The 122,660-nt window shown below is 51.3% G+C and overlaps 3 protein-coding genes and 1 long non-coding RNA gene across 9 annotated transcripts; 2 read left to right on the top strand and 2 right to left on the bottom strand.

Moving 5' to 3' along the window:
* Positions 1-5,278: 5,278 nt before the first annotated feature.
* ABAT (4-aminobutyrate aminotransferase) lies at positions 5,279-86,698 on the top strand. Of its 3 annotated transcripts, none has more exons than XM_082750117.1 (16): positions 5,279-5,859; positions 50,795-50,907; positions 59,945-60,042; positions 61,694-61,723; positions 63,106-63,223; positions 66,664-66,713; positions 72,517-72,597; positions 73,420-73,512; positions 73,999-74,061; positions 76,169-76,232; positions 76,728-76,876; positions 77,979-78,116; positions 78,894-79,061; positions 80,244-80,390; positions 82,233-82,344; positions 83,540-86,698. In XM_082750117.1, the coding sequence occupies exons 2-16, from the start codon at positions 50,838-50,840 to the stop codon at positions 83,659-83,661; spliced, it is 1,503 nt and encodes a 500-aa protein (XP_082606243.1). In that variant the 5' UTR covers positions 5,279-5,859; positions 50,795-50,837; the 3' UTR covers positions 83,662-86,698. The 3 variants fall into 3 exon arrangements, with proteins under 3 accessions (XP_082606243.1, XP_082606245.1, XP_082606244.1); XM_082750119.1 differs by lacking the exon at positions 5,279-5,859 and adding an exon at positions 31,308-31,403 and having other exon boundaries at positions 50,799-50,907; XM_082750118.1 differs by lacking the exon at positions 5,279-5,859 and adding an exon at positions 35,362-35,484 and having other exon boundaries at positions 50,799-50,907.
* LOC309857410 lies at positions 78,455-80,330 on the bottom strand. Its single transcript, XR_014307696.1, has 2 exons — positions 80,111-80,330; positions 78,455-79,669 (listed from the first exon to the last, which is right to left on the bottom strand). It is a non-coding gene; the product is annotated as an uncharacterized lncRNA (long non-coding RNA).
* A 7,455-nt stretch (positions 86,699-94,153) lies between the features above and the next one.
* Positions 94,154-100,019, bottom strand: TMEM186 (transmembrane protein 186; the record flags this gene model as incomplete). 2 transcript variants are annotated; one of them, XM_082750120.1, is made up of 2 exons in its annotated part: positions 94,154-95,931; positions 99,729-100,019. In XM_082750120.1, the coding sequence occupies 2 exons, from the start codon at positions 100,017-100,019 to the stop codon at positions 95,296-95,298; spliced, it is 927 nt and encodes a 308-aa protein (XP_082606246.1). In that variant the 3' UTR covers positions 94,154-95,295. The 2 variants fall into 2 exon arrangements, with proteins under 2 accessions (XP_082606246.1, XP_082606247.1); XM_082750121.1 differs by having other exon boundaries at positions 97,099-99,750.
* PMM2 (phosphomannomutase 2) lies at positions 99,952-121,381 on the top strand. 3 transcript variants are annotated; one of them, XM_082750122.1, is made up of 8 exons: positions 99,952-100,083; positions 105,127-105,238; positions 107,171-107,247; positions 108,259-108,350; positions 110,199-110,298; positions 110,422-110,497; positions 111,606-111,721; positions 119,904-121,381. In XM_082750122.1, the coding sequence occupies exons 1-8, from the start codon at positions 100,003-100,005 to the stop codon at positions 120,003-120,005; spliced, it is 756 nt and encodes a 251-aa protein (XP_082606248.1). In that variant the 5' UTR covers positions 99,952-100,002; the 3' UTR covers positions 120,006-121,381. The 3 variants fall into 3 exon arrangements, with proteins under 3 accessions (XP_082606248.1, XP_082606249.1, XP_082606250.1); XM_082750123.1 differs by lacking the exon at positions 119,904-121,381 and adding an exon at positions 114,686-115,201; XM_082750124.1 differs by lacking the exon at positions 119,904-121,381 and adding an exon at positions 112,751-112,911.
* Positions 121,382-122,660: the final 1,279 nt, after the last annotated feature.

Here is a 122,660-nt window from a genome sequence, read left to right as displayed (position 1 = left end):
AAAACAAGTGAATGAGTGAGCTCTAGGCAACCTCACGCAATCGGGCAGGTCACTTGGGGAAGCTGGTAATAACGAGAGTTGCCCATGCGCAGACATCCACCAGGGACCAGGGATGACCTCCTGTCCATTCACCCCAAACAGCAACTACTGGGCTAGATATGGCTTTCTTGGCCTGATAAAATACACATAATACAGCATTTACCATTTTAATTTTTTTAAGATCTATTCATTTATTAGAGAGAGAAAGTGTGGAGCAGAGGGAGGGGCAGAGGGAGAGGAAAAAGAGAGAGAGAGAGGAGAGAGAGAGAGAGAGAGAGAGAAAACACTCCCCCCCTGAGCGCAGAGGCCCAATATGGTGTTCGATCTCACAACCTGGAGATCATGACCCAAGCTGAAATCAAGAGTCAGACACTCAACCGACTGAGCCACCCAGGTGCCCCCACATTTACCATTTTATTTATTTATTTTTAAAGTTTTTTATTTATTTATTTTGACAGACAGAGATCACAAGTAGGCAGAGAGGCAGGTAGAGACAGAGGAGGAAGCAGGCTCCCTGCTGAGAGCCCAATTCAGGGCTTGATCCCAAGACCCTGGGATCATGACCTGAGCAGAAGCCAAAAGATTTAACCCACTGAGCCACCCAGGTGCCCCACATTTACCACTTTGAAGTGCACAGGTCAGTGACATTAAGTCATTCACTGTGCTGTGCAACCATCACCCCTGTCTAGTTCCAGAACATTGTCGTCAACCCAAATGGAAACCCCATTTCTACTATTCCTCCCCTATTTCTTCCACCCCCAGCCCGCAGCAACCACTAGTCTACTTTCTGTCTCTTTGGATTTACTATTCTGGATATTTCATTCTGGACCCACAGAGTATATGGTCTTTTGTTTTCAGGGTTCATCCACATTGTGCCATATGCCAGTGCTCCATGCCTGTGTTTGACTAATACTCCATCCATTCATCTGCTGATGGACATTTGGCTTATCTCCACTTAGGGGCCACTGTAAGTAGTGCTGCTAAGAACATTCATATTCAAGTTTTGGTCCGAACTGCTGCTTTCAATTTGTTGGATCTCTACCTAGTAGTGGAATTGCTGGGTCCTATGGTGACTCGTGTTTAACTTCTTGAGGAACCACCCGATCATTTTCCAACATGGCCAGTTTTTATGTTCCCACCAGCAGGGTGTAAGGGTTCCAATTTCTCCACATCCTTGCCAACACTAACTGTTTTCCATTTTGTTATTATGGCCATCCCAGGGAGCATGAGGTAGTGTCTCAGGGGGGGTTTGATGGACATTTCCCTAATGACCAATGATGATGAGCATCTTTTTATATGCTTTTGGCATTCTGTATGTCTTCCTTGCAGAAAGGTCCATTCAAGTCCTTTGCCCATTTTTGAATCGGGTTGTTTGTCTTTTGGTTGTTGAGTTGTGAGAATTCTTTATGTATTCTGGATCCTAGACTCTTCGGATATATCGCCTGCAAATATTTTCTCCCATTCTGTGGATTGTCATCTCACTCTCTTGATGATGTCCTTTAATGCACAAATGAGCTTTTGATTTTGATAAGTTCCACTGTATCTGCTTTGGTGTTGTATTTAAGAAGCCATTGCCAAATCCTAAGTCATGAGGATTTACTTCTCTGTTTCCTTCTAAGAGCTTTATGGTTTTAGGTCTTATATTTAGGTCTTTGATCCATTATGAGTTAATTTTTGTGTATGGTGTGAGGTAAGGGCCCAAATTCATTCTTTTACATGTGGATGTTGTGGTAGGCACTTTAATTGTTCAATTCACAAATGAGAACACAGAGACTGAGAGGTGGTAAATGTCCAATGTCCAATGTCCAACTTGTCCAATGTCACACGACCATTGGGAGGTAGAACTGGAATTCACTACCAAGTCCCCAGCTGGTCCCCTTTCACACCCCAATGCCCTCTGTGATATCCCTGTACTATGTTGTGAGCAGGGAGTGTGGAAAGCACAGACCTAAAAAATAAGGCACACACATTCTAGTCTGGCTCCAGGCAAGTTCATGTCCATCTCTGGGCCTCAGTTTCCTCTGTACAAAGGGTGGCTGATCTCTAAGGGCCTTTCCTCCTCAGACTGCTTGCACCGGAGAGCTTCGTGCTCCCTTGTCCTCATCTCCCTACTCAGAGATGCTTTTCTGGAAGGAGCTCCATCCTGGGTCACAGCCAGCCCCTGGAAACGTTCTCAGGATCCCTTGCAAGACACCTGCGGCCCCAAGCAGCCCCATAGGAGAGCTGTGGGACTGTGAAAAATGCAAGGGGAGCTAATGTGAGAAAGGCCTTACCAGCTTGCTGACGGTTTTCTTCACAAGTGTCACAATGAAGCTACTTGAGAATCGGCTTGCAAAGCACCTGGCTGTTAATATCCCTCTCACACTGCTCCTTAATCAGAAACAACGCAGTTCTTCCCAGTACCAGGGAAGATTCCCAGTACCAGGGAATGCCCAGTACCAGGGCTTCGCCCCCAGTGGGTACTGCAAATGTTTATTTGCCCTGATCGTCTTGGACCAGGGCTTGACAAACTTTTTCTGAAAAGGGCCCAATGGTAAATATTTTTTGGTTTTGCAAGCTATATGGTCACTGCCACAACCACTCAGCTTGGCCATTGTAGCACAAAGACAGCCATAGGTGATGCATAGGTGAGGAGGTATCACTGCGTGCCAATAAAACTTTACTTACACACAGTGAAATTTGAATTTCAGTGTCATTTTCATGTGAAAGGAAATATTATTTATTTTTACTTTTTCCTACCATTTAAAATATAAAACCCACTTCATATCATAGCTTGCAGGTCATATGAAACAGATGGTGGGCTGCATTGGGCTTAAACTTTTGCTTTCTTGTTTTCCATTTTATTTATTTAGTTAGTTATTTGATAGAGATAGAGAGAACAAGTAGGCAGAGCGGCAGGCAGAGGGAGAGGGAGAAGCAGGCTCTCCACTGAGCAGGAAGTCTGATAAGGGGCTCAATCCCAGGACCCCGGGACCCAAGCTGAAGGCAACCGCTTAACTGACTGAGCCACACATGATCCCCTTGTTTCCATTTTAAATGTTTTTTCTTGGTTATAGGAGCAATATATATTTGTTATAGAATAATTAGAAGTTAGTGATATGTAAATAAAGTAAAATGAGAATCATCTATAATTTTAACATACAGCTATAACTATTTATACTAAAGAGAATTTTTTTTTCTCTCTCTCTCAATCTGTATTGGTGCTGTCCAATGCAATAGCCACTAGCTACATAATGATGATTTGGCCTGAAACAAAAATTAAATAAAATCTAAATTTTAGACACTCAATTGACTAGTATATTTGTAAAGTCTTCAATACCCATGTATGGCCAATGGCTACCATCTTGGACAGGACCGATACAGAACATTTGTGCCACCACAAAGTGCTGTCAGACAGCACTGATCTATCCAGGTCTATTTACATCAATTTAACAAATACAGGATAACACCAAGTAAAGTTTTTTGGTAGATACCTTTGTTCACTTAATATTTTGGGATGACATTTTCATACCACTTGATAGTCAATACTTATGTCTTATTGGTGGAATTCTGTTCATGCAACAGATGTCCCTTGAGAGTCTCTGTGATTGTACTGTTGTTTCCAGTTTTTTGCTACAATAAACAAAATGCCAGTAAACCATTTTATTCCTAAACCTTTGCACCATTCATTGTTCAGGAAAATGTTTTTAATAGGAATACCCAGTTTCTCTCCAGGAAGGCTCCGATCATTTGTATTCCCATCAGCAATTCATGAAATTGTCCACTTCCTTGAAACCCCCTACTATATAGTATAGTATATACTACTATTACATATATGGTATAAATATAGTATATATATACTTCTAGTAGTATATATAGTATAACTTACTATTATAAATAATAGTAGTAATAATAATAAAAATTAGGCCATTCTGGTAGATGACGTTTTTCCATCTCTTATGCCTGCCTTTCTTTGACAAACTTAATTTCCTCCTATGTTTATTGACCATTTTGTTTCTCTGGGCAGGTTTTGGACAGTAAAGAGGATTATCTACATGGCTTAGATTTTAAGGAAAAATTGATAGATTTATAACCCAGGCCTCCTAAAGTTCTGCAAGCGAGGTGGCAGGATTAACATGCCAAAAAATATTGTCAAAGCTCTCTCAATTTCAGCAGAACCTTGGGTCAATTATATTTTCTGTCTGTTCCTTTGGGTGATTCTTATTTATTGTTTCTTTTTGGTCCCTATCCTCATAGACCACACCAGAGAGCAGGTAGTGTGTTGTTGTTGTTGTTTTTGGTTCTTTGTTTTTGTTTTTATTTTGTTTTGCTGTTTGGCTGTTTTTTTTTTTTTTTTTATTTGCTTATTTGTTTGTTCTTTACTTGTCTTAATTCCTAGAACAACAGTCCTTGCCTAACCAGAGATAGGGTAGCCTGGATTCCTGGAAAGCAGAAAGGAGGGATCTCAGGTTCCTGCAAGATACCAGCAGACTAAAGAAACAATGACTGATCAGGATGAACAGGGAAAACCAAGCTATGCTCTTCTGTGGCCTTTTAGGGTCTGGAATTTTCTTTTTTTTTTTTTTTTTTTTTAAGATTTTATTTATTTATTTGTCAGAGAGAGAGGGAATGAGAGCGAGCACAGGCAGACAGAGTGGAAGGAAGAGTCAGAGGGAGAAGCAGGCTCCCTGCGGAGCAAGGAGCCCGATGTGGGACTCGATCCCAGGACGCTGGGATCATGACCTGAGCCGAAGGCAGCCGCTCAACCAACTGAGCCACCCAGGCGTCCCCAGGGTCTGGAATTTTCATTCATTATGAGCTCTTGGTGATCACATGTTGTTCTGATGGGCAGTTTGTGTGTCTTTGACTCTACCACTGAATGAATGCATCCTCTTTCCAAATCCCTTTAGAAAGCTACTGGGCTATCAGTCGTTCACCCTTTAATATTAACTAGCTTTCCTATTGCATTTTAATTTATATAAAATCACCTTCATCACATCTACAATCTCATTTACACCCATGAAGGAGGTACTGTCACTATCGTCTTCCTTTGCTCTTAGGGAAACTGAGAATGGGGTAGGTTGGGTGATCTGCCCGAGATCATGCAGACGGAACCATGGACTCTTAGTCCAGTGCTCTTTGCATTGCCTCCAGGGTGCACAAGCTATTTCTCTCGAGGAGCTGGTTGGGCAGGAGGTATTAAGCGAATGGCAACTGGGAGGGCTGAGCGAGAGGGCCCTGAACGCCCGCCCCGGAGGGTGGCGGTGCAGAGAGGGGCAGGGCATCATACGACACTGAATCCGGATCTCGGGTTCCAGAGCCTGGGCGCGGGGTGCAGGTGAGGCAACTACACTCACTCGCAGCCCCCAGGACCCAGGATAGAGAGGACAGGAGGTAATTAAGGTCTAGGTGAAATCAACCTATAGAGCCGCCCCCTTTTAGAGACGCGCTTTCCACCCTCCATCAGATAGGCTCCCCTCCGGCCTGACGAGGGTCCTCAGCCTCCTCCTCCCCAGCCCTAACCCTCGCTCCCGGCCCTCGCGGTCCCTCCTCCAGGCCCCCGGCTCCTTCGCCCCCGGAGGCCGGACTCTGCCCCCGCCCTGCCTTCCCCCTCCCCCCCGGGGGCGGTGGCCCGTGGCGGGCACGTTCATTGGCTGCGGCGCGAACGAGGGCCGGGGCCGGCAGCGCTGATTGGCCGGCGCGGCTCGGCGGAGCCAGGAAACCCCGCGAGTCGCTGGGGGAAGTGGGGCAGAGACTGGACGCACCCGGAGCTCAGAGCGCAGGAACCTCAAGTCGGAGCCCGGCAGATCCGAGTCCGCAGACCCGAGCCCGGGCCTTGAGGTAAGCGCACCGCGTCGGGTAGCGTGGGGGCGGGCCCGTCCACGCGAGACGGGTCCTTTGGCCATGCATCCAGGGAGCAAAAACGGGGCGTCTTCCTCCAGAATCGGGGCCCTCATCCACTGGAGACGCGGGTCCCCTCCCCCAAAAAGAGAGGGTCTCTCACCATCCAGAGAGCAGAACAGCCTCTTTTCCCATCAGAAATGGGCTCTTTCAGTCCTAGCCCCAGGTTCTAGAGATAGGATTCCGCTCCCTAATTTACCCCTTGGAATGGAATGTACCCTCCCAAAGTGGGGTCCAACCTCCGCACGTATCTAGGCGCCCCCCACCCCCCAATCTCTTCGGAGACGGACGCACCTTCCGCCTCCCTCTGAAACTAAGTTTGGATCTCTTCTCCCACCCTTGCTTCGGAATGATAAGGGTCTTAGATAGATAGGTCACAGATAACAGTATCCTCCCTCCAGGGAAAATGAAAGCCCCCAGATGTTCTGGGAAATAAGCCCTTCCTTAAGACAGGGAAATCTCAGGGCAGAGACTCTGCATGTCACCCTCAAACCCAATAGGGATCTCCCTGCCTACCCCACCTCAGCATCTGGACTCTGGGATTTGTCTTCAGATAAATGATGATTCTGTTCCCCTCCCCCACCCCACCCAAGACCCCCTTCCCACCCTTTACAGAGAAATGCTTGCGGCAAACACCACCCCGTTAAAGCACATTGGGGAGGGTACCGTCTTCCTCCAACAAATGTAAGGCCAGGGACTTTCATACTCAGCAATAGGACAAGGGTCTGGCCACCCATCAGGACGGAGTCACCCACCTCACTCCACCTCTCTCTAACCCTTTCAAGAGACAGCCTCTCACTAGCACTCTACACCCACTCTCCCTGCCTTTCCCAAATCCCATCCTTACCGACTAGACTCCCACACCTCACTGCTGCACCTAATTCCATCTCACCTTTCTTCTCCCACCCTGGCCAAAGATGAGTCCAGAGGAGGTTTGATAAGAATGAAGCCCTTAAAGCCAAGATCCTGAGCCTAGGGAGGATCCTTCTACTGCCCTCTGAACTCTGACTGCAGAGATGGCCTCTGAGGCAGTAGGACCACCAGGGACCCCCCCACTCCCCTCACACAAAGGGCTGGTGTTCAGGATATTTTCCCCTGAGGCAGTCCAACCTCTCCCCTGGAGAAGGGAGTGTCACATGCAGAGAGGAAGACCCCAGCTTGCCCCTTTACCCACAGCTCCAGTGAGCACTGCTCAGTAGACTTCCCTGGGCACTTGGCCAGAGCAGGTAGATGCTACAGGAACCATCCACTGGCTGGAGACAGTGTTGGCTTTGCTGGGCTAAGGGTCAGGGTGTTGGTGACTTCAGGGGGGCCGGAACAGCTCTTCTCCGGCAGGCAAGCGTGGAGGACAGGAACGAGAAAGGCAAGGAGCTTTGCCTTGCTCTTTAGAGCTGCACCTGGGACATGAGGTATGGAGAAATGCGTGTCCTGGATGCTCAAAGACGTCAGCCCCGGGGAGAGGTAAGACTGGAGTTCTAAGCTTCTGGATTAAAGGACTTCTAGAGGGCTTCTAGATTGAAGATCCTGCCCCTTCTTTTGAAGGTTGAGCGAACAGAGGCAGAAAGAGGGGAAGATACTTGCTCAAGGTCATCCGGCCAGTGGGTTGCAAAGCTAGTCACAGTCTCTCCCAGGATTGTGGGGTACTGGCATCCAGGACAGGAGCTCCGGTCCTCACATTTACAGCTGGGACTGCTGGGATTGACCTCTCCACTTGTCAGAGGTTGTATAGAGGCTCCGAGAATGTTGCGCAGCTCAGAGGGGGCAGAGCTGAAATGCAGCACTGCCCCCCGCCAGGAGACCACCTTGTAGAATCCACTCCTGGGGGTCTGCACTTAACTGCTTACCCCATGGGAGCTTTATGCTGAGCCCTCCACCGCACTGACACTTGCCAAAAGCCAAATCGACCGAGGATGGTGGATGAGATGGGTTGCAATGTGCTGGTGCCCAAGACTGCAGCCGGGGCCTCAGTTGTGTAGCTGGGTTTGCTCCGGGAACTTTGCACAGGCCTCTTCCCTCCTGTCCCTGCAGCTATCTCGTACCCCTGTTCAGAGCACAGCTTTTGTTCCTGAGGCACTGAATGGGGCCAGAGCTGAAACTGGCCGCAGGGCTCCAGAACCACCCAGCTGGGCAACAGTGACCAGGTCCCTGCAGATGGGAGGGGCTTGAGGCAGGGGCTTCCCCCTGCCTCCAGCTAAAGGGCTGGCAGTTATGCTCCAGTTTAGAGGAGGGAGCCCTGTGCAAGCTGCCAAGGTCAAAGTTCAGAGCATGAGGGGGGCTGGAGTGCATAGGGGTCAAGAGATCGGTCCCTGGACTCCTCTTATCTGGGTCTAGAGCCCAGATCTGCTACTTAGTGTGTGATCTTGAAGAGATTTTTAACCTTATCCACATAAAACAAGTTAATCCTCGTAAAGTGTGTAGCCTCTGCAACAAATGGGTGGGAGCAATGATTGTGATTTCAAGTGCAAAGTCATAAAACCTTTGTGCTTTTAGGACCGCAGACCGCGGTGGTCCGATGAGCCAAGAGTGTATGGCTGGGGAGGCTCAGGCAGGCCATTCCCTCTCTGGGGCTCACTTCCCTCATCTTTGAATGAGGTTTGTTGGGGGGCAGGCATCAGATAAGAGAGAGCCGCAGAGCAGGCCTTCTTATCCTTGGCAGTATTGACATTGGGGGCGGAATAATTCTCTGTCTTGGAGGCCATCCTGTGCACTGAGGGAGTTGAGTTTCATTCTGGCCCCTCGTTACTAGATGCCAGTACGAGCCTGTCTGGCTATGCCAACTAAACTGTCTCCAGGCATTGGCAGACGTCCTCTGGGGGACAGAATGACACCCACCTCTCCCACTGAGAACTGCTGGCCTAACGCACATGTTTTGCATATCCTTGATGCTTCTCCTCCTTCTTCGGCCTCCTTGTTCTGCTTCCTGCATGATGGAGGGGGTGGTGTCTAGCCGCTGAGCCTCTCCGCATTAACAGCGATCTCAGTCCTTCACATACAACACAACTTTACTGTGCATTGACCCGGCCTCCCATTTTACAGATGAGCAAACTAAGGCTCAAAGGGGTGAAATGGCCTGCCTAAGGGCATTACCCCCTTCCCTGCTAGAGGTCAAAGAAATGTTCATGCCAGCAGCAGTTTCAGAAATAACCTGGTTCTGGAGCCTTCTTCAGAAGGTCATCTGGCCTTCTTTTCCAGAACTCGCACTGCCCTCCCACCGCTAGGACTCTCCTGTAGCAGTGCTCACTCGTGCATGTAGCTCGGCGAACACAGGAACGTTTACTGCAGAACTTTGCAGCACCAGCACGGGGAGGGGCTACAGCCCAGTGCGTTCACACGGGGAAATGAGCAGTCTTTTTAGAAAAATGAGGGAGACGTACATTCCTGACCTGGAAAGTTCCCCGAGACATTTAGTGAAAACAATAAAGTTGCAGAATTAATATATACAGTATAAAAAAAAGATACATGTGAATGCGTAGGAGAATTAGTCAGGCAAGAAAGGGGCACAAAAGAGGCATGTAGGGATGCCTGGGTGGCTCAGTGGGTTAAAACCTATGCCTTTGTCTCAGGTCATGATCCCAGGGTCCTGGGATCGAGCCCCGCATTGGGCTCTCTGCTCCGCAGGAAGCCTGCTTCCCTCTCTCTCTGTCTCTCTGCGTGCCTCTCTGCCTACTTGTGATCTCTGTCTGTCAAATAAATAAATAAAATCTTAAAAAAAAATAAAAAAGAGACACGTATATGTAAGAATATACACACGGGGGAAGATGAAAGGGAGGAACCCTCCAGCCGGCTTCCCGTGCATTACAGATGAGCAAAGCACAGCACCCAGAGGTTGACAGACTTGCTCTGAGTCACTCTGCCAAGAGGTATGGCCATGGGACCCCAGCCCACAGGAGGAGCCCCACCGCTGTTCCCAGGGTCAGCATACTGGGTGCAGGTGAGGTCTGCGGACTGCACATTCCTGCCTGGACCTGTCCATCTCTCTGGGGAAGTGCCATGCCAGCAGTCTCAGTGGCTGAAACTTGGGCCTCTGTACTTCCCGAGAGTTCGGAAGCCACGAGAGAGGAATCTGAGGCTTCCCTGTCCCAGGCTGAACTTCTGCCCTGGCTCTAGGGAACTCGTCAGCATTCCAGTGGGCTCTGGGGTCATAGCGCCCACAACTGAACGGGGCTCCTGCCAGCATGACCGTGTCACGGGACCACTACACTTCTCAGCATCTTATTTCCCCAACTTTGGAAAGGGGTTAATAGTGGAAAGCAGAAAGGAAAGTGGTGGGAAGTGGGCAGTAATAGGACCTGCTCATCACCGAGCCGGCTTGAGTATCTCCCTGAGGGAATTCACCGAACAATGTTCCAACACCTGGTCTTCTCTGCTGCTACGAACACGTACCTGCAAGTTTTGGGTTTTATTTGTTTTTAAAGATTTTATTTATTTATTTGACAGACAGAGATCACAAGTAGGCAGAGAGGCAGGCAGAGAGAGAGGAGGAAGCAGGCTCCCCACTGAGCAGAGAGCCTGATGAGGGTCTCAATCCCAGGACCCTGAGATCATGACCTGAGCCGAAGGCAGAGGCTTTAACCCACTGAGCCACCCAGGTGCCCCACATGTTTTGGTTTAAAGGCAGTTTGGGTTTCCTTTCTTTTGGCTGTATGCCCAGGCATGAACCAGTCAGGTCACATGATCAGTCACATGGTAACTCTTTGTTCAACCTGTTGAGGAACTGCCAAACGGCACCATTTTATGTTCCCACCAGCAGCGTGCGAAGGTTCCAATTTTTCCGCATCCTTACCGACGCTTGCTGTTTTCCAATTATTATTATTATTACTGTAACCGCCGTTCCAGCAGGTGTGACGTGGTATCTCGTTGTGGTTTCGATTTGCAGCTCCCTAGTGACATGGAGCGTCTCCTTGTGTGCTTGTTGGCCATTGGTGTACTTTCTTGAGAGAAACATCTATTTAAGTCCCTTGCTCATTTTTGAGTTAGGTTGTCTTTTGTGGTTGGGGTTTTATTGTTGTTGTTGTTTTTAATATTCTATTTATTTATTTATCTAGAGAGCTGGTGCATGTGGGGGCAGAGGGAGAAGGAGAGAATCCCAGCAGACTCCACTATGTGGGGCTTCGTCCCACAACCCCGAGACCATGACCTGAGTCAAAGTCGAGAGTCAGACACTCAACTGACTGAGCCACCCAGGCTCCCCTTGTGGTTGAGTTTTAAGAACTTTTTATATACATTACTGTGTGTTGTATTGCCATTTCCTCTTGCATGGAGGCATTTGCTCAGCTCCTGTGGGTCAGGCTGTCTTGTGACCTTGGGATACCAAGGTGACTATAATAGTTACTGCCCCCAAGGGGCTCCCAGTTTAGAGCAAAGTTTCTCAACCTCAACCCTACTAACTCTGGGGACTATCCTGCGCGTGTTAGGATGTTTAGCATCATCCCTGATGCCCATCCCACTAAAAGCCAGTAGCACACTCCCACCCCCCATATTTGGACAACCAAAAATGTCTCCAGACATCACCAAATGTCCCATGGGGGCAGACTTGTCTCTGGTAGAGAACCACTGGTTTAGAGGCTAAGATAGGTGTGTATATCTACAATTTCAGTCCTGTCTCTTGTGCATAAGAGGGTTCATGGTGGACCTTCAGGACATACTTGGATGTTGGGTGGGTGATTGGATGGGTGGATGGATAGATGGGTGGTTGCACGGACACAACCACTTTGTTGGTTAGATAAAGGGATGGATGAGTGTGTAAATGGATGAATGAATAGATGAATACAATTTACAACGCCCAGACATGTGCCTGAAATTCTACTATGGGAAAACAAAACAGTGTTCTTCAAACTGCAATACTCTACCCTTTCTCTCCTCCTAGCACAGAGGTTCTCACACTTTTGAGTATAAGAAGCTCTGGAGGGCTTGTTAACACACAGATTGGTGGGCCTCACCACCAGACTTGAGGATTCATTAGAGTCACTGGCCTGGCAGAACGCTCCCAACCTGGTTTCCATGTTCTTTGAGAACCCTGTACCCGAATCCCCCACCTCGCCAACCTGTCCCTTCTCAGGGGTTTGTAGACTTAACTGCCAACTCCTCCCACTTAGGCACTCGTGCTTATTACCTTGGACTATTGGCAGCGTGCTGGAAATCTGTTCCGTGACCACACTGAGAATTTCTTCAAAGCTGGGACCCACTGTGTCCTAGCTCCTCACTCCTGGGAATGTGGTACAGTGCCCCGTAGCATCACAGCATCTGGATACTCATTAGAAATTCAGACAGTTGGGGGTGCCTGGGTGGCTCAATTGTTTAGGTGACCAACTCTTGGTTTCAGCTCAGGTCCTGACCTCAGGGATTAAGCCCTGAGGGGGGCTCTGTACTCGGTGGGGAGTCTGCTTGAAATTCTCTCTCTCTCCCTCTGCCCCTCCTCCTGCTCGCTCACTCTCTCTCTAAAATAAATAAGTAAATCTTAAAAAAAAAAACACACACACAAAGAAAAGAAATGCAGACTACTGGACCCTACAGAGGCCTACAGAATGTAAATCTGCAATTTAACAGTGTCCCAGTTTGGCGGTAAAGGGTGGGAGCTGGGATTCACAGCTCAAGTTTGGGTCACATTCAAGTTTGGAAATCTTGTCCTAGGATATCTCTGTCACCCCCACAACTCAGAGCGAGGCCCTGCTTAGCTTTGCCAGGGAGCTACACTGGCAGCGCTTGATACAGTATAAATGAGGTCCGGCTGGAACATTCCTGTCTTTGCCTCATGCACTTTATCTCTTGGAATGTCTGAACCGAAGGCTTGACCTGTGGGAAAACAGAGGTCTAGAGGAGCAGGGCCTTGCTCAAGGTCGCGAGGTGACCATGAAGCAGAACGGAGATTGCCATCCATTCCCTTGAGGGGAGCAGGACCCTGAGGGGTTGATGGGCCACCGTGGTGACACAGCATGGCTCGGGAGGGTGGCATTCGGAAGCGGCTGGGCTTGCTCTTCCAAAGCAGGGGAAAAAATGGGAGATGACTTAAAAGTAGGCCAAGAGCCTGGGTGACTCAGTCGGTTAAGCATCTGCTTTCAGCTCAGGTCATGATCTCAGGGTTCCGGGATCCAGCCCCCACACTGGATTCTTTGCTCCATGGGGAGCCGGCTTCTCTCTCTCCCTCTGCCCCCTCCCTACTTGTGCGCTCACTTGCTCCTTCAAATAAAATCTTTAAAAGTAAAAGAAAAGCAGGCCAAGAAACAAATTGAGTGGTATGCTTTCATTTACTCAACAAGTTTTTATTGGGTACTCCACAGACACCAGACGCTGGCATTGTGTCTTTGGTATTGAGTGACGACAGCAAGGTCTTGCCCTTAGTGGCTTCTGTCCTGGTGAGTGGTCCCATCACCCAAAGTCCATTCACTCATTACTGTGGCCTTTAGTTGCACAACTTCCGTGTGTCCTGCAGAGTACTAGGGGTGTGTGTTTGTGTGACGAGGGAGAGATAGAGACCCAGCTGCTACACCAGAGGTTCTTCTAGGCTGACTGTGGGGAGACAGACCAGAACATCTGCCGTTCAGTGAGATGCATCCTGGGGAGGCTGGGAGAACTTAGAGTCTGGAACTCAGAGAAACCCTGGGGATGCTAGGGAAGAAATTGCAGGCAGAAATGGCAAGACAGATAGTCTCAGAGAGACTGAGAAACAGAGAGAATTTGAGCAGAGCCTCAGAGACATCACTGAAAATTGTAAAAAAGACAAATCTTCAGGGGTATCAGGTGGCTCAGTCGGTTAAGCATCTTGTGTGCCTTGGGCTCGGGTCATGATCCCAGGGTCCTAGGATTGAGTCCCATGTCTGGCTCTCCACTCAGCGGGGAGCCTGCTTCTCCCTCTCCCTTTGCTGGCCACTGTCCCTGCTTCTGTGCATGTGCATGCACTCTCTCTGTCAAATAAATAAAATCTTTAAAAAAAGGAAGAAGTCTTTAGATTAAAAAGGTAAAATCATGACTCCCATGCAGACACAAAAGCACTGGATTAGGATTGTGTTAAGCTCACTCAGTGAGGGGCCCAAGTAGATGTTAGAACCAGTTCAAAGGTGAAGTCAACTAAAGCACAATTATGTATGGAGGAAAGGTGTGTTGAGATGAATTGCAAACGGAAGCGGAAAATGATCAGACACGACAGAATTTGCTCGTCTATCAGTTTGCTACAACTTACAAAGAATTGGAAAAAATAGCTCAAAGATAATGAACAAGGCTAGAACCAGATAACCAGAAAGTTTGTATTGTATGTAGATAATGCATAATATTCCATTAAGACACAGTTCCCCCCCTCCCGCCATAAAACCAGTGTTTAGAGGATGGTGGAGGCTTTCAGTGAGCACAGGGTGAGTGAATGAGGAGAGAGGAGGCTGCAGGAGGGCCAGGTCGTGGACACCCAGGTGACTGATGATAGTGTGTGGACTTGACGCAGAGACCAATAGGGAACCGTGCAAGGGCTTTAAGCAAGGAGGTGACCTGATTTGATTAGCACCAAAGAAAGATCCTTCTGGAAGCTGGGTGGAGAGCAGACTCCAACTATAGGTGGATCAGAGAAGCCTGATAAAAGACAAGATGACAGGGACATCACCTCGAGTAAGGCTTGGCACATGTCTTCTGTAAAGGGCCAGATAGTAAGGACTTGAGCCTTTGCAGGCCATACAGTTAACAATCACAACTACTTACCTGTACCATGAGCAGCCAGAGACAGTCTAATGAATGAGCAAGGCTGTGTTCTAATAAAACTTTATTTACATAGATGGGCCAGTGGACCGGATGTCTTCCCCCACCACCAGCCCTCCACCACGGTTTGTCCATTTCTGACCTAGAGTGGTAGTAGAGTAGCTAGAGCTGTCCATGGTTTTGACAGGCCTACAGATCCGTCCTCTGCCTAGATCTCTAGAACCCATTAGTAGCTCTACTGGAGGGAGCCTAGGGACACCTTCTCCCATTAGCCTCTGAGCACGAGTTCCCTGAGGGAACCAGGCAACCCTTGGGGCAGATCCCTGGCCTTTCAGCAAAAGCTTTTAGGACCTCAAAACTCCTCTGGAGACAGGATTGGCCGAACAGCCTCTTCCAAGCAGCCAAAAGAGCAAGCCACCTCGGGAGGGCTGTTCCTGTGTGGGAACAGAGCCTGCCTCCCCTCTCCTTGCCCAGAGCTGTAAATAGCTCTCTGCTGGCTTTGCAGGCTGAGCGCCCTTCTGGGGACGAGCTGGAAATGAGCACACCAAGGCAAGGAGCGCTTGTGCAAATTACCGCCTGCACGTGGGGTTTGCGAGCCTGGCATCCTGCCCCAGCCCTAAGTGCACAGTCCTCCCAGGGACCAAAAGCAGGGCTCACATGACAGCGGCACATACAAGGACGTAGATGTTCTGCTCTGGGGACAGGGTCTGGGAAGGATTCAGAGCTAGGATCTCAGAGTAACCATAAGCTAGAGGGACGGGGGAAATGTTCAGAAGACCCTGGACTCTCTCTACCCTGATGCAAGGACTCATAAATAGTGGCTGTTTGTGTTTGCCTAGGATTCAGTGGGTGCTAGAGCTATTGCTAGGGCTGTTCTAAGGGGTATATTTGGTCATGTCCCTGAAGGAAAGACTGGTCAAACTGCAGAGGTGGGAACGCAGGCCCAGAGAGGGTGGCAGACTTGCCCTGGCTCTCAGAGTAACATCATCATGTCTACGGAGCAACCCAGGCATACGGACTCCGAGGCCCCGGGCCTGATCCTGAGCCACACGGGTGCCACTGTGTCCATCGTCCCCATCCCCCAACCCTCCATCTGAGCTCCATTTACTTCTCAGTCATCGGGAATAATAACGTCCTATCCCTTGACCAGCTGCTGTGGCAAATGAGAAAGCAGAATTAAAAAGTCAGAAATGCTGAGTAAGACCAGCAGTAGGCAGAGGAAAGTCTGAAGCTCACAAAGAGCTCGGATTATTAGTAGTCATTGATCTCTTTCAGCCGAGTGCCCCGCCTCAAGGGGCACACTCCCGAGGGCCTGCCGGGAGTATGGGTTGGGGTCTGTTTCTTCGTTGTTCCTGTGGGCTCAAGGGAAAGGTCACATCTGTTGTGGGCTTCCTGAAGGCGCTGGAGATGGTGACTTCTGGACCTCAGTTTCCTCATCTGTAAAATGGCCACAATGATACCAGTCTTGGAACAACGTATTGGTGGTTACCGGGTAGGAAGGTCAGGGTGAACGTGGCTGAATACTTTCTACCTGCCAGACACCAGGCTCTGTTTGGATGATCTCATTTGACGCTTTCAGTACCCTGATGGGAAGGTCCTCGTGTGGATGAAGGCAGAATCAGAGGGTTTTAAATTCCTTGGCAAAAGGTCCCAGGTAGGAAGGCCCGGAAACTGGACTTGACCCGAGACCTGCCTGGCTCCAAAACCCATCTTCAAATGTGTGACCTCCAAGGGCCAGAGAGTCAGAATCTGGCTCCTTCCCTTCCCATGCCTTTATCTGTCCACTCTATATGTACTTACTCTGTTTTTAAGTGATAATTTATTTTCTGAATAGGCCAAGTAGCACGCAGTAAAATACTCAAACAGTAGAACTCAGTTTACAAAGAAAAGAAAAGTAAATTTCCCTCCTTTTTATGCACATCTCTTCCTTTCCCTAGAGGCAGCTCTACTATTTTAAAAGGGATCACTGTTTTGCACTTTGGGTTTTTTCTTTTTTTTTTTTTTTTTTTCCGTTTTCGTTTTGTTTTGTTAGGGGAGGAGGAGCAGAGGGGAGACAGAGAATCTTAACCAGACTCCCCTCTGAGCTCAATCCCAAGACCCTGAGATCACAACCTGAGCTGAAATCAAGAGTGAGCCACCCAGGTGCCCCTCACACTTTGTTTTATTTTATCCTTAATATATTGCACGGGGCTCTTGTTACCCTTTTCCATGGCTGCAGAAAATTCCGTGCTGTCGGATACTTACTTATCCCACCAGCCCCTGTCGACAGGCTCCGCATCGTTCCCAGTATCTTGCCATCCCGGAGGAGGCAGCAACAGACAGCGATGTGCATAGTTATTTCACACACATGCAAATATTTCCGGAGCATAAATTCCTAGAAGTGGAATTGCTGCATCAAAAGCTATGTTGTGTAGGGTTTTTTTTTCCCCCCCAAATCCTTTCTGGAAACCTTTTTCTTATTAAATATAACATGCATATGGAAACATACACAAAACGAAAAAGAACGACTCAGTCTTTTCTCGCGGAGCTAGCGGTCCTATAAATGCAGCCACGTCAGGAAGCAGACTGCCCTCCGGGAGCCGGAAACAGCAGGCTCCTTCTGCCCTTTGTAAGCATGATTCTAGCTGCAGGGAAGCCCTTCCATTCTCTCCCAGAGTCCGTCCTTGCCCTTGCCTAGCGCTCTTGTACATGTACTACCTGGGGAGGCATCCTTCTTGACAGATTAGTTTTGTCGGTTTTTTTCCACTGCGTCTAGCTTCTCCCACACGCCGGGACATCTGGGATTTATCCAGGCTACGCCCCAGAGTTTCGTCCATTCATTTTCAGTGTTGGCGGGTTGTCAGGGTGTGCACGGGCCCTCATTTCCCTTATCTTGCCCACGGCTGCATTTGCGTTGTTCGTGGTTTGAGATCTGTCTTCATCTGCCCCGGCGCCATGACAAAATACATAGTTCCGGAAGCTGAAGGTCCACGATTAGGGTGCCAGCCCCATCCGGTTCCGGCAAGGGCTCTCATCCTGGCCATCTTCTCACTGTGTCCCCACATGGCAGAGACAGCACCCCGGTGTCTCTCCTCCCTACAATGACACTAATCCCACCATGACAGCTCCACTAGCGCCACCTCATCCCAACCCACCTATCTCCCAAGCGCCCCATCTCCAAATACCATCACGCTGAGGGTTGGGGCTTCGCTCTATGAAGGAGGAAACACGATGGGATCCACAGCAAGGCTGGTTACACATAGTGCTGCCATGAGCACAAAGTGGCTGCCCGATTCGGACTCCACCAGCCATTGCATGAGACTTCCAGTCTCCTGCATATCCCATCCAGCTCCGATACCTGGACTTGCTATTGTATTTTGTCATTTGAGCCATTCTGGTGGGTGTGTAGTGGTTTTTAAAACTTCCCTACTGGGGAACCTGGGTGGCTCAGTGGGTTAAAGCCTCTGCCTTCGGTTCAGGTCGTGATCCCAGGGGCCTGGGATTGAGTCCCACATCGGGCTCTCTGCTCAGCGGGGAGCCTGCTTCCCCCTCTCTCTCTGACTGCCTCTCTGCCTACTCGGGATCTCTGTCTGTCAAATAAATAAATAAAATCTTTAAAAAAAAAAACAAAAAAAATTCCCTACTTACTCACTGAATTTGATCGTCCCTTCTATGTGTTTCTTGGTCGTTTGGATTTGCTCTTTTATGAAGCGTCCATTCAGATCTTTTGTCCACGTTTCTTTTAAATTGTCTGGGGTTTTTTTCTAACTGCTTTGTAAGAGTCTTTGTCACGCTTGATAATGATCCCTTTGGCAGTTGTGTGTTTTCCAAATAGCTTCTGTCCTGTGGTGTGATTCCCATTTTCCTGGTGACTTCTGGTGATTGGAATTTTTAATTTTTTATGGCTCACCTTATTAATCTTTTCTTTTATGGTTAATGGTTTTTGTGTCCTATTTCAGTAACCTAAGGTCATCCACAGTGCCCCCTCCTAAAAGCCTTGGCGTGTTTTTTGTTTGTTTGTTTTTGTTTTTAAGCCTTTGCGTTTTACCTTTCAGATCTGTTACCACCTGGGGTTGATGTTTATGTCCTGCATTAGGGAGGATCATGACGAATATTTCTTTCCCTAGAGATAATCTAATTGACCCAATATCACCACCGCTTTGCCGTAGTCTCTTCTGTTCTCAGTTCTGTTGTATTGGTGTTTGTCTTTGACCTCCTTTTCATGTCGTCTTAACCACAGTAGCACTGGAATATGATGGAACGTGCCAGATGCCTTCTAAAGAGAATGCTACTGGGGCACCTGGGTGGCTCAGTGGGTTAAGCATCTGCCCTTGGCTCAGGTCATGATCTCAGGGTCATGGGATCGAGCCCCGCATCGGGCTCTCTGCTCAGCGGGGAGCCCGCTTCCTCCTCTCTCTCTGTCTGCCTCTCTGCCTACTTGTGATCTCTCTCTGTCTTTCAAATAAATAAATAAATAAAATCTTTAAAAAAAAATAAAGAGACTGATACTAACATTTAAACAAAAATGTACTGAGGGCCTAATGTGCTCCCAGATAGTGTAATGTTGGGGATATGGTTTTAAGTACAAGCACAACATAAAGAGTTCTGCGGTCCTGTAAGCAGCCAGACATGAACCAAATAACTATAGAAACAGATGCCATGGCAATGGGGTGGTGCCATAAGAGGGAGAGGCCTGTGGGTCTAAGAGTGTGTGAAGAGGGGACGGGTCAGGGAAGGCTTCCTGGAGGAGGTGTGTCATGAGTTGTATAGGAATTAAGGAATCGGAAGCAAAGGAAGAGCATTTGGGAGTAGTGGGAGCAGCATGTGCAACAGCTCTGAGGCAGAAGCCGACATGAGAAAGACACCAGATCCAAATGGGAGAACGCAGAGGGAGGGGAAGGTCTTGTATGAGGAAATTAGAACAGCGAGTGGGGCCAGACCTCCAGATCTCCACATGAAGAGGAGTCCCGGGAGTCCTTTCTGCATACCTAGGGTTGCTTTTTGCAGGACAAAATGTGCAGCAACCTCTGGAGTGACAGCCCTGTTCATTTAGCTTCAGCCTACAGCATCTGGCACCGAGCACTTGGCTTGTGCCAGCCATGGAAGGGACGGCTCCTCCACGCAGGTCTGCCCCACACAGCCTTCAGCCCCAGTCTGACAACCATCTCTTGCCTGCTGGGCCCTCCTGGGATGGGCCTGAAGCCAGACGCCGTGCCGTGCCGTGGGCTGGAGCTGTTCCTCTCACTCTTCATAATCATCCCTGCTCACCACCCTGGGGAGGCGCTGGTGTCCTCACTCCAGGGATGAGAAAACAGAAGCTCAGAGAGCCTAAGTCACTTGCCTGAGACCACACAGCTGCTAAGGGACAATTATAATAGTCTCCAGCTCTCGAATTTAATTTCTAAACTTGAGTCGTACTTTTTTTTTTTTTTTTTTCCTTTTCAAAATAAGGAGTAGGTCAGGCTGATGAAGAATTTCACTGTAGCTTTACAGCACTGTTCTGAGTCAGGATTCTAAAACGTCACCAGATGCATGCCCTGAGCTGCACAGAGGGGTATCTAGGCCCAAGACCTCGATCCTGCTCTTGTGAACACTGTCATTTTAATTTGGTAGCCAGCGTGGGGTTTGGGTTCTTTCTAACGGGGGAGGGGGGGTAATTAAGGTTTTAATCAAGACGTATGTCCGCTGGGATTTTACAGAATTGGGAAGTGGAGAGAGATCCGTATATACACCAGCCCTCCAAATCTCATTAAAACTGCTCCTTCCCTGTTTGGGGACCGGAGATCCAGACGCCGCGGACAAGGCTGACGTTATCTTCATGAATCCAGGCATCTGTTGTGTTCCTCGGGAGTTTTCAAGGCAGTGATTTGTTGGCAAGAGTACGAAGCAGCGGGGAGCTCCAGGGAGGTTTCAGAGCCTGGAGATATGGTGCCATCTGGGAATAAGGATTGGTTTATCCCTCGCTGGACGCTGGGATAGGTCAGGGGGTAAAAATCAAGCCGAATGCAGACTTCTGTGCGTCCCTACCTCCGCCGGCCCGTGCTCCATGTTGGCGCATGCTCTGTGTCCTGGGGGTCTAGGCTGTGCTTGGCGGTCCGCGTGCTGGCTGCGAGCACCCTCAGGAACCCCCTCGTGACCCCATGATGTGATTTCAGACCCATTGATCAAACTTGCCCCTGTTCCCCAGAAACCAAGTGCAGGAGCTGGAGTTGGAACTGCTTTGCCGGAACTGTTCTGTGGGTCCCCTTGGAGGGGATGACCTGCCACTATTCCTTAAGAGAAGGAGATTTCCTCCAGGGGCGACGGAGCCCTGCCCCTCCTCCCACGCTCCAGGACATTTGTCAAGGTCTGGAGACACCTTGGGATGTCACAGCTGCCCCCGGGTGGGGGTGGGGGGTGGGGGTGGAGATAGAGGAGCCATAGTGCTGAGGTAGAGAGACCCTGCTTAAAAGCACGCCTTTTCCATACCCTTTCTAGAGTTTTCAGAGGCCGTTTGCTTTGGGGAGTACATCTCTCCATGATGCCTTGTCCATGGTGATTCATTCTCGAGGGGTTTCTGGGGGTTCTCCCCAGATCTTTGTGTTGGGCGTCAGTAGAATGCTTTAGATAACATTAGTAAAGAGCTGAACCCGTGGTGTTGGGCTCAGCATAGATTTGATTTGATTTGATTTTTAAAGATTTTTATTTATTTATTTGACAGACAGAGATCACAAGTAGGCAGAGAGGCAGGCAGAGGGGGTGGGGGGAAGCAGGCTCGCCGCTGAGCAGAGAACCCAATGTAGGGCTCCATCGCAGGACCCTGAGATCATGACCTGAGCTGAAGGCAGAGGCTTTAAACCACTGAGCCACCCAAGCGCCCCTCGGTGTAGATTTTAAAACTCACCATTCCGGCTCCTGCATTCCAGGCCGCTTCTGATGGTGCAACCCCCCGGGTTGATGGGGGAAGTGGAAGAAAATCCCCCACAGGGGTCTGAAGCCCTGAGTACCTGCCGTACCATATTCTGGGCCTCCTTCTGGGAATGAGGAATGCTCATAAACTCGGGCCATGCCGGTCAGCACGCTGTCCCAAAGGTCACTCACTGTCTGCATGTTCATCTGGAGGGAAGGAGCAAGTGTGCAGGCCTCTCCTTGCCCTTCCTGTAAGGGTTCCACCGTCTTGCACAACTGATAAACACTTTCCCCGGTACAGTTAGGGAGAGATTCACGTGGTTCAGACCTTGAAGGAGCCAAGGTGTGTCATACGAGGTAGGAGATGGAAACAGAATTTTCCCGGGACTGGTAATCTTTAACCTGGAGAAGGTTATGAAATGAGGCATGTTCCCCTTTCAGGCACAGGGGTTACCAGGAAAGTCCTGTCAAGGCTCAGCTGGGGTCTGCAGGAGCCCTCTTCGCATCCCCCCCCCCCGCCGGTGTCAATGAGCGGAGCCAGCTGCAGGGCTCAGGGATGTCCCCACACGAAGTCGCTGCACCCCCACTGTCAGGGCTTGCTTTGGGGGTGGTGCCTGGGTAGCGCACGGCTCTGCTTTTCACAGGGAACAAAAGGGCACATGAAACCTTTGACTAGCCTCTCTTCCGAGGGCGTTACAGGAATATTATTATTTAACCCCCAAGGTAGGTCCTGGGGGGTTCCTCTTACAAAGGAGGAAACAGGCACAGAAGGTCTCAGTAACTTGCCCAAGATTATATGAGGTTGAAATTTTCCCATTTCCACCTTCGGTGATTAAGGGTTCAAGGGCAGTCTGGTCCAGAGAGGCAGCCTCCTGTTGCTTAGGGCAGGTCCCCCATCATTCGTGGAGGAAGGTCCTCTGGCCACCCCAGTGGCCGCTTCTCTTTGGGGGAAGTCATTGTTGGGGTCCTCCTTCTCATACCACTCTGTCGTCTTTCTCCAGCACTCAACTGTGCATCCCAAGAGGACACAGGTTTTATATGTCCTTTCCATGTCCCTAGCATTGTCCCAGGAGCTGGCATAAAATGAGCACGTGGCCAGTGTTTGTTGAATGCATACGTGAGTATGTTATTTGGATATTTGGATGAACTCTATCAGAGAAGTTCTTGACTGGGTTCCATATACATTCAGGTCCCAAATTTGCTTGGAGGGATTTCTTTTGTTTTCATCTTGCCCGCCTTTTGCCAGTAAACTTATTGTTTTGAGATCCTTGTAGATTCACATGTAGTTGTAAGACATAATACAGGGAGATGCCCTGTGCTCTGCACTCAGTTTCCCCCAACGGTAACATCTTGCTAATCTGTAGCCACAACCAGAAACTCGGCATGGATACGAGCCACCCATCTCATTGAGATCTCTTCAGTTTTATGTGAATTCACCTTGTACATTTCTTTTTCTTTTTTTCAAGATCTTATTCCTTTGAGAGAGAGAGAGTACGCACAAGCAGGGGGAGGGGCAGAGGGAGACGCAGTCTCCCTGCTTCGCAGGGAGTGCAGTACAGGGCTTGATTCCAGCACCCTGGGATCATGACCTAAGCTGAAGGCAGATGCTTATCCCACTGAGCCACCCAGGCGCCCCACCTTGTATGTTTCTAAACAACAATGATTTCTATCCTCATGCAGGTGCCAGCTTAAACCAAAAGTTAACACCATCTCAGGGTGGCTCCGGGGTTGGGCCTGGGGTCTTCAGAGGTGGAGGCTGTGGATGGTGAGGTTGGGTCACCCTGCGGGTGCCTGGTTACCCAAGATCCAGCCACCTGGGCGGCCGATTCCCTGAGCTCCTCTGGAGCTCAAAGAGAAAGGGTGAGGAGACGGCACTGCGCAGGCGTGGTGTGGCCGATCCCTAAAACCCACCCCAGGGGGGAAACAAAGGTGATGCGACTGCTGGGCTGTGAGAGCATTTAAAGTGATGTCTAGTAAATCCCTACAGGTAACTCATGTGCTCCCCACACACCACCTAAATCCTTGTCCACAGGTTCGAATCCCCAGCTCAGCAGTAAAACCTCGAGCTTGTCAGTTAACCTCTCTGAGCCTCTACTGTAAAATGGGCATAACCATCGTATCTAGTGGGGTGGTCCTGGTGGGGATTAAATGAGATAATACTTAGAGACACCCTGAAGAGTGCCTGATATAGAGTAACTGCTCGGTGGAAACTGACATTAACCTGGCCATCATTTCTTTACATTGAATCGATGTGCTTTATTCACTGGGCTTTGTCCCAGGCACCCATATGCACACACCAATGCGGTTTTAGACCCGAGGACCAGGGGTGACCACTGGCTGTTGGGAAGTGACATGATTCTGAGCCTCATTTTCTTCTTTTGGAGAATGGGCATGACGATAGACCCCGCCTCACAGACTTTGTTGTGAGATTTTGGTTGTTAAGGCACACAGCAGACCCTCCTGAAATGGAGCCCTGTTCTTTGCCATCTGGAACCTCCCATGGGGCATCAGACAAATCACTTGTCTTCTCTGAGCCTTGTCTTTTTCACTCCGTTAAAAGGGAGGGTTGGGCAAGATCTGATTATCCAGCTTTTAGGGTTTTAAATTTGAGATTCACCACCACCACTTTGCTAAAAGAGGAGCTCGTGTTTTGGGTGGAATGGCCCCTTGGGATTGGCCATGGCAGGTGCCGTCCGAAGGCTGAGCCACCCCTGGAGTAACTTAAAATCTGGCCATGTACCACATCTAGGCAGGAGCTCCCAGGCAGAGAAGGAAAATGCAGCAGGTCACCACATACTAACACCCACGTTCCCATTTGGGGACACAGCCCCTGCACTTCCTTCTTCACCCACATGCTGTGCTTCCCCGACCACCTCCCCATCCCCGATGTATTTCACAGGGACACAGGGCCCGGCAGGCCGGGTTCTGCCCACCCGGCTCAGCTAGGGATTCCAGGCCTTGAGCCCGAGTCACTGGTACTGGGGCCACCAGCATCCATCCTTGTGACCAGAGCTCTTTGTTCCCAGGCTCCTCGAGCTTTGCTGAGGGACGTCCTTTGGAAACAAGAGTGGCATGTTGGTGCCACGTGGTTAGGGGAAAGTTGCTGAGTGTACAAGATATCTCCCCACTTGAGCTGGCATTGTGGGAGAGAGGGAGGGACTCCTCAGAGATTTTTGCTAAAAGACCGAATGAATGGGAAGCAGATGGTTGGTTCGCACTGGCTGCGATAAGAGGCTGGCGCCTTGCTGGAGTTCTCATTTCCCGCAGGAGCCCAAGGGCAGTAAAGATTGCACTTCCCCCCTCTGTAGAATCACCCCGTAGCACCGTGCTTCTGACTCCGCAGAGATGCGAGGTGGCCAGACAGACATAGGTTCAGATCCTAGCTGTCACTTATTTGCTGCAAGGGATGGGGTGAGCTTTGCCTAAACTACTCTGAGCCTCAGTTTTCCTGTCTGTGAAATGGGAATGGGTCTTGCCCACGACAGAATGTGGTTAAGTCTCGAACGAATAGCACTTATAGTGAGCACAGGCACAAGCAGCGATTGGTGATAACCGAGTAGAGTGGTTTGCCTGGGACATCAGGTATCAGCCATTCCTCGGAGCACAGCAGTGGCCCCAGGAGAGTGGGCAATCACACAGGCACAGAGTCTCAGAACCTGGGGCTGGAAAGGGCCTTTGAGCTGATCCAGTCTAACCAAGCCCCTTCCTGGATGCTTGAAGCCTCTCTCCTGCCTCCTAGAGGGGGTGTCCAGACTCTGGAGTGGAACCCATTCCCATGCAAGAAGCTGTCTTGGTTATTAACCTGAAATCTGCCCATTCTGGCTATTTCCCTTTTGTTTTGTACCTTATCCAGAACAGTAGCCATAGTATAGGTACCAGTGGACTCAAACCTGCATCTCAGGGCCCAGCCCACGCCCATAACCCCCAGAGCCCACTCCCTCTGTCATTCAGGGCCCTAGTGCTCATCCCACTCTGCCCTGGACTCAGCACAGCTCTGGACACACAGAGGGCCAGTGTGACCTTGCAGGGGGAGTCCCAGGGAAAAGGTCGCCCTCTGCCTGTGAGCTCTTCATAATTTGCCTATTGTCAATCTGTGTTCCTGGAGTCCAGGCCGCCCTTCTTGTCTCCAGATGCAGACCAGCTGATGGGACCATTGCAGGAGAGATGGGGGAGTGTTCCCAGCAGCCAGGTGCCCTGGGAGGCAGATGGAAGGGCACCCGAGTCGGACAGGCCTGTATGAGTGGACCCAAGACTGCCTACTTCCCCGGAGGCCAGCTGCCTAGATTGAATGACCATTTGTTGATTTTAAGTTCCCTGGTACGGAGTCGTCCTGCTGCTCCCATCTGCAGACATGTCCACGTCCCGACGTTCAACACATAATTTATATTTTGCGCTCACTAGGAAATAGAGGTGAGCCAGGGAGGTGGGAGGCTTGCATTCTAGTGCAAGAAGACAGCTGCATCCATGGAGAGACGGGAAAACAGTGACAGGCCTTAATGAAGATCACGTTTGGTGACATGCGGTCGTGGGAATCAAGGAAGGCTCTCTGAGGGAGGTAAGAGCTGAAGAAGGTGCTGGCCGTTCAGAGGTGGGGGACACACAGGTGTGTGGGGCAGTTTTAGGGGCACAGCAGGTGCGTGGGGGCAGTTTTGGGAGATTTGGAGCTTAGTCCTTCCAGCTCCCCCTGGAAAGTGGATGACACGAGGGCCACAGTGGAAGCAGGGAGACCATTTAGAAGGCTGCTTGTGGCAGAGGTAGCTCGGATTCAGGTGGAGACAGAAAGAGAGGATGTCCTGGAATTGTCTGGAGGGACATCAGGTCGCGGAAGCGTGGAGTCAGTGCCTGGGTTCAGACTGGGGCACGAGTGGTACATGTATGATCTTGGGGGCTCTCCTCCCCTCATGTGTACATGGGAAAGTGGGGGACACCACAGTTTGTAGATTGGAGGTGATGAGAACGGGGCCTCTCTCGGGTGACTGGTAGAAACGTTCATGGAGGTAATGCACACGTTTTCCAGTGTTGAGACAAGGAAGTACCACAGACAAGAGGGCTTTAAATAGCAGAAGTCAACTCTCTCCTGGTGCTGGAGGCCAGAACTCCAAAGTCAAGGTGTCAGCAGGGCTGTGCTCCCTCCAAAGGCACTAGGCCCCCCAGCTTCCTGTGCCCGAGTGCTCCTGCTGCCGGAGGAAGGATGGCCCAGCTGAGCTCACAGCTCTCTTCCGGCAGTAGCTTTCCCCTCCTTGGCCCATGACCCCTAAAGCCTGGCCCCAACGGCGCTTGCTGAGAAAGGGGAGCTGGGGGGATCAGGCAGGCCAAAGACATGGACAAAGTGGGGCGTGTCCCTGGCTGTATCGTCTCTCCTTAGAACCAGCAGATCAACCCGGTCTGCCCCTTGTTATAAGGAAGCTGACTTTCAGTGGCCTGCCAGAGCTAATGGCAGCGACCAGGAGAGCCAGCATTTGATGCAGAGCTTGTGTATCTTCCTTCCTGTGGCAGGTACCCCTCACCCCCCACCCCCCAAGGGCTCTCCCTCTACCAGATGGCTCCCACGCTGTGAGCCTCTAAATCTTAGTGGCTCAGACAACGATTGAGCATTATCTCCCCACTCCTGTGGGTTGGCCAATTTCAGTCGAGTGCTCCTGGCGTAGGGTCTTTTGCTGGGCCAGATGCAGGGGCTGGGATCATCCAAAGGCTCGACTGGGCCGGATGTCCAAGATGGCTTCTTCACCCTGGGCCTGGCACTGCAGTGCTCTGGACCTCTCTTTCCATGTGGGTCTCTGCCTCCAGGACCTCTCGCGGTGATCTGGGCTTCTTGTGGCTCAGACGTCTTCCAGGTAGTCCCTCTTCCATAGAGACAGGCAGAGGCCTGGCCTAGACTGGCAACACGTCCCTTCTGCCCCATTGTTTTGTGTTTTATAGCTCTATCATGATATAACCCACATACAGTGCAATTCACCCTTTAAAAGCCAGGTCAAACTCAGTGGATTCAGTGGCATGAATTACACACACAGGGATGTGCAACCCTCACTGCTATCTGGTTCCAAAACCTTTTGCTCTCCCCAAATAGAAATTCCGCAACCAGTAAGCAATAGCTCCAACAACCAGTAACCTTAAATCTGCTTTCCACCCCTGTGAATTTGCCTGCTGCCGATGTGTCATGGAAGTAGATCAGACCCCATCCTTCTGTGCCTGGCTTCTGGGTGGGAGGCCATGGGGGGTGCCCTGGGGGTTTGGGCACATGTGGCAGCGGTGGAGATGGGAGTAGCGGGCAGATTCTGGATCTGTTTCCAAGGCGAAGCCCTTGGGATTACTGATGAGTTAGACAGCATGCCAGAGAGGGGGCACATGGAGGGGTTGGGTGGCCTGGAGCCTCATCTGGGCACCTGAACCAGGCACAAGTAATCACACAGCTCTGCTGTCATTTCAACGGGAACCTACTATCTGTATTAAGTGATACCGCTTCCCAGATAGAATAGTGATGTAAAATTACTTAAATTTATTTGTTAAAATGCAAGATCACTTCAAGGGAAAGGGTTTTTATAAATACTGGCCAATACAGCAAAACGCGGCAGACCGCAGGTGCCAAGTCTGGAGAAGCACGCCCCTCCAGCACCATCAACATGTTGGCAGAAAAACCAGACGCCGTCTGCTGTGGAAAGCGGCAGGGTGCGCATGCCCTCTTGAAAAGCCAGACTCCTCGTGGAATGGACCAGTGCAGACCGCCAGGTTGTTATTGGGAAGATGGGACAGATCTGCGGCTTCAACGCCGCCAGTCCCCGGATAGAAGGTCGGTGTACTGTCTGCAAAGGGCCAGATGGTAAATGCCCTCGGCCTGGGGCCCTGCGATCACAGCTCCTCTGCTCTGCCAGCCTAGCCCTTCCAGGCAGCTGCAGCAGCCACAAATGATCGCATGTTCCAGAAATGTTTATTTGTAAAGTCAGGCAGCTGGCCCACATTTGTAGACCCCTAGCCTACAGTCTGAATCCCAGGGTAGCAAAGCAGCAGAACGTCCTCTTCCAGGACCTTCTGTGATCCCCAGACCCCCAGACTCCGAGCTGAAGCTCAGGCTTCCACCTCCCACTACCTCCCCCACAGCCATCTTGGGGTGAGCCAAGAAGTCCCGTTTTGTATCCACCGAACTCCTGCTGACGCTGACCCACTTTCAAACCTTGTAAGCATTTCCACCTGGGGATTGGAATCCGGTTTGACCTGGTTCGATGCCAGAAAACAAATGTACTTTTTATAGCCCATTTGGAAGCTCATCTCCTCTTTTCACACCTTCAGAAACCACACCGAACATGGATCAATTTTCAAGTGCCTCTGGGCTCTGTGTTAATGCCATGTCAGATTATTCGGTAGTTGTTTTCCTGTAATTAAATGTCTAGATGCACTTGCCTGCCATTCACTGAGGCCACGCTTACCCTTCTTGCGCCTTCTTTCTGTAAATCATTTGAGAAAGCCAGAGAGGTGTCTTTCCTTCTCACATTGGAATAAACTAGCAATACACGTCATTACGATGACTCAGAAAATACAAAAAAGGAGACTGCCACCCCATAGATGATAGATAAAAGTGTTGTTCAACAGAAGATGTGTTTCTTTCTTTCAAGCTTTGCTTTCCCATGTTCTGGTTTATGGTTTTGTTTTTGTGCCTCAACAAAATTCTAGCCAGACTGCATCTAAAACTTCCCCGTTCTTTCTTTCTTATTGCATTGCTTTGAAAATCATTTCCCTGCCTTTCTACGTAGTTTTCGGTAAATGATTAAGCTACTGTATCACAGCTAATTTGAGGGGTCCCCTACTGCTGGTTGTTTACATGTTTTTTCAGCTGTCCACTCTTGTAAACTACCCTGCCGTGACCATCTCTGAGCTAGGGACTGCGTCCCTGTGTAAGATTACTTGCATTAGCTAAATTTCTGAAGGTGGAATTATTTGGGTTTAAAATAGCATCTCTTGATCCCTAGTGGTTACATTGTTTTCCAAAAAGGCTGTGCCCAGATACTCTCTAGTAGGGTCTGTTTGGAGAGCCAGGGGAGATGTTCTGACATTCAGACCTGAGATCAGAAAGGCATTAGCTTAACTCCTTGTTGGTCAGTTGATTTTTCCTTCTGGGTATCACTTCAAAGAGAGGAAACTGACTCCACACCTAACACACTCTCTCAATTTCACAAAGTGGTTAAAGAGAGGAGGAAGGCTTCACAGTTTCTGTGGCCAGTGATGCCATTTCTGCACACTAGCCATTTGCCTACGTTTCTCAGTAGAGCTTCTAGACCCTTTGGGTTAGGACTTTGCACACAGTAGGATATCGAGATTTTTTTTTTTTTTTTAAAGATGCATGTGTCATTCAGGCAAGTTTCCTTTCTTCCAAGCCCTCGGGTCTTTTATCTGTAAGATGGGAATAGTAAGAATCCATTCAGCAGACACTGAATGTGCCTGTCATGTGTGCCAGGCACATGGGCTAACTGCTGGGGACACCCTGCATCTCTGGGGTATAGGGAATGGCATAGAAGGTGCACATTCAGGGGATACACAAATGAATATACATGTGCAAACAGTGGTAAGTGGCAAGAAACAATACCACTCTAAGAAGTTACACTTCTAAGTGCAAGAAGTTACATTGGATGCTTTTATTTCCATGCAGTTAAGAAAAAAGCTTCCCTGAGGAGGTAACATAGGAGGTTTGAAATCTGAGGCATGCCTGGAAGTTGACCGAGCAAAAGTGAGGGAAGCCATCCAGGCAGCAAGAATAGCCCATGCAGGGGCACCTGGGTGGCTCAGTGGGTTAAAGCCTCTGCCTTCGCCTCAGGTCATGATCCCGGGTCCTCGGATCAAGCCCCGCATCGGGTTCTCTGCTCAGCTCTGCCTACTTGTGATCTGTCTGTCAAATTAATTAATAAAAAAAAAAGAATAGCCCATGCAAAGGCCCTGAGGCCACAGAGCTCTGTGCTTTCCAGGAATCAGAGGCAGGGATTGCTTGGGCAGCATCTCAGAGGCCTCGTGAAAGCCTGGGAAGCAACGCTGAAACAAGAAGTGACAGGCTGAGGGACAAGCAGGAAGGTGCACGTACTTGCGGTAGCTGCCCGTGGTGGTCTGAAGGAGGCAGTGGAAATGAGAGAGAAAAACAGATGAATCAGAGTCATATTTCAGACACAGATCAGAGTTCCCTTTCTTGCTGTTTTCTCTGGTTTCATCCTCCAGCTGATGACCAGGTAATCTTGTTTGTGTTCAAGGAGCCAGCACTGGAGTGTGGTTGGCTTCTATGCCAGTTTGCAAGAGGCAAGGGTGAATCCTGCCTTTCTGAGGCAGCAGCCACACTAAGGAACCAAAGAGCTGGCGACACTCAGCCCGGAATCAGGGATGTTGGCAGCTTCAGAGCACGGATTTCTCGGGCTCTGGCCGGGATCATCCCAGAGCCAGCTGCAGTGGCAACACCACCATCCCCATCCCCAGTGAGACACAGCCAGTTCTCGTATGTCACAGGGCAGAATTGGCCCTATCGGGAGGGGCAAATGAGCACTGGCCCGCCATCCCACATGCGATCCCACGAAGGAATGAAGCCACCGCTGTGTCCGACAGGGGGCTGGCTGCTCTGAGGGGGCAGAGGCTGGACTTGACTTGTCTCTCTGATTCACATCGCATCGAGGCAAGAGGAGACACACCAGCAGGGGCATTCGTTGTCTGGTTTATTATCAATTCTTAACATCCGATGCGTGTACAAAGTTCAGGGCAAGTTGCAGACTTTTTAGCTAATGCTTAAGTGATGTTAAGTATTGATTAATCAGATTGTTTGAAATAAGTGCCGCAAGTCAAATCGTCCTCTCAGAAGTTTAATTTTTACAGACCCGTGTGATTGGCGTGTTGTGATGGGATATTTGGCATCCGTTGGTGGCTATGTGAGGGGCCAGGATGAACTTCGGTACAAACTCCAGCTCCTTGGGTAGGTAATTAGCTCTGTGATCTTGGACACGTTCCCTAAACTACCCAAGCTACATGTTTCTCCTCTGTCGTAAGAGCACCTGCTTCCCTGAGTCATGAGAACGAGTGGACTCATGTATAGGAAATAATTAGCCAAGTTGCAGTAGGACCAAAGATATCCAGACCTCACTGATTACTTTTCATATTGAGTATTGGCTGCAATGATGACCTGGGGATATATCAAGTTGAATAGAATGTATAACTGACGTTCATGTCATCTGTTCCCCCTTTTTTGGTAATATGGCCTCTAGAAAATACTAAATTCCTTCTGTGACTCATAAATTCATGTTTCTTGTCGACAGCACCGATCTAAAGGCATGATTTAAGGAGCGGGAATGGTTAAGAAATGGGAGAAGCATGGACTTTACAGCCTGAAGGATTTAGGGGCCTAGAGCGCCTGGGTGGCTCAGTTGGTTAAGTGTTTGACTTTGACTCAGGTCATGATCTCAGGGTCCTGGGATCAAGCCCCACGTAGGGCTTCCTGCTCCCTGGGGAATCTGCTTATTCCTCTTCCTCTGCCTACCTACTCCCCGGCTCATGCACACGTGCTCTCTCTCTCAAATGAATAAAATTGTATTTAAAAAAAAAAAAGGAAGAAAGATTTAGGGGCTTATCTGGTTAGCACCAGAGCTCTCTGTGCTCCTAGGGAGCCCCTTAACCTCTGTGCACTTTGGCTTTCTCATCTGCAAAGTGGGAGCGAAAATTCCTACCACCAAAGAGCTTTGAAGCTTACGTGAAACCGTGTATGTGAAGGGCTGAGCTGTGTCCTCAGCACAGGACAGGTGCCCAGACAGACACATGTGCTGGGCTTAGCATTCCGAGGTGGCTGAATGGGTCCTGAAGACGAATTCATAACTACCTCTCAGTGGTTCAGCAAGCTGACCTCGGCACGCTGTCTTCACCCCTGTTGCCACATTTGACCTTCAGAATGACCCCAGGAGGTGTAGTCAGCGCATCATAGAGCTGGAGAGACAGAGGCACAAGAGCCCTTTAGGGTCTGAGCAGGAACCGGAAACCAGGTATTCGCCTGTGAACCTCGTGCTTTCCAAAACTTGCCAAGTTTTCCAAAGGCAGGTTTCAGTCTCACATCCCCTCTAGTCAGATGGTGTCCCCAGGTGTCCCCTGGACCAGAAAGAAGGCCAACACCGAATACAGCCCAGCAGCCTGTAGGGCCACCTTGCCTGGTAAAGCAGAGAAGTGCTGTGTGCTACTGAGGCAGACAGGAAGGGCAGGAAAGGCAGCCCCGCGCCCCTTGGTCTCCAGCCTGGTGGAGAGCAATGCTGTCATTTGTGAGAGGCAGTTCATAAAGCCATGCTCCCTGGACACACTGGCACCCACTTATGTCTCAAGCCAACCTGGTGCCCAAATGTAGAAGCTTCCGGGGACACAGGAGACCTCGCCCCATACATGCCTTATTGCAACGTGCTTTAACTTCATGGGCTGAATACTTTCTCTCGTCTGTGCATAAAGTGCTACCTCGTTCTTTTTATCAGCTGAATAGTATTCTATATTACAGGTGTGCCGGAATTTATTTAGCCAGTTGCCGGTGGTGGACCTTTGGGTTGCTTTCCATTTCTATCAGTGAGGCAAATTCTTTCCAGTAGAATGATGCTGAGAGAAAAAGCAGTTAGTGCATTTAAAAATGTACAGATTTTGATGAAAAGGCTCTCCAAGGTATGTGTGTAGATGTGTAGCCCCACCGGCCATGTATGAGGTGCTCGTTCCCCCCATACTGTCAATGTGGCCAGATAGTTTGCGATGGGAGGTCAGCATGGACAGAGCAGAGGGAGGGTGAGGTGGCCCCTGGGAGCCTGGGCAGTTGTCCAGTTAGGAAACTGGGTACCTGAACCAGGACAAGAGCGAGAGAGGAGAGGGTGGAGGCTAGAGCCGGAGTGTGGTGCTGAGGGAAGATAACAGGATAGAGGAGCCAACCATGGGTCTTGAGTTTCCGACTTGGACAGATTGCATCTGTTTACTGAGATGCTGCACATAGGGAAGGGAACACGTGTGCGAGGAGAAAAACAATGATTTCAGTTGAGATCCTACTGAGCTCACTATGTAGGACGTCCTGTTGGCGGTAAACTACTGGCCCAGGCAGGAAGACGTGGGGATGGTGGATCTCTGGTGGAAATGGCGAGTGTGCATGAGCTGTCCCTGGGATGCATGGGCGGATGGGTGGTGGGTGGGTGGGTGAGTGAGTGGGTGGGTGGGGCGGATGGATGGATGGACAGACGGACTCACAGGTGGATGGGCGCATGGAGGAGAAGAGGAACGGGTGGGTGGGCAGACGGACGGAAGGAGGAGTGGAGAGATGGGTGGATGGATGGATACATGGGCAGATGACAGACAGAAATCCAGACTTCCTTCTGTGTAGATTGAACCCTATGAAATTGCTGTCTTTGTTGTTCAAAAATGACAAGATACTTCATTTTACGTAGGCTAAAGTATTTGCGGGGGGCGGGGGGGGGGAGGCACATCACGACGTCTGCAATTGACTTGGAAATGCACCAGAAACAGAGAGGATTCGCGGGTGGCTCGCGGGGTGGACGGGTGGTAAAGCCTAGAACAGTGGGACGGTGAGGAGCCGGGGGTGGAGGCAGAATGCAGGTAAACGCAGTCAAATTCAGTGCCTCTGCACGTTGGAAACTAACACAGCAAATCCATGGAAAAAATGTTGGCGATTTCACGTGGTTTCATTTAATATATATTCCTCATTTGGCCAAGAGAGCCTTCTGGGTTCCCATCTGTGGCACCAACAGATCTGCCTCACAGGGTCTCTTTGGCCTTCTCCTTCCCAGAGTTGGGGGCTGGGGGTCGGCGCGCCTCCCTCCCGGAGTTAACGTTGAATTGCCCTAATGAGCTGATTACTGCGCCAAGTTCGTTGGTATCTGGCTTGTAATAATTATAGATTTCCTCTGCGATTTGATCCCATTGGTTGCCACAGCAACGGCGTAATAGCTCCGCTGAAGTACTGTCACTGTGATTTAGAACCAACATGTCTCTTGCAGCCTCCCATCCGGGTGCCCCCACCCCCTTGCTGTCGTCATAGCAACTGATGAGCAGCATAAGACTGAAAGCCCTGTGTCCCCCCTCCTCCCTCCTTCTCCCCTCCCCATCTCTCAATCAGCCGTCCCCACTTCCTCTCCTGGGCCCCCGCTGGACAGGCATGGACCCCAGCTTGGGCTGTGCTGCGGGGGGGACTAGAATAATCCAGGCCCCAAACCGCCCCCCCCACACACACACACCCAGAGAGGTCACGTGGATTGTCAGAGCCGGAGCCTCCCCTCTGGCCCCTGGGGTCTTAGAGATGACTTGGCGCCCCTCAGAGCCCCTTCTTGTCTGGGGCCATGCCATAGGCGGGGTCTGCTGGGCGGCCCTCACATTTAGAAATCCGAAGCCTTGGATCACTGCTTTGTACTCCAGGGGTCCCGAGCCTGTGAGAGAAAAATCGAGGAAGAGGGCCTTGGAAGGAGAAGGGGGGTGGGTTGCAGAGAGCCTATTTCAGAAGGTCCCGGGTCCGGTGGCACAGCCTTCCGGCCTCAGCTGAGCTGGGCTCAAAACATCTTTTTAAACAGCCCATGTTCTATTTTTCTCTGTGTGTTTATCTCTCTTACTACCACCCCCCCCCCCCCCGCCCCGCCAGTCTCTGTCTGTCTTTGTTTCTGTGTGGATCTGTTCCTTTCTGCTTCTGCCGGAGCCTCTTTGTGAAGCCACTTCTCAGCCTCTCACTCTCTTCCGTCGCTCTTCCTTCACCCCCTCTCCGTGCCCCTGCCCCTAGCACTTGCTGGGAACCGGCTGAGAGCATCCTTGGCCCAAACCTGCTTTGCTTCTGAGGCCCTTTTCCTTCCTCCCGTACCTGAGCCCATGGTTCGGGGACTGCCTGGAAGTCTGGACCATCCTCCCGAGGGGGAGCTGGTACCCGGAGGCACCTCTTAGGATGAACCCAGCCTTTCTCGTCCCTGGGACTCTGCAGAATGGCATAGAGGAGGCGTTTTAAGCAGGCGGGAGCTGGCCTTGCTTCAGGACCCTGACTACCAGCCACTGTGAGTGCAGACGTGTATGTGTGTGTGCTTGTGCGTGCGCACGCGTGATATGTATTTGCATATATCTACTGGTGTATGGAGGTGTGTCTCAACATGTGTCAGTGGCTGTTATCTGGGGTGCTGGGTCTGCAAGTGCGTGTGCCCATGTGTGTACCCGTGCGCGTGTGTACAAATGTGCCTGCGTATGGCTTTTGGTCTGAAGGACACACAACTGTACCGGACAGATTTGTCACGGACTCTCAGTGGAGCGAGCACAGTGGGATGAACCCTTTAAAGTGGGAACAGAGAGGAAGGGAGAAGAAAAAAAAATTTTTAAATCAAGTGGGAACACAATAAGCAAAAATGCTATTAAAATGACAGATAAGGGATTCGCTTTGGCCCGTGGGCTTGCAGAAGCTTTTCTGCACACACCTGCCTTCTGTCCCCAGGAAACGAAGTGAGGGTCACCTTGAAAAGGTATTTTTGCTCAAGCGCTAAAATGAATCCTTCCTTTCCAACAGCACACACGCACTTACGCCTGTCTCTCTGGAACTCGGGAATGGAAGGCTCTGGTCGGGGGGTGGGGGTTGCCATGAGGGGCACTTTGCTTCGTCTTCCAGGAGACCAGGGTTTGCAGTGAGAATTCGTGCCTGATGGCCAGGAGGGCCCATGCCAAGAGCAGGCAGGAGGGACCTTTGGAGGGCGACTGCCCTCACATCTCACACGCCTGTGGTCAATTAGAAGTTCATTTTGAGTTTTGTTCTTTGTTTTTTTCACGGCAGCAGCAGCAGCCTGCGCCCCGAGAGGCAGTGAGAAGGAAGCAGGTTTAGAAAGCAACATTTGCAGGGCGAGATGGGGGAGATGTGGGAATCAGGGTGACTTGGTGTTTTGTAGTTAGTGTGTGAGATCCGGTGGCCAGCCACCCCTGGAAGGGACCCTGGGGAGACTTGGCAGCTGGCCGCTCTGGGTGAATGCTGTGCCCCGGGCACCCTGGGGAAGGGGGCGGGGCCTCAGGAAGGCTGAAGGCACAGCGGGGACAGATCCCAGTCCCCTGACACGGTTCCCTTGCCTTCAGAGGACTGCTGCCCCTCAAATGTCCTCCAGGATACCACTCTTGTCCCCTACACCATTCCCTCCGTCTGCAGTGGCCTCACCTCCTTGGTCTGACACCTCCCAAAGCCCTCATCGCCTTTAAACCTCTGTCCCTACCTCCAGGGAATCGTCACCTTCCACCCGAGTAGAGCTATACACCCTCCCCCATCTCCCCCCAATACCTTGTACCCCTGGCATTACCGTACCCTGTAGACCTTTTGCCATGTGCCCATGATCTACAGTCCGTTTTACAAGGACCTGAAGAAAAATATTAAGACGAAATATACTCAGAGCCGCTGACCTGGAGTCTCACAGTGCCCGTGTCATAAAAACCAAATGGGTGAGACGAGATTCCAGGTTAAGAGAGACCAAGGCGCCAAGTGAGCCGACCACGCGCGTTCCTGCTGTGCTGCCGGAAACGCAAAGAACAGCTATGAAAGACATTTCACAGACAAGTGGTTGAACTTGAACATGGGCTTTCAGGCAATAGCACTGTGTCCGTGAGAAATTACCTGAGCGTGATGTCATTGTGTCTCAGATCATTTGTGCTCGGGGTGTACAGAATGCTCGAGTCCTGTTGTTTGGTTTGTTTTGCTGACCGAGAGGAGTAGTAACTGCTTAGAGGATTGTTAGGAAGATTGAAGCTGCTGTATCTTACGTAAACAGCTAGCGCAGGGCTTGGCCCAGAGTAGGCGATCGGTTGTTGGTCGTTGCTGTTGCTGGTTTCGCTTGCTAGTGCTGTCCGGACACCCGGGATGGGTGCGGATGCGTGGAAGGGGTCTTTCTCTTCTGCACCCAGGACCGGCCCCCTGGGCTTCTGACCCGCGCTCACCATGGCCCTTCCCCATGCTTGGTTTAATGCTATACTGTCACCATCTTGAAATTCTTAATCATTTCTCTACCTGGAACTTCAAATATTCGTTTTTGCACCAGGTCCCGTAAATTGCCTCTCCAGTCCTGTCTGCACAGCCACCAGAAGCAGTTCTTGGACTAAACTCCCTGTCACCGCAGCGCAGCTCAGACTGGCCCAGCCAGGCACGTCCATGGCTTCAGGCCCACCCATGCCCCGACACCATGTGTCAGCCTGCCGCGTCCAGCACGGTGGCCACTCCCCGAGTGTGACAGTCAGGCACCCAAGATGAGGCCCATCCAGACAGAAATGTGCGTGGGTTCAGAATTTATACTGGGTTTTGAAGACGTCACACACACAACAAAAAGGGGGGCGTTGTAAAATACCTAATAATAATCATATCGATTACATGTTGAGATGTTTTTATTTTTAGGCATGTAGGGTTAAATAAGATTGTTAGATCTCACCAGTTTTGACCTTTTTTTTTTAAAGATTCTATGTTTAAGTAATCTCTGTATCCAACATGGGACTCGAACCCACAACCCTGAGATCAAGAGTTGCATTCTCCACCAACTGAACCAGCCAGGTGCCCCTGATTTTACTTTTTTAGCGAGGCCACTAGAAAGTAGAAAATGACTCACGTGGGTTGCATTTGAGGCTTGCGATATATTTCTGTTGGACAGCACTGCCTTCTACTCTTTTATGACTGTAAACCAAACCAGCCACCAGACGACAGACCAGTGGTTCAATTTCCAGGTTTTTTTTTTTTTTTTTTTTTTAAACCAGACTCCAGCCCTGATGCTCTAGCTTGGATCCATGTCTCCCCCAAAAATCCATCAGGCACATCTCTCTGGTGGGGTCATTGCTGCTGCCAGTCTTTTTCCCTCTTCCCTTCCATCTTAAAATGACCCAAGACACTGATTTTTATACCCAACGAGTTTGTTGCATGGCCTGAATATATTTGCAGGGCAGCACAGCAAGCAGGAAGAACACTGAATTTGGAAGAACTAACTCAGGGATTAAAATCCCAGACTATTGACCCTTCTTTGTCGAGAGAACCTGGGCCCTTTGCTTAACTTCTCTGTGCAGGAGGCAGAGTGGTGCCAGCCACAGAGTCTTGCAGACCTGGGTTTGAAGCCTGGTCCCGTGGCTTCCGAGCTGTGTAACACAGGGCAGGCCCCTGACCTTAAACACACAGATTCACTGAGCCTCCGGCATCCACGCCAGTTAAAAAAAAAAAAAAAAAAGCAGCCTTTCTGCATTTTCTCTGTTTTGTGTTTCTTTCCCCACCTTGATGTAGCCCCTCAGAGTGGTCAGGAAAGGATATAGACAAGGAGTGTTTATAAATTCTCTCATGGCTCTTTGGTGCTGTGAGCTGGGTGTTCACACGCTTGAAAAGCTATCCTGAGAGCCAGCTCTGTGTGTGTGTGGGGGGGGGGGTCTCGGTCCTGAGCAGGTGGATGGATCCCCAGTCATCTTGCCCCCTCCTTACCCCCCCCTTGCCATAGTGACCAAGAACACAGGCTGTCTCCCTGGGACCCCACGGTCAGAGCACTGAGCTCTGTGGAGTACCGTGCATTTGTAGAGCCTTTCCTGGGTGACACAGGCCTGCTGAGCCGAATCATTCCCCTGGTATCAAGTGACACTGTTGGTCCTCATCACAGCGTGAAGGTATTTATTGTCTGTTCCTTCCACTGGAACAGAAGGCAGAGACTGCTGCCTGATCCTTGTTCCCACCCGAAGCCGGTCCTTCGGGTTTAGTATTGTGTCTCCAGGCTGTGGGCGCTCAGGAAGTGCCTGACAGTGAACCCAAGAGTGAATGAATGAGTGAATTTCCCTGAGTAAAGGGAGAGACGGAGATGATCACATTATAGGTGAACTGGAAAAGAATGTACGTAACATACACATGGTAGACACCAGCAGTTGTTCGAACAAGACGGTGGGTACAGCCAGGTTCACCCTGAGTATGTGAACATTTTCATTCAAAGATGAAGTTAGGGGCGCCTGGGTGGCTCAGTGGGTTAAAGCCTCTGCCTTCGGCTCAGGTCGTGATCCCAGGGTTCTGGGATCGAGCCCCGCATCTGGCTCTCTGCTCAGCAGGGAGCCTGCCTCTCTGCCTACTTGTGATCTCTGTCAAATAAATAAATAAGATTTTTTTTTTTTTAATGATGTTAGGTTGCTGGAGAAATAAGGATGAATGACATCTCACCCTGAAATGGTGAATCAGGAAGGCTTCCTGGTAGAGGTGACCAGAGTGGCACTATAAGAGAGCACCCAGGAATTAAGGGGATATAAACAGGGGGCAGGGGCAGGAAAGACATTGCAACAGACATTAGCATGTGGGTGATGGATGACCTGGCGACAGGAAGTAGCAGAGTGTGAGGGAGTCGCCGTCAACCGGACAGGGAGGGGTGACCGTGTACCCGGCCAAGCAACTAGGCTTAATTCTGGGGCCACTGGGATCCAGGGAATATTAAAATAGGAGACGGACTGGGTAGCTGCGTTACGTAGCTGTTCCGCTTCAACCCGATCCCCCAATCCTTCTCTTTTCTCCTGGAGAATGACCAGGGTTCCTATACATCTCAAGGAGTATCATTTTAGAGATTCACTTTTTTACTTAGCAAGTTTGTTTTCCCCTAAAGGTATCAGAAAGTCATAAAATGGGCACCTGGGTGGCTCAGTCAGTTGAGCATCCGACTCTTGATTTGATCTCAGGTCATGATCTCAAGGTCATGGGAGTCAAGCCCCTTGTCGGACTCAATGCTCAGTGGGGAGTCTGCTTGGGATTCTCCCTCTCCCTCAGCCCCTCCACCAGCTCACGTGCTCTCTCTCTCTCCCTCTCTCTCTCAAATAAATAAATAAAGTCATAAAACAGAGGCAGTTCTCTTAAAGGAATGGGAGGTGGAGAGGCCTCCTGATGGAAGTCAGAGCACAGGGGATGCTGGGACACCTGGGTCCTTTCCCTGCGACGGATTGTGCCAGCCCAGGACACGTTCCCATCACAATTTCATCCGCCCCGGATGTTTGGCTCCGTGCAGACAAAACAGAGAGAAAGCAGTTGTTTTTGTTTGCTTGTTTTTGGACAAAAGTGACACATTTCTGGCCTCGAAAGCCGATAAGCCTTCTTCCCAGGCTTAAATCCGAGCTCTCTCTTTGGTGCCACATTTTTGTCCTCCTGAGATCCCACTCCTTTTGCAAAATAAGCTAAACAAAGCGCTGTCAGCTGCGCCGCTCAGGGCTCCTGCCATCTGCCCTTGGTTGTCCCCAGAGGATGACTCCCAGCACTCCCTAAGGGAACAGATTATGTGTTTTTTTGTTTTTGTTTGTTTTTGTTTTTGTTTTTAGAAGAACAAGCTTCCGGAAGGGGAGGTAGGACTGGGCATGAGGACTTTTGAAGTCTCCCATTTGGAAGGCCTGCCTATTTGGCCATGGTCATGGGACCAGCGGCCGCTGTGGTCACATCCAGAGCAAGGGCTGAGGCTGCCTGTGTGTGATTAGACTAGTCTTTACAAAGGTGGTGAATCAGGGTGCTTTCTCATGACTACAACCTTGGACCCGCCCTCCATGAGCTCACCTGCACCAAAATGTTTAAAGAATTAGCCAGAAAAATGTGGAAACAAGAAACGGTGGATAAACTCTTTTTCACAGATTAATGTTTCAAGTACTCAGCAAGATTTATCCATTACCTGGAGCTGTCCTAAATACTAAGGAGCTCTAAAGACACCAGTTCTTTTTCTGAAAGGACCTTCCAGTCCAAGGGGCTCCTTGTCGAATGGAGGCCTCTGCGCCCCGGAAGGGACAGCAGGGACAAGTGTTGGGGCCAAGGGAAAGTCCAGGTGTGGCCTGAGGTTGGAATTGTCAGTTAGGGCCGTTGTAGGCCCCTTCCGATGAAACTATGGCCAAAAGATGAGCGTCTTTGGGAAGGCTACAAACAGTGACAGCTCTGGGTTTGAAGTTCTTTGTTCCTATAAAAATTGTCTGTATCAGCCTGAGTTGTCCGGTGAGATTTCTGGGTAAGGACTGAAGCCATCATCCTGGTAAAGGGGCCAGGTCTCGGGCTTCAAGCTGGTTCTCACCCAGCTCCAGTGTCTTCAGCTGCATGACCTTGCACAAGTGACAAAACCTCTCTGAGCCTCTCCCCTTCCCGAAAAATGGGAAGAGTACCATTTGCCAGTGTACCAGAGTACCAGTGTTGCCAGGAATAGGCAACACTGGGTGTTGAGGGTTGACATGGTAGGGACTGGTTTATTGAGTTGTAGCAGATCCCTTCGTGCACATAGAAATGAACAATCCTTTGAAATATTGAAAAGTGAGGATATCGCTCACTGTCTATAGGAACACGATCAGGGACATCTGGTAACTCTAATAAGCAACAGTGTTTCCAAGTCACCCGCCCTGCAGTGGTATTTGCTGTGGTATTTGCAGTCCTTCAAATGATTTGTTTTCTCTGAAAGGGAAATGTATCTCCTCCAATCACCTACTTGCTGTTGGCCCTCCCACCGGAACGCAAGTTCCCTGACAACAAGGTGGGACATGTCCTCATTCGACATGGCATCTTGCGGGATTAGCCCTGGTGCTCCCTACGCACCTGTGGAACCAAGCAGATTTGAAAGGCTAGACCTTTCCTTCTGCAGCTTTAACCCAGGGTAGCTTCTTCTGCACTGGCACAAGCATCCTTCCCAACCAGATTCTATTCCTTTTATCCTTCCCCCTGGCAGGATCAGAAATACAAATGTAACTCAACCATCGCAGACGCTTCTTTCCACATACGTGCTACCCGCAGAACAAAGGCTGCCTTTCCCTTGTCTATTGTCTCTCCCCTTTACCCTGTTCACAGGCTGGGGGCCACCTGCCTCCTGGCACCAAAGTGCTCATGCCCCCTGGGTCGCTTTCATTCTTCCCATTTCACAGATGGGGAATGTGAGGCCCCGGTGAGTTGCGCTCCGGGTCCAGAGTCATCCAACTGGTATATGGCTCCTCTGGACCCCACTTCTGACTCACGTGACTTTCTTAGCTGCCTCTCTGCCTTTTGTAGGAGTCCACAGTTGCCTGTTTCCAAGAACAGTATCGCCCTCCCCTTGTACAAGTCAGCGATGATTGCATGATGCCGCAAGAGACAGGGCACAGGACGTCAGGCGTGCAGGGAGGGAGAGCGGGGGCCCCGGCTTCGGAGACAGTCAGGGGAGGCTGCAGGAGCCGGTGCTGGAGGAAGGAAGCCAGGTCTGAGATGAAGCGTTCTGTCCCTGCGCCATCCATCACAGCCAGCCCGGTGAATGGGGCCCTGTTAGCCATCTGCACAGGCCCAGGGCTCCGGCTTTGTTGGTTGCCATGACGACCCTGGGCCCTGACAACAGGGGCGCACTTGGCTTTGTGTGTCATTGTGTCCCATCCAGTCTGCAGAAAAGCCAACAGACAGCCTGGGCTGCGGCCCGGGAAAGGAATGTCCCGCGCCTCTGCCAGTACTTTTGTCTCGGCCCTGGGAGCAGATAGGAGAATGAGAGACAGAGCATCTTTGGGGGCCCCAGAGAGGCCTGGGGGGTCCATTTCTAGCCAGTGACTCCTGCAGAGATTTTGTGTTCCTCGGGGCCTGCGAGGCCGCATAGTGGAAAGGTGAGTCAGACACATCTTCAGGACATCTGTGGAGTGCATCTGATTTATTCCATAATTGTTTGCCATCAGGCACTGCTCTGGGGCTGGGAACACAGCAGGGACCCAAGTCTCACGTCTCAGTTCACACTCTCTAGCCTATGAATTAGGTTCAGTAGGTATTATCCCTATTTCACAGATGAGGAAAATGGAGCACAGAGAGGCTGCTTAGCATACCCAAGGTCACACAGCAAGTAGAAGAGTCTGGTGCCGCATTCAGCACCCTGCACGCTACCTTTCCAAATGGCCCCATGGTCTTCTTTCTTCCTGTATTTTTGGGATGTTTAACTCTCGAAGTCAGAAACCCTCCATTTCCAGAGAGACGGGGATCCTACAGACCTGGGTCAAGGGCAGGGTCTAGCTAGCATCCACCTCTGAAGACAGTAGTTTTCAGGAAGCCTCCCCTCGGGGGCTTCATGTCACACCCCTGAGACTGGTTTAGTTGTGCTGGTGGAGCCCTTCCTAGATCTTCTGCTCCTGAAGATTGTCACAGGCAGCCAAGGCTAAACACCGCTGACTCTGAGCTGGGAGACCCTGGAGCAAACCCCCAACCTTAGGAGGCTGCGGTCGTGCAGATGGCTGCACTGACATATGCAGGTGCATGTTGTGTAGTAAGTGAGAAATGAACAGGAGCCAATACTTTGATGAGTTTTCTTCTTCCAACAGAGCTTTTTTTTTTTTTTTTGGCCTTTTCCCCCATTGATGTAAACACTGCACTGGCCTCTCCCCCTCCCATCCTTCCCTAGGAATGCACAAGGCAGATAAGAGGGAGCAAAGAGAAGTAATTAGCATTTTAATTAAAGGAAAGGGGCCAGGGGAGTGGTGGGTGGGCCTGGAGGGCTCAGGGTCTGGTTGGACCAAGGTTTGCGACTTGTTTTGACGGAGATGCACAGTAAGAAGCCATGTTTCTGGCAAGTACCCTGCTTGCCTCAAACAAAAATTACCCTTGCCCGCCATGCGCTTGGATAATTCCTGTTCTGCTTCGTTTATGGGTTGATTTAAATTTCCCTTTCTGTTCTGGTCACATCAAGGAAGGATATCCCTGTGGGATGCTAGGCTACCTTTGACCCTGGACTGATAAGCCTCTAGATGGGCAGATTACACAGGGCGTGTGGGACAGAGCAGAGACACGGATGCTCACGCTGCCTGTAGGGCTGGAGAAGGGGGTCAGGAGAAATGCAGTGGGGTTCTCCGCATACTGGCCGGTTGGTTCTCGGGGTCGGAAGGGGTCATGGAAACTATGTGATCCAACACGTGGGGAAACTGAGGCCAGGAGAGGCAGATGTCTTTGGTTCCTAAGCCAAGCAAGGGCTGTGGTGGACAGTCACGTACACAATGATTCCAGACTTGGGCAGAGGAGAATATTATTGTTAAATTGTTGTTTTAGCACAAATTTCAGACCCGCACACTAATTTTCACATGAGTCCTCCAATAGACCTTTCCAAAGGCAGGTTGTTGCTGTCTCCATTTCACAGCTCAGACGTGTTCAGTTCACTCACGGCAAACACTGACCCGGGAACTGCACTGAGCTCTGGGTACCACGGAGAACAAGAAAAGCCTGATCCCCTCTGTCCTGGGTTTTGCAGTTTTCTAAGTGTGGTTGGAGTGGTTCAGACAGGAAACGTGATGTGAGATGAATTATCCTTAAAAAGGTTGGGGACGCGGGCGCCTCGGTGGCTCAGTGGGTTAAGCCGCTGCCTTCGGCTCAGGTCATGAAGGGTCCTGGGATCAAGTCCCACGTCGGGCTCTCTGCTCGGCGGGGAGCCTGCTTCCTCCTCTCTCTCTCTCTGCCTGCCTCTCTGCCTACTTGTGATCTCTGTCTGTCAAATAAATAAATAAAATCTTTTTAAAAAAAATGTTGGGGACGCAGTAGAAAATGATGGAAGGAAAGTAAGAGAGGAAGCTAAACACGCACCGAAGGTATCAGTGCCCCAGTCCCAGTGAGATGATATAGCTCGTGCCAGCACGGTTTAGGGACTTGCCCACAAGCGGGACCCCTGGGCACCCATCTCCCTGCTGTCACTGTCAGGAGAAAAAGGGAGCCTTCCTGGTGACTGCGTTGCATCTGAGAGGCTCCAGAGCATGTCCTCAGGGAGAGACTGCCTTCTGTTGGGCCCCTTTCCTCCGTGACCCCAGATACCTCCATGGACCTCAAACACAGAGCTCTAGAACCAAGCGCCGCATCATCCGCGGAGAACACAAAAGGGAGGGACAAGTCAGAGATAGAGGAAACTCAAATGTCTGAAGAGCCTGTGATCTGCCAGGCTGTTCACATCAGTGGTGCCTAATTTCCAGCATGACCAATGAGAGAGACCTCACTCTCCCCACCCCGTAAAAAGGACACTGAGGCTCAGAGCATTTTGTTAAGTTTCGCTCTTTTAGACAGTGACGTAAGACAGTGAGCTTTAGAGCTAGCCCAGGCTCAGCACAGATACCTGTAGTGTCCGTTACAGCACCCATCGCAGACATCACTAATCTATCACAGCTCTGTTTAATCTCGATCTTGGCCACGGGTTCATCACCAGCACCCACACACAGTGCCTAGCATACGGCAGGTCGCAGCGGTATCTGCTAAGGGGATGACTGAAGCAAGCAGGGTACATGACAGGCTGTAGCTAGCAGGCACTCAGACGCAGGCCTGTGTGACCTCACACCCTTGTCTTGTCTCCTATCTGTCAAAGGGGAGGGCTAGCTCCATAATTCTCTTGTTTACTTTCATGTTTTTATTGCGGTCAAATTCACATAAAACAGGATTACCCATTAACCACTGTAAGTGAACAACTCGGTGCCTTTGGCACATTCACAAAGAGGCAGACGTCGCCACCAGCTCCAGAACTTTCTCATCATCCCCAACAGAAACTCCATACCCACTAGACAGTCCCCCCTACTGGCCCTTCTCCCCAATTCTGGCAACCACTCGCCTACTTTCTATCTCTTTGTTTGTACCTGTTTTAGAAGTGCTGTACGAATGGAAGCCGGGCGTGGCCGCTCGTGTCTGGATTCTTGCCCTGAGCATCATGTTTTTGTGGCTCCTCCACTTTGTAGCATCTGTCAGCACGTCATTCCTTATTGTGCTGGAGAAGGACTCCGTGGTGTGGACAGACCCTGTGTGGTTTACCTGTTTGGCTATTGACATGTACTTGGGTGGCTCCCATCTTTGGTATTGTGAATGGTGCTGGTATGAATGTGTTGTACATGCATCTGTCTGAAAAGTTCCTATTTTGCATTCTCTGGGGTGTACACTTAGAAGTAGAATTGCCAGGGCGCCTGGGGGGCTCAATTGGTTGAGCATCTGACTCGTGGTCTCAGCTCAGGTCTTGATCTCACAGTTGTGAGTTCAAGCCCCGCATTGCGCTCTGCACTGGGCATGGAGCCTACTTCAACAACAACAAGAAAAGGAGCGGAATTGCTGGGCATTGTGGTATCCTGCGTTTAACTTTTCAAAGAACCCGTAAGTCTTAAAGGCTAGGGATTTAGAAGCTGGTCCCTGGCTCCTTCCTCCCTTTCAACCCTCACCTTAGTAGGTGCCCTCTGACATGCCTCAGGAGCCCCCCCACCCTCAGCTCACAGTGACCCCAACATCTCAGGACATGCGGCTTGCTCCGTGCACCCCTCCCCTGGACCTGGCTGAGCAGGACCCTTTGGAATAAGACTGAAGAACTGGGCTCCCTCCCCTCACATTGAGGGCGTCTCTAGCCAACCCTGTGCCCCATCTTCCCTTCCACTTTCCCTTTCTTCTGTGATTTCATGTCCTGGTAACCCTCGCTATGCACCCGACTCTTGCCCATTCTGTAACTCATCACCCCTGAGCATCTGCTGAAGCCCGCACACCCCGCCCCCCCGCTTTCCTCTGTGGCTTCTGAAAAGCTGCTCCCGTTTGAAGGTACAGCTCAGGTGACACGTCACTGACACCGTAACCCCTGCCAAAATGAACCTCTCTTTGCCTTCCCACAGCACCTTACGTATTTGTACCAGCAAAAGTCATGATTTCATCCTGTCTCACGCAGAATTACCTGTTGACAGTGAAATGGAAAATTTTTATATACATATCTTGCCAGGTTATTTTGAGGATTTATTGACATGAAGAGGAAAGCAGCCCTAGTGCATTAAACTCTCCCATTCTCTCCCCTCGTTCGTCTGTCGCTAAATTATGAGCTTCAGAAGGAGAGGAGCATTTTACCCATCTCCATACCCACATAAAGCAGTGCCTTGCCTGTAACAGGCACCTAATTAATTTTTGTTGATTGAATTAGTGGGCTAGATAAAGTAAGCGCATGACATCAACTCTTCTGATTGTTGGAGACATATTGTGCTAAGAATTCACGTCTGATAGAGATCAGGTTTTGTTATAAGGTCAATTTCAACTGCAGGCCTCCGAAATGTCACCGCCATATATTTCCCATTGTGACATTTTGTAATTGAAAGCGTGCAGGTGTGACTCTCTCTTTCGCGGAGCATTCAAATGTTAATGTGCGCATTCTCAGAGATTCTCTCGCATTTTCAAACACGTGCTTAATGGAAATTAAATTGTGTGGAGTCTTAAGTGCTCCCGTTTGACACAAATGGTTTTAAATGAGAGACGGCAGCCTGGTTCTGCATAGTCACCGTGCTGCTAAATGAACAGGCTTGCTTTGCGTTGGATATGCTGCCGGAATATATTTAAAAAAAAAAAAAAAAAAAAACCATTGAGTTATCGAGGAAAGAGTACGGTTTCTCAGTTAATTTATGGTGACACGTTCCAGGCCCATGCTCTCCTCAATAACATTTCCTCTGGTAAAAAGCAACAAAGTTTCCTCTCTGAACTGGATCATTTGTATCCATCAAGCCCCGGCATCTAATAAGATGACGAGGAGGTTTTTTGTTATTTGCTGAGTTAATCGATATTGTCATGAGGAAAAGCAAGGACAGTCCCAGGCATTCCTATAACCAAGGTCGAATAAATCACCCATCTGAAACTCCATGTCCTTACCTCCAACACAGGAGACACCCTCCCAGCTGGATGGCTGGGCCCATTGAGGGGGATAAAGCGCCCTTCTGAACCCGTACCCCATTCCCTCACACTGCAGTCACTGCCTCCCAGAGCACCCACTCGGAGAGACTGTGTCCTTAGCCATGTGGCACCTGCAGTGCTGAGAAGGGGAGCCCCAGGCAGGCTCTCCCAGTGCACACTCCCAAGATGCGGAGCTCAGTCTGTCTCTAACCGCGCTATTAGCCGGACTCCGGAACCTGACACTCCTGGCCCTCCCCCATGGCACCGGCTCACCCCCAGGGATACGGGGACTCGGGGACTCTTGACCCCAACAGCATCAGCAGTGAGGGGGGCACTCGTGGCCAAGCTGGGCTGCAGGCTGGGGCCAGGAAGCATCCATGTCCGGGACCTCCGTCCTCGCTTGCAGCCACTTCTCTGTTACACACCGTTCTGCCCTGAAACACCCTGTCTGCGTGCCAGCTCCTCTCCCACTGTAGGAGGTGGTGGACCCCACACCTCCCGGGACTCTGGCCTATCCCCGTCCAGTCAACTATGGTCAGGGGGTGACACAGCATGGACAGGGCTGCTGGGTCTGCACCCCTGTGGACAGAGGGGGAAGTTTCTAAGAGCGGGAAGGCATGGTGTCTGAATGGACACCCCAAAGCTCCCTCCTGCACCCGCTCCCCGGGGCGCACCTCAGTGGCCTCATCTCTGAAGAGTGGACAGTGATGTAGCCACTCATCTCCTGGGGTTTGGGGGTAAAACAGGCAGGTGTCTGCAGCACCTCTAGGTGCTCAGGTCATGGTCATGCCTGGAGGGCAAGCGCTGCACCTGATGGTCCCTGTGCCCTGCGTCTAGCGCTCATGGGGGAGGGAGGGGCGCATAGTAGGTGTACCATGAGAATTCATGGAATGAGTGTGTCCTTAAAGCAGTGCCAGCATCGCCCTCCTTTGCTTAGTCTCTGCTTATAATAATACAGCCCCATGTCCCATTAGCTCTGGGCGCACTGGGGTGGGAGCACTGCCAACTCTTCGTCCTGAGCTTGGCACCAGACACCCGCCCGTGTCCTCACCCAGGCTACTAAGCCCGCCCACCACCTCTAGCTGGTTCTTCCTCCACGCATGCTTTGTTGCAGAGTGAAGAGAGGGGCATCTATGAAGTGTTAGGACTCAGCGACTCTGGGGTCAGACTGATCTGTTTTCAGATCCACCATTAACCTCTCTGTGCCTCTGTGTCCTCATCTGTAAAGAGGGGAGCACAAAGCATTGTTGTGGGCATTTATAGCAATAATGAGTATTCATAGTGCCCTATGCAAAGAGCTTAGCACAGCGTGCAGAAAGGACGCGGGAAACAGGGTCCCCAAGTTGTGAGACGCGAATGGCTCCATCATTGTTCTGAGATACAACACGATACAACTGAAAATACACACTCCAGATAACAAAGCGGGGATTTAGCAAGAAGACCCACAAACCAAAAGATGCAGTGGGAACACACTTCAGTGGTGGCCTGGGGAGGGACTGAGGGGAGGTGATAGAAGAAAACAGACAGGGTGGGGATGTATGTGGCTCCAGGCCCACAAAGCAATGGGCAGCTGGCAGGTGTAGCCAGGGAGGGCAGGATTGGGAGGGGTCAGAGGGAATCCGCATAAGGGTGGCACGGGAGCTGAGAACCCTCACTCCTGGGTTTCAGAGCAAAGTTCCACATCCAGGGAACCCCTTCCATCTCCAGCAAACTCAAGAAGGTTGGTCACATCCCTGGAAGCATGTGCTTCCCAAAACAGGCCGCCAGAAACTGCACGGCGTCCTCGGATTCCCAGACAGTGTCCTGTGTGGGGACAGGGCAGGGGTGTCCCAGCCTCCTGTGTCGTGCAGCCACTGCATCGGCTCTGAACCCTCCTCCATCTGAACCCTCCCATCTCCCTAATCGGGCTGGCTTTTCCCGGGTGGGTGACACACCGAGCTTGTCAGCTCACCTACAGAGGGATCTCAAGCCAGCTCTGTCCCCTTGCTCTGATTTTTCATCTAGAAAATGTGCACAGTGATCTTGCCTGGGGTGTGGTCCAGGTCAAATGAAAACACTTTTATTGGGGCGCCTGGGTGGCTCAGTGGGCTAAAGCCTCTGCCTTTGGCTCAGGTCATGATCCCAGGGTCCTGGGATCGAGCCCCGCATCGGGCTCTCTGCTCAGTAGGGAGCCTGCTCAGAGAAAGCCTCTCTCTCTCTCTGCCTGCCTCTCTGCCTACTTGTGATCTCTGTCAAATAAATTAAAAATAAAAAAGAAATAAATTTTTTTTAAAAGAAAGAAAAAAACCACTTTTATTGAAGAACTCTCCACAACTAATATGGGTCTCGAGCCCACAACCCAGAGAGCAAGGGTCACGTGCTCCTTCGATTGAGCCAGCCAGGCCCCCCAGCCCTTGTCTTTAAAAGTGTACATTCAGGGACGCCTGGGTGGCTCAGTTGGTTAAGCAGCTGCTTTCGGCTCAGGTCATGATCCCAGCATCCTGGGATCGAGTCCCACATCGGGCTCCTTGCTCTGCAGGGAGCCTGCTTCTCCCTCTGACTCTTCCTTCCACTCTGTCTGCCTGTGCTCGCTCTCACTCACTCTCTCTCTGACAAATAAATAAATAAAATCTTTAAAAAAATAAATAAATAAAAAAAATTAAAAAATTAAAAAAAAAGTGTACATTCAGTATGAAAGCAAAGGGTGTGAGGCCAGAAGAAGCTTCTCCACGACGTGGGAAATGGCTGGCCTGATCGTGTGTTTCTGGTTTCTTGCAGGTAGAAGCGTGTGAAGGGGCCTCTGTTCCTGGAGGATAGGATCATGGCCTTCATGTTGCTCAGCCGGCGGCTGGCCTGCACCTTCCAGCACAACTACCACCTGCTCCCACCCAGTAAGCCATGGGGGGTCTGGGCAAGAACTGGTCCTGATGACTGGGGATTCTTGGGCTGGGAGAGCCCTTGGGGGTTAAGGGGCTGGCCAGCCAGTACTTCTGGGGCTGTCTTCCGCTCACACACGTGAAAACTGTCCCCATCACTGCCTCCGCCAGGTTTCCCATATCTGCCACGAGCTCCTATCCCTGCGTGAACAGCTGTATCGTCCTCCAGGGGCTGTTGGGGAAAACACGTAGCTGAGCTTGCTACCAAGGAACAAGAGGGCTACAAACATCCCTGTGATTGACCTAAAGGCCAAGTGGGCTTCAAGGGCATTGGATAGGAGGCAGCTGCCCCCACAGGGCTCTCCCTTACCTGCACCCACACGCACCCGGCTGGCCCACAGCACCGCCCGCCCTGCAGCCATGTCTCTACTGGGCTTCTGTTTCTCTCTGCCTCACTGAGTGCAGGCTGCTCAGCCCGGCCAGCCTCACCGGGCTCCTATGAGACCTCCCTCCCAGTAGCCCCACCAGGAAGGCATGCCTGAATTCCATTTACAGGTGAGAAAGCCGAGCCTTGGAGAAGCAGAGTCAGTCTAGCTGCAAACCCTGGGTTATCATCCCTCCCGCATGTGCCTCCCTAGGCCTCTGGGGAGGAGAGGGGCTCGCGGTAACCCCCTTAGAGAAACCCTACACTCTCACCCCAGCCTGTCCCAGTTCTCTTGGGGCCCCGTAGCTGTCATCGTGGTATCTCTCTCTTGTTCATCTCATCTGCCTTCTGAAGAAGACCAAGTGCTGGCCATGGCCTTGGTTAGCATGTTGAATGTTGGTGTTTATACCCTGGGTGGGGTACAGAGCAGGCGTGTTCTCTCTTCCGCAAGAGTATTAGCAGGTTTTGTTTAAAACAAAAAACAAAAAACAACCAGCCATTTAATTTGGGCTGATTTTACAAGTAAAATTTTACAATTAGTAAGATCATCCAAAGAGGTCCCCTGTGCTCCAGTGTCCCCCCCATGGCTAAAATCTTGCATCGCCAGGATGCCCTTGTCAAAATCTAAGAGGCTGACCTTGTATATTACTATTACCCGAACTCCAGACTTCTCTTCGGATTTTACCAGCTTTTCCCTGGACACCTCTTTCTGGATCCAGGACCCAGCCTGACTTCCCCCGGCCCACTTAGACGTCACGCAGTTTCCTCTGGTCTCTGACAGTTTCTGCCTCCCCTTGTTCTTGACCTCCATAACCTCGAGGAGTTAGGTCTTGAGGTTTGGTTTTGTTTTAGGCAATTATAAGAGAAGCATATTAACGCTGACCCATTATTATATTAAAAATGAACCAACACCTGACTGATGGTGCAGGTACGGCTGCTCCAAGCAGGAGGGGAGTCCTCCCTAGCTAGTACTGTGGGGCTCAGGGTGGTGCCCGGCGCTGGGGACAAGAGAGCGTGGCCCCATGGGGCCCCAGCCTGGTGGCACACGTGGCTCTCCTTTCCCAGGTCGTTTTCAAGGACAGCAGAGCCTTCCCAAGTTCACAACCAGGAAGGAGCAGTGAGTCAGGGCTCCTACAACTGGGCCCCATTTCACAAGCGAGCCTGATTAGTGGGCAGGACTGTGAGGCTCCATCTCACGTGGGGAAAGGACTGGTGTCCTCCTGCTTTGCCTATTTCTTGCTCAGAAGGAACGGTGCATGTGAAAGCGCTTTGTCTACGCTTCCACTGGGTGGGGAGTGACCTAACTCCCATTTTACAAGCACGGATATGGAGGCGCGACGAAAAACCAGGAACAGATATGACTCAATTGGGGTGACCCGCTCTGCATGTTCTTGGCCAGAGCTGAAGCTTTTTTTGGCACACTTGTGCGCGATGGAGAGAACCACACCGTGAGATTTTTTTTTTCTTTTCTTTTGGCGTATCGCTTTGACAAATCTAGTACGACAGAAGAGGGGTAGATGATTGATAGATGGGTAGATAGATAGACAGGAGTTTTTAAATACTAAACCACGATGTTGGCAAAAATGCAGGAATATGCGTACTCCTACACCGCTGATGGGCAAGTAGCAATAAGGAAATCGTTGTAAAATGGTAGCTCACCTTTAATCCATTTAGTCCCCTGCGAGAGGAAAGAGAGACTCAGAGAAAATTTTCACTTTCCCAGAGTCTCAGCGTGAGCAAGTGGTTGAACTGGGCTTTGAGTTGAGAGCTGGGCTGGCCCCCAAACTTGCAGCCTTAACCACTCTATTAGTTATTGCCTTGTGACAAATAGCCCCAAACTTAGCAGGTTCAAGTAATGTACATTTAGTATTTCACGGTTTGCATGGATTAGGAATCTGGGGGGGAGGTCGGCAGCCTTGCTGGATGCTCTGGCTCGAGGTCTTATACGAGGGTATAGCTGAGCAGTGAGCCAGGGCTGCGGTCTCTTGGGAAGGCTCACTGTGGGAGCTGGCGTAGGGGGAATCCGCTTCCAAGCTCACTCCAGTGGTTCCGGCTGGATTTGGGGCCACACGGACGTCTCCACAGAGCAGCTCACAACATAGCACCTGCTTCCCCGGAGTGAGGAAGAGTAGGAGGGTGCTTCAGCCCGTCACCCCGCCCGCTGTGCTGAGGTGTCTCTCTGGTGTCTCCACCCATCGGACCACTGTGAAGCCACTTGACACGGTGGCTCACGGCTGAGACAGGGCTCCCAATGTCATTGCTTCATGCCCCTCCCCCCACACCATGGATAATCTTATTCTGGCAAATGGTGTGCGGAGACTGGGAGACGAGACAGCAAAGCCGTTACCTCTGGGTGGTGAAGTTGTTGAAATTTTCCTCCAGAAGTGTGTTATCAAAAAAAATAAGCAGATAAATAAATGGCGTGCTGCCTTCCTGAGAACATGACGAAGGCTAGAACTTTGCTACTCAGAGGCGACATAGTGCGCAGCCACCCTCGTCCCGCACCATGCCTGTGACACATTTGGCAAAAGACCTGAACATCCCGGAGGGTCCCCTGTCCCCTTAGAGAACCAGAACGCCCAGGACAGTGACGGAGGAAGTTCATCATCAGCCCCTGCAGCGTCCAGTCCGGCAGATGCAAACACAGACGGCAGCTGTGCCTCTGGCGCGGAGCCAAATGACGGCCAGGGCGTTAGACACAGAGAGACCCTGGGGAGGGATCGGCCCCTGGGTCCCCCTCATCCACAGGAGTCCCCGTTCGAGCAGCCGCATCCCCGGCTCTCCGAGTTCGCAGCGGTGTTCCTGCTCCTGACGCCCTGCTCAGGTTAAAGAAGAGCCCAGGTCCCCTGAACAGGACGAGAATTCGAGAATGGGAGTCCTGTATCGTGAGGCTCCAGGCTGCAGTGCGTCCGAGGAATGACCGTGGGCTGACAGAGAGAACAGTGCCAGCGGTCTAAGCCGGCCGTCACCCCACATCCTCCTCCTCAGGGCTGACAGAAGCTTCCCGGGAGCCTGGCCGGGAACGGAGGTTTTCCACAGAGCACAGAAAACACCAGGAGCAGAGGAGAGATGCCCCCTCTTCACAATCCACTGCCCCCCGCCCCCAAGCATGGATGAAAAAAGTCAAGAACCACCTAAAGGCAACGGCAGGTTTTTCAAGATTGTCACTTGCAATCTTGGAGCAGGAGCACACGGAGCACACGGGCAGAGTCCGCTGCTGACTCCGGGCAAGAGACACCAGACGGTCATTCTGAAAAGGGTACTTGAGGCTCCTCGGAGCACACTCCCGAGAGACGCGTCATTGTGGTTGTGATGAAGTCAGCTCTGCACATGCGATTGGCGCTCGTTGTCAGGACGGTGTCCCTGTGACTGTGGCACGCTCCGACAGTGAGCTCTTCGGGGAAAGGATCAAAGATCTCCTTACAGATTTCCTCAGCGCCCGGAGATGAGCATGAGTCACAGAAGGTCCTCTGAGGGTGCCCCGGCCGCCGTGAAGAATGCCGAATGTTCAGACACTCGGGATCTTACCTGTGCAGCAGAGAACACTGTGTGAGCTTCTGTCTGGTGAGGCGGAGGTGCGTGGGCTCTGTGAGGGCCGTCCCTCCTGCCCCCCGATACTGAAACCTCTGGGAGGAACGTTGCTCTTTACTCTGGTTCCAGTGGCCGCACCGTTGGCAGCTACACCAATGGCATTAAGACTCGAGGGCTTGGGGAGCAGCCACAGCTGGAAGAGCCATAGGAGATGGCGCGTCTTCAACTCAGGGCTGGCAAATGGCACTGTGGTCACCTTCGCCCTCAAGAACAACGAACAACTCGAGGTCTTTGAACGCCGTGGCCCTTGGGCTGGCAGCTGTCTTGCCACAGCTGAGGAAGATGTCCCCAGACCAGCTCCTTGTTGGGTCTCGTGCCTGCACCATGAGATGCACAGAATCAGCTCCGGCTCGGAGGCCAATGGAGGGCCTCAGCAAACCATTCTTTGCACGAAGGTGGTGCGTGAGACCTTGTGTGCAGTGGCTCCTGCCCGACTCAGCCCATACCCACAGCATTCATGCTAGCGACGGCGTGTGGATCTGTGCGAGTCACCATCACACAGTGACCGGGAATATCTTGGGGAAAATGATGGTGGCCGCGGACCCGGAGAAATTGGTCTGTGTCCGTGGGTTACAGTCCCAAAACTGATCGCAAGTTTACGGAGGACACAAAGACATGATAATGTGTATGACCGCCCATAAAATATGGTTTATACTGGATGCTGCGATGCCAACATTCAGGCCACGAGGCTAAATCTGACGCAGATTACCCTTGTCGGTGGCACACTTACTTCCTGGTATGTGGTATTTGTAGATCATTCAAAACAATGATGCGCTCTGACCACACGGGCCCAAACTTTCAGACCCCGAGGTGTCGCTGGATGAAGTGTGATGCTCTTTTCGTGGCTCAGAAAGGATTCAAACAGGACACACAGGACGACGGGCTAAGTAAGGATAACAGCAAAACTGATTCCTAAAGATTTTTGTCTCCCGTCTTGGAAGGTCCCTAAGTTGAACTAATTTCACATCGGCCCCACCCAGAGGCCACAGTCTTCCCTTCCCCAGAGAGCCAGCGAGGAAGTGGTATCAGCCAGGTGCACCCCATGTGCAAATCTGGGGACCTCTATGGGATGATAGGTTACACTTGAAGTTCTCACTGGATGTTGGTCAGATTTAAACAGATTTTAGGGAATGATACTTCTCTGGGACAGCATATAGTAATTTATACTATGAGTATTCTCCTGATATTTGTTAGGGATATAGATCTTAATTGGTTAAAAATAATAATAAGTAGGGTGGAGAGTTGGGGAGAGGGAAGATAAGATTTTTTTAAAAGTAAAGCAGAGCAAACAACTCCAACTGAACTTGACCTTGACCCTTCGCCAGGCTCATATACAGAGCCCTTGCTGTTTAGGAAACTGGCATTCATTTATTACTCTCACTATAAAGATCAAGAGAACAGTAAAAACATTTGGTGGCTGTTTTTATAGTTTGGAGTTAAACATTGACTCTGGATTGGCGAGGCCCCGAGGGTAGCAGGCATCGTCCCCAGACCCAGAGGGCTGGGCTAGACCCCTCCCCGCTACCATGCAGGGTCTCAGATCTTGGGGCACATGCCTGCCTCCTAGCTCTGAGGCTTCATTCATGAATGAAAATGCTGGATGGGTCGATATTAATTCAAACTTTTGTGTGCTTCTTTGTGCCTCCGGGAATTTTTCTTTGAAGGAAGTGAGTTGTTTTGCTGCAAATGTTTCATTTCAGGGCCCGGCACTGGATGAGATGAAAGATAGTCTCTGGGAAAGGAGAGGTCTGAGGGACAAATTTTCAGCTTAGCCGCTTACCAGCTCTGTGACCTTGGGTAACCGAGTTGACCTTTCTGAGCTTCTGTGTCTTCTGTAACACGGGCATAGTCATAACCTCTACTTCCCAGGGGGTTGTGAGGCTTAAGTGAGACGATCCACGGAAAATACTCAGGATGCTGCGATAGATTCCCAATGAAGGGACATCTCTGCTCGTGTGACTTGTTGTAAGAGATCCCAGGGAAGGAAATCTGATTGTTTCCTCCTGTGGTCTATATATCACCATTATATATCATCATTAAGAGAATATTTGGGGTGCTTGGCTGGCTCTGTCTGTAGAGTGTGTGACTCTTCATCTCAGGGTCATGAGTTCAAGCCCCATGTTAGGCGTGGAGCCTATTTGAAAAGAAGTACATAAGAGAATATTTGTTATATTGGTATTTGGTTATTTTCCTCTACAAAAAGTCAAAAATGAGATCAAGTTGGAAAAACAAGAGTATTAGACCTGGGTTCAAATCCTGACTCCGCAACGGACTAGCTGTGTGGCCTTAGGAAAGTTGCTTAACCTCTCTGTTCCTCCTCTGTGACCTGAGAACCATCTCTCGAGGGTTGTGGATAAATCAAAACCGTAGATGGGAGTTCCCGTGGGTAGGGCCTCGGGCCTGCTTAGCACATGGTGGGCGCTGAGTCGTGCTAGCTGCCCCATCTTCCTGTGTTCGATAGCTGTTGCCAGCCAACTTACCAGGCTGTGGTAGCCCAGAGGCCCTGGCCCTCTTCTGTCCACACCCAGAAAGACTTGGCACATGGTAGGAACAGACGCAGATCTTGATAGAGACTTGTCTGCCCACCACCTGGCCCTCAGCGTCCCTGTCTCGTGCCCCTGATCCCTGGGGGATGGGTTCTCGCCCCTTCTCCACGCCCCTCCCCAGGTCTGCTCACAGCCTTGGCGTCCTGATACCCATAGCTCCACACGTCCACACTCACTCCTGTCATTCCCCACAAGACCCTTTAAGCTTCACTCCCACCGGGGCTGCTTCCCGTGCCAACAATTCCACTTTCCAGATCCCAGGAGATCTGGCTTCTGTGGTACAGTGTCAAGACACTTTCGGGAAAAAGGAAGAGCGGGCCTGTGTGTCCTCCTTGGAGGACAGCTTGCAATTTTGAATTTTTTCACTTCCCCTCTTTACTGGAAACAGAGCAGGATCCTCAGCGGTTAATAATTGTTTTTTTTTTTAATCCAAACATGTGTCCTTGTTTTATGCAGGTCTAGCTGGAATCGGTCTGGACCTGTAACCCTTAAGTTCTGGCCAAGGAGGAAATAAACAGTTTAATGTAAAAAAGAAGTCATCAATATGTTCCATGACCTTTAACTCTGTAGGGATTCCCTTTTCATTTTCAGATCAAACAGAAGACAATAAAAGCCGCCTGCTTCATGCCTTGAAATAAGAATAACACTGAATTTTAACTGGACTTCGTGTTCAAAGGGCTACATTTTGTTACATAATTAATTCAAAAACCTCTTTGATATCCAGAGCAATTATGGAAAATTAAGAATGAGTTTAAGTGTTTTCTAATATGGGTTTGCAATCTGTGTGTGTGTGTGTGTGTGTGTGTGTGTGTGTGTGCGCGCGCACACAGGCGCATGTGTGTGAGACAGAGAGAGGGAGGGAAGAACAGAGCCTAGTGCATTCTTTGCTTCTCTGAGTTTTGGTTTTCTCTCCTATAAAATAAAAGCAATACCGTACCCCTCAAGCTTGCACAAGGAGAAGTGAAATCATGTATATGATTTACACAAAGTGTCCAGTAATTCCCTAGTATGATACAACTCACGTAAGAGGAACTAACATTTCCCAGACACCACTTTTGTGCCAGGCAGATCAAAGATGAGGAGGGACATTAAAGGGATTTCTGGGCCACACTCCCCTTGCGTTCACCACAACTCTCTTTCAGTCAGGGACCAAGATCTGGGGTTGAGGCTGCCTTTAGCTCAGCACATGCTGAGCCTTGTGGGTCTAGCCTGGAAACTCCCCTCTATACATTGATTATTATGCAAAAATGTGAAATGGATCTCAATCAAATGACTTGTGCCCCAAAGTTTGTTTATTTGATTTTTAAGCAAAAAACATGTGTAAGTGGGGACCACCTGAAAATGAAAAGAGTTGTTTTTTGGGTTTTTTTTTTTTTAAAGATTTTATTTATTTGATAGAGAGAGCGGGAGGAAGGGGCAGGGGGAATGTAATCCCAGGACCCTAGGATCCTGACTGGAGCTGAAGGCAGATGCTTAACTGACTGAGCCACCCAAGCACCCCAGGGACCACCTGAATTTAGACATCTGATTGTTCCCTCCTCTGTGATTTCTGAGTGTTCCAAGCAGGGGCACAACCCCAGGGGGAGTGCTCCTGGCATCTGGTGGGTGGGACCAGGGGCTCCGCTAACCACCCTCCAGTGCCTCCAGGATGGCCTCACAACAGAATTATCTGGCCCAAAATGCCAGTAGTGCTAAGGGCTGAGCAACTCTGGTCTATATAGACATTTGGATATAAGTTTGGCTATAAATTAAATTTTGGCAAAATTTGGATAATTTTTATACTCTGACCTTTCACACAGTAATACCATGTCCATTTTTCCATGTCCATAAAAATTCAAAATCTCCAGGGGTGCCTGGGTGGCTCCGTTGGTTAAGTGCCCAACTCTTGATTTCAACTCAGGTCATAATCTCAGGGTCATAAGATAGAGCCCCACATCAGGCTGTGTGCTGGGCGTGGAGCCTGTGTAAGATTCTCTTCCTCTCTCTCTGCCCCTTCCCACTTGTGCCCTCTCTCTCAAAAAACAAAAAAAAAAGAAATTTCCATGAAATGGTGGACTGTGTCATACTGTGTTTAGCTGCTCTCCGTTGTTGGAAAGTTAGGTTGTTTTCTTGTAGAAAGATAGTATTATTACAAATATTTGTAACCTGCATTTTTGTCTACTGTCCCATTATTTTCTTAGGATGAATCCTGAAATGAGATTGCTTAGTAGAAAGGAATAGGAAGGCATCATTAGCTGATACTCACACCAGCAGAACAGGAGCACACCTGTTTGCCTACCACCTCACTAGCCCTGGGCTTTCCCATCTGTTGGAGTCTGCAGTGTTTTTGTGGCGCCCAGGTCTGGCCAGACTCCGTATTCAGGGGTGGCCTGGCTAGGATGGGGTGGAGGTCCTGGCCCTGTGTCTGTTGGGGACTTTGGGTACCTGTTAGGGCAGAATTCTCATTATACCTATAGTTACCAGGGATTTTCATCATCTCTGTTTACTGCAGGCTCCAGACACATCAGTCAGGCTGCGGCCAAAGTTGACGTCGAATTTGATTATGATGGGCCTCTGATGAAGACTGAAGTCCCCGGGCCGCGCTCTCGGGTGAGTTGAGCACACTTGAGTGGTGTTCTTAAGAATGGAACGAAAGGCGTCCATGAGGCAAGAACACAGTGACGCTTGGAGACCTGCGTCCTTAGCTGCTTTCAGAGAGTTCACCGCTAGAGATCCGGGTCATTAACTAGCCCATCCGGCCATAACAAGTGAAAGAGGCCTTCTCAGAGGAGATGTATCCGTTGTCTGTTGTCACAGTAATGCTGTGTCACGATCACAGGGTCCCAGTAGCATACAGATGGCTTATGCATCTGGGGTTAACTGGGAGTTAGCTAGGCTGCTCTGCTGAGCCCATCTACATGCCTGGGGGATGACTGGCCACTGGTTGATCTAAGCTGAGCTTGTCTATGTCACTGCAGTGACTTGGCTCTGCTCCATGTGTCTCTCTTATCCTCCGGCAAGCTGGGTGGGCTTGATCTCATGGCAATGGCAGAGGAGAGCACGTAATGGGTCTCTTTAAGATCTAGGCCCCACGTTGGTTGACCATCACTCCTACCTCATTCTCTTGGCCAGAGGAAGTCAGATGGCTTGCTTTGAGTCCAGAGTGAAGGTCTGGGGCAGAACATCCAGCCAAGGTGGAAGAACATGGCAGTGCTAGATGGCACAGAGCAGGGACAGCAAAGGCCCTTGATCTTGACCTTGAAGGATAAAAGGATGAGTTCACCAAAGGAGTGTGTTCTTCCGTTGTAGACGAGGGCAGTGGAATGGGGAGAGGCATGCAGGATGACAGGACATGGTATACGAGACACGCTGGGTGGCTCCGAATCCCTGGGGTAGATGTTACTGTGTGAGACGGAAGAGGCACAAGATGAGTCTGAGGAGGGAGGGTCGTGCCTCCCCTCAAAGATGCTCCCCCACCTGCATATTACCCATTTCAGGGGGGCGGGGTGGATTTTCATTTCACAGCGGCGAAGTACCTGGGATGATTTTTTTATATCCTTGTAATTAATATTAGTTTCTATTGTTATGTGGAAATATATAATTTCATGACACTAGTTGCTGAAGTTGATTCTACGTTGGATTATTTTTAGAGATTTAATCCGTGTAGTAGTAAAGCAACTAGTTCCCAGTTCACAATTTATAATTCCCAGTTTCTGTGTAGACTTGGACAGGTGGTTTTTGGAGTGTTCCCATTATAATGACACATGGTTCTTTGATGTGCAAGTTTATGTTTTCAGTTGATTTTTATTTTCTCGAACAGGGTGTTAAAGCCTCTTTTTCCTAGTGGAAAGGGAACCAGGGCGCCTGTGTGGCTCAGTCCCTTAAGCGTTTGACTCTTGAGCTCAGCTCAGGACTTGATCTCAAGGTCACTGGCTGTGGACCCTACTTTAAAACAAAGGAACCTACGCTTTTACGAGCACTATTACATAAACACCTTTAGCTTAAACATTTTTGTTGAATATTTTATTTTACTTTATTGTTACCCTCCCAAGTTTCTGAATCTCTGTTGCACTGGTAATATAACTGGCAGGAACAGTTTCTGCCAACCATTGGTATGAAGCAATTTTTAAATAATTATAATATTGCTAACTAATTAACTATGAAGTTATTGGCACAAGGGTGGGGGGAAGCCCCAGGACTTGAAGCTTCTTTGGCAAGAGTGTGTCCCCTGCCGTAACGCTTTTGCTCTTCTTGCCTGCAGGAGTTAATGAAACAGCTGAATATAATTCAGGTAAGTGAGCTTGAGCAAGCATTCCCTGCACTCCTCCTCTGTTACAACTTCACTGAGGGACGCAACCATTAGGCGGCGCCATCTCTTAAAAACCAAACAAACAAACAAACAAATGTCTTAGTTCTAAACCTACCCCCCTCCCCCAAATTTCCCTTATGATTTCCTTTTTTGACTTTTTTGTTATTTATGTGTTATTTAGTTTCCACATTTTGGGGAACTCCCCAAATTTCTTTCTGTTACTGATTCCCAGTTTCATTCTTTTGGGGATGGGAAACATACTTTGCGTGATTTCAGTCCTTTTCAGTTTTACTGAGGCTTCTGTGTGGTCTGTCCTGGGAAATGTTCCACACGCATTTAAGGAGAATTTGTGCTCTACCACTGTGGGGTGGAGCGTTTCGTAAGCGTTTGTGGGATCTGTCGGCATAAGCGTTTGTGGGATCTGTTGCTTTGGAGCATTGTTCAAGTCTTAACTTCCTTGTTAATCTTCTACCCGGTATTTCTATCCACTATTGAAAGCCACTATTAGAGTTGTAGCTCTTCTCTTATATTTTTCTTCAGTTATGCCCATTTTTGCTTTATGTACTTTGGGGCTCTGCTATCAGGTGCTTACATGTTTGTAATTGTATCTTTTTACTGGACTTCACCTCTAGAAACATTTTTTGTTTTGCAGTTGATTTTGCCCGATTAATATAAAGCATTTCAGTGTTCTTAGGATTGCTGTTAAGAATCATGTATCTTCTTCCATTCTTTTACCTACAACCTCTTTGTATCCTTGAACTGAAAATATGTCTCACGGAGACAGCATCTTTTTATCCAGTTTGATAGTTTCTGATTTTTTGTTTGGGTTGTTTAATGCACAGTTAATCTTGTTATTGATATTCTTATATCTTCCATTTTACTCCTTGTTCTCTCTCTCTCTCTCTCTCTCTCTATATATATATATATATACATATATATATATCCTTGTCTCATATATATATATATGTATACACACACACACACACACATATATATATTGCTTTAAGTGGGTATCTTTTAGTGGGCCACTTTCATTTCTTTCATAATTACTACACATTTTTTAGTTTTCGTCATGGTTCCTCTAAGGCTTACCACCTTCTTAACATCAGAATCTTCTTCAGATTTATTTCTGAACCTTTTGTTGTTGTAATATATAAAATACATACAGAAAAATTCATAAAGTACAAATTTACAGCTTAGTAAACTGCTATAGAGCAAGCCATACATGTAAGCACCTACAGATACCCTCTGTGTGACCATCGAATGGGCAGGACATGGTTTACTTCTCCAGTTCAAGTTCACCCCGAAAGATGGAGAATCTAGGAGATTGTAGTGACCCTGAATCAGTCTCTGCTTTCCCCAAGAATGCAGAGGCTGTGCACTTTTTCTGCAATTATGAGGAGAGCCGAGGCAATTACCTGGTCGATGTGGATGGCAACCGGATGCTGGACCTGTACTCCCAGATTTCCTCTGTCCCCATAGGTAAGAGCTGGGAAATCTGCCCTCATATGTGGGACCTCCTCTCTCTGTTAGTCATGGTGATCCAGACTTTAATACTCCTTCCGGTACACATGCCTGTGTGCCGCCAGACGCTTCCCTTAAGGGCAGAAAAAAGCAGCAAGTAATTAGTAGGAGTTCTGTTATAGGAACTTTTTGTATCTTTTCTTCTCTCATCGACTCTTCCTTGAAACCCCACAGGGTGAGTAGGTATGAGCACCCCCATTTTGTAGATAGATAAGCAAAGCTCAGAGAGGTGACATGGCTTGCAGAAGAAGCATGGCCAAAACGTGGGCTTAGGTCTGTAGGACCCTAGCCTTTAATGTCAGCTGCATTAGGTTAGGTTTCATAGAAGAGCCTGAGGCAGGGGTTCTGTGCAAGTTGCTTTTCACGGGCACACTCTCAGGAGACAGGGAGGAGAGGGAAAGGCTAAGAAGGATGAGGTTTCAGCCAGAGACTAGCCATAGCCTGATCCCACAGGGGGCTCTGGGGTATGGCTTGCACCCCAGAGTTAGTCCCTGACAGCATCAAAGAAGCTGGCCTTTTTGGACACCAGTGCCACTCAGTTGCCAGCAGGAAGGACTTGGCTCATCTCTTGGGCAAAGGACCAGGGCAGTTTTCTAGAGAAAGAGATGACTGAAGCTGTTACCGGCCCCCTACAGGCAGCTGGGAGAGGGGTGGCCTGCCCAGTCAGGGTGAGCAGTGGGGTCACCAGTAGCGTGTGCCTCACCATGCTTACCTCCAGGACATACAGAGCGGGGCTCACTGCTGGAGGAGGTCGCGGAGGACAGTGGGATGGGTAAGGCTGACTCAGACATGCAGGTCACTGCTGCACTCAGTGGTCTGTGGGCTCAGCATCTCGTCTAGTGAAGCCTGTCCCTTTGTGCACGATGCCAGTCCCTATTTATTTCCCATTAAGATGCAATTAGACAGTAAGGTGACTCATTCCTTTTGGGAAGCCCGTCATTCAGACACACTGGCCTCTGAAGGCATTTCGGGTTCTTTGATTTGCACAACACCGTCCACATTCTGGATGGGAGTGAAGGGGCCCGGTCTGGAGTTCTTAGGGTCAAATTCTACCTCTACCGTGTAACCACCAGAGGCCGCAGGCCCTTCTCTTCCCAGCTCACTCCCCATCCTCCTGCCTCCAGCCCCCCTGGGCCTCCCTCATTTCTCATCCCCAGCCAGCCAACAAGTATGTGGGGAGCGTGGGGGATCAGGCCAGCGGAAGTTGAGAAAGCACAGGGAGTTCTGAAAGGTCTTCTCTGGGAGCCTTTTCTCCCCTATCTGTAGTCTTTGAGATGACTTTTTCTAACTGGTAACTGCTGAGAATTTGCCACAGGCCTGGCATATTACACACCTTCCGCACTATCCCATTAGACCTCCACCACGGTCCTGTAACTGCCGGTCTTACAACGTCACCTCCAGCTTACCCGCGGGGGCCGGGTTTCAAAACGTCACAGAGTTTGTCCCACATGTCCAGGGAGTCCAAGGATTTGAAGCAAAGGCCCTCTGCCTCTTAAGCTTACTGGTGTGACGGCAGCCTCACAGACGGCTGCCCGGTCCTGGCCTGGCCTGCAGGGCAGAGTCCCACAGCGTTAAAAGCCCAGGCGTGGATTTCTCCGATCAGAGGGACCAGCTTTGCTCTTGTCTCTCGCTCTGAAGTCGATGAGACAAGCCACATCTGTGGTTTAATAAGATTTTCCTGAACTGGCTTATCTACTGAGGCGGCAAAGTCATAAACACCCAGGCAGTGTGATAAAGAACCAGAGCCGAAAGACCTCTGGCTAAAATGCAGTTGGAAAAAACCCACAGCGTGCTCCTTCCTTGAGTAACGACCACCCTGCAGCCTTGGGCCCAACACGCCTGCGAGTAGGCGGCCTGTGAGAGGGCGGGGAGGCTGCTCACAGCTCTGTCCCCTTGGGCCCCCAGATCACCACCCCCCAACACACAGACACACACCAGCCCACCCTCCTCCAAGCAGGTGGGGAAACCACCAGGCTCTTCAGGTCCGTTCACTCTTTGATGCCGCAGAGGAGGACGTCTCCCCAGGGTGGCACCAGGGCCTCACCACCCTTCTGAACTTGCTAGCCTCCCGCAGAGCCGAGCGGGCCCCAGGCCCTGAGCCTTAGGCGGACCTCTCACCACAGTGGTGCAAGTCTCCTTTCCAAGTGAGTGCATTTAACGGCTCCTGGCTGGCTCAGCCTGTGGAGCATGGGACCCTCGATCTCAGGGTTGTAGGTTCAAGCCCCACATTGGGTGTAGAGATTACTTTAAAAAGAATAAAATCTTAAAAGAAATTTTTTTTTAAGTGCATTTAAACTAAAAATGAATTGTCTTAACAAAAATAGACAAGGTATGCGTGGTAAAAATTCTGATAGTTGGAGACCAGTAATTTCCTTCCAGGGTCTGTTTCCTGCACCGAGATCCACCGGCTGGTTTCTCTCTCCTGCAGCAGTGCTGGGCTCCCGCCTATGTCGCTGGATCTCCACGTCATTCATTCGTTCAGCTACTCTCTACTGAGGGCAGCACTTGGCCACTGCCTCGGAGGGGCTTCCTATCTGGTCTTCTGACCTCTGTGGCCCCCACAGACTTGGCCTTCCCATGGGAGCCATTGCCAGGATTGGGAACGATGAACAGAAACCAGAAGTACAGGCCTCGAACCTGGGACACTCTGGCTCCGGGTTCTGTGTGGCGTCCTCCGTCCTCTGTGATAAAAGACCCCCGTGCCTGAGCATCTGCTGTGTACGGGGGACTTTCTGTTCATTATGGACCCTGATGGGTGTCGGTTTGCTTTCAAGCCGGGAGACACCGGGGCATCACAGTTAAATGCACGTGCATTGCTCATTGTACGCATGGGTAGGGTGAATTCATAGAAGACCAGTTGCTGAGTCCAAGGGTACCTAGTCCCTATCCTGCAACCTCAGGCTCAGCTTGGACAGTCGATGCAGTGAAAGTCTGGGGCACAGCCTGCATGAAGGAGCAGGGGGCGTGGGTCAGGAGGTGCAGGCCGCACCATTCGCCTGCTCAGTCCCTGAGCAAACGTGTGTTGTGACTGGACCCCAGTGGCCCCGGGGAGGGGCAGTTTGTCACACTGGCCTGGGGGACCACTCCCAGCCCTGGTCCTGACATGGGCCTTCACCTCGCATTCATTGTCCCATCTGTGTGACTAGCCCAGGAGGGCTCAGACCCGAGCCTCGGGATCAGCTAGAGAATTTGGAAAGATCTCTGGCAGCAGCCCAAGTGATCCTGAGCCCCGAGATCTGGCTGGGCCCCAGCAATGGATCTTGTCTGCCAGGGACAACAAGGCCCTTTGTGAAGGGAGTGGCAGGTTGGAAAGGAAGTGGGGGTGGCTGTGAGGTGGGGGGACCCTGGGCACCCTGCAGCCCTCTAACCAGGACTCTAACTGTGCCCTCTCTCCCCAGGCTACAGCCACCCTGCTCTCCTGAAGCTGATCCAACAACCTCAAAACGCGGTGAGTCCCTGGTGATGCGGTGTTCGTGGTGATCCTGAGTGTCCCTGGGCAGCCTTCCTTTGGAAACAGCCCATTCATTCATTCATTCATTCATTCCACAAATATTTATTGTACGCTAGGCACCTGGAATGCCTTGGCGAGCGAAACCACAGAGCCCCGCCCCCACATAAGCGTTGGATTGCATCCATATTCAGTGCTACAGAACGAGGCAAACAGTACCGTGTCGGCACGAAACAATGATGCTGGCAATAGTGGTCGACATTTCTCGAGTGTGAAATGTGTGCCAAACACTGCATTCAGCACTTCACAGCTGCAGTGTTGACAAGTCTATGGGGCAGGGCCCGCTGTCATCCCCATCCTACAGATGAGGACACTGAGGCCCAGAGAGGTTAAGTATTTGTCTAGGGTTGCACAGCTGGAGGAGATGCTGGGGAAAAAATCCACAGGGTCTGGGCTTTTCGGGAATCGAGGGGGCTGTGGGTCAGGGAAGCCTTCCAGGGCAGTGACTGAAAGAGAAGCAGGTGCCGCCAGGGCCCCCCACAGGGAGAAGGGGGTGGGAGGGCGAGCAGCTATGGGGACGAGGAATGAAAGAGGACAGGTGGCCAGCGCCCAGCCGCAGGGACCTGGCAGCGTGCAGACTTAGGGACCGCGCAGGCCAGATGTCAGTCTCAGCACCGGTGCTAGCTGGAGAGGCACTTCTCTGCGGGGAAGCTGTCCTGGGCACCGTAGGACGTTCAGAGACGCTGCCGGCCTCCCCCGCTCCATGGCAGGAGTGTCCCTGTCTTCGGCTGTGAGAACCAAATGTACCCACAGACACTGCCGCGTGGGCCCCGGCGGGTAGAGGCGCCCCAGATTATCTTCTTAATTGTTCCCGCCGGGGTCCCGTGAGAATGCCACCACGTTGCCTGCTGCTGCTGTGGCCAGTTACCACCAGCTTCAAGGCTGACCACAACACCTGTGTATCGTGGCACAGATTTTATGGGCCTGGAATCTGGCGGGCTCAGCTAGAGCCTCGCAAAGCAGACATCAGCTCTTAGCTGGAGGCTGGGGGGCGGGATCTGCTTTTGCTCCTTCGGGTTGTGGCTTTCTGCATTCCTTCTGTCCTCAACCCGGCCATAGCCGGGCCAGTTCTCTCTCTGCTTGCCTTCCGTTTCCACTCTTAACAAAGGGCTCATGTGGTTGCATTTAGCCCGCCTGGAAAATCCAGAACGTTCTCGCTATCTAAGCAGATCCAGAACCTTAATTGCATCTGCAAAGTCCCTTTTGCCGCATGATGCCTTCCCGCTGCGGGACGGGAAGAGGGTGTGGCATCGTCTTGGAGGCCAAGGTAGCACCTACGATACCCCTGCCATAGGCCCCCCCTGTACCATGCAGACATCTGTGCTTTCCTGGTGCCCCGGGGAGGAGGTTTCCCACCCCCGCTGAGAACGTGTGACTCGCATTTGCCCCCGCAGCATGCCCCCGGCCAGGCTCTGTCCCCTCCTGTCTTAGGACACAAGTGCGCTTCTCCACTCTGTACGGCCACGTAGGTGGGGTCTTGCAGTGGGTGTCATTATTGGGCCTGACTTGTTTCCCTCCAAGTCCGGCTGCGGGTTGGTCCTTGTGTGTAGCCACAGGTCGGCCGTGTCCAGGGCTTTATCGCCTTCCCCCGTGTGTGTCCGCTGCAATGAACGGGCCGTCCTACGGCTGCTGGGCCGCCGGATCGTTCCCCCTGAAGAAGCTGGGAACATTGGAGCATGTTTGCCTTGCTGCCGGCCACCGCTGTCGTGGCCCTGCTGCCGGCCCGTCCCTCCCAACAGCAGCGTGTGAGTTCCGGTTGCTCCACATCCTCACCCACACCCAGTGTCCCTGCAGGGCTTTCATTCTGCTCAGTGACATGGGGAGTGTGACTTCCAAAGAGAGATCTAAGCCAGGCCGAGGAGGAGGGGCGGGCAGGTGCTTTGGGAACCGACTCCCGGGGCTTGAAGTCTTGTCTCTTTTAACCCAGAGTTGAAGCTAACAGGAAGGAAGTGCATGTCCCCCCTTAGAGATGGCTCTGCCCCGCAGGCAGGGGCTCCGGGACACGTCCACCCCTGCTTGTCGCCAAGTTCCGGGGCCCCTGGAGCGGAAATGGGCGGCCCCTGAAGGTGCCTGGCAAAGTCCGTTTGGGAGGCTCCGTGGGGATGTTTACATTCAAAGCCTGGCTTTGTTTCGAAACGTTGTGCAGATCCCAGATGCCTCGGCAGTTGGTGCTGAAAAAAATGTGTCAACAAACATGTCATACACATTTGCGGTGTCAGCTGCCTCCGGAGGCAGAATCATCCCTGAAAACACGTGATTTCAGGGGATGCCCTGCCCCCACCCATCTCTGTGGGGAACCCGGGAGACTTGGCTTCATCCTCCCTTCCTTCCGCCCACTTCTTGCCTCTCACCCCTCACCCCGTCAGGACCAACCCCGGCCTGGCCTCACATGTCCCCAGCAGCCCCTCTCCACCAGCCCCCCCCCCCACCCCAGCAGGCCCACGCTCACCTCCTCCAGGCTGTGCCCTGCACTGAACTCTTTCCCATACCCCCTGCCTCTGGGGTTGCACCCCAGCTCCCCTACTTCGGATGCAAAGCCCTTGGTGGTCTGACTCCTGCTTCTTTAGCCTTATTTCTTGACTTTTGTTCAATCATCAGTTACTGATTGAATCCCTCCTGCGTGCTGGGCGCTGTTCTGGGTGCTGGTGCGGTCCCGGTCGGCATCCGTCTGGACCTCAGTCTGTGCTGACATTGCCCTGCAGAAGTCTGGGTTCGGCCAAGTGAAAGGAGCCCCCAGCACAGTCTTAGAGAAGTGGAACTGCCATTGGCTCAGTTGGGGTGGGGAAGCAAGGGGGACACCTGGGGCACCAGGGCAGGGGGGGGCACTGGCTGACATGCTGGGTCTTCAAGTTCTTGGCTGGAGATGCACTCAGCTGGTGACTATGCTCCTTTGCCCGTCAAGGGCAGGTTCTTACCAGGTCATTGAAGTCCTACGAAGGGGCCAATCCACCCCTTTGTACCCTAACCGCATCACCCTCAAATTCTAGTATCATTACTTCATGTGGCGGCAGAAAACAAAGCTGCGGCCCCTGGATCCACTTTCTGGGTTCCAGTTCCAACTTCCACATAACCATGGCCATGGTCAGTGCACAGTCATTGCACTGAGCGATGGGAGCGGCACCTGGGAGTGGGGAGCTGCTCCGCGCAGACACATCCCTCCGCCGTGACCCCCGGGCCTGTCTGCCTGACCGGGCCTGTCTGCCTGACCGGTCCTCTCGACTGAGCTGCTGCCGCATCGCACGCTCAGCAGTCTCACTGGCCCCTTGCAGGCACCAAGGTGGATAAGGACTCTGAAGACCAGAGAGGGTCAGCCTGTGCCTCAGGTTGCACAGCCACTTAAACCAAAGCCCATTCTGTTCACACTGCCCTTTACGACTGCTGAGTCTGACGGCAAGGTTCTAGAAACCTATCCTCATTTGATTCTGCTACCCAGTGTCCCAGATAATCTTCTGTTCTTAATGTCACGCTTTGTTGAACAAGAACACCACCCCCACATCCTCCCTGGTCCCAGATAGGCTTGGTCAAGCTGCCAGCGAGCGCGGCTGTCCCCTCCGTGAGCTGCTCCCCCCACTACCAGCCACGGAAGCTCGCCTCAACCCTGATCTCACCGTGTGCTTGATTTCTTAGGAGCCCCATGAACAGCTCAGAGCTAAAAGAAAATGCCCCTCAAAGGGCATTACAGGCCAGCCCAGGTCTCCGGGTTGCGCCACACAAACTTGTATCCTCTATTGACATTTTTGGGTGACGTCTGCCTTCAGTGTCTGGCAAAGGATGGAAGCCTGATCTGAGTCGTGCTTCTGCCCCTTCCTGTCTGTGTGATTTGCAGCAGGTTGCTTGGCCCCTCTGGTCCTCAGTTTTCCCAGCACTACAGTGAGGAGGGCTAACATCCCCCGCTAGACTCACCCATGTGGCCACAAAGCAGAAAAAATAACAGGAAAAAAAAATAATAATGGAATCTGCCCCTATTTCTGGCAGTCCAGGCTGAATCCCGAGGCCACCAGGAGGCCTCCCTCTCCAGCGATGGTGCCATGTGGATTCGCGCTGAGATTATGGCACTGATGGTGTCTGAGAGAGGAACCTGAGAGTCCCCAGGCCCTGTCATTCCCCCCAGCTTTTAACTAAGGGATGCGACAACACACTAGCTTCAGATGTACAGACGAGGTGGAGACAGCTCTCGCCTGCCTTTCACCGCGTTCTCCCAGTGCCAGCGCCTCCCTCCCTCCCTGCGGCACCACATCAAACGAAGAAATTAACATGGGCACCTCATGTAGTGCGGACGTCGTTCAGAGTCCCCCGCACCAATAATGTCCCTATTTTGCTTCCAGGATCCCATCCAGGACGCCACGTTGCACTTAGCCCAATCCCTTTTTAAAACCCAAATCCACCTCCTGGCAACCTTGCTGTTTCCCCATTGTGCAGGCGCTCCCTGGACCCTTCCCCACCCCCTGCCCAGGGCACTCTGGACTTCCGGGGGGAGAGGGCTCTAGGCTTCCTCTATCCGAGCACACAGCCTCGTCCTGCGTGATTGAAACTTCTCCCATGGTCGGCGTGTTTCCAAAATTGAATGCTCTCCTTTATCCTCACTTTAAAGCAAGTCTCTGCAGACCAGCCTGTGGGGTGATTTGGGACCCTTGCCCTGGCATGTGCCTCCAACCCCCGCTGCATGGCAGCTAGTGGGCACACCTGTGTTTCGAAGCCATCTGGCAGGGAGGGGCTGGTTCTCTTCAAGAAAGCAGCCCCCTGAGTGTGGAGCTATCCCTTGGGCCAGAAGCTGTTTTAAGAGAATTTAAAAGTCCAGACACAAGACACTTTGGTGCCCAGATACTTCCCCAGCCCATGTGCAGTCCGTCCCTCCGCAGCCCCTGGTCACCGCGTGCTGCTGTGTATCCCCCTGGTTTTGCCTTTTCCAGAATGTCCTATGGAGGGGACCATGCGGTGCGTACCTCCCTGATTCTGGGATCTCTCGCTCAGCACCATCACTTTGAGACTCTTCCGTGTCCCTCCGTGTTAGGGCGTGTGTCGGTAGATGGTTCCTTCCAGGGCTGAGTGGATTCCCATGGCGTGCAGGTATCGCTCGACTTTCCCTACCCCAGCCGAGGGACGAGTGGGTCCTTTCCAGGTTTTGGCAAATAAACATAAGAGCCACCCAGCACATGCATGTACGCTCAGGTCTTCGTGCGAACAAGCACTTTCGTTTCACTTAGGTAAATACCTAGGAGGAGCTGCCGGTTGACGGCGCGCGTGTGTTTCCAGCATTGTAGGAAAGGGCCACGCTGCCTCCGAAGGTGGCTGCACCCGGGTACATTCCCACCAGCTGTGAATGAGGGTCCTAGTGGCTCTGCACCCTTGCCTAGAACTCGCTAGTTTCCGCTCTGGTTTTTAGCCATGATGATGTGTGGGTTTTAAAAATCATAATGATAGTTAATTTTAAAATTGTAAAATTGTGATTTAATTATAATTCACAGGAAGTTAGCAAAAAATAGTACGCAGCGTACCTCCTCCTGGCTTCCCCCAATGGTAGCATCTTCCAGAACTACAGTGCAATATTACAACCAGGAAATATGACGGTATCTTTTTACACCTAGAGTGATCCTAGTGGATTTCTCCAGAAGTGGGCTGTTCCCAGCACCTAGCGAACACCGATCCAAACACACCCGCTGTGAGAAGCTCTCAGTTGGTCTCTGGTCGGCAGGGAGCAGGGTCAGGGCTGAGAAGTCACTGGCTGTCTCCTGCCTTTTTGCAGAGCACATTCATCAATAGACCTGCCCTTGGAATCCTTCCTCCGGAGAACTTCGTGGAGAAGCTGCGGGAGTCCTTGCTCTCGGTGAGTTCTCGGGTACTGCCCACCCCTGCTGGGACCTGCCTCTGGCTTCCAGCCCCGCCGGGGGGCGGTTCCATCTCTTTCAGGGGGTACCAGCAGCGGGAGGAGAGGATCGAGAGCCACCCCCTTTGGGGATGGGGTGTGTCTACTTCAGTCTTGCTCTTATGCTGGGTTTTTCATGAGGAGCATTTTCAATTTTCCTTTTAAAGAGAAGAAGGGATCCCCGTGTACATGAAAAAGGAAGCAGGGGTAATTAGTATTTGTTCAGAGTTTTGCATATTATTCACCCCTCCCCGACATTTCAGTTTTAGTCGTTACAACAATTAAAGTCATTCTTTTTTTTTTTTTAAGATTTTGTTTATTTATTTGACACAGAGTAAGAGAGATTACAAGCAGGGAGAGAGAGAGGGAGAAGCAGGCTCCCTGCTGAGCAGAGAGCCTGATGCAGGGCTCGATGCCAGGACCCTGGGATCATGACCTGAGCCGAAGGCAGAGGCTTAACCTACTGAGCCACCCAGGCGCCCCAATTAGAGTCATTCTGAACCTCAGCTTCCCACTTGTAAAATGTGGGCATCTAAGGGGATGGCGGGTGCACTGGGCAGGACGGTCTGGGCTTTTCTTTGTGGCTTTTTCCTCCCTGCCCTCCAGCTACCAGGCTTTCCTGTTCCCTTTCTCCCAGTCCTGCTAAGCTTGGGACGTTCCTGGATCCCTCCCAGCACCCCCACAGCCCCCAGTGCCCAGCGTGGGCCCCTGCAGAGGCTCAGCACCAGCTAGGGCCAGTGGGACTCTCTGGAACCAAGGCCACAACTGTTTCTCTCCCTGCAGGTGGCTCCCAAAGGGATGTCCCAGCTTATCACCATGTCCTGCGGCTCCTGCTCCAACGAAAATGCCTTTAAGACAATCTTCATGTGGTACCGGGTGAGGTTTGGGGCATGAGCATTTGCACGCGCATGTGCACACCCACACGTGCACACACAGGCTCCCCAGTCTGCAGCCACACACTCACCCCTGTCCATGCCGGAGTCCTGACCGGCAGTGCCCACAGCTAAAATCCGGAGAGGGCCACTGCCTGGACAGGGCTTCCCAAGCATCCCGCGGGGGTGGGGGGGGACACCCGACTTACCCGATGTCACTGCGCCGGCTTTCCTTGGCATCACATGCCCCATCTCAGCAGCTGTCCGGCGTTGCTGGCAGCACAGACGCTCCTGTGTGTTCCGCCCCTTCTGCTGCTGCAAGATCAATGCACAGTCTCGCTTGATAGTGCAGAGGGGGGCCAGTCAGCGTATGTATCAGCCGGGAGAAAGCCCTCACTAGGGACCCCAACAGAACGTGGGTCTGCGTACAACGGGGAAGGCCCTCCCTCCCCGGAGAGTCTCTGAGATCTCGTCTGTTGTGTGTTGTCAGAACAAGGAGAGGGGTCAGACGGGTTTCTCCAAAGAGGAGCTGGAGACGTGCATGATTAACCAGGTGAGCACAGCGCGCCCTTCTGCCCCGCCCTCTGGCTCGTGCGGCTCACAGACCCTGGCCCTCTCGGGGAAGAGGCATCCCACGCAGCTCAGCACCTATAACACAATCCCACACCCAGACTAGGCAGCTTACACAACGGAGTATGGGCCCACAGTTCAGGAGGCTGGAGTCCAAGGTCAAGGTCAGTCCCATTCCCTGGGCTAGGCCCTCTGCATGGCCTGTGGACGGTGCCTTCTCACCATGTCCTCACATGTCCAGGAGAGAGCAGGCACTCTGGGATCTCTTCCTCTAAGGGCACTGACGCCATCTCCAGGGCCCAACCCTATGATCTCATCCGACCCTGATCACCTCCCAAAGGTCCTTCCTCCAAACACCATCATATTTCGGGGAGGTGGGGTGAAGGTTTCCACATGGATATTTGGGAGGGACACAGACATCACATCCCTACCAAGGGGTTCCCAAGCATTCCCCCTCCCTGGTCCATTCCTCTGGTGTCAAGACTGAAGGGCGTCCTTCCTGACCGGCACGCATCAGTTTCCCAGGACAGAACTGGACTGTCTGAGGAGCCTTTAATATACTCACCAGAATCATCCAGAATGTCAGCACAGAGGCACATACGAGGGAGTTCACCCCATTGGAGGTTATAGTCTTGATAACCAGGGGAGACTGAGAACCAGCTATATAGATGGGGAAGGGGAATGGAACCCTAGTGGTCCACAGAGGTGCCAAGGAGGCCAGTGTCAGAGGTGATGGGGGAGCCTAGGGGCACAGGGAGAACCAGGAGGATAGATCTAGATCACAAGCTCCCAGCCAGCTTCAGCCAGAGCAGGCCTGCCCTCTTCCATTCAGTGACTTAGACAGAAGGGTCTGCTGCTATTACAAAAAACAAAAAAACAGGAGCCACTGAAGTCAATGACCCCCTGCATACGTCCGCAAGATTCTGCAGAAACAGTCACAAAGGGTTTCTCTCGGCCTGGAGACACACAAGCTGTAATTTAGTGAGAACAGTGGAAGGTAAATTGCACAGACCCTGTGCTGTCAACCATGTAAGTAAATACACAGGAGATTACTGGAAGGAATCCCGCTAATATGTTTACAGTGGGTTGCCTCTGGGTGGTAAGATTGTTTTTAATTTCTTTTCATGCTTCCTTTAATTTTTCTCCCCTCATCCACCTCTTTCTCTGTGTTCACACCAACTTCCATAAACTTAAACACTTCCTTTTTCCCTCTGGCCGTCTTTATAATAAACAGTGGGTCATGCCTCCCCCCTTCTCACCTGACCCCCACGGACATCCTGTTCCGTCACACTTGTAGGTCCCGTTGCTCATGTTTAGTGGCGGCATCAGGGGACAATTACGGAAAGTGGCAGGAAGGGTATTCCAGAGTTTGGGGGACGGGGAAGGAGGGTTAGTGCTCTTCCCCAGGGCTGTCAGGGACCCCGAGGAGATCAGCCGGCCCGAGAAAATGTGATGTGAGCCTCCCAGCAACTCTGGGCCCCCAGTAGTCTGCCTAAAGCAGCTGGAAAAGCGTCTGGCTTGGTTGGAAATGAGACCACTGTGCCATCCACGTGGGAGTTCCTGCGTCCCTCCGGAGCGCGGGCAGCATCCTCATAGGAAGAGGCTGCCACTCTGGCCCCAGCCCACAGACCCCTTCCAAAAGCCCAGAGACTTGCAGGGAGATGCCCTGCCAGAGATGTCTGGCCCACCAGAGCAGTGGAAGCCAGAGCAGTCTGGTCACAGTATGAGCTCAAAACTCATAAGCCCCAGCAGCCTACGGCAGGTGTTGGGCCCTGGGGCAACGTGTCTGCCCAGCCTTTAGGCCTTAGCCACCTGCAGTGGCCACGGGAGGAAAATGGGCCCAGATGATGCAGAACTTGTAAGAAGCCAGAAGTTTAGACAGTTACATGAAATCTCTTGATTGAAAACATTTTTACTTGAGTGTCTGTGGGCCGGGTGTAGACCTTGGGACTTCACTTGGTCTTCACTTGGTCCTGAGAGTGGACTCAGGTTCTTCTGACAGACATGTGTGTTCTTCTGGGTGCGCAGGTCAACAGTACGATCCCCCAGCCCTAAGATCGTGACTGACCAACACTGTTTTCTGGTCCTAGGCCCCCGGCTGCCCCGAGTACAGCATCCTCTCGTTCATGGGCGCGTTCCATGGGAGGACCATGGGTAAGGAGGGCCCGGGGTGAGCCCCTGGTGGCAGTTAGACTGTGATTAACAGCAGCAGCCGCAGTTTTCACGTATATCTCACCTTGGCCGTTTTCATGTAGCATCTCACTAACTCCACGCTGTTCTCTGCAGAGCGGGAACTGTTAGTCCCTCTTTGCAGATGTGGAGATCAGGGCCTGGCAAGGAAGGAACATGCCAGGGCCCGACAGTGGCACAGCTGGGATTCAAACCCTGACTCCGTGCCTTCAGAGTTTGTGCGGAATCTGCAGTGAATCAGGAAGGAAAGCGTGCCTGTGCACGCGCGCGCGCACACACACACACACAAACAAACACACACACACGGGTTCTGCTTCAGCATCAGAGTATCACAGGAACTCCAGGCAGCAGGCCTCCCTGGGGGTTGGAAGACATGACCTGAATTGCCCATGATCTGCTTTTCGAAGACTGTTCCTCCTACTTCCCCAAGCCCAACCACCTTGTGTTTTGCTGGCCTAGGATGCTTAGCGACCACGCACTCCAAAGCTATTCACAAGATCGACATCCCTTCCTTCGACTGGCCCATTGCACCGTTCCCACGGCTGAAATACCCTTTGGAAGATTTTGTGAAAGAGAACCAGCAGGAAGAAGCCCGCTGTCTCGAAGAGGTAACACTGCCCCGTCTCCTTCCCCTCAGGGAGGGGCACGCAGAGTTTGCCTAGGACCTGTGTGGTGGTCCCTGGGAGGGACATGGAGACAGAGAGGCCTTGTGTCCCACATGTCCTGCACCGGGAAAAGGAACGGGACACCTTGATTTTGTCTCCTGGCATCCATCACCCTGTTTCCAGTACTGATTTCTGGTACCATTTAAGTTTCTTTGGGGGTAAGCTTCACTGACTCCAGAACAAGAGAGGCTTTATGAGGATACGGGGCAGCCCAACGAAAAAGTGGACGCCTAGGACCCTGTTGTCTACCACTTTTCAGCCCGCTCCCAAGTCTCCTAGGGCTGCTCTGGGGTTGCAGTGAGGGGTAGGGGAGGGACAGCCCTGATGCCGCGTCTCTGCCATAACCAGCAGCCCTCCCTTTGATCTGTCCTGCATATTACGTTCCGTGTTAGACTCTGGAAGGAGTCTTTGCTGGGGAAAAGACACTGGAAAGTCTTCATGGTTGGAATCTGAGCTCAAATGAGGCTGGTTTGAGGCAGCTTTGCCCCTTAGACATGTCATCCTTTTCGATCAGTTAATGATTAACATGGACTGCATGTGAAGCAAGGTGCTAGGTACTAGGTACTTCGCGGTAAAGAAAAGTGACGGGAATGGAGTCTAGTACAGCCCCATGCAACAGAAATATTTAGCTACGTATATAATGGGAGTTTTTCTAGAAATCACCATTTTTTAAACAAATACGTATCTGAGATTCTGCACAGAAAGGACTCTCCTACCAGTATCATGCTGACGATGCAGTGGCCGTAGCATTGTACTTGCAGTGGGGGCAGCAACTCTTTCCCATATGCCGGGCCTGTGCTGGGTGGTCTCATTCAGCCCCTCTGTGGCCCGAGTCCTTAGTTTCTCCCCTGCAGGTGCTAGCACCAGGCCCAAGTAGGGTGCATCCCCGCCCACACGAGCGGCTCTGAATGGCTGCCGCCATCTTCGCCGGAAGTACACGTGAACACGTGTCTGGCATCATTTCCGGGGGAAGGGGAGACCACCTGCCCATCTACGGACGCTGCCCTACTAGGCAGCCATTGTTGCTTGCCCCCCGGGAATGCAGGTAGAAGATCTGATTGTGAAATACCGGAAAAAGAAGAAGACGGTGGCAGGGATCATCGTGGAGCCCATCCAGTCAGAGGGCGGAGACAACCACGCGTCTGACGACTTCTTCCGGAAGCTGAGAGACATCTCCAGGAAGGTCAGTGCATGGCGTGGGGGCCGGTTGGGGCCATGGGCCCTCTCCAGCTGGTTTCTAGAGCAAAGAGTTAGCTCTGGAGGCCTCGAGCATGTCCAGATGGTCAGAGGCTGCCTGGTGGCCTCGCAGGTAGGGGCATTGGAGGCAGGGGCTAGGTTAGGAGTTTGTCCCTAAAATCTCACTGCAGAACCAGCCTCCACCCTGCCACGTTAGTCAGGGACTTGCCCAATCCAGGGATGCCTGGGAAGGCCTCAGCCTCCTGTTCTCTCTGCAGACCCCACCTCATCTCTCAGCCCAGCGTGATCCACACTCCATAGACGCAAAGCGAGCAGACTCTAGACTAATATCCCGTGTTTACTTTAATACCTCGTGCACGTGCAACTGGCACATCCAGCCAGTAAGACAGGAGCTGCTCTAAACACGTACACGGTAACGGGCGGTCGGGCTGGTGAGTGGAACCGGCAAACAGGACAGCTGGAGCCTGGGAGGCAGGACTGAGCCTCTCTGCTGGGACCGCCAGCCCGCGGAGGAAGTCGCTGACTCACTTAGGGCCTGAAGCTGAACCCGGTGTTGCTGGGAGTAGGTTCAGGGTATACTCGATGTTGCGGTCCTATTCTAGCTCAGCAGTCTGAGGACAGGTTCAGGTCCAGCTCCAATGCACCTGCTTGGCCCAGGAGCAGGGGCCTGGTTCACAGACCAGAAAGCGGTACGTCTCTGGCTGGTTGGATGCTGGTCGACATGGTGGGTGTTGATTTGCTCCTTCTCTCCCATCTCCGCCAGCACGGTTGTGCCTTCTTGGTGGATGAGGTCCAGACAGGAGGGGGCTGCACAGGCAAGTTCTGGGCCCACGAGCACTGGGGCTTGGCCGACCCTGCAGACGTGATGACCTTCAGCAAGAAGATGATGACTGGGGGCTTCTTCCACAAGGAGGAGTTCAGACCCAATGCTGTGAGTAGCCACCCACCCTGGCTCCCCACCACTCCTTTCTCCAAACCAGGAGCTGAGTGGACACCTACCAGGTCACATAGGGCCCCTGACACCCACTTCTTACCAGTGTAATTAACCAGTGGTTATGATCACCCAACTTTGTGTGGGGCAACTTCCTCAGAGCCCACTGTCAGTCTCCTGATCTCCATGTGCCCATAGGATAATGTTATTACTAGCCGCTGCTTTGAACTGAGCACGTGCTCTGTGCCTGGCCCCATTCTAAGTACTTCTCAGGTCCTTTTAATCCTTAAAACAATCTAACCAAGTAGGTGTTATTTTTCTCTCCTATTTTGCCAACGAAAAACCAGGCATGGAGAGGTTAATTAAACTGTCCAAGTTCATACAGCCTGTTAAGTGACGAAGCCAGGATTCAAATGAGGAGCCCATGCTCTAAACCAGTACACTGTACTGCCAAATATACATAGGGGTTCTCATACACACACATACACACACACAGTCATCAGGGGCCCGGGATCTTTTCTTCCGCTATTCCTGCATGTGCTTTCCGCCCTCAAGATTGCCTTGTGATCCAAAATCACTGCTGGAGCTCCAGCCATCATGTATCGGTTCTAGGCAGTAGGAAGAAAAAGGAGGAAAGGACAAAGTGGCCTCCTGCTTGTCTTAATAAAGCAGCCTTCCCAGAAATCCCACAACGTTTCTGTTTCTAACACTTTGACTAAGATCTGGTCACATGTCCACTCCTGTCTCCAAGGGAGGCTAGGAAGTGTGTTTTAGTTAGCTGCACTAACACCTGAATAATTCATGGAGGAGTAAATCGGTGGTCACTGTAAATCAGACTGCCACCAATCCACTCCTGACTCCCCACCGGTATTTTCCAGGACAAATCACTTAACCTTTCAGAACCTTGGCTCCTCGTCTAGAAAATGAGGATTATAAGTAGTTAAGGGCCAACTGTCGTGGTTGCCCCAGGACTGAGAGATTGTCTAGGGCATGGACCGACTTGGTCTCCCTAACAGTAGCAGCCGTTGCAGTGAGATGACGTGTCTTACCCTCCCGGGCCTTGGTAGATGCTCGTTGGTCCGGTTTCTCTCCTCCCAAGACGGACACGTGTCTGAAGGAAGTGGGGCCCCTCCAGGGTGTGCCCGTGTATGAACCCTTCCAACACCCTGGGCCTCGTTCCAGCCATACCGGATCTTCAACACCTGGCTGGGGGACCCATCCAAGAACCTGCTGCTGGCCGAGGTCATCAACATCATCAAGCGGGAGGACCTGCTGAACAACGCAGCGCATGCTGGGAAGGCCCTGCTGACGGGGCTGCTGGACCTCCAGGTACCCCTCGCGCTCCCCCGTCCGTGGCTCCCCGCCCTCCAGGGCACCATCTGAGCTCCCCGTTTCTGTAGGGTCCGCCCCTCCCCCACTCCCCGTCCCTGGCTCTCTTAAGTTCGGGCAGCCGTCCTCTGGGAAGCCTCGCAAACGCACCGCACTCACACTCCCCCGGACACGTCACCTCGTCCCTTGTTGCTGCTGTGCTCTCACACGTACCACTCCGCAGTAGCACTAACGGGACAAGCCACAGAAGTGATTTTAAACGTTCTAGTAAGCAGACGGACAGTAAAAAGGAAGGGGGCAAAGTTAGCAATAATGTGTCTTACTTAACCCATCACGTCCGCACGATGATTTCGGCCTGCTGTCAGTACGGAAAACAGTCACTGTGGGAGGTTGTATTCTCTTAAGACTCAGAAACCCGGCCCAGACCTTCCATGGACAGCGTGTCTGCACTTGCACTTGCCACATCTCAGGCCACACGTGGCTGCTGCGTGGGACGACACAGCTCTCGGTTATAATTGCCTTTTTCTGTCAAGATCCCTGCCCGACACCCTTCCCCCACTTAGCGTGCGCACACACACACATACACACACATACACGTGCACAGGACTCTCCCAGATGGGGCGGGGCCGGGGGGAGCACAGCCCACTCAGGAGCTGGAGGTCAGCGGACCCTCCCCGGTTGACGGTCACAAAGAGCCCATCCGCTGGGAGCTGGAGGGTCCAGTTGCCTGTGACCTGAGCAGAACCACCAGGGGGAGATGGCAGGGGTTTGGGGAGGGAGGTTGGTCAGTTGTGGTAACAGCCTGCATTATTGAGCACCTGCTGCGTGCCTGGCCTGGAACAGGGGATCTCTGACACCCGCGGGGTGAAGTCCAGCAGTGGTGAGTGTAGCCACCATTACTAGCCCAGTTTTATAGGTGAGGGAACTGAGGCACGGAGGGGTTGTTGGCTTGTCCAAAGTGAGACAGCTCCCATATCACACCCCTGGGGCTGGAACCTGATGCTGGCGGACTTCAAAGTCCATGTTCTAGGGGCGCTCAGGAGGCCCAGACGCTCAAGGGGTAAAGTGTGGCTGTTAGAGCAGCTGAGAGCTTCCAGCCAGTCAGCAGGTGCCTGAACAAGCAGAGGAAGTGCTGCAGGGACTTCTGAGCCTCAGTTTCCCCACCTGTGGAGACCCACTGGGCCCTCCTCTGCTGGTGGACCATGCATGTAAGTGCCTGGCGCCCATATGGGCCCTTATTAGCACCAGAATGTGGCTTTATCTCCACTTTTCCACCAATGAGATGACACTCGCCCCTCGGCTCTGCCCCGCTGCCCTAAGGTTATGGTTTTTTAACATGTATTTATTTACTTATTTATTTGACAGGGAGAAAGAGAGAGTGCGAGGGCACATATTTGGGGTAGTGGGGCAGAGTTAGGGAGAATTGATCCCACGACCCTGGGATCATGACCTGAGCTCAAACCAAGAGTTGGATGCTTAACTGACAGAGCCAGTGGAAGTTCTGATAAGGACGGCTGACGTCCTCTGAGCACCTGCCGAGTGCCAATCTTGTGTCACTAAATTCCCACCATGGCCCGTGGGGAACAAGAGCATTTACATACTTCAGTTTAAGAGGAAGGTGAGGCACGGGCCACTTACAGGGTGCTTCAGGAGAGAGAGGCAGAGCGGGTTTTGGACTCGGGACTGGATGTGTAGAGCCAGAGCCCGTAACCCCGCAGCCGTCCTGCTGGAGCTGCACAGGCCTGAAGGCCAGACCCTGGGGTGCATGTGAGGAGCCGCAGTGACGGCCCGGCTGCTGCCCGGGTGATGGGCTTTGACGTGCCCCCCCCCCGCCCATTGCAGGCCCGGTACCCCCAGTTCATCAGCAGAGTGAGAGGACGAGGCACCTTTTGCTCCTTTGACACTCCCGATGAAACCATACGGAATAAGCTCATTTTAATGGCCAGAAACAAAGGTAAGTGAGCAGGACTGGAAGCTGGGCTGCATCAGGGATCCAGGTCACCTGGGGAGGGTGCACTGCGGGGCACAGGGTGGCAGAGGGTTCGAGGGGCTGAAGACAGTCTGAGTGCTCTTTCGGAAAAGAAGGGACAGGGGCCAGTGGGATTTCCTTATTCATTCACTCGACAGACATTCACTGAGAAGGTGAGTTACACAACAAAGGAGACAACTGAGATGATGAAGGAGCTAGACCATCGGGGCCCTTCCTTCAAGGAGCTCACGGTCTAGCATGCAGGGAACACGTGAGACAGCTTTTCGTAAAGCATCGGTTGCAGTTCTGCATCCTGGGAAGGAGGAAAGGGGCTAAGGATGGAATGGTAGGGGGAAGTGTCGGACCAGGAAATCAGGGAGGCTTCCTCGAGGAAGAGGCATTTTACCTTAAGTCTAGCCAGGGAGCTGGGGCTGGCCAGGGGAAGTGGGGAAGGGCATTCGGATACAGGGAGGGACGTGTGCAATTACCTGAGGCAGGATGGAGCCCACGGAGGTGGAGAAGCCCCTGGAACGGGGTGTGAGGAGCGGCCACGGGGCACACGTCACATGGGCCTGCAGAGCCCGTTGTAGAGTCCCAGCTTCTTCCTGAGCTATGGGAAGCCATGGCAGAGGTGCAGTGGGGTCAGAGCGTGCGATCGGAGGCCCTAAGATGGGTCAAGCGTAGACACGGCCCCTTCAATGCTCCCTCTCAGAATTCCCAAGGGGCAGGGGTATCTTGCCTCCTCTCTAAGAAGAGAAAGCTGAGTTTCGGGGGCACTGCAGGACCTCGACCAGGACACCCAGCTCGTCAGTGCTGAAGACACCCTTGAAAATCAGCAGGTCCAACCCTCCGTGATGACAGCCCTGCCCCTCGCACCTGCTGCCGGCCTTTCTGGACTCCATTTTCCCTGTTTGCTTCTTTCCTTCCTGACCCTACCACGAGTTTCTGGAAGGCAGGCCTCGGCTGGCCTGGTTCGGCTGGCCTGGTTCGGGGGCAGCAGAGCAGACATTGGAGGTAGAAGGGAAGGTGGGAGGAAGAGAGAGAGAACGGCCGGCAGGCTGGGAGGAAGGACAGACAGAAGCTGGATGGAAGGAAGGTGCACTGCAGGTAGCCCCCTCCCGGCGGCCACGGCGCGGCTCTGTGCCCAGGCCGCTGACTCTCCTCCTGCCTCTGCTTTCAGGCGTGGTGTTGGGAGGCTGCGGGGACAAATCCATCCGATTCCGCCCCACTCTGGTCTTCAGGGATCACCACGCGCACCTGTTCCTCAATATTTTCAGCGACATCTTAGCAGACTTCAAGTAAAGAAGCCATTTCCACTGTGCTCTGAGAAAGCCCCAATCTCAACTGTTGTCAAATTGATTAGTTTGCCTAATTCATGTTTTCACTTAAAGTATCAGAGGCGAATGCGTAAACGGAAGGGTTCTTTGTGGGGCGGGGATGTTTGTGGTGGCTTTCGGGGGGAGGGGACGGGCGGGAGGGGCTGGTTTTGATTTTCCTCCCTGCAGAGCCAATGACGCACATGGGTCTGAGCCCAGAAAGTCTGCGTGAGCCCTGGACATCGTCTTCGGCAGGGCCATGAGGGTCCTGGCCATATATGTGCCCACCTTGACCCCAACAGTTTCTTTGGAAGCCAGGCAAAGGAATGACAGCTGCTCCCAGGACTGGTGGCGGGGACTTCTGGGTTCCGGTCCCTCTCGAGTGCCATATTGCGTGATCAAGGGTGCGGGCCCCCCTCGCCTGATGCAGACAGGCTTGCTTTCCCCCTCCTGCCCAGCCTGGGGCTCTGAGCAGGTCCCATGCACAGTTCAGCGAAGGACAGGACAGATGACACAAAGGCAGGACAGGAGGAACATTAGGCTGGAGCTTGCAGTGCAGGAAGGGGTCGCTCCACTCAGTGTATCTGGGCATCCTCTAAACTGTGAATTCCGTCCTTGACGGGGCTTGGCCTTGGAGAATCTCTGGGAGGCATCACCGGCACTTCTTACTCACCACCTTCCATTCCCCCGACTCTGTCCCTTCTGTTAAATGTGATCCCAGTCCTGGGATCCCAGTGTGTCCTCTGAGCATCCATGGGGACACACAGGAGCCAAAAGGTCAGAAGCACAAGCCAGTGGCCCTGGAACAGAAGCCCAGGGCTTTGGGCAGCAGAGCCACCTCCCCCTGTCTCCCTGGGCACCTGGGGTCTGACCCGTGGACTCCTCGCCCCAGGGGCTCTTTCTCTACTCCCCTTCGGAGCAGCCCTCACTAGACGGCAGAGCTGTGCGAAGCCCTCCAGCACGGAGAACTGGTTGCTAAGCTAGGTTTCTTCCTGAGGGTAGCACCATGAAACTCCAGGCACCAGCGCACCATGCAGAAAAGATGGCCTGTTGGTTCCAGGTGGTTTCCTTGTACTGGCCACTCCAGATTAGAGACTTTCCCGACAGAGAGGAGGATGTAGCTTACCAGGCAGATGAGAGTTAAATGCTGAGTTGGATGGTAGCAGAGGCCAAGGGGCCTCTTCTGGAGGCGAGACAGTCTTAGAAACGATCAGACTTGCAAGCTCCTACAGAGAGCCTCTGGTTGTGCCGCAGCAGCGGACGGGTGTTGAGTGGGGCAGACTCAGAGGCCTTAAGGGAAGCGCTCCGCCTCCCGCTGCCTGCTCGGCTGTCTTGGGAACTGGACACAGCAAGATTTCAGTTCGGCTCTTTGATCTTCTAATAACTAATCATCCAAGACCTCAAACGGGTGGTGGTGGTTTCTTTTTCTTTTCTGCTTCCACTCTTCCCAGTGGTCCTCGACCTGTGTTTGTCGAGAAGAAAAGGCAGTGCGTATTAAACAGACGCGGTCAGATCCGTGGCTTCTGGTGCACGCCTCATCTTGGGGTCTGTGCTAACCACGGCTTTCCAGGAGGACTTGTGTTGGTGTAGGGCTGTTGGCTCTGCCGGTTGAGCGGAGGTGTCTGCCCCTCTCTGTGCAGGGTACCCCTCGTTCGTATGTCCATCTGTTTATTCTGTCATTCCTTCATGGGACTCTCGCTAAGTCCCTCCCTTGTCCCAGGCCCGGTGCTAAGCACTAGGAATACAACATGGTCCCTGCTGTCGAGGGACTCCGATCTCACTGGGGACAAAATTCTTCAACCGGAAATCCAAGCCGAGTGGCAAGTGCTGTGACAGATGTATGGGAACGTCGGGAAGTCAGAGGGAGTGGCAGGCAGGCTCAGGAGGTTTCGGGGAAAAAATAACATGGGGCACGAGTTGGTAGAATGAGCCAGAGTTCTCCAAGCAAGGCAAGGAGGAGTGTTGCAGAAAAGGAGACAGCACGCTCAAAGACACACCAGTTCATGGTCTCATACCTTCCCAGATTCCACAGGCAATATCCCAAGAGTTAAGGCCTTATTTAACAAGCCAGATGCAAACCAAACCCTAATTCATTTATTGGCACAAGTAGACTTTCTCTGGAGAACCTCAGCATTGGGTGCTGGAGTCCAAAAGGTTTTCAAGCCAAGGCGCAACCGGAAACTCGACTCTTTCGGTAGAGAGACTGGCTATAGGCATTTTGTTCTCTCTCATGAGGCAATCGTGGAGAAATGAAATCGTTCTATCTGGAAAGGCACTTCCAGACTTATTCACTCCTTACCAAGGGAAGTTCCTTTGCGTGAAACTTTTTAAGCCATTTTTCAACACGATCTTGTTGGCTCAGGGCATCACACGAGTTCCTGAGGCATCCTCTTTTGGAGGTGGGGGTACAGCTGGAAGAAATTCAAGGAAAAGACTCTCGGCAGGGCTCGAGATTGTAAGGGGGGAGGTGGGTAAAAACGGGGAGCCCAGCCGACAGGTGGCTGACGAGGACGGGGCCCGCAGAGTGCTTCTGTCGCCAGCGGTCTGGGAATGAATCCATCTCCCATCAGTGCCATAGACCTTAGTTAACTATCTCTAGCAAGTCTTGTTACTTTTACAGAAAACAAGGTCCTGTAATAGCAAGTCTTAGCACATCCTCACTTTTATTATAATAAATGGGTGTTTTTTTTATAATTTTTACTGACACTCAGTAACCATGCAAAGTTGTGCACATTAATATACCTGTGTATCTATACCTATCTCTCTACATATACATATATATATATATATATACACACACATACATAGATCAGCTCATGGTAGAGAACCCCAGGTGGGAGCACCACCGACTTAAACATTCAAAGTGATCTTGTTTACAGTATTCTGTTGACAGTGCCAATCAATGATAAAGAAATTGACATGTCACAATGTAACTGATGACCATATACACAATTCCGTGAATTAAAATCTGTTTCCTGCGTTAATCAGTATTCTTAATTAAAAAATTTATAATGGAAACATGAGCATGAACGTGGCCTTTTTGGGGTTGGGAACGGTTTAGTTAAGTCATCGTCTGACAAGTACCTATTAAACACCTATTATATACCACTGAGGGAGGTCTTGGGGGATTACTCTGCCTGCATAAGTCTGCCTTGGGCTCAGGAAGCACCATGAGGCCACTAACGTCACCAGAGCTCGAGGACTTAGCATGTGGCGGGGGCACAGGGGTGGACAGGGCGTCGTCCTCCCACTCAGCTCATCTCTTGGTGGGGTAGAGGTCACAGCAAGCCAGCCTAGGGATCAGAATACAGGCAGACCCCAGATGCTGTAGAGTGCAGGCCCCACATTGGGCTGGAAGTTAGGTCCCTGAATTCCATCTTCAAGGTTGAGAGGGACTGCTCCAGTGACTCTGAGGAGGGACGGAAGGCAGTCCAGACAGAGAGCAAAGCTAACCGGAGGCACAAAGACAGGGTAAGGACAGGCGTCCTGTGATGTGATCACAGAGAGACCGCAGGAGTCAGAGACTGGACCAAAGCAACAGGCGGGCTCGGCTGTAGAGGGCCTTCCCCGCCCTGCTCAGAGGCACCGCATTTCCACGCTGTGGTGCGGGGTGGGGAGGTCACCCACCATGCTGAGCGCTCCTGTGAAGGACAGGGAGGCCGAGAGACCAGTCAGGAATCTAGGACAGTCCAGATGACTTGGTGGCCCGACCTGGCACGGGGATCGTGGGCCCCTGCCTCACTACTTCTTCCAGCTTTGTCAGTGACCCTGTGTGGCTCTGACTTTTCTCACCTGTAAAACCAAGGTGTGGATCTGTGGTTTTCCAGGTTTCCTCTGCCTTGGATACCCAACATGACTATAAAAGAATTTTCTTGGACAGCAAGATTTACCATTCAATGTGTTTTTAAAATAATCACATCTAGTAATGACAGTTAATCATTTGTTGAGCATCTACTATGCGCATTTTCCTGACAAACCTATGAGCTACGTATTCATATGCCTATTTTTAAGGTGAGGAAACAATCTCAAAGAGGTTGGGAGAACTGCTTGGAAGCCGGAATTTGAAACACAGGTGTATGAAAGATGGTCTCTTAGTGTATAAACAGACGTGTGTCTACACACATGCAGTTGGGTTAGGATCGGGTGCGGGCAGGGACTGTCTTCCACTCCAGGACCTTTCCCATGGCCAGCCTAGCTGCCAGCCTGCCCACCTGTCTTGTAAAGTCAACCTGAACTGGTCGGCATTCCTATGTTCTCTTAACGTAACTTCCTAAAGTGGGTGGTGGAAGGTACCAAAACCTCACGGTCAAACACTCTTTGTTAAAAACAGACACTGCTTTCTACTTCCTGTTCTCCTTTGGTGCTGGGGAGGCAGAACGCTGCAGCGGAAGGACCTAACTTTGCTGCTTTCTAGCTGGGTGACCTTGAGCAAGTCCCTTCACCTCTCTGAACCTCCTCGGCAAAAGGAGGGTGCTAACAGTGAAGCTCGCTAGCTTCTATCAAATGCTGCCCTGGACCAAGCACAATTTAAGTGTGTTCCGGGTAGCAAGTGAGTCCCCCCAGCCAGCCTAGGTGGGTGCCACAGTCACCGCTGCTTCCCACAGGAAGAACCCAAGGCACAGAGAGAACATCTCTAACCGGTCACAGCTACAACGTGGCAGGACACACAGCATCTCACTTACGGTTCTATTTCTGAACGGTCTGTTTCTGTCAATGTTAAGTTCCCACCCGTAGATATTAAGTCTACTTCCTGAAGCGGATACAAGCCGAGCCGAGTCCTAGAATATATCTCAACGGTTCATCAGTGAAATGCATGTTTTGTCACCAGAGCTGGTACAAACATGGCCAGATGGTATGGGCCCTGCCTGATTAATTGGGCAGGATTTCATGGTTGAATGCCACAGGATCAAAACAAGGCCATAAAAGCTGGACTCTGCCTGGGGTTCAAAGGGACCTTATTGCTTTCCATGTGGGGACTCATAAGTCCTGAAGTCACAAAGCAGCAGTGGAAGGAAAGCTCCCACCCCTGGCCGTCTGGGCAGTCTACCCCAGACTGCCCCCAACCCCTGCAAGCAGCAGAGCCCACCACATTGGCGCTGGGGAGGGCACTAAATGTGGTCCTTGAATGGTAGAAGTCTTATCTTTGGTAAGCGGCGCAGGTGGGACACTCGCTCCTAGCTGCACACACTGTGAATGTCCCTGACTAGCGCCGACCTCACTGTGCTCTAGGGGACCACGTCTGTGTGCGCAGGTGGCTACGAAGGAATACCCCTGCTGGCTTACAACCTCCTGTGAGCTCCCCAGGTGCATCCTGGAACTGGCCCCCATACATGGGGGGTAGGGGACAGGGCGAGACCCAAGAAAGAGGCAAGCCACCCCGGATGGGCAGGTGGCAGGGGTTATAAGGGAACTTAACTTATAAGCCTTGTCCTGGGCAGCTGCAAGATAAGGGGCTCTCCAAACCCACCTGCCAGAACCTTAAGAGTTTATATGGTCTTCACTGGGTTCACTGGCGTCCACTGCACAGATGGGCTCAACACCACATCCCTTGGGCAACTTCTGGAAACAGAGAAGTCAGGTGGAATCTACATTCCAAGGACAGGGGAGGGGCTGAAGAACCTTCAACTGCATGGGGCCAGTTTGAGGGTCAACTGGCAGACATACCCCCTTGAGGACCTCCCCAGTAATCATACACTGGAAGGTTTAAATGGTAGACATGTATTTCTCACAGTTCTGGAGGCTGAAGTCCATGGTCAGGTTCTTAAGTCAGGACCTCTTTCCCCGTGTCCTCACATGGCCTTCCTGGGGGCACACACACACACACACACTAAGCCTCTTTATTTGTAAGGGTCCTATCCCATCATGGGGACCCTAATCATCTCCCAAAGGCCCCACACCTCCAAACACCACTACATGGGGGTTATGGTTTCAGCCGCTGAATTTCACGGCAGGGGCGGGGGGATACACCTTCAGTCCCTAGCAAGTAATGGATGGAAACAGGTGTGGTACAGACCACCCCATCCGCTGCAGCTAAATTATACCCAGCCCAGGGCACAGAGGCACCCAGAGTTCAGACGGGTCTCAGCAGACAGGCAGGAAAACCACTCTAAAAGGAACAAATGTGACCATGTCACCAATGATCTCCACGATTTCCCGACATCAGCTTAGCTTCCGAGTCCAGAATGGGAATTCAAAGTGGAGAAACTTCCCTTCACCTACAGAGTTGGCTTGAAAGAGAGTTTTGTTTTTTTGTTTGTTTGTTTTAATTTTTTTTAAAGATTTCATTTATTTGACAGACAGAGATCACAAGGAGGCAGAGAGGCAGGCAGAGAGAGAGGAGGAAGCAAGCTCCCTGCTGAACAGAGAGCCCGATGCGGGGCTCTCTGGGATCATGACTTGAGCCGAAGGCAGAGGCTTAATCCACTGAGCCACCCAGGTGTCCCTGAAAGAGGTTTTTACAGCATTTTTCTTCATCTGTTAAGCCAGACAACATGCTCTGTCATAAAAACTTAAAAACAGTATTAGAAGGTTATAAAGTTGAACGTGAACGTCTGCCCTCCATCCTGTCCACCCACCCCACCCCCAACTGTAACCACTGTGAACAAATTAGAACCTACACAATTTATACAAACGCAAAAACAAGACCACACAAAACTGTTCTGTTCTGTGGCTTGCTTTTTCCACTTATCATTATCCTATGGTTACCTTTCCACATCAGCAGATATAGTTCAACCTTATTCTTTTTCTAATTTATTTTATTATTTTTTAAAGATTTTATTTATTTATTACAGACAGAGATCACAAGTAGGCGGAGAGGCAGGCAGAGAGAGAGAGAGGAGGAAGCAAGCTCCCCGCTGAGCAAAGAGCCAGATGCGGGGCTCGATCCCAGGACCCTGGGACCATGACCTGAGTTGAAGGCAGAGGCTTTAACCCACTGAGTCACCCAGGCGCCCCTCATTCTTTTTTTTAAAGATGTATTTATTTAATTTAAAGAGAGAGCATGGTGGGGAGGGGCAGAGGGAGAGCGTAACTCAAACAGACTCCTCGCGGAACACAGAGCCCAACCTGGGGCAAAGTCCCACGACCGGGAGATCACGACCTGGGATGAAACCAGGAGTTGGGTGCTCGGTGGACTAAGCCTCGCAGGCGCCCCCCAACATCATTTCTTTGAAGGGCCATATAATGGTCCGCACTATGGTTCTACCGACATTTATTCACCACATTACCTACTAACAAACACTCAGTTTACTTCCAGTTTTGTCACCGCTGTTCATGCCTTTTACTATTAGGAACATTCGATGAACAGCCTCCTAAGTCTGCTTGGGTATTTCTATCAGATGGTCACGTGGGCACTGTCGTCAAAGTGGGAGAAATCGCCTGTGTATCTAAGGACCACTTGTATCTCCTGAGAGCAGATGCTTTATTATCTGCATGGCCTTCAGGAAGGGTAAATCCCAGTGAGTCTCAAAAGTTGGGGTGCCTTGGAATTACCTAGGAAGCATAAAAATAGATACCCCAAAGGCGCCTGGGTGGCTCAGTGGGTTCAGCCTCTGTCTTCAGCTCTGGTCATGATCTCAGGGTCCTGGGATTGAGCCCCATGTCAGACCCTCTGCTCAGCGGAGAGTCTGCTTCTCCCTCTGCCTCTCTCGGTGCTCTCTCTCTCTCTCTCTCAAATACCAGCATCTACCAGAATCTGCAGGGGTTGCGCACAGGTGAGTTTGGACATCTCCCAGATACTGCCCTCCTGGTGTGTGCCGCAGGAGCCCTTGGGTGGTCACGTGCAGATCCGGTGGTTCTGGCTCGGGAAGAAGAGGATGGAACAATGCATGTGCTGTGTGCCCTCTGCTGGTGCTGTGTGAGCCGACAACCCATGGAAATAGAGGTTCTTTCCTGCCACAGCTGTTGAGAACCGGGCTCTCACCTCCAGTGTGCGATGCTTCAAGGCAGTGACTGTCAAGCAAGGCTACACGTGAGAATCACCTGAGAAACCCTGAATAGCAATGCCTGGTTACAGGTGTGGGCAATGGTATGGTTTTGTTTCGTTTTTTTAATATTTTATTTATTTATTTGATAGAGAGAAATCACAAGTAGATGGAGAGGCAGGCAGAGAGAGAGAGAGGGAAGCAGGCTCTCTGCCGAGCAAAGAGCCCAATGCGGGACCCGATCCCAGAACCCTGAGATCATGACCTGAGCCGAAGGCAGCGGCTTAAACCACTGAGCCACCCAGGCGCCCCTGGTTTTTTTTTTTTTTTAAGATTTCACTTACCTGACAGAGAGCAAGTGCAAGCAGGGGGAGAAGCAGGCTCCCCGCTGAGCAAGGAGCGTGATGAAGGGACCCTGGGATCATGACCTGAGCGAGAGGCAGACTCTTAACTGACTGAGCTGTCCAGGAGCCCCTGGGCAACCATATTTTTACAAAGCTCTCCAGGTGATTCTGCACATGGAGCCGGAGCTGAGAACCCCAGGAACACGAAGTCCGCAGGGATGAATTACTCTAGCGTTTTCTGTCCTGATAGTCTATTCCTGAAATTCCCAGCCTGGCTGCATTTCAGAATCAGCGTCAAGCTTGTCAAAAAGATTCAGGGGACCCATCCCGAACATAACCAGAATCTCCGGGGGTGAGGTTCACTCAGGTAATAGCTTACAACTAGACCAAATCAGGGGTTGAGTTAATTCTTGTCTTTAATGAGGTCAAAGTCAAATCATTAATACCTCTTAAGACATTTTATAGGGGTGCCTGAGTGGCTCAGTGGGTTAAGTGGCTCCCTGCTCAGTGGGGGGTCTGCTTCTCCCTCTCCCTCTCCTGCTACCCCGGCTCTCAATGAATAGAGAAAAAAATCTTCAAAAATAAAAATAAAATAAAGGCTCACTCTGGTGATCTCAGGGTCCTGGCATGGAGCCTACATCGGGGTACCGTGCTCAGCGGGGAGTCTGCTTGAGGAGTCCCTCTCCCTCTCCCCCTGCCCCTCCTCCCACCCATGGTCTATCTCTAAATAAATAAACATTAAAAACAAAAAGAAAAACAAAGGATCACTTTGGCTGCTGTGAGAACAGACTCTAGCAGGGGAAGGATCATGGCAGCAGCAGGTTGCAACAGCCCCGAGGAGACATGAGGATGGTGAGGATCAGAACGGCAGGGCTGCACAGGGGGAGAAGTGGTCCGCTTCTGGTCGGATTTCTGAGTCTGCCTAAAACAAGAGGTCAGTGGAACAACATGGCATTTCCCCTGAAGAAAAAGCCAGTGCTTTTTTGAGCCGAAATCAAGTCAGGTGAATTGGTTGGTGGCCCCTGGAAAACCCAGATGCAAACCCAGGCTCTGGGTCAGGGCTCGGGCTCCTGCATGCAGAGCCCTTTATGTCTGGGAAGACCACAGCTTTGCCCACATGGTGGGTGCCCAGTGTCCCCAAACACCTGAGGGACCCAGCCACACTCCCCAGACCAGGGTCTCCAACCACAGGAATCAAATCCACACGCCTACGACCGTTATACGACCGTTATGTTTGCATCTTTAGCTACAACTGAACACGAATTACAAAGTGCAGTTTCTTCTTGTTTCTAAAAGATCCCACACTTTGGGGCGCCTGGGTGGCTCAGTCAGTCAAGCCTCTGACTTCAACTCAGATCAGGATCCCAGGGTCCTGTGATAGAGCCCCCAACAGGCTCCTTGCTGAGTGGGGAGCCTGCTTCTCCCCCTCCCTTTCTGCTCCTCCCCCAGGCTTGTGCCTTCTTTCTATCACATAAATAAAGTCTTTAAAAATATGTAAATATAGGGGCACCTGGGTGGCTCAGCGGGTTAAGCCGCTGCCTTCGGCTCAGGTCATGAACTCCAAGTCCTCGGATCGAGCCCCGCATGGGGGGGGGGGGTCTCTGCTCAGCAGGGAGCCTGCTTCCTCCTCTCTCTCTGCCTGCCTCTCTGCCTGCTTGTGATCTCTCTCAATAAATCTCTCTCAAATAAATAAAATCTTTAAAAAAAAATATGTAAATATAAAAGCTCCCACACTTCCTTCCACTGTTCTCGCTCTGACCCTCCAGGCTCTCCCTAGTGCTTAGGATCAAATCAGGGTCGGCCCCAGCACGTGCACGCCGCCCTGGGGGTTCCTCACAAGGGTAAACATAGAGTTACCACCCACCCAGTAATCCCACTTCTCAACACACACCCGAAAGGCCCGAAAGCACGGCCTCAGACTTCTGTCCACCCATGACGACAGCAGCATTAGTCACAAGAGCCAAGCGCTGGAAACAATGCAAATGTCCATCAATGGATGGAGAAACGAAATATGGTCTACACACACGTTATTCAGCCACAAAAAGGAATGAAGCTCGTACGGGTTATAGTCCAGATGTGCCTCAGAAACAGGATGGCGAGCGAAAGCCAGACATCACACACCACGGGGTGTCTGATTCCATCTACACCAGATGTCCAGGATAAGCCAATCCACACAGACAGAAAGCAAATGAGTGGTTACAAGGGCCAGGGAGAGGGGGAATGGGGAGTCATGTTTAATGGGAATAGAGTTTCTCCCTGGGATGACAAAAAAGTTCTGGAATGGACAGAGGCGGTGGTTGTACAACGCTGTAGACATGGTTAGTATCACTTAACTGTTCACTAGAAAATGGTAAAAGGATAAATTTACATTCTGTATATTTTACAATAAAAAAGGCTAGAAGTCCGCACATCGAAACATGCAGTTACTGACTTCTGAGAGGCAGAATAAGAGAGATCACGCCTTCCCTCCTCTGTACTGTTACCGACTGTGTAACAGACATGTAGCACTGACTGCAGGGAAGGGCAGTGCATTTAATCAGCTTCGGTTTATAAAATAAGGTACCAGAACACAGTTCATCTCACTTTATCACATCGCAGGGCGTTCCCACAGGAGGACCCGCAGACGTCTTGGTGGCAAACACAAGCTCAGCCGGAGTGCTGTGCTCACCGGGCCGACACCTGTCCCGGTCACTGTGCGGTCACCATCCCGGCGGGGTCAAATGACCCCCCTCTATCTAGGCTTCTTCCCAGTCCTTTCTCGGGGTAAGCCCCTGAGGGGGCCAGGCACAGGGCTCGGGACATCCCTCCTGACTGCCTGGAAGCCTCGCAGCACACCCTGACCTCTGCAGTGACCTGGACATTTACTCTTTAGTCTCATACCCGTCCCATGTGACAAGCAGGATTTTCCCTTTCACGGATGTGACAACCAAGGTTCAGCGAGACTTGATAACCTGCTGCAGGACCGGGAGTTGAGAACGGACAGCACCCGAGCATTCTCACTCCGAGTCCTGGGCTCCCCACCGCGCACCTCCCCACCTTCCGATTTCTCAGCCCGGCACCACTTGAGTGAACCCGACGTAGCTTCATCCAAGAACTGGCAGTTAACAGAAACTTCTGGCCATCATCTGGCTGAATGTCGCACACAAATACAGTAAGAATTTGTACTAAGGACCTCTTTCCTAAACCCAGTCACTAGCTCCTGCCTCATCATTTCCTCATCCCAAAAGACAAGGGTATGGAGACCCTGGCAAGGTCTCCAGCGGCCTGATTCCGCTCTGTGGCCTCACCCACACCCTCGGCCTTCCTGCTGGAGATCCGGGCGGCCCAGGGCCACCCGGAGGCCCGGCTCCCAGCTCACTTGAGGGTGTCCAGCATCCCAAACACCTGCATGAAACGCTCTCTGTCCAGGACGCGTCCGTAGCGCAGGCTGAGGTAGAAGGTCTGCTTCCCGCCGTACTGCTGGATGCGCACGAACAGCTCCTGGGGCCGGTCCTCGCTCTCCGTCAGGGGGATCACATCGGCCACAGGCCAGTCCGTGTCCTGCCGCCGGCCCCAGAAGGTCAGGTGGGCTACGCGCAGCACAGTGCCCGCCTCGTTCACATACAGGATGCCCACCAGCCTCCGGAAGAAGTGGCTCATCCAGAAAAGCATGGCCAGGGCGAAGCCGGCTACCCCACCCGCCAGGCACAAGTTGCCGAGAGTCACGAGGCCGTGCGAGTACCCATAGAAGCCGGGCGGCAGGGCCAGCAGCGTCAGCACCGTCTGCGTCACCTTCAGCCGGGACAGGTACTTGAAGACTCGGATAGCATCGAACCGGTAGACCATCTGAAACTGCTCCGCGTCCGTGCCTGCAGGCTTCTCCTTCGGGGTGGGGGTCCCGCTCCCCATCCACCTCCCAGGATCCTGCCCGGTGCGGCACCACAGCCCACATGCAGGCCTTCTCCAGGCAGCTGCGCCTGCCAACCGTGGCACGGCTCGGAGGAGGGCGGCCTGGAAGGGAGACAGGACAGCGTTGCTCTCAAGAACTCAACCACGCTAATCACAAAATAAACACGCGCAGAGGGGTGCCTGGGTGGCTCAGTGGGTTAAGCCTCTGCCTTCGGCTCAGGTCATGATCTCAGGGTCCTGGGATGGAGTCCCGCATCGGGCTCTCTGCTCAGTGGGGAGCCTGCTTCCCTCTCTCTCTGCCTGCCTCTCTGCCTACTTGTGATCTCTCTCTCTCTGTCAAATAAATAAATAAAATCTTTAAAACAAAACAAAAAAACACGCACAGAGCCCCTTACCCAGAGGCTCCCGCCAGTCCTGTGAGGTTGCGATTACTGCGGAGACACAGGGAAGGATGCCTTAAGTTCATGTGAGCTTCACACAGGCAGTGCAAGACCGTGCCATGACCTTGACCCTTGAACACTGCAGGGGTTCAGGACACCAAAAATGCAGTCAAAAATCCACCTGTAACTCCTGACTCCCCCAAAACTCAACGACTGATAGCCTAGTGTTGACCAGGAGCCTTACTGATAAGTCGGTTAACCCATGTTTGTTGTTACACGTATTACATACTGCGTTTTTAGAATAAAGCCAGCTAGAGCAAAGAATGTGAATAAGAAAACCACATGTGGGGGGGGGAACACAAGAGAAAATACATTCACAGTATTGTATTATCGGTACCATTAAGTTTACCTTGTTTCCAAGATGAATTGTCAGTAGCCTCATCAACACTGTCTTGGAGGACACAAAACACAGTAGATAGTATCTATGTTACTGACACCAAACACAAAAAAGGCTAAAAGGGAGATTCCTATTTATTTATAAGAACAACGATTCATGGACTGGAAACAAAGTGGCAGTCTAGAGTAATCGATACGACTGTTTCCCAGGAGCCTGCTCTGGACGCTAATGAATGAACCATTATAAAATTCTTATGGCGCACAGTACTACTGTCAGGTTCTGAATACAGTATGGGAAACACTGTTCCTTTTTTTAAAAATCCACCTAGGACTGATGATAGACTGATATGCATCTTTTCCAATTACGGGGCGGGGGGGGGGTGGCGGAGAGGGAGGTAAGGGGCATACTGCAAGGTAATTAAATCTCTGATGGCATAAAGCAGCGTTACCAAACAGTAAGAACACAGTTACTTTGATATTACATAGTACTCACCTGACAGCCTCTAAGGACAGGCTACCCACTTCCAAAGGCCTCTTGCACATGTTCTACAGGGTGAACGCCCAGGCAGAGGATGATGGCACAAAGCGTCCCCTACAGTTCTTGCTGTACAGTTACAGGATTTCCACATGAAGACACTCGTTCACACACACAACAGGGAAGTTTAACCGTACACCACAATGACTCTTCACTATTTATTACACGGAAGCGGGTCAGCGGGAAGATCTTCATCCTTGTCACCTTCCCGCTGAGTAGGCTGAGGACGAGGAGGCCCCGGGGCTGGTCTGGCGGTCTCAGGGGTGCCGGGGGGGGGGGGGGACAGGTGGAGGCGGCGGAAGGGCATGCAGGCGAGGCAGGCACACTTGGCCTAACTTTAGGGAAATACATCGTAATTTCTGTCTGACTTTTTCACTCTTTCATTTCTCTAAAGATATTTCTGTCTGGCACCAAGCCCTCTTCCATCACCTGCTTGAGTCTCAGTGCCCGAATCACAAAGGGTCCATGTCGTAAAAGAAGTCAAAGCCCGTCTTGAATAATCGAAAATCTTCTGCCAGGCTGTCTAACGTCAACTTGTTTTCTGGCCCTGCTTCTTCTACGTCTTCCTTATGTGGCACTGGTCCAGAAGCTCTCATCCCCACGGAGGCGCCTTTGGTCAACTCCTCTGGCGCACAGTCTAGGAGCTCTTGACGTGGGAACTTATCAATGACCTCTGGGTCGGCAGAAGCTCCTTCTCCTGCCATCTTGACATTGTTTAAGCCAAACCTCTTTCTAAAATTATCAAACTATCCTTTGCTGGCATTAAATTCTCCAGCTTTAGTTCCTTCGTCTTCCTTTTGCTTCAGGTTGTCGTGTAACGACTTTGCTTTTTCTCGGATCGTATTAGAACCTATAGGGGATGCCTTTCTCATAGCAATCCTGCACCCACATAAAAGCTGCATTTTCAATACGAGATAAAAAAGTATTTAGCAAAAAGTGCAAGGTCTTTGCCCCTGCTGGTGCAGCTGCTGCAACGGCTCCGTGGATTTCCTTTTCTTTTTTTAACAATGGTCCTCACGCTGGACTCATTTCATCTTGAAAGTCGCGGCTGCCGACTTTAATCTACAGTACGTATCGAGCAATTCAACCTTTTCTTGTCATGTCATGATTTTCCTCTGCTTCTTGGGAGCACTTTCCAGAACCACTAGTGGCATTTCGTGTGGGTTCCCTGGTGTTATTCCAGGTTTACGACATGGCACCAAACACGACGCAAAATACGCGAGAACCAGGGGACCGCTTTGTACTGCCATTTGAGATGTACTAGCCACGAAGTGCTAACACGGAGATGAGGGCAGCACACGCCACGCGAAGCACATACTAAACCTGAGCTCACCGAAACAGCAGCAGGGGGTGGCCGCGGAATGATTACAGTAGTACAGCATGCACTGCGGTTAATTTTACGCAGTTAGGAGTTAACACTGCATCTTCATGTTTCTGTTTCTCTCAACTATGAATGAGGCCATGTACAGTTCTCCAAGGTTCTGTGCGCATTCGGATAAACTTTCTAGAACAAACTTGTGTATACTATGGTAGTAAATAAAATAAACTAGTATCTCCCTGTATTTTAGGCATTAGTGACATACCGTTTTTATTTTTTCCGTATTTCCAGGCTACGCGGTTCATTTGCCAGGTTTTCTGAATTACGGCAAACCTCCGAAAATTTTTCCCATGTATTTATTTTCAACAATCAACACAAAAGTGGATGGACACAGTTCAAACCCGAATTGTTCAAGGGTCCCCTGTACTTTACCACTGAGGAAACTAAACACAGAGAAGGAAAGAAATGTGCCCAAAGACACACAGCCAGTGAGCGGGGCATCGTCTGACTCTCAAACTGGCCCTCTTTCCTTCCGGCAGTCCGAAGGGGTACAAGAAAGGTGGCAGAGCCTTCATTCATTCAACAAGTACCCAGGGACAGCCAACTCTGGGCTGGGCACCGAATGCATAAGGCCGTGGGAACACTTTCCCCAGCAGGAACCAATGTCCTAAAGAGTAACAAATCCCTGCCATAATTCTAACAACCTCCTGATTCTCTGTCAGGTAAAAGCATCATCTTCGGTCCTGAAGGGGAAGCGCTGTTTTCTGAGCCCAGTTTGGGCAGGGAGGGAGGCGCCAACCCGCAGCCCAAGGGTTTTATCAGATGCGCGGCTGTACACCTCGAGAGCCGGGAAAGATGGTCCTGGCTTGGGGGCCCGATCTGGGTTCCGACCTCGGCTTCTACACACACTAGCTGTGGCCCCTCGGGCAAGTTCCTCCACTTCTCTGGGCCTCGGTTCCTTCGCCTTTCACAAAGGGGATTCACGACAAGCCAAATGAGACAATGGCTTCAAAGACCTCGAACGCACTTGGTGCCCCCGAGGATCTGACGCGCGGGGACAGAGCCCAGTGAATTTCAGAGAGCGACCCTGTCGCCCACACCATCGGAGCGCAGGAAAGTGCGGCCCAGCAAGCCTTAACCTACGCCGGAGGTTCACCCCCACCGCGGATTCTCCGAATCAGAACTCCAGGAACCTGCCTGCCTGCCGAACCCTCACCACGGCCCCGAAAGCGAACCACTTCCCGCCGTTCCCACCACACCACCTTCTTACCATGGCTTCGTTTCCTGCCGCCGGAAGTAAACCCCCTCTGTCCCCGGAACCTCTGACGGCGCGCGCTCGACCGTCATAGGACGCCGTGTCGGCGTATTGCATCCTGGGATTTGTGGTTCCGAAAGAATATCCGACGCATGTCCCTGGCACCGTGGGAGGGAATGCTCCTCCCCCCAGCGTGCCCTGCGGTACGGGGACTGGGTGGGGGCGGGGGAGGCGAACCCGGAAGTTCTGGGCGGAGTTCCTGGTTGCCAACGAGTCCCATCCCGAGTGGATGGAAACCGGCGACATGGCGGCGTCCGGCCCAGCGCTGTGCCTCTTCGACGTGGACGGGACGCTGACCGCCCCGCGACAGGTAGGCGGCGTCCGGCGGGGTGGCAGCGGCGGGCTTAGACCCTCAGGATGCTCGGAGAGATGGGGCGGGGCCGAAAAGCGAAAAACTTATTGGAAAACGCGGTTCGGCATTTTCACCGCCTGCGCTGGATTTGAAGCCCAGCTCAGCTCTCTTGCCAGCCGTGAGCGCGCCTCGGTCCTGTCGCCTGCGAACTGCACCTTGTGCCCTAATATGAAAAACACAGGTGTTCAGGTCAAGCAGACCTAAAAGAGTCTCCGCTGTACCCTCTTGAGAGCTGTCTGACCTTGAGCAAGTCACTTAATCTCAGTCTCCGCCTCCACGGCTTTCAGTGGGGACCTTCCCAGTTCCATATGGTGTATGTGAGGGCCGAATGAAATCGAATAAATTCGTAAAAATATTTTGGGTAGGGTGGGCCGTGTTCAGCAGGAGACAGTAAATATTAGCCGCTGCCAACCACCCCCTTTTCTCCACCCCCTTCTCCAGCGGGAGTGAGCAAGGAGACCTAGATTTTTTTCAGACTGCCTGCTGCGAGCCCCGCCTTGAACTCTTGGAAGCTTGCTTCCCACTTGTAGATGTTGCTGCTGCAGGCTTGATCGTGAGGTTTCGGTTAAGATCAGGATTTGTGATGAAGCTGACGCTGACCTCCCCCCTTGCAGGGGACTGGTCCTTGAACCACAGCCATTCAAACTTGAGCCGGGACCCAACTAACCTTCCTAACTTCACTTTCTATCCCTGCCTTCTTAATTTTGGCCGGAGGATGGCAGTGGTGTGCTCCAGATGGCCACATTACATGCGTGTGACATCATTTGGCCTTTCTGAGCCACAGATTGGGTGCATCTAGGGATGAAACTCAATGGCAAGTTCTTCAGAGGCCCTTTGTGACCCAGATTCGGTGACCAAAACACACTTCTGGACTGTTAGAAAAGCTCTTGGCTGTCTGGAGCCAAAGTCAGCAACTCATTGTTTGTAAAGGCCCAGATAGCAAAAATTTTTTTGTCTCTGCCAACCACATGGTCTGTAGTAACTACTCAGCTGTAGGACCTTAGGTAGACACAGCATGGCTGCGTTCTAATAAAGCTTTATTTACTTGTTACAAAAACAACCAGCTGCTCTGTTTGGCCCATGGGCTGTGATGGTCTAGGGTTCACATTCCATACCTTTTTGCATATCACTGGACCTTCTCAACCTTTTCCCCTCTTTCCTACCATGTAGGATAATTTCTTTTACCCTTTTTTTTTTTTTAAAGGTTTTATTTATTTATTTGACAAACAGAGATCACAAGCAGGCAGAGAGAGAGAGAGAAGCAGGCTCCCTGCTGAGCAGAGAGCCCAAGACTCTGAGATCACGACCTGAGCTGAAGGCAGAGGCTTAACCCACTGAGCCACCCAGGGACCCCTCTTTTACCCTTTTAAACATAAGGAAACTGAGACTCAGTGAAACCATGACCTCTGTTTCTCACAGCAAATCTGGTATAAGTGTCTGGGCTGCAGGGCATTGTCATTTGCTAAGTTTGCCATTTCCTGCCACCGCTCCAAGATGGAAGCTGTTCTGGCTGCTGGTTATGCCGTTCTGGAAGGTGCTTCTGCCTTCCAGAAGGAATCTGGATAGATGACCACGAAGTATGAAATAGCAAAGAAACTCACAGTGTATTCCTGTAATTCACTGAGTCACAGTGTATTTCTGTAATACACATTTGAAACATGATATTCTTTGCAGCAAACTGATAATTTTAACACTGAAAAAAAAAAAAAGTCTAACAAAAGAAAATTGTTTCTGGGTGTCAGGTGTTCCAGGTAAAAAATGAAAATATTTTAGCAAGAGATCTATTCATTATAGAATAATATAGTACCTTCCCTCCCTCAAAACATGCATTCCCAAACAGTGATAAGCATATTACAGTCCAGAAGCAGAAGAATGGGCTATCTTGCAGCTGCTGACACACGAGATGATATAAACAGATAAAATCTAATTAGAACGGAGTCCGGAGCTCCGCACATACCACTATTTTAGTAGAATTTTCTTGTGCTGAGTACTTTCCTAAGAAAGGTTATTCCATCTAAAGACAGTTGAGACTTAGAACAAAAGAAGGGGGCCCTAAACCTGACTAAATTGTTTTCTGGCTTTATGTCATAAAAAACTCAAACATACGGGGGCACCTGGCTGGCTCTGTCGCTAGAGCATATGACTCTAGATCTCAGAGCTATAAATTCTAGCTACATGTTAGGTGCATGTTACTTTTAAACCTTAAAAAAATAAAATCGAAATTCGAATAAGAAATTAAAATGTACAGAATTACTGCGAAACTACTATACAGAATAGCCGTATCCCGGCCACTTAAAATCAGCGATGACTGACATTAACTTTTCTACACTTTTATTCTTTTGATGTGCCGCTTCTGAAGCCACATTCATCATGGTAATTCACCCCTAAATATTTGAGCCTGGATCTCTTGAGGACATCTGTGGTGACCATAGTGCTATCATCACCTACGAAACGTGTCACCAGTTCCCTCCTATTATTTAATGCCCCAGCTCAGAAGTCAGCACATATTTTTCTGTAAAAAGACAGATAGTAAAGAGTTGAGGCTCTGCCAGCCATGTGGTGTCTGTCACAACTACTCGGCTGTGTGGTTGCGTCACAGACAGTACGCAAGTGAATGGATGTGGCTGCGTGACAGTCGTACCTCGCGGAACCTGGCAGCGAGTTAATGCTGGCCCAGGCACCTATTCTGCTGACTCTTACTTGCTCTGTCAGTTTTCCTCTGTTGTCCCAAAAGAAGTCTTTTGTAGTTGGTTTTTTCAGAAGGTGAATTTTTATCCTGCTTTGACCTCAATTTCAAGCTTTTGGATCTTTCTCTGTTTTATTTTTACCCAGGAGGACTTATAAAGAACCCCTTGTGATTAGCAACACAATTATTTGGAAACATCACAACAACTTTGGTCTGTGATTATTTTGCTCCAACAACCTCTCCTACCGTGGGTAGTTTAGATGCTCTGTTATGCTCGCAAGGAGCTGGATCTTACTTCCTGTCAAAAAAATATTTGCTGCCCCTCGGAAGTGAGAAGGGGCCTTCTAACACACACACACACACACACACTGCAGACACACCTGATGGCCACAGTACCATGGAGCTCATCATTGTGCACTAGGGTTAAAAGAAAAGAAATTGCAGCTTTGGGTTCTGCTTGAAGTCAGAAGTATTGCATTTTTAATATTTTGCAATCTAGGGAATCTTCCCCACTGCCTGCCACCCTGACGTCAGGTGGAAGTAAGCCACTCGGAGGGCTCCAGGACCCATTTTCATAGTCATTGATTTGTAGAGGCTGCCACGGCACTTCTAAATTTTGTCTGCTAAGTCGAGATTCCACAAAAGGTGTAAAAAACTGTGTGTTCTATTATAAGCCCTTCTGTACAATTTTATTAATCCTGGGTGTATATTTCTCTAAAATGTTGTTGTTTTAAGAAAAAAGAAAAGATTTGGGTGCCTGGGTGGTTCAGTGGGTTAAGTCTCTGCCTTTGGCTCAGGTTATGGTCTCGGGGTCCTGGGATCGAGCCCCGCATCGGGCTCTCTGCTCAACAGGGAGCCTGCTTCCCCCGCTCTTTCTGCCTGCTTGTGATCACTCTTTCTGTCAAATAAATAAAATCTTTTAAAAAAAGAAAGAAAAGAAAAGAAAAAGAGAAGATTGAACTCTAGATGTTTTTGTATTGAAGTTGGTTTTTTGTTTTTGTTTTTAATTTCTGCTAACTTCATTTCTTTTTTTTTTTTTTTAAGATTTTATTTATTTATTCTGCAGAGAGAGATCACAAGTAGGCAGAGAGGCAGGCAGAGAGAGAGAGAGGAGGAAGCAGGCTCCCTGCTGAGCACAGAGCCCGATGCGGGATTCGATCCCAGAACCCCGAGATCATGACCTGAGCCGAAGGCAGCGGCCTAACCCACTGAGCCACCCAGGCGCCCCTCTGCTAACTTCATTTCTAAAGATACCCAGTGTGAGGGCCTCCAGGCTGGCTCAGTCAGTGGAACATGCCACTCTTGATCCCGGGGTCATGAGTTCAAATCCCACATTGGGAGTAGAGTTTACTTAAAAAATAATAATAAGTTAGGGGTCCCTGGGCAGCTTAGTTGGTTAAGTGTCCTACTCTTGATTTCAGTCAGGCCATGATCTCAGAGTTGTGAGATCAAGTCCCGCATCAGGCTCCACACTGGGCATGGAACCTGCTTAATATTCTCTCTCTCAAAAATAAAAATAAAGAATAAAAAATTAGAAAATAGATACCCCATGTGAATAGACCATTCAGATTACTAAAAGTAACAAAATAACTTTTAAAAAATGAATTGTGATTTGTTTTAGTGCAGGAATATTTTTTTCATGTTCATAACTTATATTTAATTAGTCCACAATTTGGACTTCAACTAGCAAAAAATTACACCATTGAGACCACTGTTGATACATAAGAGCTTTTAGGAGAAACTAAAAAAATCCGTGTGCTGTTGCTGTTGTACTTATTTATTTTTGGTTTTGTATTATTATAACAAATCAATTCTGAATGTCCTCTGTAATCTTGTCCTGTTTTGTTCTAAAATAGCAACTTAAACCCGTAAGTGGAGTACACTGTAGCATTCGAAAGGAATGTTCTAAATCTTTGTGTATCCACACGGAACAGTCATCCCAACTCACTGCTAAAAACACATGTCACTGCACAAGACCTAGAATGAGTCCACTTGTGTGTCAGAAAATAAGACCTCCTTATTTTTTGCACATGTAGGCAAGTATGTGAATGCAGAGCAGTAGAGCTAGAACAGCACACAGCAGCTGTTAATATATTGCTTGTGTGTTTTAAACTAGGTAAGAATAAGTAAAATTTAACACATTTTTTTCTGGTAAAAAGTTGATTTCCCCAAATCACAACTAAAACATTTGGACTCACTACAGACCCAGAGCCTGAACTGGCATATATGGAAGTCAGGGTTGTATCACTCTTTGAGTTTCAGTCTCCTGGTTATTCTACGGCTCATGACTTTTTATTTTCCTTTTTGAAATGTAGAAAATTACCAAAGAAATGGATGGCTTTCTACAAAACTTGAGGCAGAAGATCAAAATTGGTGTGGTAGGCGGGTCAGACTTTGAGAAAGTGCAGGAGCAGCTGGGAAAGGATGGTAAGTTGCGTTTGTTTGGTAAGTTGCGTTTGGTTAATGGCGGTTTCCTATGAGGACATTGGGACCTGTGGCCATGAAGTGTTTTAGGCAGCCTCAAGCCCTCCTCCCTGTGTGGCAGGCTTCCTGCTGCCTTGTTTGGACAAACATTCTCTCTGCTTTCTCTTTCCTCTGTTCTTAATGTTATAAATAAATTTCTGGAATTGGTGGTGGACCACTCGGTTCCCAGATACATGGGTGGGGTCACCCAGAAGTTTGAGTGTGTGTGTCACTGCCTGAAATGCTTTGCCTTGTCCCCGTCCACTCTCTGAGCTCAGTTCAGTCCCCATCTCCTGACTGTCCTTCTCACCCAGGTGTTCAGATGCCTGCCAGGTCTGGGGGCCTCCTCTCCGTTGCTCTAACACATGTTTCCCAGAGTTCCCTAATCATGGGACACCCAGGCTCTCAACCCTACCTGGTGAACCAGAACTTCCAGCGCAGGCCCCAGGAAGCCAGGGGTTCTTATTGGCCCCTTCACTGGAGATCCTGAGGTCTCTGGGGCCTGGGAATCATATTTTGGCAGCTCCCCCCCAACCCCTGCCCCAGGAGGTTGTGATGCACAGCCTTGCCAGCAGGACACACACTGCATGTTGCAAACGATCTGGTTGTCCTTCTGTTTTTTCTGGAAGACTCTGACTCTGCATTACTCATCTTGTAGCCCCAGGGCCTCTAGGGTGCCTGACCTCTAAGAACTAGATTGTGGAGAGATGGTTGAGATGATCGTTCTTTGGGACACTGTTGACATTTTGGGCCAGATCATTCTCCATTGTCGGGGGCTGCCCTGTGCACACTGTAGGATGTTGAGCAGCACCCCTGTGGCCTCCACCCACGGGATGCCAGGAGCACCTCCGTGCCCAGTGTGGCATCCAAAAATGTCTCTAGACATTGCCAAATACCCTGTGGGGGGCAGTGTCACCCCCAGTGGAGAACCAGGGTTTTGACTGTAGTATCCTACAATCCAAATCGGTGTAGGCTATCTTTATTGGATTAGTGTATTGGATGAGCATAATCTATGCATTCTCTCTAAAGCTCTCTGTTCTGCTTACACTTCCATTTTTCTCATAGATGCTCTACTTAGAAACACTAGAAACAACATAATGGGGCACATTAAGCCCCGGAAATCCTGTTACCCAGCCCTGATGGCCCTTTCTGCCTCTGGCCATATTTTTAACCACAGGCTCAGAGAGGCATTATGTCAGGGTAGGGCACTGTCTGTAGATTTCAAAGAGTGTGAGTCCAAACAACAGACTCAGAACCTTCACAAGCTAGAAGAAAGTTGAAGACCCAGCTGTATCAGAATCACTGGGGAACCTGTGAAAATACAGATGTGAGGGCCCCACCCAACACAGGGCACCTGGGAGTCTGCATTTTAATAAGCAACTAAAGTTTGGGAACCCATTTAGTATTATATGAGTGGTCTCCATATCTGGCTGCTATAATATAAGAATCACCTAAAGACCTTTTAAAAATATATATTTTCACTTATTTATTTTTAAATTCTGATCTTTAGCCTGGTCCTGCATGTTCTGATTCAGAAGGCCTGACAGCAGAGCCTGGGAATCTGCACATTTTCATCACTGCCCTGGTGATGCGGGTCCTCAGGGAGGCTTGGGGGTCATTCTTGGCTCACATCTTCCTCTCCAGGTAAAGGGGGCTGAAGGCAGAGACACGAGAGGACCCGCCACCAGGTCTCTGAACACCACCAGCCTGGCCACCATCTTGTACATTTGTAATTAGAGGCTTTTTTTTAAAGGCATTTTTCCCCACCTTCGGAACCTGTTAAGGCGAGATATCCTTTTACAGTCCTTACTGGAGTTTCCCTGTTTTATCCGTGAGACGTAAGAGAAACCAGCTTCAGTTCCTTGCACACTGACTTTTCTCTTGTTTTGGTTCCAGTAGTTGAAAAATACGATTATGTGTTTCCAGAAAATGGCCTGGTTGCATACAAAGATGGGAAACTCTTGTGTAAACAGGTAGGTTCTCGAGTATCCAGACCACTATATGCTGTTATTATACTATACTATAATGATACTAATATTAATAATAAAATAAAATAAATAATAATATATACTATAATAATATATATTGTTAGTAATATTATTAAATATAGTAATATTATTAAAATGCTTTCCAAAAAGCTATTTGACCCTGGATGCTTCTGGGGAGGTGTGTCCGGGAGGTGAGGAGCCGGGGAAGGAGTGAACCTCTATCTACCCTCTATTCTTTTCTACGTCTTGAGTGTCGAGCCCTGTGACTATCACATATTCGAAATGGCTAACTAAATTTCAGCATTGTTTTGTTTTGTTTTTTTTTTTAAAGATTTTATTTATTTGTTTGACAGAGAGAGATTACAAGTAGGCAGAGAGGCAGGCAGAGAGAGAGAGGAGGAAGCAGGCTCCCCGCTGAGCAGAGAGCCCGATGCGGGACTCGATCCCAGGACCCTGGGATCATGACCCGAGCCGAAGGCAGTGGCTTAACCCACTGAGCCACCCAGGCGCCCCTTCAGCATTGTTTTTTTAAGGATACTTTATCTGATATTTCTGTCACGCTGGCAGAAAGGAGGGCAGGCTGCCTGGCTACAAGCTTTTTTAAGAGGTACTGTGTAGCTGTTGCTAGTAACAAGATCCTTCCACTCAGACATATGAGAAAGCCCGAGTGGAACAAAGATACTTTGTCAGCGTCTGTAGATATTTTAATTGAATAAAAGCAGCAGTAATAAACTCTTTGGGCCTTCCATGAAGCATTCGAAAGATAATTTGTACAAAAATCTTGAGTCATGAAGCAGGAAATGCTTTAACTAAAGCCCTTTGTGGTTTGCCTTATGTTTCACGCAGGGAGAGAAGGAAAAAGGTAGCGGGGTGTGTCGCGCTGGCCACGTCAGCCTAGTCACCCTCGCCAGTAGTGGCTGAAGCCCCGGGTGTGCTGTAAAGTTATTTCAAAAATGCCCCCCCCATTCAAGTAACCCCAGTGTTTTCTTTATCCAGAGTATTCAAGGTCACCTGGGCGAGGCCCTAATCCAAGATCTAATCAACTACTGTCTGAGCTACATCGCAAGAATTAAACTCCCGAAGAAAAGGTGGGTTTGGGGGGCACCTGGGTGGCTCAGTGGGTTAAGCCTCTGCCTTCGGCTCAGGTCATGAGCTCAGAGTCCTGGGATCCAGCCCCGCATCGGACTCTGTCAGCAGAGAGCCTGCTCCCCACCCCCCGCCCCCTGCCTGCCTCTCAGCCTACTAGTGATCTCTGTCAAATAAATAAATAAATCTTTAAAAAAAAAAAAAAAGAAAGAAAAGGTAGATTTGCTTTCAGCAGAGGCTGTACTGGCATGGGGAGGAGTCGCACTGGCTGGGTTGGTGCTGACTTTAGTCCCGGGCCCTGTGCTTAGTTAGTAAGACATTATTGGAAACCTTCTAGTGGAAGAATGAATCCATAAACGACAGCATTTCCACATGATGGGAAGCGGAAACTAAGAGGCTTGCTAAGACTGTGGGCCCAGGAGGAGGCCTGTAAGAGCAGTGTGGAAAGCAGCTTCAGCCCCAGATCCGGAAGCCACCTGGGACACAGCCCGGAAACCCAGGCCAGAGCCCACACACAGCCCTGCTTGCTCAGCCCACGGTATGACATAAAATCTGCATTAATTGCTGTCATTTGGAAGTTTGACTTCATATAGTAAAATACCATCATCTCTGGCTTCGGTGTTCTCTGAAGATCTATAATTTCAAGTTAGCATGAGATCCCCACCGTGAATTCAGGCAGCAGGATGCTGTGTTGGCCTTGAAGCAGACCCTCAGCTCAACACTGGGCCTATGTCCCTGGTATTTACAGGTGGCTGATGGCTCAAGATCAGGGCTGTGTGCAGAAGACAGAAAGGACCCAGGGAAGAGGTTCTAGAACTTCACAGTCATCAGCATTTAGAACTAGAAGATACTTCCGAGCACATAGTCACAGAACCCTTAAATTGCATTGTAAGGATGAATAGCTCACAGTTATTTGAGCTTTTAAGAAACTGTTTTGAGATTCAAACTGGAAACACCATGGGGGAAAATGTTGTGTGTGTGTGTGTGTGTGTGTGTGTGTGTGTGTGTTTAATCTTTATTCAGAGTAACTAAAAAAAGGTGTTAAGCTGTTCTCACGTTCTGCGATCAGAGCAACCATTTAGTAGCAGCTAGCCACAGCAGCTGTGTTTCGTTGGAATGACGGAGGCTCACCAAGCAGCCCTCAGAGCCTTTTCCCATAGCTTTGTGTGGTCAGACCAGTGGGTTCAAAAGGTCACTAGCAAAAATGTCAGGCGCATGAATTTTCAGATTCCTCAGGGAACTTGAGAGATGGTAATCATTTTAATAGCTCTTTTTATTATTATTATTTTAATTTGACACAGAGAGAGAGCTTAAGTAGGCAGACAGGCAAAGGGAGGAGAAGCAGACTCCCCAGTGAACAGGGAACCCAACATAGAGCTCCATCCCAGGACTCTGCGATCATGACTTAAGCCAAAGGCAGACGCCCAACCAACTGAGCTACCCAGGCACCCCTCATAGCTCTTTATTGACAATAAAATTCACTGTCCAACAGAAATAATGTGGGCCATATGGGCAATTTTAAGTTTTCTGTAGCTGCATTAAAAAGAAAAATTAATTTTAATCATATTTTATTTAATCCAGTGTAGCCAAAACATAGTCGCTTTAACACATAGTCAACAGAGAGCATTTCGAATGAGGGTGACATTCCTTTTTCATGCTCTTATCTTTGAAATCTAATCTCAGTTCAGATTAGCTGCCTGTGGCCCAAGGCTACCCTGTGGCTGAGCCCAGCCCAGTGAAGTGTTGATCCTACCAGCCTCGTCCTTCTGGAAATTTGAGCCTGCTTACCCATCTGTAAAGTCGTCCACGTAAATAATGTCTCTCCGGGGCTCGTCCCCTCTCCTCTCCAGGGGTACTTTCATTGAGTTCCGAAACGGGATGTTGAACGTGTCCCCAATTGGGAGAAGCTGCAGTCAAGAAGAACGCATTGAGTTTCACGAACTCGACAAAGTGAGTCCCTCCGACACAGCCTGGGTCTCAGGAGTGAAAATGTGCAGCCTCGTGGCCTGTGGCTGAAGGGTGCCTTCTGCACTGACATGCGCTAGACAATCGGTATCTCCTTGTTTTTCTCAGAAAGAAAACATCAGACAGAAGTTTGTAGCAGACCTGCAGAAAGAGTTTGCAGGCAAAGGCATCACGTTCTCCATAGGTACGGTGCACTCGGGCTGGCTTCCGGCTTCAGTAACCACCTACTAAATGGGGTTGCGGGGGCCGGTGAGCTCTTGGAATGGGGCTGTGCCTAGTGTGAAGGTGGGCCAGAGGGGTGTAGGGGCGAGCACTCCTGTGTGGTCAGCCCTCGTGGAGACTCTCCCTGGCCTCTGGGTTTGGTTCTAACGTCTCACCTGGCAGGATTCCCCCCCACCCCCACCGCCCTGCCCCGGTACCTCTCTTCCTGGCCCAGAGTAGCGCTCAGCAGAACAGATTTGAAAACTCATCATGCGTGAGCAGCAGGGATCTGTAGCAGCCAGTTGGGTTTGTGTTACAAATCAAGAAACAGGCCCTGGAGGAAAAGGGGTCTTGTCTAAGCCCACAGATGTTGTGTCTGCAGTGGTGGACCAGCATGCGAGCGAACATTTCCTGTGTCGGACAGAGTTCTTCCCGCAGCGCTGGTGTCTTGGCTGGCCTTGGTTTTTCGTAGAATACACTTGTGAGATGCTTGAAGCAAACGCACTTCCGTCAGCGCTGATGGGTCCTTACGTAGAGCCCTCTTGTTTTACCACCTACCCTGAGCGTACAGTTGTAGGAAAACTCGAATTATAAAGAGATTACGTCTGCTAGAGCAGGTAGATGTTCAAGTGTTCTTGAACCACAAGGTGAACGTCTCCCCGACAATCACTTTGCACCTGCTTTTCCTCTCTCCCGCGAGATGCACCACACACAGCCAGCTCTGGGCTTCGCCTCCAAGAGCCAGAGCATACTAAAGCTCGGGGTGGCCCAGCTGGTTGAAGCTGTTACCGGATTTTCCACTGCTTCCTTTAGACCCATGTCTTTGGCGCAGCACTTAAACACAAACGCATTCCTCATTCTGAGCTAGCAATCTGTCTTGCTTTTCAATTTTGGGTGAAATAATGTTGGAAAAAAGCAACGTCCCATGAATTTCTAGAACCGGTCCCTAAAATAGCATAAATAGCAAACCAGGGTATTAAAAACCGACCTCAGCCCTCCGGTTGCTGATGAGTAGACCGCGCGTCCGGTTCAGCCACATGCCCTTCACCTCTTTCCCGCCTCTAGCGTCTGTGTCTTCCCCCTCTCGGCAGGAGGCCAGATCAGCATCGATGTCTTTCCTGATGGCTGGGACAAGCGGTACTGCCTGAGACACGTGGAAAATGACGGCTATAAGACCATCTATTTCTTCGGGGACAAAACCATGCCCGTAAGTACGGGAGCGTATTTTGGAATTGGACTGTTTGGTTCAGGCTGGAAAAGGGGACATGGGCATGTGGGCCTTTTCTGCTCCGCCACGCAGCACGCACTGGCCCAGCTCACATGGAGCAGGGGCTGCTTTCCCCTGAGAGGAGCGAATCAGCCTCCCGCCCTTTGCGCTCAGACACCAGACCCCTCAGTGGGGACGGTCATGGAGTCCTTTCGAGGCTCACTTTGCGGCCTTCCAGAACACCTGCCTCAGTGCTGCTGCTAAGTCCTTTGTCCACTTCCACGCTGTTGGCCATTTTTAGGTCATTTTTCCACTATGGTTTTCCCCAGGGACATTCTTTATGAGCTGGGCACAAGGCATCCTAAATGGTAGGAAGACGGGGAATCTCACGGGTCTCAAATTCAAGAGACCACATCAGGGACTATGTTAGCAGTGCGCATCGCACACACAGGTTTTGGGGAGCTGTCCCTGATGGACAGGTGCTGGACTGAGTCTAAATCGGGGCTGAGAGCAGAGCCGTGTTGAAGGCCAGCACCAGGAGGAGGATTGCAGAGGAGGGATTTCCCCAGGCCACTGTGGCAGCAGGACGGGGCTCTTCTTGGGACAGGTGGGGCCCTGAGAGGAGGCTGGGCACCAGCCACTCACTGCCCAGGCCCCTTCCTTTAAATTCCTGTCGCCCCTGGGCCCCTCTGCCTACTTCCCTTCACGTGCCGCCCGGTGATGAGAATTATCTTGGCATCAGAGGTCCTGGTTCAGGCTTTGTGGCCATCCTGCACCCAGCAGCTATGCCCTGGACATTCAGAGTTTGCTTAGTGTCTGGTCTGTGATCCACTGCAGAGTACTTGCCGTTTTGCTAAGGTTTTTCTGGGGTGGACCTACCTGCCTATCAGCAAGGTCCCCACATAAGGTCTTCTAGCATTAAAGAGACTTCTGATCAATATAGGCTCGTGTCCATCCTTCTAAAGGATAAAACCAGGACTCAGGGTGCATGGGTGGCTCAGTCGTTAAATATCCGACTCTTGATTTCAGCTCAGGGTGTGATCTCGGGGCCCTGGGATCAAGCCTGCGGCGGACTCCCCATTCAGTAGGCAGTCTACTTGGCTCCTCCCTCTGTACTTCCCAGGTTCGCCTTCTTTCTTTCTCTTTCTCTCTCTCAAATTAATAAATCTTTAAAAAAAAAAAAACAAAAACGGAAAGGTTAAGTGACTTGCCCAGGGTCACACAGCCCATGGCCGAAATGGTGGCACCAGAACAAACGACCTTGTCTCTAAGCACGCAGGCTTCCCAGTCCAGCAGGCCAGCCTCCGTCGCAGTGGGGAACATTCTCTTCTGGTTCCCGGACAGCCTGGTGCTGCTTTTCTGGAGGCGTGTCCTTTAGCCTCGTTCTTAACGACAGAGAGAAGTGGTTTGCAACCGCGTCCATTTGGTGAAATTCTTTGGCTGCAGAAATGCTTTTGCATCAGACTTTGATGTCTTTGGAGAAAGCGAGCTCACGCAGTCACACGCGGGATCTTGCGGCTGGCCGGGCGCCTCCGCAGCCCTTCCGGCCCCCTGCCCGCTCGGCTAGGCCGGGAGGAGAGCTGCTGAGACAGGCGAAGCCAGGTTTTTGTCCGTGATGACACTCTTGCTTTGTGCAAAGAGCCCCCGGAAGCCTCACTGGGGACTTTGCAGAACGGAATGGGGTTCTTGAGATTGGCAAAGAATGCCTGCTTTTGGGAATTCTCCATCTGGGAACTCGAGCACATCGATTCTGTTTGTTTGGTTTTTGGTTTCACCTACTTTTTAAAGGCGGATACTTCTTACGGAAGGTTTTTTCCTGATTCGTAATTAACATTCACTGTAGAGCATGGGAGAAAGTTCAAGGGAGAAAGTGTAAGTCACATGTGGTCACAGCTGATGCGCCTCCCAGTCTTTACTCTGGGCGTCCGCGACCCCCAAAGTGGACCCTGCGTGTTCACTCTTGGATTTTCTGCTTTGTTCTCGTACCTATTTTATTTACCCATGTTAGTGAATTTCTTTGAAAATGAGGTTTTCAGGGGCTGGATGACCCGTTTTCCCAGCAGAGGCCCTGGGACTGTGGTTGTTGACACCGTGGTGACCGATCTCTGCCCTCTCTGACGCTGCTGTCGGTCGGTGGTTTCCTGGAAATGGGAAGTAACGGTCCAACCATCTAAACCTTTAACAGGCATAGAGCCATCCAAACGCTAGCTTTAAACTTCTCATATTCTGTGATAGATTTTGAAAGCAGTTTCCTTCCTTCGCATCAAGGCAGATGTTTTTGCTGGTTTCCAGGGAAACAGCACTTGAGCTGAGAACTGTCAGTAAAAAGCCATTTCCCAGGGGTTCCTGGGTGGCTTATTCGGTTAAGTATCTGACTCTTGATCTCAACTTGGGTCTTGATCTCAGGGTCATGAGTTCGAGCCCCATGTTGGGCTGCATAGTGGACGTGGAGCCTACTTAATTAAAAAAAAAAAAAAAAGCTATTTCCTTGCCAAGCACCACAGGCTTAGAGGCCTGCCTGGCAGCCTCTCCAGCCCTAGCAGCCGCCTCCATCTGGAGGGATCTGATGCTACATGGAGCCCCTCCCCCATTCCCTGCTTGGAACACCCTCAGAGAGCAGAGTGAAGAAACTAGACCTTGGCCGTTGCTTTTCTAAATGCTTGGCAGTCCTGAACTGACTGTCGGTCCCTACCCCCTCCTGCCCATCAGCCACAACAACCAGGGTCTGTTAAAACTCAGCTCTGAGTATAGCCTCAAGGCTCCAGGCCCAACCTGGAGTGCCTTGGTTTGGTGCAGGGAAAGGGTCGGCCGGGGCACAGAGAGGCACCCCACACTGCTTTGCATGGCTTCGGGGCAGGGAGGGAGGTGGCGGGGAGACTGCCCCACCTGACTCCGCCCACCCCCAGCCTTCCCATATTCCCAGGCTAGACAGTTTCTGCTGGCTTAACGCTTCCTGGCTTTCAGGCGGTTGGAACATGAAAACATTCTAACGGTCATGAACATCGACAGCTGATTGACTTTGACTCAGCACATCCTTTTGGGTGATTGAGTTCTCTGTCCGCTTCTGTGCTTGGGACGGGCACACGCAGAGTGGCAGGACTGGGGAGCACTGTTGCAGGAGGTGACTGACCACGCACAAGGCAGTTGGTGCACACGGCAGAATGCTCCGTGGCTGTACGAACCACAGATGCAGACCGATCTCTGGGATGTTCTATCAGGCGAGCCACGTAAGGTGCAGAACAGTACAAGTAACAGGCGCCGCTTTTGTCTAAAGAGGTGCTCTCTTCACGGTGCTCATAAGTGCATAAAGGGAATGTGAAGGGACATCCGAGAAGGCAGATGACAGACCTCCTGAGAGCTAGGGACAAGGATGGGAGAGACACTTGGCACTCTGTCCTCTCTTTAAATTTTGACCTCCACAAATGTGCTCTCTGTTGAAAAATAAAGCTTTAAAGTATCAAACTGAGCAAAGGAAGAAAACTAAAATTTTTGGTTTCTAAAGCACTTCAGTGTCAGACCCTGAGCTGGACCCTTGGACGTTCTGTCCTCAGGGCCTTGGGCAGCCTGGCGGGACGTGCGGGATGGGCGGCAGCAGGCTCCACGCAGGGCCGGGGGCGGCGCAGGTCAGTGACCGCACGGCATCCAGAAGCCTCTCGTCACTCTCGCACATCACCTCCAAAATGCTGTCAAATCATGCAACAGTTGGTTTTCCACAAACGTTCAAAAGGAAAATCTTTCTTTAAAATAAGCTTTAAGGAAGTCCCTATCGGCCTGGTGGGAAGAGGCAGCTTTGAAACCCAGAAGACCTACAATCTGGCCGCCGTTGCCCACAGGGTGACCACACACATCTGTGTCGTGAGCCGTGGTACTTGTCAGCCCCTATAGGGGCTGAACTGTGGGGACGCAGTTCTTCTGAAGCGGTGGGAGGAAAGGGAGGTCCTAGAGGGAGGGTGGCTAGCCCAAGGCCGGCTCAGGAAAGGCAGCAAGCAGAACTTGTTTCTTCCAGCAGGGAACCAGCCGGCTATGAAGTCTGCAGCTTTTAAAATATTTTATTTATTTATTTGACAGAGAGAGATCACAAGTAGGCAGAGAGGCAGGCAGAGAGAGAGAGAGAGAGGAGGAAGCAGGCTCCCTGCTGAGCAAAGAGCCTGATGCGGGACTCGATCCCAGGACCCTGAGATCATGACCTGAGCCGAAGGCAGCGGCTTAACCCACTGAGCCACCCAGGCGCCCCGAGTCTGCAGCTTTTAATGAAGTTAAGAAAATCTCATCCAGTATGAGATTCCTCTGAGGGATTGAGGGCCTGTAGGGTGGGTGGTGCGTGTTAGTCAGCGAACCTTGAGTTCCTGCTCAGGCTGTTGGCCATTGGCCCTGCCCTGGGCGACCTGGCCATGCCTGGCATCTCCTGCGCTCACTCTCAGGATGCCTGAGGGCTGATGAGAGCACTGAATGTGTCCTCTGTGCAGACCTGTCCTACTATTAGTGCGTGTCAGTGTGAAATCTGAGACCCAAGTCTTGGGGGCTAGTGGTAGGCTTAGGTTAGCATGGAGAGAGGGGTGTTCCTTGCTCCCAGAGGGGCCTCAGGAAAATTGCTGCTCCCTGAGATCTGACTGGAGGAAGTTGGACCGGGTTAGAGGTTCCCCACCCAGTTGAGGGGGTGCTGCCAGTTCCCCTGTGGGAGGATGGGAAGCAGGACACTGGGCCGGGGGGGGGACACCATGAGTGCGGTGTTTGTTGGGGTCTCGGCTGACCCGCCTTCCTTCTGGACACCAGAATCTGTGGTCGTGTCACCCCTGAGATCAGGGCAGGGGGAAAGGGGCTGCTGGAAGAAGCCTGCAGCCATTGCTGTAGTTCTTCTCTTCATGGGGACCCTGACTCCAGACCCCTAGAGTGTGGTTAACCCGCAGGGAGTCCCCTGGTGCAGTCACTGATGGCTACGAATCGGCATCTCCTGGAGGCACGTCCTTGTCTGGTCCCGTCACCCAGTGCTCAGCCCTTGTTTTGGGGACGAGGGGGTACGCCAGACTCATGAGCAGACCCGGAGGGTCACCCCGGGAGCATCAGCAGGACAGCAAGCCAGCTTGCTTTCCACCGGACGGTTAGTCCCCAGACTGTAAGCACTGGGTCCCGTCCTGGAAATACTCCTGGAAATACTTGGAGTCACCTGATTGTTTTCAAAACATCATGACCCTGGGGCCAGACTGGTTTTGGTTTTCTTTTGTTTATTTGTTTTAAGTGTAACAGTTCACTTCTTTCCAGGAAAAATCAGTATAGTTATCTAAGGGCATACATTTTTATCAAATATTCTCCTCACCAGCTAACGATCACACGTTGAGAAAGCAGCTGCATACCAGCCGTGCAGCACGTACTCAGATCCGTTTGGCTTCTCACGCCGCGGCCTGCAGGCCAGGGGTACTGGTCTTAGAAGTGTTGGTACAGCTCCTGCGGTGACTGTCACCACAGCCCAGGGAGCACCTCCCGCCCCAGGGCTTTGAAACAGAGCCCTTGTCCCTTTGGCCTTTGTACCCAGATACCTAGAAATTGGATCGGTCCCGTTAACTGGCCGGAGATGAGCAGCCACATGCGGTGGAAGTGGACTTGCAGGAGTGGACCTGAGCCCCAGATGGGTGTTCCTAGCAGAGACCCCCTCGGAATCCAGCGGCCCGGCCCTGCAGGGCCCACAGGCCAGGGACACGTGATTTGTGTGCCCTTCCTCAGCTCTCCATCAGGATCCTCAGGGTTCACTGGACACCCCCCCCCATCGGCTCAGCATCAGCGTGTGCAGAAACACGGCTGGGTAGCAGGGAGACTGGACCCCACTCAGCCCTGCCGTCTGCTTTTCTGTGGCACCCTCAGCCCTTAGTCTCAAATATTTAAATATTAATGGGCCGTTTGCACTGAGCTGGAAGCCTCTCCTCCATCTGGCATCCGTCCCCGGCCCACGATGTGTCCCTTCCGGCTTGGTTCCCTTTGTCATCTCTCAGAAAAGCGTCTTCCCCACCCGGACTCTAGTGACCTGTGCAAATCTGGTGTTTGGAATCTGCGGTTCCCTGAAGCCTGATTCTAGAGGGGGGCGCTCACACCAGCTCGTCTTGTGCTTCTGCTTCTCCCGACCTCCCTCTGACTCTGTTGTGCCAGCTCTGGGAGCCCCAGAAGAGCCCAGGTGTCCTGGCAGGAGGGGAAGTTAAAGTCTGGGGTGCGTGGTGCTGGTGGTGCCAAGACCGAGCGGGGAGAGCCACCCCGTGTGGACCAGGTCTCCCGGGAGGGACAGGCGGGGCAGCTGCTTCGGAGTCGTTCCCCGGGGCCCGGCGTCTGCAACCCGCCCCCAACCCTGGCTGGCTGCGCAGCCTCCTCCTTGCTGTGCTTCTGCTCCTCGTCCTCATCCCCCACCTGCACGTCCTGCAGAAGGTGAAGCTGATTGTGTCCCCTGGTTGCAGCTTTGCCGGTGGCTTGACATAAAATCCCAAGTCCTTACCTCCCTGGCCTGGGGGGCCGCTGAGCTGACTTCTGGGACGTGGCTTGTCCCCTCCCTTCCTCTGCTCACTGGGGCCTCCCTTGTCCCTCTAGGTTCTCTTCCCCTCCGTTCTCTGCCCTACGGAGTTGCTCGCCTCCATCTCCTGTCCTCTCCCTGCCTCCGCTCTGACGTTCGCTTTGCCCGGCGGGTAGTACGTGCTCCCTGGGCTGGTTGGGCTCATGTGTCAATCCAGACTCCTCCCTCCCGAGTGAATGAGTGACAGGGACTGAATGTGTCCCCGATAGATGGTTGGTTTTTCTGGATAGTTCACACGTCTGTTTCTACAACGTTAAGTTCTCTGTGGCGGTTTTTTACCTCCCGTGCTATTCGTAGGAGAAATCGGACTTTAATTCTAAGCATTACATGAACTGGTTTCACATTTACTTGCTTAGGTAGCCGTCGGTGGGCGTGACGCCTAGAGCTGACCCAGAGCCACTTGACGGCACAGAAATCTGTGAGGCGAGGGCAGGACCCCAGCAGCTCCCCCCGTCAGCGCTGGGAAGGGAGTTTCCCTGATGTGGCTCCAAGTTCATGGCCCCCGACCTGACTCCTTCCCCTGGTGCATTTTGGGCCCCGGCAGCAGCCCCTCCTAAACTTTGGGACAAGGTAACTCTCGCAAAAGTCAAAGCAGTAAGAATTACTGTGTCCGTGAGGCCTTTAAAGGCATGTCAGATGTTTCTTATAGAATCTTTAGGAGAAAAATCCATTTTACTCTGCAGTTACTTTCATCGTATTATAAACTAATGTTTTGAGTTAGACCGTCCAGGCTTATGAGGAGAATCTAGGAAATTGCATGAGAAGCAAAGCAGGGCCTTTCCTGGAGCTCAGGGTGTGGGAACGGCGGCAAGCCCGCTTCACTCACCCGAGACCGGGGGGTGGGATGGGGATGCCGTACACACTGGAGGACCCACCCCCGGGGACCCCCATGGCGGGCCAGGGCCCCCCGGATACAAGGTCTGGCAGAAGCAGTCTTGCGCTCCACTCTTGGAAGTAAGTGGCCCAGGGGAAGGGATGTGTGCATACGCCTGGAGCCGCATGAGCCGAGGGGCAGGTGCCGACCTGCGGCCAGGGGGCGGCGTACCCCCCTTCCAGCAGCTGGCTCACCCGTCGGCCGTGGTCCAGGCAGGGTCTACACCCAGGCCACCTGGCTCAGTTGCAAGCCAAACACAGGAACTCTTTAAATGTAAACAAATAGAATCAAATAAACTCTGTTCCTTTGTTGCCCTGGCCACTTGCCACCAAGTACTCGGTAGTCACCAGTGGCTGCTGTTGACTCGGAGGCCCACGTGTCCGTGTCACAGCCAGATGCCACGGTGGGCTGTCAGCCCTGCTGCGCTGCCTGTGACAACAGCCTGGGGCGCAGTTCAAACACAGTGGCAGGGACTGCTGTCACCTGCCACGCTTGCTTTATAGAAAAAGAAGCCTCAGATCTTCACAAGAGCATCGTGATTGCTTTCAGAGGCATAATTACATGTTCCAAGCTAAATTGCAGTTCAAGGAAAAGTGAGAAAGCCCTTCTCGGTAATGCCTGGGCTCGGGTTGCTCTTCTCCCGGGGGCCCAGGTAACCGAAGCCCGCCTGCCTGCTGGTAAAAGGGCGAGTTCTTCAGTTTCCTGCCGCCCGCGCCCAGGAGAAGCGAGGCGCCCACATCTCCCCCGTGTCTTCACAGGGCGGGAATGACCACGAGATCTTCACCGACCCGAGGACCGTGGGCCACACGGTGACGACCCCCGAGGACACCCGCAGGATCTGTGAAGAGCTGTTCCCTTAACAGCCCCTTCCCTGAGGGAGGGCAGGGCGTCCTGCTGACAGGCTGGAAGGGTCACCGTGGCCACACTCGGGATCCCTCCCTCCCCCACATGCCTGCAAACCCCAGCCTGTGCCAGGCTCGCAACACGTCCTGGGGCCTTGATGACATGGCCTCCACCCCCAGTACCAGGAGCAGCCAGACTTGTCAAGAATGGCCGGAAGGAATGCCTCCAACCCAATTTTATTCCCCACTCCCAAGTCTCAAACCCTCCACATGTGCAATCACGGTACACACGGTTTTGGGGGAAACTTCCCCATCATTCTAGAATGATACAGAACGAATGTGCCCAGACCCTCCCTCCCTCATGGGTCTTGTGAACAATGTAACTGGCAATGTTTGGACCCCCAGTACACACGGGGGCATCTGGTGATGAGAAAGGACAAGATGTTTACAGCCATCCCTCCCCTGGACAGAAGTCTGGAAACACCTCCTGAGGGGAAACTCTTGCCCGCTGTCAACCCTGGAGGACTCCGAAAGCAAAGGCCCTGTGGCCACCAGGCAGGACTGAGTTCAGCAGCACATGGGATGCAGACCGCAGCACAGCCCACAGACAGGTGGCCACCATGTGACCACTGACCCCAACAAGGTTGCCCCTCAGCTGGCCTGCATTTCTGGGGGCGAGCTCTGAATTCACTACACCTAGGACAGACTGCTGGGGCTGCGCCTTGGGATGGGAGCAAGTGGGCCGCAGCAGCCCTGCCCCCAGATGCTAGAGCCTCCCTCCCCTCCGCTTTCTCAGGGATCACGTGAGAGGCTGGATCGTTCACAGAGGAGGAGCTGCACGGCTGCCCTGCAGATCTTTATGTGGACCAGCCTGCCTGTCCCGGCCTCACCCAGACCTGGGCCTAAAGGGTGGGCGTGGTCCGACGGGTGGGCCTGTGACCCTCACTCCCTGCTTTTTTGAATTCAACAAGGTCCTCGTGCTGCTGGAAGGCAGCCCATGGAAGCGCGCTTCCCAAGGAAACGGTTCACAGGTCACTTTTCAGAATCTGGACTTGTCAGGACCCGCAGACCCACAGTCCGCTCCAGTCCACAGCACGGCCTCTGCTCAGGCCTGGCCCATCTGAACAGGGGTCTGCACCCCTGCTGCCCCACCCCCACCCCACCAGGTGCTTTCATCTCCACAAGCCTCCCAGGCCCCACCAGGCTTGTCCTGGCTGGGGTCCAGTCGGGGGCCGTCTGCGTGCCCACAGGCAGGGCCGACGTTGCTCAGTGGTTCCCAGGACTCAGCCACACAGGCGGACCTTTCCTTGCTGGGTTTTGCAAGCGATACTGTAACGACCTTTGACAATGCAAAGCAACAAATTAAAGTTGATTTTATTGTTTCCTGTTTCTCATTCGGAGGCCTTTTTCTTTTTTTTTTTTTTTTTTCTTTTTTAAGATTTTATTTGACAGAGAAAGATCACAAGTAGGCAGAGAGGCAGGCAGAGAGAGAGAGGAGGAAGCAGGCTCCCAGCTGAGCAGAGAGCCCGATGTGGGGCTCGATCCCAGGGCCCTGGGATCATGACCTGAGCCGAAGGCAGTGGCTTAACCAGCCACCCAGGCACCCCAAGGCCTTTTTCCTTCTTTGACGGTTACATGAACAGTAAAGTGGGCGATCAGCTGAGCTGTCCTCTCAGATTCTGGAAGGAAAACCCAGCCCTTGCAGATCTGAAGGCCATTGCGTCTGACACTGGTGTTCCCGGGGTTTCCGCAGCGCCAGAGTTTGGTGCTTCCGGGCTCGCCTTCCTGCCCACGGGGTAAGGATCTGCAAATTTCCTTACGTTGTTAAGAGCAGCACAAGACAATGGAGTCTTACTGAAACTCGCCCCAACCTTTATAACTGGAGACAGCCCTGCCTGGGCTGCCCTGAGCAGGTGCCCCAAGATGTCAGGCTGGGCCCGCCCCTCCCGGGGGTCCCACTGTGGCTGCCTGCGGACACTCTGGGGCAGACCCTTTCCCTGTCCCTGGGGCTTGCCTCTGCCACCAGCCATCTCCTCCGCCTGCCTCCCCTGCACTGGCTCTGCTGCTGACCGGCGCCATGACTCAGAACAGCTTCATCTCGGCCTGTCTGCTCCTCTGTCGGGCAGGGTATGGCCCCTATAGCACACACTAGCTACCTCCAGCCAGGCTCTTACTACCTCCACGAACCCCCGGGAAGCCTGTAAGGCAGGCAGTACCAGCCCTGCTGTGCAGGTGCGGGTAAGTCACCCCCTCAGCTTTCCAGAGCTGGCAGCTTAGACACAAGAATCTCCAACGCGGTAGCTAAGCGCTGAGCAGGAGGGCAGCCAAGGTTGGCCCTGGAGCAAGCGGCCCCAGGGAGGGCACAGCCGGGCACTCCTGAGGGAGAAGCCCCCAGGAAGGCCTCCTGTATTTCACTGAGGCGCCTGCGCTCCATCCTGGGGGGAGGCGGGGTAGCTCAGGATCTGCGCTACAGTTGGCAAGGTCTCCGGCCAGTGGGTGGGGAGCGCCCCATCGGGAAGACTTGGCAGATTTGTCAAGGTGGAGGTGGCCTTGAATCACTTCCTCTCCAAGGGCTGTTTCCTCTTCCCCCACCGCTCCTTGACCTTGGCCTCATCAGGCCACTTGGGCTCCGTCCCACGGCCACCCACCCTTCTCTCAGAGCTGGATCCCTGC

Source organism: Mustela nivalis (genome assembly GCF_964662115.1).
Source record: "Mustela nivalis genome assembly, contig: HAP1_SCAFFOLD_690, whole genome shotgun sequence".
NCBI classification, from domain to species: Eukaryota; Metazoa; Chordata; class Mammalia; order Carnivora; family Mustelidae; genus Mustela; species Mustela nivalis.
Note: the sequence above shows the minus strand (reverse complement) of the source record. Positions and strands in the feature narration are given on the sequence as shown.

What these genes read in the sequence shown, in the direction of transcription:
- PMM2 (XM_082750122.1), top strand. Translation starts at nt 100,003, where the DNA reads ATGGAAACCGGCGACATGGCGGCGTCCGGCCCAGCGCTGTGCCTCTTC. An exon ending in GGAGCAGCTGGGAAAGGATG is followed by an intron (nt 105,239 to 107,170) that starts GTAAGTTGCGTT and finishes TTTTGGTTCCAG; the next exon opens with TAGTTGAAAAATACGATTAT. An exon ending in AGGCATCACGTTCTCCATAG is followed by an intron (nt 110,498 to 111,605) that starts GTACGGTGCACT and finishes CCCTCTCGGCAG; the next exon opens with GAGGCCAGATCAGCATCGAT.
- ABAT (XM_082750117.1), top strand. Translation starts at nt 50,838, where the DNA reads ATGGCCTTCATGTTGCTCAGCCGGCGGCTGGCCTGCACCTTCCAGCAC. An exon ending in TCCCCGGGCCGCGCTCTCGG is followed by an intron (nt 60,043 to 61,693) that starts GTGAGTTGAGCA and finishes TCTTGCCTGCAG; the next exon opens with GAGTTAATGAAACAGCTGAA. An exon ending in TTTAATGGCCAGAAACAAAG is followed by an intron (nt 82,345 to 83,539) that starts GTAAGTGAGCAG and finishes CTCTGCTTTCAG; the next exon opens with GCGTGGTGTTGGGAGGCTGC.